At 40.9% G+C, this 126,791-nt stretch overlaps 2 protein-coding genes across 13 annotated transcripts; one reads left to right on the top strand and one right to left on the bottom strand.

Annotated features, from left to right (window-relative positions):
• Positions 1 to 14,741: 14,741 nt before the first annotated feature.
• Positions 14,742 to 46,183, top strand: BMAL1 (basic helix-loop-helix ARNT like 1; the record flags this gene model as incomplete). 11 transcript variants are annotated; one of them, XM_079708086.1, is made up of 17 exons in its annotated part: positions 14,742 to 14,881; positions 15,427 to 15,447; positions 17,139 to 17,177; positions 17,461 to 17,502; positions 18,856 to 19,013; positions 20,766 to 20,845; positions 25,675 to 25,767; positions 26,893 to 27,010; positions 29,527 to 29,676; positions 32,157 to 32,403; positions 33,716 to 33,822; positions 35,438 to 35,588; positions 36,398 to 36,486; positions 38,020 to 38,143; positions 41,064 to 41,157; positions 45,175 to 45,277; positions 46,023 to 46,183. In XM_079708086.1, the coding sequence occupies 17 exons, from the start codon at positions 14,742 to 14,744 to the stop codon at positions 46,181 to 46,183; spliced, it is 1,917 nt and encodes a 638-aa protein (XP_079564212.1). The 11 variants fall into 11 exon arrangements, with proteins under 11 accessions (XP_079564212.1, XP_079564217.1, XP_079564219.1 ...); XM_079708091.1 differs by having other exon boundaries at positions 38,035 to 38,143; XM_079708093.1 differs by having other exon boundaries at positions 32,160 to 32,403; positions 38,035 to 38,143.
• Positions 46,184 to 47,498: 1,315 nt separating this feature from the next.
• BTBD10 (BTB domain containing 10) lies at positions 47,499 to 98,571 on the bottom strand (the record flags this gene model as incomplete). 2 transcript variants are annotated; one of them, XM_079707469.1, is made up of 8 exons in its annotated part: positions 47,499 to 48,579; positions 51,886 to 51,996; positions 54,517 to 54,714; positions 61,106 to 61,226; positions 62,722 to 62,824; positions 65,759 to 66,044; positions 68,064 to 68,260; positions 98,471 to 98,571. In XM_079707469.1, 8 exons carry the CDS (start codon positions 98,569 to 98,571, stop codon positions 48,269 to 48,271), a joined length of 1,428 nt encoding a protein of 475 aa, XP_079563595.1. In that variant the 3' UTR covers positions 47,499 to 48,268. The 2 variants fall into 2 exon arrangements, with proteins under 2 accessions (XP_079563595.1, XP_079563594.1); XM_079707468.1 differs by lacking the exon at positions 98,471 to 98,571 and adding an exon at positions 93,081 to 93,205.
• Positions 98,572 to 126,791: the final 28,220 nt, after the last annotated feature.

A 126,791-nucleotide genomic window follows, 5' to 3' on the forward strand; every position in this document is an offset into this window, starting at 1 on the left:
TCCTCAGACCAGGCCTGAAGCATATCATCTTTTCTCCAGACTATTGTAGTTGTCTCCTTACAGGCCTTCACTGGTGGTGCTCTCTTTACCGCCCCCCACATACACTCTTGCACACACGCGCACATGAACACAGAGAGCCCCACCGCCACACACGCGCACATGCACACAGAGCCCCACCGCACACACGCGCACATGCATACAGAGCCCCACCACACATGCGTATACAGAGCCCCACCGCTACAGATGCGCACATGCACACAGAGCCCCACCGCGCACGCGCACAGACCTCCGACAGGATCCACCCTCCTCACGGTTTCTTCTCAACACTGCAGCCAGACTTAAATCCCACGTGGGATCATGTCATCACCGTTTCACTCAGGGTCAAAGCCAAGGTCCTTACAGAGGTCTGCCCGGCACCCTGTGGCCTCCACCACAGCCCTTTGCCCTGGCTCTTCTCACCTGCAGCACTCCTTTCCCCACCCCCATGTCCCCACAGTTCGACTTTCCTCCCCACTGTGCCTCCTGCCCCATCTCCAACTTTCTCCCCACCTCCCAGAATCATTCAGCCTTTAACCCTTTGCTTGCCTTGGTCACCGGAATGTATGCCAGACGAGCAGAAGGCTCCTTGTCCCCTGCCCCAGCCCTGCCGTGGAGAGCAGTGCCTGGCACTTGGGGGCTCTCAGTAAATGTCTGTTGAAAGATTAATGAATCATCGTAGGACAGCACACTCCTAGTGTCTTCATTATGATAAAATCGTCCTGAATTGAAATTTGACTGCCACAGGCAATTTGTGGTGGAAGTTTACTCAAATTACCAGTTCTTTCACTGTAGAAATTACCTGGCATATATGGGTGCTTAGTAAGTTCTGTTGGATGCATTGCTTTTGGCCTTTGGGGCTGTGGTAGCCCTCTGAGGCCTCCTTACCCATCAGCCAAATCCTGTGGTGGGTGGGACCGTGCCCCTGACCCTTCTTAGCTGGGTGTTTCCCCCCCGAGAGTCCCCCGTGCAGCCCAGCCCTGGGTGGCGCTGTCAGCCACTGGCTTCTGCTTCTCCTGCGGTCTCCATCTCTGTAGGGAAATCGTCGTCCTTTGCTTTCGCCATCTCGTCTTCCTGGGTCACTGTAACGTTTTGTTATTATCACCTGTTGATCTAGCTTTCTCATTATCCTCTTCCCAGCTTTCCGTAGGAGTTATTTCTCTAATTTTAGTTTCACTGACTGTCAAATGAAGAGGTTGGACTTTTTTTTTTTTTGCGGTATGCGGGCCTCTCACTGTTGTGGTCTCTCCCGTTGTGGAGCACAGGCTCCGGACGCGCAGGCTCAGCGGCCATGGCTCACGGGCCTAGCCGCTCCGCGGCATGTGGGGTCTTCCCGGACCGGGGCACGAACCCGTATCCCCGGCATCGGCAGGCAGACTCTCAACCACTGCACCACCAGGGAAGCCCAATGGACTTCTTGAAGTAGCACCTCCCTCTCAGATTCTGAGGAGCCCTCAGTGCTTCCAGCTGCAAGACGTGGGCCTCTGGCATGGTCTCTACCCCGCCAGGTCCCTCTCCAGGCCTTTCCCCATCGCTCATCGGCTGCCTTCTGCTCCCAGAGCTCACTGTCCACTCACCAGGCACTCCCTGCCGCCCAAGGTGCTCCGGCTCCCACCATTTTTGAGCCCCTTCACCCCAGGCTTGTGGTCTGAGTTTGCTTTCTGTGACCTCCATGCTTACCTCCCCCAGGCTTCTCCTTGTCTCACCTCACAGCTCATCCATTTCAGTAACCGCTGTTAACCCGACGGGCATCCTAAGTGCTTTTCATGTACTGACCTCATTCAGTCTTGAGGAGGGATCCTCCTCCTGTTACAGGTGAGGAGACTGCAGCTCCCAGGCGTCACGGAACTGGCCCAGGACACAGCTAGTAAGTGGCAGAGCTGAACCCAGGCTGTCTGGCTCTAGAGGACTGACCACCGCCCCGTCCTACCTCTCTTCACACCCACATCATCCCCTCACCCTTTCGTCCATGCCCCGCCTGCCCCGCCTGCCAGGGCAGAACCCTGGCTCTTCCTCTGCTCCTGCCGGGGGAGGTGCGGGCAGGTCACAGGCCTGGATAAGCCCCCAGTGCACGGCCTTGCCCACCCTTGCTCTGCACCGCTTCCCGGCCTGTCCTCAGGTCCCTCCCCACTTTGCAGTGGGCCTTGCTCCCTGCCACGGCAGAAAGGCGAAGGCTGTTCCATCTCTTTTCACCACTGCTCGATATTCTTCCCGTTTTCTGTCCTTCTCTCTCCCTTCCCCACATTCTCAAAGGAGGCACATCCCTTTTCCTCTCTGAGTCTCAACCCCGCTCGGGTCCACTCCCTGCTGCCTGTCCCAGCCGGCCTCCATCCACAGCCCTACTCCGAAACTCATAGCAGCTTTCGGGCTGCCCCATCTTTGACTCTGCTTCCCTCACACCAGCATCCTTCTCTTTACCACCTATAACAGCAGTGCATCCTTCTGTTTCCTTTAGAACAAGATGCAGATGTTTTCTAGGACTTTCTTCAACTTCAGGCAGCAGGTGTTTGGGTGGAAAGAACGTTCTTCCCCTGAGTCTTTAGGGCCAAGCTCTATTCTCTTACCCTGTAGCTTTTAAAAAAAGAAGGGGGGAAGAAAAGAAAGAAAAGAAAAGAAAAAACCCTCAACAGCCTGGAGGCAGGCTGTGTGTCTCTGGTTAATGAGTGTGACTCACTGATACCTCCTGATGATCACCCCTGTACCATCATCAAATGCAGGGGTGTGTCAAGGCTGAGGGCCAGGAGGAGAGCTTGGCCCTCGGGAGGTAGCCTCCCAGAGCAGCCAGGATGTGACAGGTACAGAACACGCCCTGCCTCCCCGGCACTGGGGCGCCGAGGAGAACAAGGCCTGCATCCTCCAGGGAGGCAGCACATGTGAACCCCCCTGGCAGCTTCAGATTCCACTGTGGTCCTCCAGGCAATGCAGAGAAACCCTGGGTCTGGGCTGGTGGGTGGGATGAATGCATGTGGGTGCTGAGAGGCAGAGGGCAGCACGGAGCAGAGGGCAGGCACTGGGCAGAGGAAGTGGCCAGGGACCACTCACAGGGCAAAGTGGGACAGGGTCCTCAGACCTTCGGCTTTTCTCAGAGGAGCCAGGAGGCTGACAAAGCCATGCCGACCACCTTCTGGCAAGGAAATAGGCAGGGAAGGAGGGGAAGCAGGATCACTGCATCCTGAATGATTCTGCAGAGCAAGGTTCCCCTTAATGTGCCCCATCCAGCCTTTGTCCGCTAGATGTTAGGTGAAGAAAAACGTGTGGACCAGCATCTGTGGGCAGGTGGAGACCCCGCTGCTCCCAGACTTCGCCCTCTGCAGGGCCCTGTTTAAGGTTCCGAGAAGCCCTGCAGAGGAGAAACCCAGCATTTAACCTGGAATTCCCCACGCTTCTTTGGCCATTGATTTTTTCCCCCCATGTAACATCGTTAAAGTTTCATGGGGTTGGTATTCAGTGAGAGATCTTTGGGAAGTGCTGATGTGAAGAATTTCATAACAGCATACTCTGGAATGTGCCCATTTTTTATTTTGCATGGAGGCCATGCCACATAGTGGAAAGGCTATGGGCTTTAGATAGGACCGACCTGGGTTTAAATCTACCTTCCTATAAAATCCCTGGCCTTGGTCAAGTTACCTAACCTCTCTGAAACTTAGTTTCCTCATTTTTAAAATGGGAGAGATGACATCAGCCATCTAATAGAGCTTTTGTGATGGTTAAATGACAAAATAATAATAGTTAACACGTATAGAGGGTTTATTATGTGCCAGATACCACTTTAAGCACTTTCCTCCTCTCCTTTCTCCACCACAGTTCTGAGGTAGGTAATGTTATCATCTGTATCTCCCAGGTCAGGAGACCCTGACACGCAAAGTTAAGGGTCGTGTATATGTTGGAACTGAGATTTGCACCCCAGACACTAACACCTGGTAGAGTCAGGATTTGAAACCTGACCATCACTTCTCAGCAGAGAGCATGCTCCTAACCGCTGTGTCATAAAGGGCCTGGTGCATTAAAAGCAATAAGGAATATCAGTTCCCTTTTCAGGTGATTCATGGATATTTAAAGGGGGATCGGACATTCCTGAGACTCCAGGTTATTCTGCAGTCTTTTTTATCAAACCTGTTAAAAGAATAATCTGGACCTGCTTGTCCACTCATTGTTTTCTGCACATAAAATAAAAATTCTCCTTCAGCCAGTGTCCAAAAAGTTATGACCCTTCTTTATGACCTCTCTGCTTTGCCTCCATATCATGATCCACCTCAATTTGGGCAGCTGCTCAGCTGTCGGCTGGAATTGGGCCACTTCCCACACAGGTGCCATCAGTGGTCCGTGCATCCCCATCCAGGACCAAGAGTCCTCCCAGAAAGCACATTGGGTCTGTAGCTTGTTCCTCAGGCTGTTCTCTTTCCTGTACTTCAGTGACAGACTTGGCAAAGGTCTAAGAAGGTGTCCCTTTTATCACTCATTCAACAAACATTTACTGAGTTCCTTTGCTGGGCTAGGTGCATGCTCTGTATTGTGCCTCTTAAGTAGATCTCAGAATCTTCCTAACAGCCCTCAGTAGCCCTCCAAGACTGGAATGCTGTAGACTCTCCTCCATCAGTGGTGTTGGGGCCCTTTTCCACATAGACCAGCCTTGTTGTTTTGGGTTTTTTTTAACTTATTTATTTGATTTATTTTTGGCTGTTTTGGGTCTTCGTTGCTGTGCACGGGCTTTCTCTAGTTGCGGCGAACGGGGGCTACCCCTCGCTGCAGTACGCGGGCTTCTCGTTGCAGTGGCCTCTCTTGTTGTGGAGCACAGGCTCTCGGCGCGCGGGCTCAGTAGTTGCGGTGCATGGGTTCTAGAGCGCAGGCTCAGTAGTCGTGGCCCACAGACTTAGTGCTCTGCCGCATGTGGGATCTTCCCGGACCAGGAGTTGAACCTGTGTTCCCTGCATTGGCAGACGGATTCCCAACCACTGTGCCACCAGGGAAGTCCGACCAGCCTTGTTTTGATTCACAAACTACTCCAGGATTCCCAACCCCTGCCTCTTGTGAGACCCTCTCAATAGGCTCTCTAAGCCCCATCATTCCAAATGCAAGCTCCTTGATTTTTGTTTGATTTCAGGATTCCCAAGCATCTAGAGCTTCCAGTAGGACTGGGTACACAAGTGCTACAAACGGGGTTCTCCTCAGGCCCCTGACAGCCACTGCAAATGAGCTCTCCTCTGCTCAGAACATCATTCTAACCATCCAGTCCACCAGGCAAACCTGGTTCAAGTCTCCCCTCCTCCCTGGTCCCTTCTCCTTCCATTACCCCACACACACCTGCAAGTAAGCTAATCATTTTCTCCTCTGTTCTGCTCCTGTACCTCACATATGCCCCACAGCTAGGGGAAAAAAGGCATTTCTTCCTCAAGATACTTGACTGCCACCTGCTGGAAATTTGTAGTAATGGCTCCACAAATCTCTGCCACTTAACAGAGGCGCAGGTACACTGACATTGGGCAGTGCGCTGCTTGCACAACTGCAGGCACGGCCCTGCCTATTGCAGTGATCAGGATTGAGGGGATCTTAAACATACCCCCTGTGTCCCCAGTGCCCTGGCTTCTACTAGGGCTAAAGAAATGCTTGCTGGGCTTCCCTGGTGGCGCAGTGGTTGAGAGTCCGCCTGCCGATGCAGGGGACACGGGTTCGTGCCCCGGTCTGGGAAGATCCCACATGCCGCGGAGCGGCTGGGCCCGTGAGCCATGGCCACTGAGCCTGTGCTCCGGAGCCTGTGCTCCGCAAGGGGAGAGGCCACAACAGTGAGAGGCCCGCCTACCGCAAAAAAAAAAAAAAAAAAAAAAAAAAAAAAAAAAAAAAAAAAGAAATGCTTGCTGATTGATCGTGGTGCAAACCCCGGTTACCTTAGGGTCGAGGCACCTGGTCTCATGGGTGAATGTTCTCTAAATCCGTCTGTTGCAAAGCGAGGCAGCCAAACTCCCCACAAACTTTCAGAGTAACCAGAGGATCAGGGGGACTTGCAGAGGGGACAGGGACCCTTCAGTCTCTCACCTCTGCTCAAAGGCCACCACCATCTGAACAGACCAGAGCAACTCCACACTCATCCCCTCATTAAACCTTGAGTTGAGAATATGGAGAATGGAACTGGGGCCAGCTGCCCTGCTCCTCTGCATGGGGGAAGGACAGTACTTTGGAGCAGATGCTGTGTCCAGGGCCAGCGCCTTGAAGGTGGTGGGGACGCAGAGGTGGCCACACAGGGGTCCTTGCAGGCAGCTAGGGGTTTTGTGGCAAAGTAGATCGGTGACCATGTAGCTACTAGACACGGGTAAGCAAGGGTGTTGATTCACTATCGTCCATATTTTCCTAAGCTGTGCCCTTTTATTAAACATCATCAAAAGCCATTACCCCAGTGACGTCCTGGGGCTTCACAAAGTGGTCTCAGAGCTCCATCCAGCTGTTACACCTGCAGGTGGGGGCAGGAGGGGAAACATGCTTTTACCAGGGTCCCATTTTATAAAGGTAGAAGTCCTCTGTCCTTTCACAAAGCTTGTTTCCCCAGAACCAGAGCCATTCGGCACAGCATTGCTCAGGTCACATAGAGTCTCCCGGGGACTTCCCTGGTGGTCCAGTGGTTAGGAATCAGTGCTTTCACTGCCGGGGCCCAGGTTCAATCCTTGGTCGGGGAACTAAGATCCCGCAAGCCGCATGGAGTGGCCATAAAAACAACAACAACAACAAAAAAAAAAACAAGTCTCTTGGATAGATACCTCTCCCTGCTAACCCTAATAAACTAAGAGGACTGATTATTTCCCTCTCTGCCCTGGCTTCCAGGAAGCCCAGAGACAACGTCTTACTTCAGTTTCTGTAGCTTTCCTGAACCGAGATTGCTTCTCCTCACATTTCCCTGATTTCTTCCTCAGGAGTGCTTGTTTTGGGGGCATTTGTATTTTCCTTTGTAGGGGTGGCTTTGGGGGCAGGATGGGCCGTGGTGTGGCAGAAGAAAGAAGAACCACCAGTGAGCCAGACACATGTGGGTTTCAGTCCCCACTTGCTAATAAGCAAGATGTCTTTGCCTCTTCAATGCTTAGTTCCTTACCTGGAAATTTGGGATAATGACCATAATTAACAGATAGGTTACTGTGAAGATTAAACTCCACCAGTGTGACCGCCACTGTTCCCGCTTCCTCCTCCCAAGTCAGGCTTGGTCTGTGGCTCCAGGATCAGAGTCTATTTCCTTCTTCCTGCCTGTGTCAGTCGGCTTGTGATGAGTGATACAGCGGGGAGAACTAGGGGACCAAGGGGTTTCCGGGGATGCAGGACTTTGAGTGCTAAATCAGGAAGGTCAGAGGCAAACAGAAGAGCCAGTCACCCTGGTATAAACAACCTCAACATCTCAGGGGCTTTACAGTGGCCAAGGTTTACTTCTTGTTCATGCTGCATCCATACAGCGTCTTGGCTAAAGGAGGAGCCTCTATCCAGGAATCGCTGGTCTCGGCACAAACGGGGGCACGCAGTAAAGGTCAGTTTGAAGGTTGCCACTGTCCCTTCCACTCACATTCATCCATCAGGGCGAGTCACTCGGCCAGGCCTAGCATGAGGCAGCCTGCCGACTTCCCACACAGAGGAGCAGCTAATGGTGTGAACCTTGGTATAATCCACACGCTCCCCTTTCTCTACTTGTCATTCTGGGGTGCTGGGGCAGAGGAGGGAAAGCCCAGAGATGCCTGGTCCACAGCTGGAGGGCACTCTGGGGCCATCTTCCTGTGGATGGTGTGTGTGGGTTTCTCTAGGGGTGCTTCAGCCTTGTCCCACTCTGCACCGAGTACCAGCTGTCACCTTTTGGCACCTGATAGCGGCTGACCCGCTCACCTCTGCTAGCACCCTTGCTCCTTTGTGTGGAGCCCCAGAGAACTTCTCCTTATGCTCCGAAGAGCACAAGGGGGCTGAGGTGGGACAGAGGGTGCCCCCAAGCTCTTGCCAGGTACACGTCCCAGGTCTCTTCATGCCTGGCTTTCTCTGGCCACCCAGAGAGCCTCCCTCCCACCTTCAGAAATCTCTAGGTCAGAAGTGGGCACACGTGTGACCCCTGACTCCAGGACGATGGCCAGGCTCTCCCAAGAGCGTCCTCGCTATGTGTCACTTGGATGGCAGCATCAGGGCCAGCCCTGAGCCCCCAGTCAGCGAGGAGGGTCCCTCTCCCAGCTACCTTTGGCCTCTTGGAGCCCCCTCTCTTGGCTCAGATCTCTTCTGGAAGTAGTTAGCACAGAAGACGTTTTTTGTCCCTTTTCTTTCGTTGTTCCATTTATTGTCTTACATCTAAGAACACCTTCCTGGAGAGAAAACAGTTTTCCAAAAAATAATTGTCACAGCTGATTCAGCCTCCTTACCTTTTCCAAGTGTATAAGAAACATGGTTTTTGTTTTGCAAAATACAGTGCCAAAAATCTGTGTTAGCATTTATTATTTCTATAAAGTAAACATGAGTGCTGGGAAAAAATGATCAAAATAAGAAATTTCGTATGGAGTTTGGTACTGAGAACCTTTATCTAAATTTCAGGGAAGTGGGGGAAAGAAAATGCAAGGCATGGTGCTGGGAGATGCTGAGCCGTGAGATCCAGGTGCAGCTGGTGGGGCGGGGCGGGGTCTAGGCAGAGAGGCCGCAGCGGGCGGGGGGGAAGGGGCGGGGCAGCCGGGGAGAGCTGGAGGCTTCTCTGAGGGTACACCTGAGGGCACTTGAAAGGCACGCAGGAGTTCACCCGGTGACTGAGTGGGTAAAGGGAGCCACACCCGTAAAACAAAGTGGGCACAGCTGAGGCCTCGTGCTCTCGGCTGCGTGCTCTTGGGAACTTAAGTATTTCAGCAGCCTGGCGCCTCGGGTAGCAGATGAGCTGTCGGGCTGGAGAGCGAGCACGTCCTTTGCGGAGGCCTGGTGTATCCTGCTAGGGGTGTTTGGGGTTTTATCTGGAAGGCTTGGGGAGAGCAATGAAGCCACTGAAGTGTTTTAAGCAAGGGGGTGTCCTACCTCTGACCACAGTGAGCAGGGGGTGAGACTGGAGAGGGGAGCAGCCTGGATGGAGGCGATGAGTAAGGGATGGATGATAGTGGCTGGACCCACCCATCCAAGGGCCAAGTGTGGGCTCTGGGCTGTTAGAAGGAGAAGCGAGGTCGCCCAGGGTGGATCCTGGGTTGCGAATTTGGGGGCTGGCAGGATAGTGTGGGACCTGGCTGGGGATTCAGATTTAGATGGGCTTGTGTGTGTTGAGCCTCCCCCAAGCAGCCCTGCCCTGGGGACTTTGCATCCCTGCTGCTTATCCATCGAGGCTTAGGGACTGGAAGTCCAGAATTCCTGGTCACATCGTTTGCACTTGCCCAGACAGGGTTACCTGTGTCAGACAGTGAGGGTTTCTGAACCAGACTGCAAGGAGGAATAAATCGGGAGGACATGGTCCGTTCTATCCCTGGATATTCATTTGAAGACCTTTATAATGATCAAGACAAAAGCAGGTCATTGAAGATGCAAGAATTAGCCAGCGGAATGTGAAGCGCCAGAATTTGTGCTTCAGGAAGGTCAGGAAGGCCCCACTTAAAATCTGTTTTTCCGTCTCAAGGTGGAGCAAGTAGGGAGTAGTGGGGCAGGTGTAGCCTAATTCTTCATTCAGAGCCTGTTCCTTCCACAGGCGTCGCAGGGCCAGAGAGGAGACCCCTGTATCCTGCCAGCAGGAGGTGGGCAGGGCAGCAAACTCTCCCCCCGGTTTTTTTTTTTTTTTTTTTTTTTTTGCGGTACGCAGGCCTCTCACTGTTGTGGCCTCTCCCGTTGCGGAGCACAGGCTCTGGACGCGCGGGCTCAGCGGCCATGGCTCACAGGCGCAGACGCTCCGCGGCATGTGGGATCTTCCCGGACCGGGGCACGAACCCGTGTCCCCTGCATCGGCAGGCGGACTCTCAACCACTGCGCCACCAGGGAAGCCCTCTCCCCCCGCTTTAATTTAACATGAGCAGTTTTTCAGAACTGATTTCTCTACCACATGTACTTGAGTTCAGGGACATTTTCTTTCAGCGTCTGAGCTCACTCCCAGCGGTTTCAGGTATTGGCCCTGCTGGCATTTTGTCTTGACTTAATGTTTCCTGAAGACTTGTTTTCTGTGGTTCCTCGTTGTGTGCACTTAGTTAACTCACCTGGCTGGAGAGAGAGTGGAGTGGTGTCGTTATTGGCAGGTGCAGCTCCTGGAGCCCCACTGCTCTCCTGCTATGTGACCTCGGCTGGTTTCTTCACCTCTGCCTCGATCTTCTTCTCGGTAAAATGTGGAAACGACAGTATTTACCTCAGAGTTATTTTCAGGTCTGAGTGAGTTAATCTACATGGTGCAGTAAGAACAGCGCCTGACGCCAAGTACACGCTCAGTCACTGCTCACTGTTACGATTGCTTGACCCAGTAGGAGAAATGAAAAATATAATTATCTTCTTCCTCTTAAGGCCGTGTCCAAGAATTTACGTTTAGTAATTTAAAAGGCATTGTTTTTCACAGAAAATCTCTCCTGGCAGACTTCCTCATGTGTTTGCAGTTGAGCTTAACAGGCAGTTGAAGGCCGGGATGGTCAGCTCAGCATTCCTCCCTGTAATCAGGAGTCATGAGCGAGTTCCCCATCTTCCTCAGCTGCTATGAGACTTTTCATTTACTCCAAAGTGACCTGTCTGGGATTTCTTTTTCTGTGGGCCCCACTGTAGGTTTCTGGAAGAAGTTGACTGCCTGAAAGGAAGCGACAAAACATGAAAATTGCTTTGAGGTGACCAACAAGTCCAGTGGCCCCTTGCTTCTCCCAAGGTGGATCTGGGGTTTAAGAACCGTAACTTCAGGTAACAATCCTATCCCACCCACCCCTGCCTAGAGTGACTATCATTGGCAGCTCCGATGGTAGTCCTTCCCTCAGGAAGTGTGGTTTCTTCCAGGAGCCCTGGAACTTGAAATTTTCCACCTCACGCAAATGTATGGCTGTTCAAAAAGAGGAGTGGGGGCTAGAGGGGACACCACAGGTCTGACACCCAAAGGGTCACCGAGACCCTGAGGTCTGTGCTCACTGCTGGCCTACTTCTCTTAATGTCAGTAATAATGATAATAACAACAAAAGCTACAGCTGCAGCAGGGCCTGTAATGTGATTAAATGATTATAAAATACTCCTCGAAGAATACATCAGACTAGCCAGGAAATTTCTAAAAATGAAGAGTAAGAAGCAGGAAAGGAATTGTTCTACCAGATATTAAAATGTATTATAAAGCCCCAGTCATAAATAGTGTGGTACCAGAATGGAAATAAGCAGATCAAAGGAAAAGAAGAGAAAGTCCAGAAATAGAAAACAAATCAATAAAGCATGTGGCATTTCAAGCGACAGGTAACAGGACACATGGTCTAGTGAGTGGTGTTGGGACAACTGTCTGTTCTTTGGAGAGAAATAAGAAATTCCCGACCTTAGGTCATGTACCAAAAATAATTTCCAAGTGGATTAAAGAACTAAATTTTTTTTTAAAAATTATAAAAACATTAGCAAAGAAGAGAATGTTTTTATTATTTTGGGGTGACAAGGTTTTTAAAACATGTCACTTTTAGTATCACATACAAATACCATAAGCAAAGTTAAAAGGCAAAGGTGGGGGGAAAGTATTTATAATATCTATGATGAGCAAAGATTAATATTCCTAATATACAAATTTAGTCATTCAACATGCGTTTATTGAGTGCTTACTGTGTGCTAGAAAGTGTTCTAGGCAGTAAGGGTGCAAGCAGTAAACCAAAGTCCCTGCTCTTCTGATGCTTATAGTCTAATGGAGAGGACAGCCAGTAAATTAAGTAGATTATTGCAGGCCAAATGCTGGTAAGGGCGATGGGAAAAAATTAAGCAGGCCTGGAGTGGTTAGGAAGAGTTGGTGGGGAGGTCATATTATGTGGCTCTTCAGGGAAGCTTCACTGATGAAGTGAAGTTTCATCTGAGCAGAAATATGAAAGAAAAAAGGGAGAAGTGGTTGAATTTTGGATGTTTTTTTAAGCTTGAGCTGATAAGATTTGCTGATGGATTGAATGCAGGTTGTGAAGGAAAGAAAGGAGTCAGGGGTGACTTCTAGGTTTGGGGCCTGAGCAGCAAGCAGGATTGAAGTACCCCTTACTGACCTGGGCATGACCAAGAGGCTTGGCTTGGGGAGAACCAGGGATTGGTTATGGATGTTTCATGTTTCTGTTGTATATTCAAAGGGAGATGTCAGGGTGATGGTTATACGGGTTTGGAATTTGGGGAGAGATCTGGGCTGGAGATGTAAATATAGGAGTTGTCATAGCATAGATAGTATTTGAAGCAATGAAACTAGACAGATCTCCTAGGGAGTGAGTATAGACAGAGAGGAGGCCCGAGGACGGCTAGAGGTGAGGAGATGAGAGGAACCAGCTGAAGAGACCAAAGAGGAGTGGCCACTGAAGTAGGAGAACCATGAAGCTGAGGGACAGGGAGGAGGGAGAGATCAACTCTATTAGATGTGCTGATGGGCCGAGGAGGGAGGGAATGGAGAACTTGCTGTTGGATTTAGCAATGAGGAGGTCACTAGTGAACCCAGCAGGGGCTGTTGTAGTGGGATGATGGGGACAAAAGCCTGATTTGAGTTGAGTTATAGCGAGGGAAGAGGAAAGCACTTGGAAACAAAGAATTGGGGCAGTAACTGGAAGGGAATGGAGTTCAAAAAAGTTGTGTTTTTCTCCCCCCACAAGACGAGAGTTGTTTCAGTGTGTTCTTATCCTAACGGGAGTGATGCTTTAGAGTGGGGGAAGTGGATGATGCAGGATTGGGGCGGATGGTCTGGACTAGTAAGAGAGGATGGGGTCAGCATGCTTTGGGGCTGGGATCCTAGCCTGCAGCATCTAGGTAGCTGTAGAAGTGGTCGCTGGCCTCCTTTCTCAGTGAAGTAGAAGCAGACTTATCAGCTAAGCATGAGGATTGGGGAGATGTTGGAGGTTTGAGGAGGAAAGAGCAAGTATGGTAGCAGTGGGAGAATAGACGGAGCCGAAGAGTCGAGGATCGTTGCATGCTTTTCTCCCACCAGTTCAGGTGCTCAGGTGAGCATGAGTTAGGAGGCCCATCGATCCTAAAGACAATATGGTAGGAAAATAGGACATGAGTGGGCACAAAGGAAAACCAAGAAATGCCCATATAAACATAGGAACGCCATCCGTAATAATCTTAAATTACAAGTAGAAACAGTGAGGTTTCGTTTTTTTCTTTCAGATTGACAAGAGCTCTTACTGGGGATGTAAATTATTGGTGCTTTTCTGGAGCACAGTGTTTCAGTATTTACCAAAACATACAATGTGTGTCCCCTTTAGACCTGTCAGTCCGACTTTTAGAGATAATAGCTCAAATGTGCAGAGCTACGCACACAAAGATGTTCACTCCAGCAATGGTCGTGAGAGTGAAAACATAGCACATGCCTAACCAGGAGGGCTCAGGTATCTAATCTGTGGGCACAATAGTGACAGTGAAAACAAGAGCTCACACTTGCCTCTCACTTTGCAGATGAGGAAACTCGGGCCCAGAGAGTGGGAGTGACAGCCCCAGTCACGTCACTTGGAGCTGGACCCCGACAGTGGGCAGCGCACGGCCACCTTCAACTGGTTTTGCAGTTGGAGTCCCTTGCAAGGTACTTGCCAGCCTCTCCTTTGGGCTGACTTACTTTGTGCTTTTAAGATATGAATTCTCAATGTTTTGCAAGTGTTTGCAGTGTCTTCACTTCATTATGCAAGGTTTTCCTTGCAGTGGAATCCTGAGTACAAAAGGACAGTTTGGGAGGACAGGACAGACTTTGCCTGGGCCAGTGATGGAGAGGGACCACTTTTTCCTGATTCCCAAGTGGGACTTACAGGCTGAGAAAGGATATTTTCTGCTTTCCTACAACTTTGATAAAAATGTGTACTAAAAATACAAAGATAGGGCTTCCTTGGTGGCGCAGTGGTTAAGAATCCACCTGCCAGTGCAGGAGACACGGGTTCGAGCCCTGGTCTGGGAAGATCCCACATGCCGCGGAGCAACTAAGCCCGTGTGCCACAACTACTGAGCCCATGTGCCACGACTACTGAAGCCCACACGCCTAGAGCCCGTGCTCCGCAACAAGAGAAGGCACCGCGTTCAGAAGCCCGCGCACCACAACGAAGAGTAGCCCCCGCTCACTGCAGCTAGAAAAAGCCTGCGCACAGCAACGAAGACCCTACGGCAGCCAAAAATAAATAAAATAATAAATAAAATTTTAAAAATACAAAGATAACAAGTAGATCATATTTCATTGATTAGATTTGATTAGAAGAAGATTAATTTAGGACTGTCAGAATAGCTGGAACACTTGGTCCCCTCCGTGGGAGGAGCACAGGGCTGTAACTTCTAGAGCCTTGGGTTCTGGTTTAGTTCTTCCATGCCCTGGCACGGGGATCTAGGAGGAGCCACCCAGTTTCTCTGAGCTTTGTGTCTACAAGAAAAATGAGTGGGTGAGCCTAAATTACCTATAGTAACTCCTAGAGTAAATACGATGCCGCTTCCAGTTCTACCTGGTCCTGTTCCGGTTGGCTGGGTGAGAGAGATGTTGGTGCTGTAATCAAGTCCCTTTCCCTCCACAGAGCCACCCTGGTCGTCCTCCACCTTAGAAGAGCACGTAGAAATAAACGTGCCTCTGTGCCTCCTTGTACCTATTCCAGACTCCAATGGCCGAACAGAGAATGGACATTTCTTCAACTATCAGTGACTTCATGTCCCCAGGTGCCACCGACCTCCTCTCCAGCCCCCTGGGCACCGGTGGCATGGATTGCAACCGGAAACGCAAGGGCAGCTCCACGGACTACCAGTAAGGCCTTTGGGCTCGTCTTCCTCTGGCTAAACTTGGTGTCGGCTCACAGGCATGAACATCTAGGGCCTCTACTGTCCCTCCTGGAAGAAGGGATCCTCTCTGTGAAAAGGGATGGGAATGAAAGATCCAACTCCAGGTGGCCACACAGTAGTTGATTTTGCCCTTTATCTTCCCCCTGGATTGCAAGCAGGAGGGAGCTTCCAGTACTGCTGAGGTGTTTACTCCCCACTCCTGTCCCCAGATTGTTCCACATCGAGGGAAAAAGAATAGCCGTAAAGCCAGGCTCCACATTTTACCCCTTTCTTCATTTTCCTTTGCTCTTTTGAGCAAGAGGGCTAAGTCCCTGGATGTAACCTCAGTGGTTTCAGAAAGAGCTTTGCCCGAAGGCCTCTCTCTAGGAGGACATCAGCGGCTTACTTAACGTTTGTGGAGTGAACAAGTAGAGGTCATCTCTGGAAACAGTATAGGAACAGTGATACTGTCCTTAAACATTATTTAAGTTAGTGTGTTCCTCTTATATTAAATAGTACTTTTCTTTTTAGACTAGATGGCTTTTCTTTTGAGTAAGTAAATTTTCACACTTACAGTCAACTCTTCTGTAGCTGTACAAACATCTAGGGAATAAGTCAGCGTAGAACATCCAAAGGCACGTTTTGTGTTGTAGAGGCAACTGTGTGGAGTCTTGCCCAAATGTCCATTTGAGAGGTTTTCTTCTGTTTAATGAGGGAAAATCTCCAAGGAGGTATCCCCCTACAGCAGATGTCCTTTCTGCTGAAGTTCACAGGTCGAATTTGGGGAGCACAGTGGCTGGAGGTCAGATGCCCACTAGGAGATGCTATGAGTAATAAGTAAGTGATCCCAGATGATTAAGAGAGTGGACGCCCAGGGGATGGAGAGTGGGTGTGAGGACTGAGGGTGTTCTTCCATGGCAGTAACTCCCCAACAGGGAAACTAGATGTTTTCTGTGGAGCCTTTGTCTTGGGCCAGTGCTGATGCAGGGCTTGACATGTTCTAAGACCTCTGCTATCTAGATCTGTGGTTCCCAACCTTGCCTCCATCCAGAACTTTCAGGTTTCCCACATGGACCCCAGTTTGCAGGTCTTCTGTAATTCATGGAGACCCTATTAATTAAGCAACCATAATCCTTTTCTTATCATTTTAACATACTAAACTCATACCTGTAGGGCAGAGCTTCTTTTCACCTGAAATGATCATCTGCCTCAGTGAGCAGATGCAAGTCTAGACAAAAGGGAAGAGAGGGTTGTCATTTTCCCCTGTGGCCTGTAGATTTTCTTCTGAACTTCAGGACTAGCTAGAGAAAGTCTCTGCCTGTGAGGAAGTCGAGGGCTCTTGGTTGGGAACCACTGTTCTAGAATGCCCGTGATGTGCCTCAGTGCTCCTGAGCAACTTGTTTTTGCCCTTGAGATGACATTGTTTGGAAGGTCATAATCCCTCCTTTCTTACGGGAGAAAGGAGGAGGCCCAGACGGTGGTCAGTGCCCTCCTGAGCGATTTAGGGGTTGGAGAAGGGTGTGAGCTGACCCAGGGGATTTAGAACTCCTTCCTCTGAGGATTTCAATCTGTTTTCTACTGAACCACAAGGTGATGTGAAAACTGGATTCTGGAGTCCATGCAAGGAAGGCAGATCCCTGCTGTGGCCTCAGGAATCTCTGTGGCCCCCCAACCCCATGCCTCCCTCTGTCCCAGTTCCTCAGGGCTCGGGGTTTCCCACTGAGTTGAGAACCAAAGCATTGGGTAGCAGTGCCTTTGAAGAGCTGGCTTGGGGCTCTGCTCAGTACTTCTTTGTGGGTACTTTGATTTCCCCTCCTCACCTCACCCACCATCACCAAATATATAGTATATTTGATGCTTGATGTGTTTTGCAAATGAATGAACCCCATTTATCCAGAATGATGGAGGTGGGGAATGAGGTGTTACAGTTACTCGGATACTCTGGTTACCTAAGAGTTTTCATAAATGCTATATGTATTCCCAATTTTCTCAAACAATCAATACGGTAAAAATATGTTAACACGCAAACTCTATTGAGACGGTATTTATAACTTTTGTTTGGTCTGGGTTTTATAGTAGGTTCAAATTGGTTTTGTTTGTTTTACTTTTATACATCAAGAGTCAATACTATGACTATTTGAGCTTTCTAATTGCTTGGTTTCTGGATAAATGAGGGCCTTCTGTATTATGATAAGAAGCTATTTTGTATGTCTTAACAGTCACATTCTCTTTTGTTTTCTCAGAGAAAGCATGGACACAGACAAAGATGACCCTCATGGAAGGTACCACGAATCTAGTCATTTGAACTTCAGCATCCTTAGAGCCATGTTCTTTGCATAATTAAACATTCTATTACTTGGTCCATGTCCTTGATTAGGGATAAGCAAGGAGGCCTTGAGCCTATGGGCTTGAACTTGTCTCCCTCCCCCCGCCCCCAGTGTGGCCAACAACCAAAGCTCTTGTGTGTCACGTAGAGATGACAGGGATAAGGCAGGGAAGAAAACAGATGTGTAACTCTGCTGTCAATCTCCAGGACATTGTGTTTCTTCTTCTTTTTTTTTCCAGGTTAGAATACACAGAGCACCAAGGAAGGATCAAAAACGCAAGGTGAGCTCGGACCCTCATTCTGTCCATAAACTGTCCGGTTTGCTTGCTTGGTGTGTAGCCAAGGAGGCTCTGCATATCCGGTCCTTGTCTGTCGGACGGTCTTCGACACTGTCACGTCCTTAGGGAAGGAGGAAGGGGATGGGGGGCCGGGCTTGATGTGGCCTCTGCCCCCGCCTCCATCCCTCCAGGCTGAGCCGCCTGCACTCTTTGCCGTCTAAGCACAGTTAACCTGAAGGGGACTTTGGAGGGAGCAGAAGATAAATCAAGGCTAAAGGTTTTCTCCGTCTTCAGCGGGTTACTCCTTCCTGACTCAGGGCCCTTCGGGGAGACCTGGCTCAGTGACTCGGTTCCCCGGGCTGTCCCAAGCCTTTGGAAGTGCCCTTATTGCTCAGCAAGGTGCACTTGAAGGCTAGACGTGGGGGTGCCCTGCTTCCTCAAGGAGATTCTCTAACTCCGTCTTTCCTGCTTCCAGCCATGCCTGCGACTCCTTTCCATGCAGATCCTGAGCTCTCCTGCCAGTAGCCCCAGGGCCATTTGAGTCTGTATTGTGACACAGAACCAGGGGCTGCAGAATTTGACCCGACACTTCTGGCTTTTCCCTCATGGACCAGCTTTGACGAGAGATCCCACGGTTCTGTTGCTATGGCAGTGGCAGCAAACTACGTTTCCACTGTTGACACACCTCTTTAGGGGGACAGTCACAAATGACAGGTGCAAACCAGTCAGGGAGGGAGTGTGTGCCCATGGAAGTGTCACGCTGACTCGGCAGGCAGCAATTCCAGGGAGGAAGGCGTGTGACATTCCTCAGTGGAAACTCTTGGGGACAGATGTAGCAAGTGCTGCGTCTAGGTGGGGTCATGGCCGACCCAAGGACGGCAGCATTAGTTACCTGGTGTCTCAATCAGTCGTCTCCGACAGGCCACACAGCAGGCTCCCCACAAACCTCAGAGACAGCTCAGCGTGGCGCCCTCACAGATGTCTGTTCTGGATGCTTTGCCCTTTGAATCCTGCACCTCCCTTCTTTCCTTCACCCCGTCTTAAAATCCAACTTTATTGGGGCTGAGAGGAAAAGAAATGAGGAGAAATTAACAGCTCAGTTTACTTTGAAAAGACAGTTTTTGTAATATTTCTCAATTCTAAGGATGAGGTGAGCATTAAAAAAAAACCTAATACTGACCTGGCAGTGAGCCCACTTTTTTTGGTGACTTTAGTAGGAAGGCCTAGCTTGAAACATTCTGCAGATTCTAAATTTGCCTTGACAGATGAATATTGAAAACAGCTATAATTTATTTTCATCGTTTCCTTGATGCTCTGTTACATTTTACAGAAATCATTTTTCATATTGTTGTTCAGGGAAGCTCACAGCCAGATTGAAAAGAGGCGTCGGGATAAAATGAACAGTTTTATTGATGAACTGGCTTCTTTGGTACCAACGTGCAACGCGATGTCCAGGAAATTAGATAAACTTACTGTGCTGAGGATGGCTGTTCAGCACATGAAAACATTACGAGGTGAGATCCCGGCTTTACTGTCCTTTACGCCCTTGCTCACAAATGTTACCACCCTTACCTAGAATGTTCCCGAGTCCCCTTAGGGACAAATGTTTATTACTTGCAAATGTGTAGCCTTGAGTAAGTAATATGCCTGTCATTTTCAGCAATACACCTGGTACCAAATGAAACGATTATTGAGCTTCTGTGGGTATCAAGATGCAGTTTTGCTGTCCTGCATCTCCAGAGGGTGGAGGCTATGTCCTGTGCATGTGTATATATGCACGTACATATCAGAGAGGACACTGCTGAAGTCCCAGCTTGTGCGTATGTGGTGCCTGGACCCCACCCATACAATGATATACATCAGAAATGTAGGTGCCCTTAGTGACACAGGAAAGTCAGTTTCAGTTTTGAAGAGGAAAATTCATCATGGTTCCTTTTGAAGAGTGAGTCACTGGTTGGTGGGACTTGCTGCGTTTTATTGTCAGGAATGAACACTGATGATATTTTCATCTTCCTGGAATTTTCCCAAGCCAGATCAACTCTTTATGAGGGAAGCAGTGTTTTCCTTCTTTTCTGAGTGCGGGGAGGGTGAGAAAACAGAGGCAGAGACGTGGAAGTGACTTATCCACACCACAGGAGAAATCCGAACTGTATCAGGCATTTTAGTGAATGCGGTTCCTGGAATTTTCCACAGCTAGCCTTGGACTATTTGAGGAAATTGGAAAGTGGGCGCTCACTTAGATCTCTGACCTGTGTGGTAAAAGAATTATGTCTTTTATATTTCTACAAAGCCACCGGAAATAAGAAGTAGCTGGCTTTGTCTGACTTTTAATCATTATTCAAAAATGTTGTATCCTTTGCCCGGAGAATGGCATTTTAAAATTCATATTAGTGAAGATAGAGATTAAATCATTATAACTAACTTCTATTACGTTGGAAGGAAAAGAGTGGCAGAGCTCAAGTTACCCTAAAAAGCAGGGACGTGGGTCAGTAATATGTGCCTTTTTGGTTGATATGAAAGTCAGGACACGTTCTGTTTCCCTCCTTCCCGGTGGTACTTGGAATTGTTATGGATCGTTTCATTTTACTTCTTCACTCTTTTACTAACCATTCTGCAGGTTTCAAGTCGTTTCCTGCTGGCATTTTTCTCTAAGTTATTCTCCTGAAAGATGCCAGATTGACAGCCTTTTAAACCTAAGTCTTGTGCCTTCCAGTCCTGGGAGCTCGAGTTGCACTTACTGAAGAAATGCATTTCTCCGGGTTGCCAAGCTCATTTAATTCAACCCTGATGAAGAGGAGCTCTCAGTAAATGCCTTCTACAGGGTGTTTACTCAGGGCCTGGCAGTCTGGATGATTTCCCAAGAACATTTAGAGTGGAGATTTGAGCAACCGCTAGACAACCCATTTAATATAGATCTTGGGAGGAGGGAACCTCCCAGGAGTCTCTACCAGTTTGCTTCTAGAGCTGCCTTCTCTCTTAGAAGCAGTTTTTTAACTGTGTCAGCTCCTGATTTTCACTATAGTGACAAAAGCAAGCTTGCCAAGTCTCCTGTGGGCAACAGTGTTTGCTTTTCGGTGGAATTCTCTTTGGCATTAGAGGCTTCTGTCCAAAGTCAGATCTAGCCCTGTCTCCGTTAAGGAAAAAGAAGACAAAATTTAGATCCCAAGTGGTAAGGCCTGGCCGCATCTGGAAGGTTTGAGGCAGTTGAATGGAATGAGACATCTGAAAATACAGTGTCCAACGCTTTCTCTTTTTTCCCCTGTAAGGTGCCACCAATCCATACACAGAAGCAAACTACAAACCGACTTTTCTATCAGATGATGAATTGAAACACCTTATTCTCAGGGTATGTTGCAATTATGGGATTGTTTTACACAACATTTATTTTTACAAATTTCAGAGTTAAGTACCAGCGTGTGGGAATTTGATGTCTCAACACTGAACTTGCTTAGGCTGGCTTCCTCTTTTGGGGTCTCCACCTGTTCTTACTGTTTGAACAGGCTTCACATCTCTTCCCTGAGACCCTCCTCTTCTCCCCTTGCTCAAGCAAAAATTGAAGGTCTATGCTACTGGGACTTTAAATCAGAAGAGCAGGATTTTGTTAAAATAGGAGGTAATGAAGAATCCCCTTCCTGAATAGGAAGGTTTTAGAAAGGGACTGAAACTGAGAGCAACTGAGAATTTCTCATCACTTAACCACTAGCACAAAAACAGCCACCTAAATCTTTATACCAAAATTCCATCAAAACAACAAGCTTCCAAAGACACCATGGCCCAAGGAGGAAAATAAGTGGAGGAGGTGATGCTTTCACCTGCTTGACTGCAGTGCTCACTTTCTCCTGCCAGGCTCTGCAGAGAGGCAGCTGAGGTGGCACTGCGGGAACCTGGCTTCTGTGCGGAGTCAGGTCTGCTCTGGGTAGAGCGAGATTCACTTGGAAATTGAAGGGAGAGACACCGAATTCAGAAACGTGTCCTCTTGCAAACTGTGAAAAGAGAAACAGAAGCCCAACTGAAGGCAAAGATACCTGCCTCATCTCGCCACAGCCAGGGCTGACCTCACTTCTCTGAGCAGAAGTTTGCAAAGCCCCGGCACAGAGGCTAGTCCAGCTGGATTTTTGCATCTTCAGTACGCATTTTCAGCTCACCCTGGCTTCAGGCCCTCTGTAAGCCTGGCCTGCCTGCTCATTCCAGTAGTCTCTGTCCATCCCCTCGTGACATGCTGTATTAACTGCAAGGAACAGAAGACGTGATGAATAAACAGGGCTTTGTGTTTCTCCAGCATAGCCAGTCCTGGGGTAGGCTGTGAGGGGCTCGTCTAGGGGCTCAGTGAGGTCAGCAGGAACCAGGCTCTTCTGTCCTCTCACACAGCCCTGCTGAGCTAGCATGCAGCTTGTTGCCTCATTGGAGTGAGACTGCCTGTGCCAGCTCTCAGTAGCTGATCAGCCAGAAAAAGGGCAGGGGAGGCTCCAGGCCAGCCGTCTTTTGTACCAAGAAAGGATGCACCTTCCTGGAAGCACAATAGTGGACTTCAGCTTATCCAGAAGATGTCACCTGGTCCCCCATAGCTGCAAGGCATGTTGCAGAACAAGTATCGTAGACGCAGGCAGGAGAGCAGGGGGTCGGGAGCAGCGGTTGCCACACATACTTTCCAGAACCGCATCCGTCTGCTAGATTTCCCTCCAGGAGTGGCTGCCACAACCCAGTATGGAGCTCCAGCTGTGGCCTGGTTGGCCTGGGGTTGGATCGCCTGGTAGCCTCCCTTGCAGTAGAAGCCATCTTATTAGTGCCACATCCGGGGTAGCTGTAATAGTGGCCCTCCCCGGCTCTCTTGTACGTGAATTATTGTTAGGCCAGGTTTTTTCCATCGTGTGTAGGTGCAGTTTTTTGAACTTCTCTTTTATCGATCCAATAAATACCTATTTATTGGATAGTCCCATATTGCAGCTTATCATTAGCGATCCTTCAGAGCTTCATGCGACTTGTAGCTTGGATACGTATGTCTTCTGTCTTCCATTTTCATTCATTAGCTAATTCAGCAAACATTTTAGTACTTACTGGTTATGCATGGCCCTGTCCTACAAACATCCAATCACTGATAAACACTGTAGGGTGGGACCAAGGCTTCTCAGGAAGTTGGCGATGATCGTTTGGTTACCTCTCAAGGCATGCTCGGAAGACCCAACTCTGCCCTCACTCCTCCATCCTTTTCATAAAGGTGTCCTTGTTCTCAGGGAGGACTTGCTGGAGTTAAGATGTAAACTATATCTGCAACATCTCCAGAGAGACCACCAGGGCCGGCTTTACGGGCATGCAACCTATGCAGTCACACAGGGCCTGGCACTTGGTTTAATGCTCTGCTGTCGCCATCTTGAAAATTGTATTTGAGAACAAGGGTCCCTGCATTTTCATTTTGTACTGGGCCCTACAGATAATGTAGCTGGTCCTAATTGCCATACTGATAATTTGGAACTTTTTTAAATTTTATTTTATTTTTTTGACTGTGTTGGGTCTTCGTTGCTGGGCGTGGGCGTTCTCTAGTTGCGGCGAGCGGGGACAACTCTTCGTTGTGGTGCGCGGGCTTCTCGTTGTGGTGGCTTCTCTTGTTGCGGAACGTGGGCTCTAGGCACGGGGGCTTCAGCAGTTGTACATGGGCTCAGCAGCTGTGGCTCACAGACTCTAGAGCGCAGGCTCAGTAGTTATGGCGCACGGGCCTAGTTGCTCCGCGGCATGTGGGATCTTCCCAGACCAGGGCTCGAACCCGTGTCCCCTGCATTGGCAGATTCTCGACCACTGCACAATGAGGGAAGTCCAAATTTGGTGTTTTTAAAGAAAAAAAAATATATGTATGTGTATGTATAAAACCAGCTCTTTTTGTGATGACAAGTGCTTAATAATTGTCTTGTTGCTGCTTTTCTGAATGATTTCCTATTAGATGCCCACACTTATCAGGGTCTGGAATAAGGGTTTTAATGCTATCCAAGCTAAATACTTTATCTTGGGCTTGCCTTTTCTGCTCTTCTCTCTCAGACAGCCTCAGTGGTGATTTGTCTTCCCTGATGGAACTTTTCTCACATCTCTGGCCCATCTCAGTGGCTGTGAAATACTGTCTGATTCCTTGCCGCTTCCAGGTGCCCAGTTCTTGGGAATTTCCTTCAACAGATGGCAGGGTCCACTCAGATGATGTTTGAACAGTTTGGCAGCAGGAACTGGACTTCCACTTTTCCTTACCAGTGCAAATCTGACTAACAGCATTCTTTACTAAGTGCTTTCAAAATATCTTTAATAACCGGCATGTCAAGGAGCAGTGAACCTGATCAGTTTACAGTGTCTGAATCCTGTATGTCCCGAGTTTTGAAAACGTGGCGGCTGCTTGGGCTCCGTGTCATTCATTAACTTAACACCGTCCTCCCTGAGGGCGAGCCTGCCCTGGTCTTCCTGGGCCCCGTGGTGCTCGTGTTCTCACCCCTCTGCCCTCTGGCTGTCCCCTCAGCCCCGGCTCCTTCACCTGCTGGTGTTTATCTGCCCGAGTAAAGCGGTGTCGGAATGTTTTGTGCTTCCCCTGCGCTGACCGTGTTCACCAGCCTCTGGAACCTCCTCTCCCTCCCCTGCAGTGTGTTCAAATCCACTGCACTCGTGTCACCAGTTTGGGCCTGACTCTGCCCAGCATTTCTTCCAGGATGTCACGGGCACCTTCTTCCCAGGCATCTTTTGTGCCACATCGCTTCATTAATGAAAAGCCTCAAAATACTCACTTCTCTGGTTAGATATAAGATTGTCAGCAAGGCAAGTGAGGAAGTTATTAATACTCTCTTTTTTGACAGAATGAGGCTTCCAGCAGATGGTGCTTGGGAAGTCGCTTCCCCCTCACCATCATCCCTTGCCCCTGGGCCAGCTCAGAGACCTAACTTAGGAAAGGATCATCCCCAGCTTCCTTCTGGCAGGACAGGCTGCCAAGCCCTCTCACAGCAATAGTGAATCTGTTCCCCTTTTACTCACTTCTTTTATCCCAGCACAAGTGCATGTACCATTCTGTTACCTTCTGGCACATGAATTCATTTCCTAGTTCTTTGAATTAAACTGCATCCTGAAGGCCCTTTTGTGGAAAAGGGAGTAGGTTCTCTAGATTCTTCCAAAGGACAGACTGCGGCCCAGCAAATAACGCAAGATAATGACGCACTGTGATTTAGACCGTGGTAGCTGAATATAGAGCAAGTGCATGGTAGAGAACGGAGCCCCCTCCCTGGCACCGGGAAGGCCCCAACGGGAGTTGAGTAGTTGCCCGCCTGGAAAGTCATGGATAGGATTCAGTCACACATGCACAAAACATCCTAAGCTCTTAGGTACCGTAGCTTTGTTATTTACCTGCTTCAGTCTATCCAACAAATACTGTCCTGTCTCCACACCTATCTTTACTGGCCCTTTGGATTTTTACCTGTATTTAAAGTGAAGAAGAGACGAAAAGAAAGTCAGGGGAAATTTTTGCTTTTCTTTTTTTTGTATCATTTAGGAGACAAACAGCCCAGCCCTGGGTCAAGTGATAATACTTGAGAGCAGTACTGCTCGAGCCTGTGTACGTTAGAATCACTTTGGGATGGGGGTAAGGGTTGGATGGGGAGGGGGTAATGATCATAGCCCCAGTGATCTAGCCCCATTCCAGACCATCAGCATAAAACACCAAAAGCAAACCCCACTTCAAATGTTGAGAACCACTGTTCCCGAGAGCTCCCTGGAAATGCAGGTGTTCGAGTTGAGGACGGATGGAGGCTGCGACATTGGACCAGGGGGTTCTGATCCTAAAGTTTCCTTCCACTCTCAGATTCTCTGATATTACAGCATTGTTATACTTAGAGCAATGAAATGGATTTCTCTGGACCTTCATGCAATCAAAGGAAAATTCTTAAGCTGAGTTCTGCTTTGAAACAGAACTTACTCTAATGGGATGTTCCCCTGTAATCATTAGATAATACACGTGTATATATCTGCCTTGGAGAGAATCTTACTATTCTCGGAAGGCATTTGTCCTGAACATCCTGATCTCAGGATACCTGTGAAACTGTCGATGACTGCAGTCCTGTGCTTTGGATACTTAGAAAACAATCCTTATTTGCTATCAGAGTGACTATAAATCATGTTTCCTGAAGTGTGATAAATTGATTATCCATTTCTCCTGATTAGGCAGCAGATGGATTTTTGTTTGTCGTAGGATGTGACCGAGGGAAGATCCTCTTTGTGTCAGAGTCTGTCTTCAAGATCCTCAACTACAGCCAGGTACTGTTCCTGCTGCTGGTGGGCAGCCTCACAGCAGCCAAAAGGGTCACCCCACTTCTCAGAATAATTATGGTGGACAAGTGATGTGTGAAGTGCTTATATATTCCCCCACCCCATCCTTCTTCCAGAAAATTCTTTACACAGAAATTAATATAAACTTAGAAAACTTCCTTTAATGTGCTTCCCCCACTGGGAAGTTCGACCTTATCAGCATTGTAACTTTCTCACTGCTGCAAGATAAACAGCCCACAGTGTAGGGGTCGGGGGGCAAGGGGCTGACTGACAAGGAAGACAGGTAGGCAGACAGGACAATACCAGGGAATAAGAAAAATGGGAATCCACCCATACTGTGTCTACAGTGATATGTCACTTATTAGCTCTGTTGAACCTCAGCGTCCTCTAAACAATGATTGTAATAATCCATACAATCTATGACTGTTTGTAGGATCATATAAGATAACCATTTATAAAAGCTTCTAGAACAGAGCTTTTCACCTATTTTGTCCCTAGAGTTTTTACTCGTTTTTTTCATTCATTCACTCATTCACATGCTGGTATTTGCATGGAAACTTAGTAAAGCAGAAGAATTGCAGAATCAAAATAACATTTATATAAATTAGAATTAATGTAAATTTAATGTTTCCAAGGTGTTTTGCTCTTTTTAGTCTTAGAGCAAAGCTATGGAAGAAGTTATTTTTATCTCTGCTAACAGTTAGGCTAGTGAGGCGAATAGTATGACACAACTTGTTTAAGAACAGAGGTTTAATGGATAGAGTCAGAGCCCAGGCCCTACATTCCTCCCTCTGAGGTCTTAGAAGGGAATCTGTGGGCCTCAGAAATAAACGAAAAGGAATACATACTGAAAGACTTTTGCCTTAGAGGAGCATGAACTATTTCTGTACGTGGTTGAGCCCTTTTTCCTTCGTGTCTTATCAAAACCACAGTCCCAGTGCCTCATTCATTGTGTCTATATCTAGGCAAAGTGACTGGACGTGTGTACATGTTAACACATGAAATATTTGAAATTCTCGTGCTTAAAAATGCAGAGTAAAGGCCCAGCCCTTGTTGGTTAATATATGTTCCACGTGCCGTTGACTTGTCCTTTTTGATGATACATTCCCACAGAATGATCTGATTGGTCAGAGTTTATTTGACTACCTGCATCCTAAAGATATCGCCAAAGTCAAGGAGCAGCTCTCCTCCTCTGACACTGCACCCCGGGAACGGCTCATAGATGCAAAAAGTGAGTTTGGGATCCGCCGCTGCTTCCTCAGCTGCCTGCCCAGACGGCTGAGCGCCGGGCTGAGCAGTGTGTGCGGACCTCAGCCTCTGGGTTCCTACCTCTCTGCCCTTTATCTGGGTCCCAGGTGCTGTCTTTGGCTAAGTGGGATTGTTTATGTTACTTTGTGTTTGTTTCTCTTTTGTTTTACATAAAGAAGAAAAAAATTCAATGTCCAAACTCGTGAGAGGAAAAACAGCTACTTTCATTTGATTTTTTCTGATTTTTAGTCATTTTTTTTCCAGAATCTAGAAATTCCAAGTTGTATGTTCCTGAGTTTAAAGGGTTCACATCAGTTTGATTTGTTCCCCCTGAAAAAATCACCTCTATTTATCTGAGTTGCACTCATGCAGCCTCATAAGATGAAAGTAAGAAAACTTCAAGTGTAAATATGACACTTCTTTGACCAAAGTGGTTCTTCATTAGATGCCCCACCCCGCCCCGCCGCCTGCCTCCCTGCTTCCTTCTTGCAGCAGTGGAGCCATCACTTGCGTTCTCCCCCAGCTTCCTGCTCCTGCACCCACTCCCTGCCTCCTGTGTGAGGCCACAGAAGCTCTCTTCTCCTTCAGCCCCATGGGGGTGCTGTGCACTCCAGCAGTGAAGAGCACGGACTCTGGAGTCAAATGCAGGGCTTGCATCTTGGCTCCACCATTTACTAGCTGTGTGACCTTGAGCAAGTTACTTAACCTCTCTGTGCCTCAGCTTCCTTATCTGCAAAATGTTACCTATTTCATCAAGTTGTTGTGAGGATTTAATATGCTAATAACGGAGTACATAGTTTCCAGCACAGAGTAAGCACAACGTGGTATTTACCTTGGCCCAGTGCCATCATAGCCTAACTAGTTTCTTGCTTCCAAGCTCTCCATTGTAATCTCTGGAAGGAAATAACCACCAGAGGAATCTCCTTTAAATCATCCTTTTCACTAAGGCACTCCTCTTCTCCCTGTAAGTACAATGCAGTCCCTGGTACCTGTTGCCCTTTATAGTATGGTCCTGCAATTTTTTTAGTGACCTCAGAAGAGAAAGATGAATGCTGTTTGGTCCTTTTGCCTCTAAAGCTCTTACCATGTAGTCAGGGAGACAAGGAGACAGCACCATTCACAATAGGTGCAGCCATAGATGTAGTACCAGGCATAGAGACCGATGATTAATTCTCACGTGGGCGTGGGTACAGGCATCACGGAGCAGGTGACAGCTCCAGGTGGGTTTGAAAAGATGAATTAATGTTTGCCAAATGATGAAGGGAGGAAAGGAACAGAGGAAATGACTTGTGGACGGGTGCAGACGTGCAGTGCTGTGGGCTGCCGGTGCCGCTGGAACAGAACATGCAGGGGAGGGAGAGGGCTGGACCACGAAGACCTTTTCATCTGTGGGGACACAGTGAAGGGCTGTGAACCAGGCGGGGCAGGCTCGGATTGGCATTCGGGGAGGATCACTGAGGCAGCAGTGCGGGAGGTAGGTGAGAGCAGGGAGACCCACGAGGAGCCCCCGGCAGTAGCCATTCCTGTGATGGCTGCTCCCGCGGTGGGCAGTGGGCGCTTGTTCCCCCAGACGTGATCTGCAGCCCTGGCTTCTGCACCGACAAGTAGCCCATGTTTCTATCAGGATCACAGTCATGCTTTTTCTCCAGAGACTCTAATTCAGTTCGTCCGGAACCATAATTCAGACCACAGATATGAGCCAATTTATATGTGAAATTTATATGATTTAAAATTTTCTGGTAGCTACGTTTAAAAAAGTGAAAATAAATGCAGAATTATCTTTAATACTGTATTTTATTTAACACGAAATCCAAAATGAGGTCTTTTACATTTTTTTTTGGTACTAAGTCTTTGAAATCCTATTTTTATTCACATGTACAGCACACCTCCAATTTCAAGCTCTCAATAGCTGCATGTAGCTAGTGGCTACCACACTGGGAAGCACAGATCTAGAATGGGGTCCCAGAATCTGCAGGTTGATGAAGCATCCGGGGGTTCTGGCGTCCAGCCGGGGTTGAGAACTTAAGGCGGTCCTGCTGCCTCCTTTCCATTCCAGTATCCAGGCCTTGCCCATCCTCCAAGTCCCAGCCCACCCGCTTCCACCTCTGGGAAACACCGATTGTTTCTGCCATTTACTTGGCACTGATCACTCATACGTCACGTTGTGTTATCATTAGTCTTTTCCTGGTGAACTTCCATTTCCCCTTCTCAGCCATCCACTCCTGCTGGACAGGAACCCTGTGTGTATTTCTGTATTCCGTGGAGCACCTAGTCCATTCATCAGTCGCTGCATTCTTCGTGATCTGTAAGCATTCCGGGTTGACAGCACCCCTGTCCATACAGCATCTGTTAAGGCCTAGACTGAGGAGAGGGGTTATTGTCACGTCATTGTTACAGAACAGCGAGGCAGGAAAGAAAAGACTTTCTTCAAGGGCACACTCCCCCTCCTGACAGACAACACTACCCTCAGTTTATCACATTTTGTGTATTGATTTGCAGCTGGACTTCCAGTTAAAACAGATATAACCCCTGGGCCATCTCGATTATGTTCTGGAGCACGGCGTTCTTTCTTCTGTAGGATGAAGTGTAACAGGCCTTCCGTAAAGGTTGAAGACAAGGATTTCCCCTCCACCTGCTCAAAGAAAAAAGGTAACCACTTAACAGTTCTTTAAATCCTATCACAGGTGGAGCGCTCAGCAGGGGGTGGGCCCAGAGCAGCGGGTCCCAGGATTGCAGCCAGGACCTCACTAGCCCCCCTTCAATGGGGGCAGTTGGGGAGCGGTGGGGGGAGCTGGAAGGCCCTGATGGTGTCACGATGACACAGGTTTGTGGGAAGGCTCCCTCTGTTTAAGTCCTGTCTTTTCCTGTGGTTGGGAAAGAATACTCTCTAAGTCACAGCCCCCTGCTTCCCCAGCACCCACGAGCCCACCAGAATTATTCTAAGTTCACCAGTGCCTGCAGGTGGCTAAGTGCAGTGGACACTTCTCATTTTTCTTCCATTGTGAAGTGTTTCTTCTTCCTGTCCTCTCCCACTCCGGGCTTTCTTCCGGGTTCCTTTTGTTGCTTCCTCCTCTTCTGTCCCCAGCCTTCTTCTCTTAAGAGTAGATATATACTCATCCATGGGTAATGTCATCCGCCCCCTTAGCTTTCAATGACATTTATATGCCACTAACTTCCAAGTTCATATGTCTAGCCTGCACTTCTCTTCTGAACTCCAGATTTGTAAATTAACTGCTTATTTAGTCTACCTGCTTGGACATCTCAAGGGCATCTCAAACGTGATATATGTAGAAGTAACCACCTGAGCTTCCCCTCGAAGGTAAATGACACTACTGTCCATCTAGCTGTGCGCGCTAGAAGCCTGGGGGGCACCCTCACCCCCTTTCCCTCCCTCCTGATCTAGTCAGTTATAAAGGCTTGCTGCCATGAATTGCCCCTGCAGAAGTTATCTGAAGTGTGTTTATCCATCACCATGTTTACTGTTACTATCGCTAGATGGAGGCTACCCTGGATCTCACAGGCCCGGTGAAGCAGGTTCCTCACGCTTTCCAGCCCCTCACATGGCCAGGGTGACCTTTCTAAAAGCAAATCTTGGGACTTCTCTGGCTGTCCAGTGGTTAAGACGCCACGCTTCCATTGCAGGGGGTGCAGGTTCGATCCCTGGTTGGGGAACTAAGATCCCGCATGCCACGCGGCATGGCCAAAAAATAGAAGGAAAAAAAAAGAGCCGATCTTCGTATCAGTCCCCTGTTTCAAACCCTTCAGTGGTTCCCGTTGCTCTTGAAGAAAAGTTTAAAATCCTTCATGTGACTTTGCAAACCCCCGCCCCTGACACTACTCTGTACGTTTGAGACTTGCTGACCTCCTTTCGATGCCTCCAAACCCTTTCTACCCAAAGTCTCCGTGCGCTCTGTCACCTCTGACGGGAATGCCCCTCTCTCGCCACCAGCTCCCTCCCTGACTCACTCGAGCTTGTCCTTTAGAGTGGACCTCAATGTCTGTCACTCCCTCCCTCCCCCAGGCTGCCTTATGTCTGCTTGTAGCACCCTGCAGGGTTTCTTTCTAACACTTGCTTACAGTTGCAGTTATGTAGTTATTTGTGTGATTATTTGTTTAAAATATCTCTCCCCCATTAGACTGTGCATTCCACAAAGGCAGGTCTGATTTGTTTTCCACTGTTTCCCAGTAACTAGCACAGACCTGATGCTTGGTAAACTATTCCATAAGGATGTGTTTACTGTTGGAATCCACAGGTGCTCCACACTTAATGTGTCCCAAATTGAAATCTTTTCTCCCTCTCCTCTAAAACTTACTCTATATTCTCTGCCCTGTGTCAATAAATTGTATAATACCAGCTAACCACTCAATCTGAAAAAGTTGGAGTCGTCTTTATTTTCTTTTTTCATACCAAATATTTTGATACTCATACCAAATCCCAACAGTTCAAGCTCAGAAATTTCTCCTGTGTCCTGCCCTGCCTCATCTTCATAGCACTGCCATGGTACAGTCCTCAGCATCTCGTGCATGTCTTCCAGTTCACCCAACACTCTGCTCCTAGAACATCCAAATCACGATGTGATTTTGCTGTTTCCCCACTTAAATACCTTCGGAAGCTCTCCATTTCCTATCTGAAAAAGGTTAACACATTTGTGAGCAAATAATCCAAGGCTCTGACGATATGCTCCCAACCTGCCTTTCCAACTCTACCCGCAACGCCTCCCTTTTCCCTTCAGCCACACGGAGCTCTTTGCTGTTTCCTGTACAGGATACCTCTTTGTGCCTTTGTATGTTCTCAAACCTTTACAGATTCTGGTCCCTTACCCATTGCTCATCCTTCTTGACCCACCTCCTTCATAGTTCTTCGGGGGCGGGCTTCTTCTCCCCAGGGAGATTTAGCTACTGCTTCCTTGGTACATGTGATGCCCTTTTGCTGTAACCAGCTCTACAAGGCGTATATGACACTGGATGATACCTGTTTTTTCTGTCTTCTCTCTCACTAGATGCTAACTTCTGGACAGTAAGGCTTTGGTTTTTATATTTTGACTCCCTACCTACATCCCCCGACTAGGCTGCCTGTGCCCCCAGGCCCCAAAGCCACACTGACATTGACCATGGACTTTGCTTTCTAGCAGATCGAAAAAGCTTCTGCACAATCCACAGCACAGGCTATTTGAAAAGTTGGCCGCCCACAAAAATGGGGCTGGATGAAGACAACGAACCAGACAACGAGGGGTGTAATCTCAGCTGCCTTGTCGCCATCGGACGACTGCACTCTCACATGGTTCCACAACCGGCGAACGGGGAAATCAGGGTGAAATCTATGGAATACGTCTCTCGGCATGCAATAGATGGGAAGTTTGTTTTTGTAGACCAGAGGTAAGAGTCTGCACATTACCCTTGAACAATGATGGTAGAGGATTTTCAACCCTGAGTAAAGCAGAGAAGACTGGGCCATCGGCTGTCTTTCTTAGGGATAGAGAGAAGGAAATGATGGGTGTATCTGCTGAAAAATGAGACCCAGTGGGTTATCATCATAAATACAGAGATTTTTCTCCATGTTATTCTTTGGCATGTAGAGACAGTGAAGTGGGGTGGTTTGATGTCCATGGCTGAAAGAGAAATAGTAGGCATAGTATGCTATCTGAATCCATGGAAGGTTCCAGGACCATTAATTCCTGTGATTGAAATTCTGGCATGTGGGACTCAGAAAAGATGATCTAGTCCTGAGCTGTCAATACAGTCAGTCATCTGCTATAGTAACTCCATACGGCAACTTAATTTTAATTTAATCAATTTAAATTAAATTAAAAATTCAATTCCTCAGGCTCACTAGCTACATTTCAAGTACTTAGCAGCCGCATGTGTCTAATGGTATCCATGCAGAACATTTCTTTTTTTAATTAATTTTTATTGGAGTATAGTTGATTTACAATGTTGTGTTAGTTTCTGCAATACAGCAAAGTGAATCAGTTATACATATACATATATCCACTCTTTTTTAGGTTCTATTCCCACATAGGTAGAACATTTCTGTCTTCTCAGAAAGTTCTGCTGGACAGCACTGATCTAGTCCGGTCTCATTTTTTATGGTGGTTGAACTGAGGCTCAGCCTGAAGCCTGGCCTTCTCCAGAATTCACAACCCATCGGCAGTAGACCTGGGCTGAGAACCCAGATGTCCCCAAATTTCCACTGTTCTCTGCTGCCTCTTTAAGAGTATTCACAGGGTAGTAATTTTTCTGGCTATTAGATATAGTCACTAAATACTGGAAAAGGAGGAGACCACCTCTAAAGGTCCTTGTGGGCCCTGCTGCTGGAGCTTCTGGTGTTTGGTCATCCTGGTAAAAAGCAGCCGGTAAATTGGAGAAGCTTTGCCCTGGAGTTTAGAGTTCTACCACGTTTTTATCTAATACAGTTACTACTTTTAAACCTCCTAAAATTTGATATCTTGTGCTAACAGCCCCTTTGAAAGGATTCTTTGCTTGCTTTCCCTCTGTTTTTACAGCCCTGATTGAAGTCAGTGTCATGAGAAAAAAAAACCATAAAGCAAAACCCATGTAATAAGCCCTCTGAACCCCCCTGGCTTTGACCTTGTTTTCACTGGCTGTAGCGGGCGGGATTCAGCCGGTGGAGAGATGCTGTTAATCGTCTGAATGGCTTTTTCTTTTTTTTAAAAAAATTCCCTTTTAGGGCAACAGCTGTTTTGGCATATTTACCACAAGAACTTCTAGGCACCTCATGTTATGAATATTTTCACCAAGATGACATAGGACATCTCGCAGAATGTCATAGGCAAGGTAAGCTGGGCTGTACAACAGGTCTTAAGTTTAAAGTGCCCCCCCTGCTTCTAGACTAGTCCACGTAACCTCGCAGAGAAATCTGCCTCTGTGACGTGGGAGTCAACCAGCCCAGGAGTCTTCAGGCCAAGACAGCTGTGAGGAGAGGAGGCTACTGCTTCGCCCAGCCCCATCTAGCCCCTTACAGATAACTCCCCACCCCACTGCCTAGCAGATTTCTATACTTGGGCCAGGGCAATTTCCGGAAGGCATCTCTTATTCAGAGGATTTATCTGGACCCTGTAAAGATTTCGTGTGGCCCAAACGGATCTAATTCTTTTCCACAAAACCCTGCATCGCCTCCTACATTTCCCTCTTGATTAATGGTATGGCCAAATATGTAGCCTTCTGAGATGGAAACCAACATCAACTCCCTCCTTTACTTTTTCCTCCATCAGAACTGTTCATTCACCTCAGACATGCATTTCCAAAGAGGCCCCTTTCTGCCACCTCCACTGCCAAGACCCTGGTTCAGCCCTTGTACCCACCTGATAATTGTGATGGACTCCTAACAGGCCTCCCCACTCGCTTCTGTCCCCAGTCCATCTTCCATCACTATCCCATTTATGCTCTGATAGATCAAGCCTGATAACGTCACAATGTCACGTGCTTAAAACCTCCTGCCTTTAGACTCAAGCCCCATCACCCTTGACAGGCGTTCAAAAGACCCTCCACCTTCTGGCCCTGACCCAGCTCCCCAGCTTTACCCCCGCCCCCATCTCCGCCTGCAGAGGCCTTGTGCTCCGGCCACACTGACCATCTCTCCATTCCCTGCCCTACCAGGCCCTGCCACTCCTCGGGCAGTGCCGGGTTCTTCCCTCTCTCCCCTTGGCAAACTTGCATTCATCCCTCAAGACTCTGATCTCCTCTGCCTCTCCTGAGGGCAGGAGTCACATCCTGTCTCCTCTTTTACCTCCAGTGCCTGGCACATGAAAGATGCTCGTTACATGTTTGTTACATGAAAGAATGAGGTTTCCATAGGTGAGTGACCTCTCTGAATCCAAATGTCCTAAAAATGCTGTACTGCCTTCAGGCTTTGTGACGGGGAAATAGCATGGGCCCTTTGGACAGTGCCTTCTCGTTGTGTGGTTTACTTCATAGCTGATTCCAGTTAGATGTCTAGAATGCAGTCAGTTATTCCCAGAGCCTTCATTTCATACACTCTGAGGAACAGTGACAGGTTCACAACCGAATTGGAAGGCTCAGAGTCAGACCCTCAGAAACAACCTATTCTCTGAAGTGCTAGCTCCCGTGGCTTATTAAAGAGGGATGGCCGGGCTTCCCTGGTGGCTCAGTGGTTGAGAGTCCGCCTGCCGATGCGGGGGACGCGGGTTCGTGCCCTTGTCCGGGAGGCTCCCACATGCCGTGGAGCGGCTGGGCCCGTGAGCCATGGCCGCTGAGCCTGCGCGTCTGGAGCCTGTGCTCCGCAACGGGAGAGGCCACAGCAGTGAGAGGCCCGCGTACCACCAAAAAAAAAAAAGGGATGGCCTTGGAGCCTGAGCGCACTTAGGATTTGGTTAGTTTAATGTATTTGTCTGAGGAAACAATAATGTTCATGGTCTCCTTGTATTTTCAGTTTTACAGACAAGAGAAAAGATTACAACTAATTGCTATAAGTTTAAAATCAAAGATGGTTCTTTCATCACACTACGGAGTCGGTGGTTCAGTTTCATGAACCCTTGGACCAAGGAAGTAGAATACATTGTCTCCACCAACACGGTTGTTTTGTAAGTGTTTTTCGTATATCAGAAGCTCCCTTGCTTCACAGGGAAATGCCTTGGGCCCCTTACCTGGGAAAGGGGGTACAGGTGACAGCCAGTATTGCATCCTTTACTGCCGTCTTGCTGATATCCTGTGAAGCCTCGGGACTGGCGGAAGCCGAAAGGTGGTTAACGAGGGATGAGCTTCAGTACTCATACCTCTGAGGCCCCGACTGGTGGAACTGCTGCCGCAGACAGCAGCATTTCCTACCTGGTAAAGCAGTCAGCCTTTGAGTTCTGCAGGCCTGGCATCCACTGGTATCACTGTGGAGGGAAGGCTTGGTAATCTTTGAAAGGCTCACCAGCCCATACTGGCTTTGGCTGAGGAGGGGCGAGGATCTGCGCCCACCAGGCTGGCGGCCTGAGCCCTGGCAGCTGGAATACCCCCTCAAAGGCTGCCACCTGCTGGCTGAGCAGGGAGGGGAAGGCCCTCCTCTTTGGCCTGCTCCCCACATCTCCTTTCCCATGAGGTCCAAACCCCCCACCTGTAGGCAGAGCCGATCGAGGGGCTGGAGCCGGCAGTGGGCTGCTTCAGTCGCCACCTCCGCTGGACTGCGCCCCACCTGCACCGGGAAGGCCAGGCAGGCAGGGAGGCCAGAGGCCGGGGTGCTGTCCATCGTGTCCTCAGACAGTGAGGAGACCTATGAGCCGCTCAGACTCTTCATCTTGTGGCCTGTCCATGTCCAGAGTGGACACCGGACACCTTGGCCAAGGTGAAAGGTGCACAGGTCTGAGCAGGCCTGACTCACGTTTCCTTGTTGCTGGGATGTTCACAGAGCCAGCGTCCTGGAAGGTGGGGACCCAAGCTTCCCTCAGCCCACAGCATCCCCCCGCAGCATGGACAGCACGCTGCCCTCTGGAGAAGGTAACTATGTGCCGCAGGGGCATCCGGGCTTGCCCCTGAGAAGCTGCTTGTGGCCCCCATCCCTGAGCCCCCGGTATTTGGGGTCCCCAGCCACCGTCTTCTGTGGAACAAGGGAGGCCTCGTGGGGATGATCACTAAGGACGTTGTCATCTCGCTTTCTCTGTTGAGCCTGGGATGCCGGGAACTTGTTTGTACCTTTGCTGAGGCTGCCTGGACCCTGGAAGCCTTGACAGGGCAGCCCCTGCTGCCTGTGCTCTCCTCCCCCTGCCTTGCCAGTGGCTGCGATGTGAAGTGCTCTTGGGAATGGCCGCCGGGATCCCGTGGTGGGAGGAGGGTGTCTGTCAGCACCGGGGTGCGCTGTACCTGGCAGGGCCCTCCCCCGGCTCGGCCTTGGCCGCTGCTCTCCGCACCTGACTCCTCCTTCCTCAGGCCTCTGCTTGCATGGCTTCAGCCCCTGCCTCTGCATTGATGAATCCTACATCCGGTTTCACTCCTGAGCTCCAGATCCGCCTTTCCAGCGGCCTCCTGGGCGAAACCACCTGGAGTCCCACAGGCACCTATAACTCAGCACATCCAGATCGGTTCTCTGCACACACCCTCACCCACAGTCTGGTCGGTTAAGCCAGAAACCGTGACTCCTACCTCTCCCATTATATCAAAACACACACTCCTGTCCCTTCTGTCTTTAAACCTCTCCAACCCCACTGTTGCTACCTCACCCTCCCCATCTGTTGCTTGGCTTTACTGCAGATAACTTCCCAACTCTAGTCTCCCTACCCTCCTCTGCGCCCGCATCCTCCACTGCAGCTCATTCTCCACACGGTGAACTTGTGTCTTCTGTGTCAAGCACTTTGGTGCTCCTTGTCCCCTGTGGATACTGTTCAAATCTGTTAGTGTGGCATCCAAGGCCCTTCATGGTCTGACGGGTACCTGCCTCTCAGTTTCATCTGTCGCTCCTCCATCATCATTTGTAATGAGTTTCTTGGCGTAGTTTCCCAATCTGTCCTGCCTCAGTGCTCGTGCATACACTGGTTGCTGTGCCTGGAATGCTTTCTCCTCCTCACCTCTCTGCCAACCTACCTTATGCTCCTCTCTCAAGACTGAGCTCAGAGTTAATTTCTTCCAGGAGGTTGCACCTGGCCCTGCATGAGTTGGGTGCCTCTTGCTGACCTGTAAAACTTATCACAGTTTGTTCCAGCCATTGTTTATCTTGTGCGTCTCCTCATTAGACTGTGAGCTCCTTGAGGGCAGGGATGCCGACTTATCTCTGTGACTCTGGTGTGCAGCCCGGTGGCTTTCGGCCAGCGTACGTTGAGTGCATGAGGAATTAGAAGCTTTAATATCAACATCTCTGATCCTGGAAGGAAACTTGAGCTTTTCCCTGCCGGAATGCCTTTTCCTGACAAGCTGTGGCTCTCATGTCCCTCAGGGCACAACCCTAAGCTTGAACTTCAGGTGGATCATGGGATGAAGTGGATTTAATTGAACACATAATAGCATTTCTCCCTCTGCTTTCCCCTTTCCCACTCTCAGATTCCTCTGTTGTAGGTGGCCCAAAGAGGACCCACCCCACTGTTCCAGGGATTCCAGGGGGAACCAGGGCTGGGGCAGGAAAAATAGGTCGAATGATTGCTGAGGAAATCATGGAAATCCACAGGCAAGTAACACCTAGTTGTTCCCTTAAACCAGTGTTCTCAACCCCAGGGCACTTTGCCCCCCAAGGGATGTTTTGTTGATGTCTGGAGACATTTTTGGTTGTCACAACTGAGTGGGAGGTTGTTGCTAAACATCCAGTGGATAGAGACCAGGGATGCTGCTTGCTAAACATTCTACAGTCACAGGACAGCCCTCCCAGGCCCTGACCCCTAAGGAAGAATTTTTCAGTCCAAAATGTCAGTAGTGTCGAGACTGAGAAATCCTGCCTTTAAATAAGGAAGCTAAACCCAAACAGGCCAGAGCTAATGGAACTCTGGGAGGCTCAACTTTCTTCTTACTTTGTATATGACCCAAGGAGCTTCCCAGCGGATAGATGGACACTAACATTACAGGACTGCAGGAGCAGAGCCGTGAACTGCCGTGATCTGGGCCTTAACAAAACAGTAGCTTCTTCTAGTCAAAAAGTTGCCTAGGGTTAGTAATAGAGACCAAGCAAATCAGCTAGTAATAGAAGCTCCCTTGGGGAAACTCCTTTTCCGTATGAAAGAGAAGAAGCTCTGAAGCAGTTTATCTGGGTTGAGTCCTAGGCCTCTGCTTAGGAGGTTCATTTAACTTCTTGGACTCTGTTGACTTAAGCCATAAAAGGGAGGCAATATCTATCTCCGTGAAATTGCCCTAGGATTGTGAGAGAACTCAGGAAATTTCCTAGAACTGACATGTAGTGAGTGTTCAAAAATTGTTAAGTCTTTAAATTGAGAGGGAAGCAGTAATTATAAGTCCATTTGAATTTGGGCAATGGAGAGGGTGGTAACCAGGTCCTTAGGCATACAAACTTAATGGAACATAATCATAGGATCCCTGATGCCACTGGATTGATTCTCTCAGTAGAATTGGAGGCCGGCCTTGTTTTCTAATTGGCCACAGTGGGGCTCTTATCCCAGTGGGATAACAGAACAGCACAGTTCTGTTCCAGCCCTTCAGGAATGACGGATGTGGCTGTTTGAATCTACCTCAGGAAGGAGGTGTGGGTGCAGTGTGCACTGATAATCTGGTGCTGATCAGTCCCGGCATACCCTGTGCTTTGCTTGAGACTATCCAAGGACAGTATAAAACAGTCCTTGAACGCAAAGGTCTTACAATCTTTGCGAAGCCTATTTTCTTTATGATAAAAGAAAAAAGGGAGAGTGCATGGGCTGAAACAAGCAAGGGAGGACGGTTTGAACTTGGCCTTAGCTGGGTTTTATGATCAATGTGGGTGTTCCTTCTAGAAAAGACAGGCACACGCTGGAATGGGCATGTGAATGGTGTATTCAGGACACAAAAAGCAGGCCATCTACCTCGGCAGCCTCTTTGTAGAAAGGAACCAGAGATGTGATGGGAGATTGCTAAGAATTCTAAGAAATAATGTTGAACGGTTGAGACTGGACGAAAATTGGAAGACCCTGTGCATTGTAGGATGCTGAGCAGGTGTCCAAAGTGGTGTGTTAATAAGCATCATGGAAGCTGGGAACTTCCTTGGCGGTCCAGTGGTGATGACTCCGCGCTTCCAGTGCAGGGGGTGTGGGTTCGATCGCTGGTTGGGGAACTAAGATGCCATATGCCGTGGGGCACAGCCAAAACAAAAAAACCCCAAAAAACCAAAAAATAAGCATCGTGGAAGTTGGATTGGAATAGGAAGAGATGAAGGTAAGCATGCTTAACAACCCAGGAATGAGGCCGACCTTACAGTGATAGTGTCCAAAAGAGAAATCAGTAATTTAAGGACTAGATATTGAAAATGAAATAAGTAACTACGAAAAGGCAATTCTAAGATAGGGAAGCTGGGGAAACAGTGGTTCCATAGATGTAGGTAGGGAAAAATGGAAGACACAATTTTTCAGTAAGCAATTAGTAGTCATCTGTGTGGGTGAAGAACACCTGGTATAAAGTTGTATCCCGCCTTTCAGAAGCTTATGATCCAGGAGAGAGAGAGAGAGAGAGAGAGAGAGAGCGAGCTTGTTTACTCACAAATTACAGAATTAGGCAGTACAGGCCAAGAGCCAAGACTGCTGGGCACTGGAGGGGTCCTTAGGAGACCCAGAAGCTGCAATCATCCATGTCGGTGCTAAGAGCCTGGTGGTCACGCAGCTGCCATTCAAGTTTCCCTAAACTCTAGCTGCGGTGCCAAGTCATGGCTTCCTTTGCTGAGGTCCTTCAGCTTGACAAGAGTTTATGTGGATTTACAGCTCTAAGTCTTTCCCCCTATAAACCTACTATGTTGAGAAATAAGCTAGCTGAGGAGGGCTTGGACCTATTTTTCATCACCTGTTGCCTTAGAAGATGATGATGGTGACTGCTCATGCGAGGCCACTTTCTAGGTGGGGCTGAAACCACTGCAGCACCCTCCATTTACTGAGTAGTCGCTAGCTAAGCAGTGTTTGTAGGGTAGAGAATAAGTCATTTGCTGTGGATTCTAGTTCACTTGATCAAAGATAGAATGCCACCAACTCTGAGATCTGGATTCTGTGAGCAAATGAAACTGGCCACCTACTTGAAATTCACAAACCTGAAATCCAAACCCTAATCCAAGGGCTTTGTCAGTGAGAAGCCTGCCTCCAGGATCTGTGTTCTAGATCAGGTGCCTATGGGATAAATCCAGCTTATCACCTATAAGTAAAGTTTTATTGGAACACAGCTATATCCATTCACTTGCATATCATCTATGGCTGCTTTCAGGCTACAGCGGCGGAGTTCAGTAGTTGTGACAGAGACCATATGGCCTACAGAGCCTAAAATAATCACTCTCTAGCCCTTTACAGAAAGTTTGCCAATCCCTATTCTAGATCTTCATCCTTCTTCTCACCCCCATCCCTCAACAAAACACACACACTCCACTGAGAAAAAGGAAAGGCAATGTAACTAACTCCTCTTTTCTCCGACAGGATAAGAGGCTCATCACCTTCCAGCTGTGGCTCCAGCCCACTGAACATCACAAGTACACCTCCCCCGGATGCCTCTTCTCCAGGAGGCAAGAAGGTAGGGCTGATGACTCTTAGACTAAGGCCTTTCTTCATCCAGAGAGCTCTTGCCCAAGTTCTGAAATACTGGAAGTGGGAGTATATAATTGTGGTTGCTGAAACAGGTAGGGCCCTTTTTTACCCCTTGAAGTAAATGCGTCTGTGTTAGGTGAGGCACAGAGCATACCAGTGGAGCTGGGGAGCCTTGCTGACATTGTTAGAGGATTTATCCCATGTGAGTGGGGGAAGGCAGAAAGAGAGCTTTCTAAGGATTGGGGAGCTATCAGTCCATTGTATGGAGGGATGAATTCAAGAGCCCCCGTGAGAGAAGGGTTAGTGAGTACCTAAAACTATCTAGTTCTCTGCCGGGAGTTTTCAAGGAAGAAAATGTTGTTAGTGTCTAGTGCAGGTCCTGGAAACAGTGATACCACCAGCAGTCCTTCGGAAGGCAAGTCATGCCTTTGCAGTTGCAGAATACTTAGGGATCTGCCTGGGTTTCCTACGATGGGACAGCATTGAGTACAAGTAGTTTATCAGTCGCCAGCCCTCATGAAGAACTGGCCAGAAGGCTATATTACAGTCTTAGAAACCAATAATCTGTTTTCATCTTTAGTGCTGATGAGAGAATTTACAAGCCTAGGCCAATGTTAATTGTAAATCATAAATCTGTAGTGTCTGATGTTAGCACAGGTTAGGATGCTGCAAAGGCCAGCATCTTGAGACATAGTCTTCCTTCCCCTATCTCCCAAGACATGTACACAAAGAATATTAGTAATTTACATAGGGCACAAACTGCATCAAAAGCAGGACATGGGTTTCCAAAACTGGGCTCCTCAGAGACTCAGGTTACCAGGAGCTGTGGTGCTGCCAGGTAGGACTGGGGCGAGGGGCAGGTGATGAGGCAGACAAGGTAGGAAGACTCCTGCTGCTTCCAGGGCAGCTTTACTTCTGACACAGGAATCTTCGGTAAAAGTGTTTATTTGAAAAAAGGTTTTGCTTCCCCCCAAAAGGGTTGAAAGCCAATAAATTAATGGGTAAGAGCACAGTTGGAAGATAGACCTGGGTTTGAAGCCTAGCCTTGCCATGTGCTGGTTCTGTGGCCCTATACAATTTTTTAAGCCTTAGATTTCTCTATAATGCGGCTAACATAGGTTAGGGCAGCCAGCATCTTTGCACATGAAGTCCTATTATGAAAGTATATATGTGAAAGTGCCTGGCCTTTGGTAATGACTCAGAAGATAGTACTGACAGATGAAGTCTGGGCTGAGCACACCCCTCCCCCTTGCTCGCAGGCTGAGCTCTTAGCTCTGTTCTGTTACACTGCTAGGTCCTTCCTCCATACTGGATCCACCGTCTCCTTAGCATGGTATCTTCTTTGTGTCTCAATTCAACTTTTAGGCACTTGATTTCCTGGTATTACCAAGAATCCCACTACTCTATTTTGGAAGGTCATCACTCCAGTTTAGTGCTTAAATATTACTCAGGGAACTTTCATATGCAATCTCTCATCTTATCCTCACAACCTCATAGGTGACAAAATCCAGGCTACCAAATGTTACATGACTAGCCCAGAATTTAGTAAGTATGGCCCCAAACTAAATTCAGGTCTCTTGACTTCTGATTCTTTTCACACCAACAAATGCCAGAGATCTAAAAGTATACTCTGCATCACAAAGCCCCAAGTATTTTTGAGGCAGTTTGGGAAAATGTTTCCTTTTCTTTGGGCTTATAAAAGTGGGTCTGAGAAGAAATTCTGAATGTATTCTGAGTCATCAGCAGTAGGATCTTATAAGAAAGGCATCTAAACAAGACGGAGTTAAAAATGACAGCATTAAATAGTGTACCAAAGCCACAAAAGTAAAGGTGGCCGCAGGCTTCCCAGTCACTTTCAAAATTGGCAGGTCCAAAAATAGCCATTTAGCCTGCCAGTTGTTTTAATTAGGGTCAAGCTAAATATAATAAAAAGAGGAGGCTTAGTGAGCCTCATAGGTTCCAGGAGAGTCTGGACATCCAGAGGTACCAAGGCAGGGTGAGATAAAGCAGCAGTTCCCTAAACGTCATCTGTGGTCTTTTGGTGGGGTTAGGGAGGGGGCATCTTTTCAGGGGTCTGCATGGTCTAAAAGTATTTTCATAATAATGCTAAACAGTTTTTTCTCACTGTGTTGATATGTGAACTGATAGTGAAAAAGCAACGTTGGGTAAGACTACTGCTGGTGCTTTTACAAACATCAAGCCTGTGGCACCAAACTGTACTGACGGTCACTGTATTTCACCACCGTATACTCACAATAAAATAATAAATTTAAAAGCCAGCTTCATTTAAGAATGTCCTTAATAAAGCAGTAAAATAATTTTATAAAATCCTTGAGTAAATCTTTTTAAAACTGTTACAAAATGGGAAGTGTGCATAAAGCACTTGTGCTGCACACAAAGTATGACGGTTGTCTCAAGGAAGAGCACTTGTGTGACTGTTTAAGTTATAAACTGAACCCAATCACCTTTTTCATAGGAAGCCATTTTTACTGTCGCAAACTATGGTTTTTCAGACGTGGGTATAATTTAGTGTACATTTTCTTGAAAATGAATGAACCTGCGACTTCAAAGAAAACAACTGCCAGTGATAAAATTTTAGCTTTCAAGCAAAAATTAGAATTTTGGAGAAAACTTGTGTCTGCTACTTTGAGCTTGACTGCTTCCCAAAACTTAAGATATTTGTCATGTAGGTAATATTAACAGTGGTGATGTTTTGATGTTGTACAATGAAGTGTGTCAACATTTGGAAGATCCGTGTAACTCAGTGAACCAGTATTTTCCAAATGACTGATGTAAGATACTTCAAAATCATACAAAGGCAAAAAAGATCCATCCTAATTGCCAAGATATACCAATGGATTTCAACATAACAGAGTATCAAAATTTCATTGATATGGTTTCAAACGCCACATTGCAACTGATCTTTAAGAAACTTCCACTTGCTGAGTTTTGATGTAATATCAAAGAATACCACGATTATTTGAAAAGGCTATTAAAATACACCTCCCTTTTCCAACTGCCTATCTATGAGAGGCCAGGGTTCCTTCAGGTATGTATTTCAAACAACATACCTAAACAGACTGAATGGAGAAGCAAATGAGAATCCAGTTAAATTAAGCCAGACATTCGATTGGCAAAAAATGTAAAATGACACTAACTTTTCGTTATTTTTGAAAATAGTTTTTTCATTAAAATGCTATTCGTGTTAATGTGTAATAGTTTTATTTTTTAATGTATTAGCTTTAACTTCACATATAGTAAATATTAATATAGCCTGTATAAACAAAAGTTCTTTGGAGTCCTCAATTTTTAGAGTGTAAAGTCTTTTTGAGAGTCTCTTCAAAAAGTTGAATTGCGGAGATAAGGTTGTAATGCCATCTACTGGCAAGGCTTGAAATCACTGCCCCTCCTTAAATCCCAGCTGCTACCAAACTGTTTCCTCACCTACATCCAAATACTTCTCAAAGGTGCTTTTCTATGAGATAATACTTCTCAGTAGCCTCTCTTAAGAACTTAAACCAGTGGTTACTAATGTTGGCATCTGTGGTATAACTAGTGATGATTTATTCTAGTGTTTTGTTGTTCATTTGCGACTCCTCAGATCTGTGTCTCTTCACAGTGTAACAGCCCTTTATTTCTTCTTCAGCAACATCTGTTGCTGTAAGAAGTTTTCCTCCCTTACAGGGGACCTGCCCAGCTGGGCTCGCTGAGGTTTAGTCCTTGGCCTGAAACATGTGAGTGCTCTCGGGATTTTAGTCAGCTTTTAAATTGCCTGTGTGGGCTGAATCCAATAAGAGAGAAGATAGTTTGGGGGAGAGGTTTTTTCCTTACTGTGACCATTCCTAAGAGTCTCTGATGTGAAATCATCCGATAAGAAACTGAAGCCATTTGAAGCTTTTTCTCCCCACCTTCCTCTTTTCAACATGCTTCATTTTCTTGGTGACACTGCATAAAATACTGATTGAAACCGCTGATGATGTGAAAATTTTACTTTTGTTTGTAGATTTTAAATGGAGGGACTCCAGACATTCCTTCCAGTGGCCTACTCCCAGGGCAGGCTCAGGAGAACCCAGGTTATCCATATTCTGATAGCTCTTCTATTCTTGGTAAGTAGATTATTCATTTCCAATGCAAAGAGCTTGCAGAAAAACATGTGGCATAAAGTCAGTTTTAAGAACTGAACTGGAAAACCAAACCAGTTCTAGGTAAACTTGATAAGAACAAAGTAAAGGTTTAAAATTTGTTTAAATCTTTACTTCAAACTTGAGTTTAATGGTTGGGTTCTCGCTGGGGTCCAGGTTTGTCCCTGGAACTCAAGAGGCTACAGCAGCCTGGACATGGGCTTTCTCCCAATGTGTGGAACATAATCTCTTCGGAGGGAGAGCCGATGCAGGTTCAGATAAAGCCTAAAAGGGTCATCAGTAAGCATTTCAGAGGGTATTAAAAGTCATTAAGCCAATGAAGAGTTTGCTTCTCCCACCCCACCCTTTTCTCTACTTAGCTTTCTAGATCTTTTTTCCCCCTAATCTCTATCTTCCTATTTTTTCCTTCTATAATAATTCCCTCCTTATAACTAGTTATATCAGAATATTAAAATGAGGTCAACTCATACTTGATACTCTTCATTGAATTTTAAGTACTTTCTTCTTAAAAAGTTGGGTCTTCCCTCTGAAAAACACCAACGTTAAAAAAAAATATATGGCAACACCCCCCCCCCCAAAAGCAGCCTCTCTCATCCTTCTCACCCTACTGTTAGGTATAACGTTCTTATTAAAAGTGTGCTTAGGAACCGCTTACTAAAGTTAACATGCTTTGGTATTAGCACTGACCGGTCTTCATCTCTTTGCACAGGTGAGAACCCTCACATAGGCATAGATATGATAGACAACGATCAAGGCTCAAGCAGTCCCAGTAATGATGAAGCAGCAATGGCTGTCATAATGAGCCTCTTGGAAGCAGATGCTGGGCTCGGTGGTCCTGTTGACTTTAGCGACTTGCCATGGCCGCTGTAAACACTACATGTTGCTTTGGCGACAGCTACAGTATCAAAGTGCATTACTGATGGAGTTATACAGTCTGTGAAGCTTACCAGATAAGGAGAGAACAGCTTTTATGTACTGTCTTCATAAAAGCCATCTCAGAGCCATTGATACAAGTCAATCGTACTATGTGTAACTTCAGACAAAGTGGAACTAAGCCTGCTCCAGTGTTTCCTCATCATTGATGATTATTGGGCTAGCTGTGGATAGCTTGCATTAATTGTATATTTTGGATTCTGTTTGTGTTGAATTTTTTAATCATTGTGCACAGAAGCATCATTGGTAGCTTTTATATGCAGATGGTCATTTCAGATGTATGGTGTTTTTACACTACAAAGAAGTTCCCCATGTGGATATTTCTTATACTAATTGTATCATAAAACCGTTTATTCTTCCTTGTAAGAATCCTTTACTATAAATATGGGTTAAAGTATAATGTATTAGTTAAATATTTTTAATAAATGTTTCCCTTGTTCTATAAATATTGTTCACATTTCAAATAATTAGAAAAATCCTACAGGGAAAAAAATGCCACAGGGCTGGATCATCCATTTTCCATGGTGGGTGTTTAAGGATGAGCCACACCAAAAGCATTTACAGTGCTTTTCTGGCCTTCATAACAATTCTAGGGCATACATAATTTCCCTGTGTTACTAGTTTAGCTGTACTGTAATTTTCGCTATACTGTAATTTTAGTTTCTGTGAGAGCAAAGAAAGATGTTACTGCTTAAACACAAACTACAAATCCTCTGAAATTTTACAAAATCAAGATTAGATAGATAGAACAGACTGGCTTCTCTAACGTACAACTCCTCTACTACTCACAGCTGTACGGCTTCAAACAGTAAGTGACCCTGGACCCAAAGCACCTAAATACTTCTGATTTCTTCGTGAATTGGCCACAGAATACTAAAAAAACAAAACAAAACAAAAACATTTTCGTGAACAATTTGCTAGGCAGAACATCACAGTATAATGGAGAAAACACTGAACCGGTGTCAGAATTTGGCTCTGAAACTTACGGTTACTGTAGGACCTAGTAAAGGTATTTCATCCGTCACATCAGGTTGGGCTAGAAAATGAAAATATTCCCTTTTCAGCTCTAAAATGTTTTGGATTTATAGTTTATTTTATAATTAGTGGGGAATATAAGTGCCTCATCACACATATACCAAACTGGAGTTCCTCGAGCTACCTGGTTTCTAGTTATACTGACACCAACAAGACAGGATATCTGCTAATTATGAGATGGAAAATCTGGTCAAGGTGGTTATAAAGATCAGAAACATTAAAACAATGGAATTTTATTTTGATGAAAAACGAGTTTACAATCATTTAGTAAATGAAGAGCAAACACTTCATCTTCCTATCCCATAACTCGAAAAAAATCATTAGTAAATAAATATCTGTGAACAGATTAAGGGTAAGGCAGACTGGATAATAAACCACCTGATGTTCACACTCCCTGCATGTGACTCACTTGAAAAGGATGAAAACGGCACTGGAGATAACTGAGATGGGCATTGAATCTCATCCTAATCATTCAAATAAGCCCAGTGATACTCATTTTTTGCTCATCATGGGCAGCAAACTATACACATTTCACTGAAGGAATACGTTGATAGAAGCACTTATTTAAATTATATTGTGCATCACAACTATAAAAATGGCTTGAACAGTTCCACTTAACCACCATATATAAAGTGCAACTATATAATATTCTACATTTTATCTGGGGTGTGATGAATATCAACCTAGACTGAAAGTACCCCAGCTGCCAATTTCCGCTGTGAAAAAGGACTGTCCCCCCATACAAAGAACCAATTTCACAAACCTACCGGTAAACAAATACATTTATATAACTGGAACCTCAAGATGCTAGAGCTGTACTCATTTAAAAAACCATTCAGCTACCTTTGGTCTTTAAAAAAGTCTACACTGCAATATCCTAAACATCTGTGCATCTCACAATGCAGAGAGTGGCCTTGCAGTGCAGGATGAGGAGAGTGCAGCGTCACTGCGAAGAGTAGCATGCTATGGTTTCAAGCAACATCACCATCACAGCATCGGATTCTGTGCGTCAGGATCGAGGTCATTGTTGCTAGAAGGGGGATGGATAGGGAGAATATCCAGCTCGTCCACTTGAGGAGTTGGGTGCATGACCACCAGCTGGTCCTGGGGAATGTCTGCGGCAGCTGCTGCAAGGTTGGTGATAGATTTACTCTTTACACACTGAAAGTCTACATGCCGACTCTTTCCTTCTTCCTTCTCCCAAGACATTCGAATAAAGGGTCTTTGGACATAGTTGTAAATCACTTCTGGGCGGCCCCCAGGCCTTTTCTTTACTTTTTCTTTGTAGGTTGGATAACCTGAAGGAGAGGGAGGTTTTAAAAACTGAGGATACGCACGCACACATGTATGCACACCCACATGGGTCCCCACATTCCTCACCCAATTTAACCTAAAGAGGGTTACTGTAGTTCTTGAACAAACAAGTTAAAACAAAAAAGGGAATTCAATATTCTATCCCCTTGGTCATTAGTTCAACAGCAAGAAACTGAAATCCTACTAATGTAATTCACAAAACCTCTCACCATCCACCAACTACCAAAATAACATTCAGAAAGCATGGAGGGGCCGGGTCCCTAATAAAATGGTATGTAAGCTAGTGCATCATGAGCTCTAGTTGTATATCCTTAATATCCCTGAACCCTTCCCTTCGCAGGATTATCTGGCCTCAAGGCCTGCAATTTACTGCAGTATTAGCTGCCTACTTTTTTTTTTGTGTGTGTGTGGTACGCGGGCCTCTCACTGCTGTGGCCTCTCCCGTTGCGGAGCACAGGCTCCGGACGCGCAGGCTCAGCGGCTATGGCTCATGGGCCCAGCCGCTCCGCGGCATGTGGGATCCTCCCGGACCGGGGCACAAACCCGTGTCCCCTGCATCGGCAGGCGGACTCTGAACCACTGCGCCACCAGGGAAGCCCCTGTAGCCTTCTACTTTCTTTAAACCTAAATCTCATCTTCATATTTTTCTGGGTTTTTTCTTTCCTTTTTACTGTTAAGTAACAAGGAGCCGTAGAACTCTCCAGCTTCGCTAATTCCAGGTACTTCTGCACCTAGGTCAGCAAAGCCAATATTTTAACCCCTATATCATTTAAATGTTACTACTCTCAACAACCAGGCAGTTCATTTAGATTGGCAATGGACAAATTGCCAATGGCCAAAGCAGCTGTGGACAAAAAAAAAAAACGTTGCCTGCCATGTCAGTAAACAAGGATGTTGCGGCCATCAAGCCATCAGCCACTGCAGCCACCCCCACCCAAGGATGCTCCTGAGGGGAATTCAGGACAGAGAAAAACAGGATACTGGCCCTAGACAGTTAAGATGTGTATCGAAGGAATAATTGCAACAAGCCTAGACTCCTGCATCTCCCCAAACTTAGAGAGGTGCTCAAATCATTAACTTGAGATGTCTGTTTTTTGTGATAAGCAGTAATCTTTCGATTTTTTTTTCTTTTCCAGCAAAAACTCTTATATATCCTGGCTCCTCCCTTACCTCTTTGGAACAGTTTCTCAGAGCTGTCTGAGAGGCTGTATCCCAGGCTATAGTCCTCAGTAAGGCCACCAAACAAAAAATAATTCTGAACATTTAGGTTGTGCATTTTTTTCAGTCGACACAGCTTTCCCTAATTAATTATATCTTCCTCCTCTTAGATCATAATCACTGAAGAGTAACAACTGGTAACAACCATCCTGGTTTCGGAAAAATTTCAGTCATTTACTAGTAAGGCAATTTCTCTAAAGACATACTTTCCTTAGATGCTATCAAAAGTTCCTTCTCTCCCTCCCACTAGCATGAATTGCTAGTTTAGACCAAGTACTGGCAAACATTTTCTGTAAAGGGCCAGACGGTAAATATTTCAGGCTTGTAGGCCATATGGTCTCTATCACACCCACTCAACTATGCCATTGTAAAGTGAAATCAGCCACAGACAATACATAAATTAATGAGCATGTCTATGTTCCAATAAAACTTGATTTATAAAAAACAGGTAATGGGCTGGATTTGGCCCATAGGCCATAGTTAGACCATAGTTAGAATCAGAAAAAAATACAAAGGCCTCACATAGTAGGGACTGAATTAAGGATTCTTGCATAGGAGGATGTTATGTAGGCATCGCAGGTAGCTAGTATATTTAGCCACGTGTGGCGTGTGTACGTGGTTGAGGTGAGGGGGAACAGGGGCAAGGACTAAATACCTTCTAAGGACCTTCTGTAGAATGTCTTCTTCGTTTCATACTTCCACTCAATTACCAGCTGAAGCGCAGCAGTAGAGATCAGAAAGGTTTCTACCCTCTACTATTCCCTTGCCCTTGATTGCTTTTGGACTATTAAAAGTCTTTAAAATTCCCATCTCATTGTATTCCACTCTGCCCTCCACACAGAATCACCACTCTAACCCAAGTGTAATCATATTACATCCTTGCTTTAAAACTACCAATGATGCCCTCATGCTTAAAGAGGAAGGTCCATCCTCCTCAGCACAGTATATAAGGCTTTATTTTTTACAATCTAGTTCCAACCCACTTGTTATCCCCTGCCCGCTCATCTAAAGTAGCTCCCTCCAGTTACCTTCTCTTTAGCTCTGAAAGGAAACAGCTAAATCCCATCGTTTGCAAAATGACAGAAGAGGGGACATATTGGTGAAGCTAATGTGTCCTCTTTTTTAAGCCCAAAGTTTCCTCCCCTTCCCGCAACGACCCTGTTTCTGGTCATTCTTCCCTCTATGTCTCAGCAGCCCATTACAGTGATCTCCAGCAGCTTATCTGGTCATTGCTCTGAACACCACAATCTTCGTTATCACCATCACAAACACAGAAATTACTACGTGCTGGGCCCTATTTTAACTCATTCTGTCCTCACAATGACCCTATAAAGTACTTATTAATGCTCCCATTTTAGATGAGGAAACGAAGGCAAAGAGAAGTAAAGTGCTTTGGCCAAGGTCATACAGCTATTAAATCATAGGCTCTGAACACAAGTAGTCTTTACCCTTTACTATGGTATGCCAAAGAAGATATTTTGTTTTTAGTAAGGACACTTTAAAATAAAAGAAGCATCTGACAAAAATTCATTTAAATCATGAAGTAAAAAGCAATCTAAAAAGTATGCATTTAAGTAAGATGAAGTACATTTGCAATTCAATTTAATTTGAAAATAAGCTATTATACTTTAAGACACTAGTAAGCTACTAGCACTGTTTTTACATGAATTTTCAGAAAGTACTAGATTTTAATTCTGTTGAGCTTTGATCACGATCACTACTAGGCAAAGAGCCCTGTCAGTCTTACGGGAATATACACACATGCGTGCCAAACACACGACATGGGCTTAGTCAAAAATGCATTAAGTCGGGCGACGGCAGAAAAGACAAATTCATATCTCTATATTGCTAGGGAATCTTATGGAATGAATAATAATTTCTAATGGCCTTCTATTTATCATCTCAGATAAAGGAAGCTGATTTTTGTTATTTATATGTCTACTGCATGAGCATTCAGTAATCATTTGTCTGAATTTTTCTCAAAATATTCAAACTATATTCTCAATGGGATCCAGTTGTTTAACCTTGCTTTTTCAAAAGAAAATTAATAGAAAACAGTGAAAATGTCTTACCTTCTATTCCCAATCTAATCTTCTTAAGACCCCTCTCCTTCAAAACTGATTTGGCCACATCTCTGTTTTCAATGTACTTGAAAAATCTATATAATTTTGTGCTATAAATAACTGGAAACAAAGAGACAAAAATATTTTCTTATTAAAATCAAAGTATTTGGCGATGACTCAAGTTTATCTTGATCATCAAAGGGGCCTGACAACCCTAAAAGCCCAAATAATGGATGCAGTGATGCCAAAGGATGACTAGCCAACATGACAGGACAATTCAGTACAGTTAATACATAAGCAAATGTCTACATAAGTTGAAACAAGAAAAGCTTTAATAACCAATCAGATAACCCAATCCATAGGAAGAATCTCCTTCTGAAAGATATATCATATACAAACTCATTGGAATGGGATCTGCCCCAATTTCTTCAAATAAAGAGAACCAAAAAAAAAGGTATCAATATCACATGATTATCAAGCAGGCAAAGTAAAGGACTTTGCTCTGATGCCTACAAGGCCTCATCTGGAGGGGAAAAAACTGCCTTGTCAGAAAGTACAAAATGGATACATCTTGCATTTCATGGATTGAGCAACTATTAATAACTCCCCCAAAACAAAGGCCCACCCCACAAACTGTTTTCCATTCAGGCGAACAGTCCCATTTAATACTGATGTTAAAAATGGCAGATTCGAGCATGTTCTGCCTAGGTTAGTCTGTTTAGAGCAAACTGGCTTTGCAAAGGACAGACATTCCACTGACAACATGTTGAGTCTTCCAAATGTGCTGGGCACTTCAGGGAGTTAGACTGATGGACCTTCCTCGCCTTCTCTCTTTCAGGTGGAGTTATCTCCCTTAAAAGGTGAACTGCAAAGGTTTTTTCAAAAAAAGAAAAACACACTCACAAACCAAACATGCTGGTTTAAGAGCCAATAAAAGGAAAAAACGTATACAGAAGCTACTCATGGAGTAAATTTGTGATTATTACTACATCCTTAAGACTACTGATATTATTTTAAGATAAAGATTTTTTGACATCTCAGAATGGGTGGTGTTATGATGTCACATTTAGGAAAATCAGGCTGAAGAGACTATCTCATCTCTGTCTACTCAAATGTATCTTCTTTACCTTGGAACACCTTGGCACAAAATGAAACATATTTAGACAAATTGAGTAAAAATGTTTCCAGTCCTTTTAAGCTTCAATGTTTAAGGTAAGAAACAAAAAACATTGACATGAAAAGCTCAATAACTAAAAAGGCAAAGTCCAGGTCTATTATTATTCCTGTATCACTATAATATCATTTCTGTGCTTTACAGCTGGCTCTACTCTCTTGGAGTCAAACTTTTTGAAAAGTAAAAGTTTGTTCATTCCTTTTTCTACACAGAAAATGATTTAGTGTATTTCTTCTGATTTTTGGTAACCTTTTATTTTTCCTGTGCTTTGTTCAACTATTTATTCCACATATTATTATAGAAAACCATTGTCAGCAAAGAGCCTAGGAATGAGGAAATAGTAACATTTTATTATTCTAACTGTCCACAGAAGAGTCAGAATAGTCATTCAAGTGTATCATGCAAAGGAAATGTCTCAATGTAAATTCTGAAAAGCACTACGATAACGTAATCTAATGAAAATCTTTAGAATTAAAATAAAAAAGAATACCACTTAGTCTGCTTTGTTTTATTTTTAGAAAAGGGTAAGTAAAACGGAAAAATCAGAGCTTAAAGGGCTCCAGTACTTTCTATAATCCTGTACTTTTTACTTAAACCCTAATCCTGACCGAGTCAACACAGACTGGAGGACAGAACAAGATGTTGGGCTATTTTACCTAGCTCCTCGAATCATTCTTTTAACTCTTTTTCTCAATCTATGAAGCTGTTCAAAAATACTAGATTGGGTTCACCATAAAAACAAAAACAAACCAATATGAGATAAATTTTCTAACAGAAAAAAAAAAAAATCAAAAGGTTCTAATCAGAAAAAGTTTGGAAGCACAGTAAGAAAAAAGTTAGTCACTGCTGCTCAAGATGTGCTGTTTTGGTCAGAAATACCTAAAGTTCCGCAAAGCTTTCGGAAGGGTCACTGTATCCTCCAGGAACACTTATGACATTAAAAAAGGAATCTTAGAACTTAAAGTCATCTTTGCAATCACTGAGTTGAAGCTTCTCATTTTATATACAAATAGAAATTCATCTAAAAAAAAACACTTATTTTTTTATTATCTACTATTCCAGGATCTACTTCTCTTGGATGCTTCTAAATGCAAAGAAAAAAACCATTAAGATCCAGATACTCAACAAAAAGCAAACCATTTCTGTGCATGACACGGGCGGGTACACTTTTTCTGTAAAGGGCCAGATAGTAAACACTTTGGGCTTTGCTAGCCATGCGGTCTTCATTCCAACTACTCCACTCTGCCATTGTAGCGCATAAGCAGCCACAGACAATACATATAATTTTGTTTATAAAAACAGGCAAAAGGCTGGATTTGGCCCACAGGCTGTAGTTTGCCAACTCCTGGTGTAAGTAAGAGTTCAACATACTTTCTTTATAAAAACTGTCCTTTGATCAATATTGTAAAAGATAAAGAGAAAATCTGTGATGATTTAAGAGAGAGAAAATATGCCACAGGACTTACTTTGTGAATATTCTTCTCCCATCTGTGGTGGATACTCTTCATCCCAATCAACCACATCATCGTCTGTAAGCACCACTATGTGGCATTCGCGTTCCCCACTCTGGGCACTAGCTACCATGAGAGGCAGAATCATTTCTTCCAGGTAAAATTCGAACTGTCTACGAGCACCATCATTTGATAACTCATGCATTAGGGCACCTGAAATAAAAGCCACAAAAATACCTTCATTTTGGGGGTGACTGATAAGTAAAAGAAGAGCAGAAACAACAAACAAACAAAACAGCAGAGTAGTTCAGCATCTACTTCGGGATCCTGTAGACAATATAGTGGTTGTTCTTTAGTCAACAAAACTTTGCCCAGGAAGAGTTCTTATGGAACTGTAGAATTTTAAAGCAAGAAGGGCCAATTAAAGCCATCCAACACAAGCCCCTTCATTTTACACATCATGAAGCAATCTGCCTAAGGTTACAAAACTAATTTGCACAATCAGAATTAAATCTACTCTCCAGGGTATTTTTTACTACATCATTTTGTCTTCCATCAATGTATGCAGTTATATCTTAAAGTATATCCTCAGGATATTTTTTCAGATTATCCATACGAAATAAAATAGCCCCCATATTCCATCTCCCACATTTTCTTTCTCAGAAAATTATTTACAAACAACACTGGTATTACTGTGTAGGAAGAGGAGTGAGATGGAAAGGGTCAACTGGCTTTGGGATAAGGATGGTAAAAGGTCCAGCAAAATATAGCACGGTACAGGAATTACATTGCTTATGTGACCCTAGAATTGAGAGGAATGAAAGATGCACTTCACTTGATCCTTCTTAAGTACAGACATAATGAACAACTTTAAGTTTCCAAATACATAGTCACAAACTCACCTGCACTGACCTAATCATTTTTATTTTATTCCTATTTCAATGGCAATGTCCTATCTCTTATCTAAGGCTCTATCATCTCAGGAACTACTGGGAGGGTAAGAGAAGACACTAAAACTCAAATCTGTAGTCTCCCAAATTAGAGCTTTTTTTCCCCCTACAACATGTTGTCTAATTATATAATAACTATTAATATAATAAATGATTAAATAATTAACTATAATATTATGATTTAGCCATGTCTCTCTCTAGGCTGGCTACTTCCATTATGATTTTTTAAATTCCCTTTATAGTCAAACTCCTATATATATATAAACACATTCTCTTTCCCCTAACTTCTGAACCAATTCCAATCTGACTTCCACACTCACTACTCAAAAGAGCCCTTGACACAGTCTTCAAATGACCTCTAGATTGTTAAAGACAATGAACATCTTTTTAAAAAACTTTTACTGAAGTATAGTTGATTTACAATGTTGTTAATTTCTGCTATACAGCAAAGTGATTCAGTTATACATATATATATTCTTTTTCATATTCTTTTCCATTATGGTTTATCACAGGATATTGAATATAGTTCCCTGTGTTATACAGTAGGACTTTTTATTTATCCATTCTATATGTAATAGTTTGTATCTGCTAGTCCCAAACTCCCAATCCTTCCCTCCCCCATGCCCCTCTCCCTTGGCAACCACAAGTCTGTTCTCCATGTCTGTGAGTCTGTTTCTGTTTTGTAGATATGTTCATTTGTGTCATATTTTAGATTCCACAAATAAGTGATATCATACAGTGTTAGTCTTTCTCTTTCTGACTTACTTCACTTACTATGATAATCTCTAGGTCCATCCATATTGCTGCAAATAGCATTAAGTAAGTAAGGGAACCCTCTTACACTGTTGGTGGGAATGTAAATTGGTGCAGTCACTATGGAAAACAGTATGGAGGTTCCTCAAAAAAAAAACAGAGTTGCCACATGATCCAGCAATCCCACTCCTGGGCATATATCCAGACAAATCTAATTTTGAAAAGTTACATGCACCCCTATTTCATAGCAGCACTATTTACAATAGCCAAGACATGGAAACTACCTAAATGTTGTCTATCAACAGATGAATGGACAAAGAAGATGTGGTGTGCATGTGTGTGTATGTATGTGTGTGTGCGTGCCAGTGTTATAGCTATTTAGTGTAGAATTTAAAATAATTAATAAACTTTATCTACATTTATCATCTGATTATTTTAAAATGAGCTTATAGTAAATCAAGTTTAGAACAGAATAAAAATACATGTTAAGAATGCAAGCATCTACAGTGTGAAGATATTCTATTAGTTTTATCTTATGTAGCCCTTACAAAAATAAAACAACTGGTAATATATTACAAGATGATTCTTGGGTTCTATTTTTCTTGATTTATGATAAAGGAGTAATGTACCATTTAGCTGGAACAAAGTCAAAGGAAATAATAGAAATGAAAAAGAGTAGCCCCTGCTTGCCACAACTAGAGAAAGCCCGTGCGCAGCAACAAAGACCCAATGCAGCCAAAAATAAATAATACATTAAAAAAAAAACAGCTGGAAATCTATGGTGTATATGTAATATCTGAAGCCACAGTGATAAATGGCATCACTTAGATTAATTGTATAGATTCTGTGAGAGAGAAGGTAGCTGAAGACAGAACAGTTGGGAAGGACCACTTTCAACGTATGAAGGATCAGGGAGCAAGTGAGAGGAAAATAAGCAGAAGACCTAAAAGACGGATGTCGAAGAGCCAAAGTCTTGAAAAGAGTCATGAAGAAAGAGTGACTTAACAGTGAAACCTAAAGGAAATGCCTTTAAAGACAAGGGTACCAGAATTACCACTAAATTTAACGTTGTTCAAAATATTATAGTCAATTCAGTAAGACAAAAAGATATAAAAAGTTTTACTTACAACAAGGTCAATTATCTACCAAGAATATAAAAGAAACAACTGAAAAACTATTAGAAATAAAACAGAGTTTGGTTAGGTGGCTAAACACAAATATACAAAATTCAATAATTTTCTCATGTTAGCAGTTAGAAAATCTGAACATATTCTACACACAACAGGAACAAAAATACAAAATACCAAAGAATAAACTTAATAAGACCATAGCAGAAGAAGACATAAAAGAAAACTGAATAAATGGAAAGACATAGCAGTTGGAGCAGGAGTCAGTATAATAAACATGTTAATTCTTGCAAAAAATTAACTTCAAAGAATCAATGAAAAGCTCAAAAGTTTTCAAATGATATAGTTTTTTTAGACACAGGTCAGATTTGAGTATGTTTGAGCCTGAGGAATACTGTATACAAAGAGGAAAAGACTAATGATAATAGAGAAGATGACAATAAGTGGAACAGTGTCCTAAACAATGCATGAAGGGATAAAAGAGTTTATTCTTTCAACAAATGTTTATTGAATCCTTACTATGTGCCTGGCACTATGGACACAAAGTTGAAAAGGTATAGTCCCTGTCCTCAAATTCAAACTGATTTAATGCTATAAACTGAAAAATAGAGCAAGACTGGGGTGGGGGAGAGAAAGAGAGGGGGCGGGGGAGGGAGAGGGAGAGACAGAAAGAGAGAGAGAGGGAGGGAGGGGGGGAGGAAAGAGAGAGGAGACAGAGAGAAAACATACAAGTGTCTCTGTCGTTTCAGTGTCTCTATATTTCTGTGACTCCAAATGTAGTCTCTGCCTCTTATCTCCCTTCTCAAACTAAATGTAACTTCAGTTTTTTGATCTTCGTTTACAATCCCACTATCTCCCACGTGGATGGTGCCCTTCTTCCTGGGCCTTCTGAACTGGTCCTTTTGCAAACTTTAAATTTCATTTTCCATACCACTTTCACCCTGGACACTATATTTTCATTTCTCTTAGCCCCAGGCCTTCATTTGTCAGTCCAGCCCTGGTTCTCAAAACCTCTTCTGGATTACAGCTTACCTGGTGAGAGAATATGGACAGTGAAGAAATTATAGCCTAGTTGGGGAGCTACCAACCTATCACAAAGTTCCTTCACTATATGGTAAGCTCTATGACAGAAGATTAACAAGTCATTTCCTCACTGTACTAATCTTCTTGCCGCTAAACATAGCATTCCTCCTGCCTGAAACACGTTTCCTCTTCCCTCTCCTCCAGAAAGTTTCCTCAAGCCCGCACACCTGAGTTAGGTACAGCTCCTACATGCTCATTTAGTACCCTATTCTTCCTCTAACACAATATAATTACTTATCTGTTTTTCCCACTATACTGCAGGCATGATAAGGACAGGGGTCTTGTCTTTTCTTGTTGCTTTTTACATACCTAATATTTAGTATAAAGTGAGTATTCAATAAAAATGCAGAAAATGAGTGATAACTATGTAAACCATTAAACAAGTTGTTATTAAAGCATATTTTCTAATACAGTTATTCACAACATATTTTCATGTGGAAATATAAAATAGCAATGTACAATATGATTCTTTAATATTTTTTATTTTACTTTACCTTTATTTCCTAATTTTGCTATTTTTTTTTTAAAGCAAACCCTTATTTAACACTATGTGTCAAGCACTATCCATTTAATCTTCACAACAACCTTGTGAGGTAAGTAATATTACTGTCTCCCATTTTAAAGACGAGGCAACTAAGAAATAAGGTTTTAAGTAACTTGTCCAAGCAATCCAGGATGCTCTATTCAATATACATTTAGTACTTTTATAATTTTAAGTAAGAGACAAAAAGACATTTTGGTGTAAAGTGCCATTACAATATTCAGTAAAGGCACATATTTGCAGGAAAAAATTCATTTTTGGACTCAAGTCCACACCTACAGTATCCTTTTATATTTTACAAGACCATTTCTATCTCTTCAAATTCTATATAGCTTTGTTGCAATAAAGTCTATGAGAATCTCTAAATTTCCAGTAATACATTATTACAAGTAATCTAGAAACACAAGTATTATTTAAAGGCCAAAAGTCTAGAAAAACCATATTACACATATTTTCTTTCTATTACACATAAATATTCTTACCTTTAATTCCATAACAAATAAATGATACTTAACAGTGATGACAAGGTAAACTATGTTTAAAGGATTACAGAACTAAAATCCATTCATCTATAAGGAATTCTTGTGTTTTTTTATCTGACAGTCACCAAAATTCAACATTTAATCATATAAAGTTAAATTAAAATGGTCCCGTGAAAAAACGCAAAACTTGAAGTCAAAGAATTATAAGTTAGAATTAATGCTCATGATTTCAAAAAAACATTTTTTAAGATGTGAAAAAACAACTTTGTTCAAGTTTACAGCTGTACGCTTCAGCTGTCCAGCTACTTGACTTTAAACTTTTAAATATCATTTATATAGAAATGGACTCAAAGGTGGACCATCCAATCCTCTGTCCCTATGGAGACTTTAAATATCTGGCAAAAAAGAAAACGGTACTTAGGAACAGACCTAATAAGGCCACTCATTTTCAAGAAGTTAGATCATAATTAAGCCTGAAGGTTAGCTACATTTAAATATATACTAGTTGCCTTACAAATTTAAATAAAATTTCCCATTCACAATTTCTAACACATCAATGTCGAGAAGGTATGACCCCACTCTGCTAAACTAGTGTTGAGTTTAGGTAATGAAGTAAAGATAACCATATATCTGGGACTAACATATATCTATAACCACAGGTAGCAAACTTTTAAAATGGCTTCCCACATTATATAGGAGAAAATGTAAGAATATTAGTTTAAAGACCTTCCATAATCTGGCCCCCCTATTTATTCCCGTCTCCTTCCAGTCCCAATATAGTCTCTGCACCAACTAGGTTATTTCCGAAGTCTATCACTTACATCTGTAATCCCCAAATGAGTAACCTTCCTACTCCATTCTTGCTAAATCATTCCTATTCACTCTTTACTACCTGTCTCCTCTAAACTCTCCCCCAATCCCACTAGCTCACAATGACATCTCCTTCTTCTGAACTTTTCCAACCACTTAATATGCAAGTCAACATTTGATAATTCTCATATACATTTTATCTTTTCTGTGTATAATCACCTTTTTTTCTTAGGCATGATGTAACAGTAAAAGGGAGGGGTGCTAAGGAAGGGAGTGACAGGAAAATATCAATCACAGAGTTAAGCTTTCCAAAGGTCTAGACCCTGCTCTGAGACTATGTTTGAAGTTCTTGGATAAAGTCATTTAACCCTTTGTATAAATGAGGGCTAGGTATCTGGTATTCAATCTAAAGTCTTTAATGACAAATACTCTTTTTGAGAATTATTTATATCTTTCATAGTGGCTTAGGATGTTGTATTACATGGCAAGTATAAAAAAATTATAAATTTTTGGTTGATGTGATCTGAGGAGTGAAGGCAAATACCACACTTGGCCAAAGCCAGGGCTCCCAAGCTGGGAGATGAAGACTGGCAACAAATGATACAGGAGACAGTTGAAGAGGAAATCTGGGAGAGTCTATAAACAAAAAAATTATTAAAGTTGAAAGAAAGTTTTGGAAAATTACACCAAGAGCTTACAAAGATTTCTGTGGACTTTCACAAATAATCTTCATGGTATTAGTGTTCTAAAATTCAATTAAACAAATACTTGAAGTCTAGGTAAACAGCATTATTTCAGGCATTTCATTCCAATATATTTTAACTCTACAAACACTCACACACAAAACATCATACTTACTGAGATCTCTACATTTAATAGTACTATATTCAAAAGATATACAAAGATAGTCGCAAGCTTCTCTCAGTTCAGGAATAGATATGCCATCAGGACAACGGATTATTCCTGTTTTATAGTAATCCTGAAAAAAAAAAAAGTAAAGAATGCATAAAACATCTGGTGCACGAGGTAGGCAAAACTTATTATTAAGGTTGGGCTGGTAGAATTTTCAAAAATCGTGGTACTCTGAGGAATTGTGGAATTTTAAAGTTAGGTGGCACCTCCATTCACCTAACCACTTTTTCACTTTACCAACAAGAAAAATTTATGTCCAAATGGGTTCACTGACTCACCCAGTTATTATAAAATTATTTAACAGCAGAGGTAAGATTAGCACCCAGGTCTCCTCATTACTTATGCATCTCTTCTCTCTACTATATCATGCTAATGCATATGTATTCTCCCCCTTACAAGTTATTTGTCTACATAACTACCATGCATTTAAAAAAAATTTTTAAGGAAGTTAAATGATATATTTTAAGTTACCTTAAATATTACCTAGAGAATTGAGCAAAATTTAAGGTTTTTAGTAAAGAACTTCAAAATCATATCCAAGTATTCAAATATATGCAAACAGAACACACAATTAGATATTCTTCTTCCAAATACTGTTCTTTGGTGTTGCCCACATTATTACAAACAATAATAGTAATTATTTCCAAAATCTACTTAAAATGCTGTTAGGGGCTGGCCGAGAGCTACAGATAAGTTACTCCATAGCTGAGTCATGGAGTAAACTTATCAACTCCATTGGGGGTCAAATGGAAGTATGGGCAGCTGAAAAGGCACTTCCCCAAAAATTAAGATCTGCCTCAAGCTTCTTGAGGTCAGAGCCACAGCAACATTATTTCTGAAGTTGCTACATGAATGGAACCAAGACATCTTCTGGTACTTTTCAAAGTCCTTGTTAGTACTGATTATTATCAACTACTTTTCCTGTCTTGTACCTCAGGATCCTCCCTCTCCTCTTCCCACAAAACTACTTAAGGAAACCATATTTTCAGACTGTGGCATAAACTGTCACACACTATAAATCAAACCTTTATCACTGATTTAAAATCATAAGTAGGGACTCGTAGTACTAATTCAAATATTCCTCAAAATAAAAAGTTAAAAATTTTTTTTTAAGTTTTAAAACAAAGATGGTAAGAAATACATTTTAGAGATGACTTTTAAATGTTCATAATGTCCATTGTTAGTTATATGCAATAAAATATTAGAATTCCAGTAGCCACATTTATTCTCTGGTAGTAAATAATTATCAACTTACTGTATTTAGTAGAATTAAGGAGGGTGGAGTAATGTGACTATAGAAATGTTACCACTAAACTCTTGAAAGAATTGACTGTGCAGACCTAAGAGATGAATTATCCCCTATCTTATCTTTATGAAGGTTATAAAATTCATTTATTTATATCATATTATATTTACACACCAAAAAAAGATAAATTGTATTTTTTCAAAAATGTCCTGGATACTTCCATAGAGATATCCAAATAGAACTCTGCTTCCAATCCAAGTACCTAACAAGAAGGGGTTAATTGATTCAATCAATACACATACGAAAGAGTACTCACCAGAATAGCTCGAAACACAGTAGAGCCAATCCCCTCTGCCACCTCATACTCTCCCTTCTCATTGGGACGTGTAAAGTTATGTTCTCTGCCAGATCCAAACATCCTATGGTAGCAAATAATTGAGAAATATATCACTAAGATATTCCTTCAAAAGGGAAAATTGTTTTCAGGTACAAAAGTAAAAAGGGGGGCTTCCCTGGTGGCGCAGTGGTTAAGAATCTGCCTGCCAATGCAGGGCACACAGGTTCGTGCCCCGGTCCGGGAGGATCCCACATGCCACGGAGCGGCTGGGCCCGTGTGCCATGGCCGCTGAGCCTGCGCGTCTGGAGCCTGTGCTCCGCAATGGGAGAGGCCACAACAGTGAGAGGCCCGCGTACCGCAAAAAAAAAAAAAAAAAGAAAGAAAGTAAAAAGTAAAAAGGAATTATAATTTAAGCATTAAATTATGTCATTAAATTAGTTCAAGAATGTTTATCAGAAGTTTATTCAGGCAAATATAATAAATGAAGGAATATTAAAATATGTTTTTGTGTGAGGAAACAGTAGTAAAAATTCCCTATAAGAAAACAAAATAAATTAATAAAATTCAGAAGCTAAAAAACTTTCCAGTCCCTTCACCTCAGGGGATGAAAAAAAAAACATCAATTTGGAGAAATTCTTATACTAATTTTAACCAGAAAAAGAAAGAAAGAAAGGAAGGGAGGGACGGAGGGAGGGAGGGGAGGGGGAGGGGAGGGGAAGCGGAGGGGAAGGGAGGGGGAGGGGAAGGGAGGGGGAGGGGAAGAGAGGGGAGGGGAGGAGAGGGGAGCGGAGAGGGAGGGGAGGAGAGAGGGAGGGGAGAGGGAGGGAAAACTATGTTATCTGTGCCTTTTCCTTAAAACTACTGTCTTCAATGCAAAGTTATTCTATAAAGAAGCACGTAGAGTAATCTAAACTAGAGAAAAGTAAAATAAGGGTATGCAGATTAGGTTACTTTTCACAACCTTAACTATAAATGTAACAAATTTTGCACAAAATTCTTATACTTGCATTCCAGAACTGAAAAACAAGCAATCAAATGCTGGGGTAGGGAGGAATGACCAAGTTAAGAAGAGAATGAAAATTCTAAATAAGTAAGTAACAAGCTCTTAATATTAATTTTTACAAAAAGAAAATACAAATGAATTTATATTTTTTCAAGTCATGTTGTTGGCCCTTTAACAGTAACTATTTAGAAAAGAGGCAATTTGCAAAACAGGTCCTTCAAAGTGAAAAGCTGAATGCGTAACTCCCTAGAAAATTTTAAAATTGTGATTAAAGGAATTTGAACCTCTGAATTCAATGATGCCACCATTCCTAAAGTAAATATGGCTGATCTAAGTTTTCTATTCAACAATTTCCCAATTTAAATAGTTCCCTCTTTTGTTATAACACAGAAACCTATAAACAACAAAGCTTTTTTATTTCAAAGTTTCCAAAAGAATGCCAACTGTTTTTTTACAGTTCCCATGAATATTAATTTTCATCCCCAAAGATATGCTTTCGTCAACTGACATGAAAAGAAGCCTTCACTGATTTGGGAAAAAAAGAAGAGAGTCCTTCAGGAATCAAATGTCATGCAATTTTCTCAAATACTTGAAATTTTAACAAAAAGGGAAAGCTATACTTTTCAGATCAATATGTATCACAAACACAAAAAAAATCTTTTGCATTTGTTTTAAGAAAAATGTAGCCTATCAGTTGAAGAAAAATTTCAAATATCTACTTCTACATTTTAACTGTGTTCCTTTACAGTTTAGGTAAAAATATAAATATAAAGTATTATCAGTGTTGAGTCATACTCCTAAGAGCTCCCATCAACAATCTTCCCTATGTTTCTAATAATACATAAAAGCCTACAGAGTTCAAGTATTTTTTTTCGTACAGATGTAAAGTCTAGTGCCAATGTTAAAAGGAAATATTTGTCTACTCAAAATGTAAACAGCATCACATGCTGGCATTTATTCAGTATTCAGAGATACTTACAAATTTCACACACACACACACACACACACACACACAGAGGTATGCCAAACAGTTACACATGCAACCTAGCAAAAAACACAAGTTTTTTTTTCTTACCTCACGTAAACTTCCATTTCATTTATGTGTCTCCTTCGTTTTATATTAGAATGAATAGAAAAAAGGCACTAATTTTACAATTAAAAGGTGTTTGATCCTAGTTTTTTTTTTTTTGCGGTACGTGGGCCTCTCACTGTTGTGGCCTCTCCCATTGCAGAGCACAGGCTCCAGACGTGCAGGCTCAACGGCCATGGCTCACGGGCCCAGCCACTCCGAGGCATGTGGGGTCTTCCTGGACCGGGGCACAAACCCGTGTCCCCTGCATCAGCAGGCGGACTCTCAACCACTGTGCCACCAGGGAAGCCCTGATCCTAGTTTTGAACACTTTGAAAAATCAAGTCTATATTCTTAGACAGAAGTTCCCATAACTAGTCCACACTATCTATTATCAGTTCTAGATTGTGGTTCCCATAACTAAAAACTTTATATTAATCTATTACTCCAGACTAGACAGATTAAGAGACAATTATCTCTCCTTCATTCTACTAACTACTTGTTAATATTATTTCTTTTTTAAGTATCTACATCAAATTGATAACTCATGCTAACTTTTCAGCTAACGAAATGCTGATACCTGCTGTATTTGGAGGTTGAATTTGGGAGCCCTAAGTGAAGGAAGCATTAGCACTGTTAAATTCACCTTGTTAAATACAATCTATGCTTTCAACCTATAGAAATCTTTCAGTGTCCTGTCTTCATTTAACTAATATATTTGCTATTTCTATTGGTATAGCAAAGATTATTTGAAATAAAAACAAGTTCAAGATCTGGCTCTACCACTTTCTAGCCGGATTAACTTCAGCAAATTATTTAACCTCGAAAGCTCAGCAGGAACACTGTATTCCACCAGAGAATTACTGTAAAACTTTAAATGAAAAAAAACCAAAGCAATGTTAAAGTGCTTTAGAATTAATAATACAAAGAATAGCAATACCAACCTGCCCAACATTGTATTTGGCTGTGCAGTAAAAATGGATGGGTCTACAACAAATCTAGTGTTATCCACTATTAGTGTCACTCGTTCCGATGTTCTTACATTCCGAGCTCCTTCTTTTGCATTTTCATACACAAACACCATTTCCCCAGATGTCTTACAGCTACTATCTGAACTTGACTGACTACTGTTTCTGCTGCTGTTCCCAGCACTGCTACTGGAACCACTTGGAGATGCTTTTTGAGGACGAGGACTGCTTGGACGAGAGGAGCTGTGATCTTTTTCACGTTCTGAAATATAGATGTTAAACAAAGTTATGCAAATTTTCTTTTTAAAAATTTGAGATTTATATATATCTTTTAAAAACTGTGATTTAGAAAAGCTGTTTTATATCACTGCATTTCTGCTTTTTTGATTTCAACTAATATTTTCACAGATCATATATGTTCATTTATTTTCTAGGAATGAAACCTAAAATATCAAATTGTTTTCTAAAAAAATTAATCTTTTAGACTTTAAAAGAAAGATGTATAGCTGACTAATGTTGACCCAGACTAAGATCAAAATTAAGGTAAATTTTATATTATTGCTCTACTTAAAAATATATAGAAACCCAAGGAGAGGAATATTCTCACAAGTCACATAAATAAGCATTGAAAGTTAGTAAAAGATTAATAACAATTTTAACTTTCCTAAACACTGAAAGTATTAACACTATTCTGAAAACACAAAGTACAAACTTTGCACTCTTACTATGTTAATAAGGAAATCCCCAAACCAGCTATTTGTCTCACAAAAGGTCCCAAAGGAAGAAAAAAATTTCACTGCAGACATTAAGAAGTATATTTATGTTTTCAAATGACTTTTAATGTCTTAGCAAATTAAGTGGTTTTAATAGCTTATGATATACTGCTTTGTTCTCATTCTCATTTTTGAATAAAGCACTACTAAAATTTTATAGGGTCATATTATTAGCTACAATTTTAATAGGAAACATTGTTAAAATTCAGAAAATTTTCTTTAGCAGTTCCAATAGTCTACAAAGGGGACATTAAAACTAAGACTTTGTGATAAGTTTCCTTTAGAGGCTAGATTACTAAACTTTAAAGGTGACCTAAAAATGTACCTCCATCTCATCAGTTTCACCAGCTTTTGCCAAATTCCTCCATGACTCAAGCTACTTAGAACACTCTGTACAGCTTTACTGGTTATATAATTAGGTTTGCTGTATCTCCAGAGATGCCCTGACACCTCCCTTTTATTGCCTATTTCCACAAGGCTGCTAGCATCCCAAAATTAAAATTTGCTAAAATAATAAAATAATTTATCTCCTATTCTCTTTCCAGATACTAAACTTTGCATATAACAAACTGTCAACTCTTATTTATACTTTTGTTGGTCTTTAGCTTATCAGTATTAGTCTGACTTTTAAGACCTACTTAGATACTGAAAACATCTCCACATAATCAGACCCTAATATAAATGATTTTGGTTTATACGAGGTAATCAGAAACTACCTCAAATAGTAAGTCAAATTATTTAATTTGCCACTTCTGAGTGGAAAATAAAAATCAGCAAGCTTACATTGTTTATGTATCTCCACTTCAGACTACTGTTCTACAGTCACACAATGTATTTACCTGGGGTAACAGCATTCATTTATAGTAATAAGTAGGAAGGAAGAAAAAGACCTGAGCTAGTTGTCAAGAAAAGAAAAAAAAAAAACCACTTCACACCTTCCTTTTCCTCTTCTATTTTTTTATTAAATTTAAAATATTGTCAAAAATCAAGATAAATTACCTTATAATAGTTACTCCTTCACTTCCTTTTAAAATATGATTAACAAGGATTCTTATCAATAATTCACTACAAACTATTTTAAAATAAACCACTGCTCTATATCTCACAAGATAAAAATCACCTGAAAAAAATGTTAAATCTACATATTACAGTTTTAAAGGTTGTTCAAATTATTTCTGTCCCAGACTCTTAAAAGAAATTCACTTTTAAGTTTCATTTAATAAGTTGTTTTTTCACAGCAAGAACCAAGCTAAGCTAAAACAGAAGCAATGAACAGAAGTAAGAAGTTAATTTTACTCTGAAGTATTAGGCACAAATCATTGTTATTACTGCATTAAAAAGGTAAATGCGTTGGGAATTCCCTGGTGGTGCAGTGATTAGGACTTGACACTTTCAATGCCAGGATCAATCGGGAAACTATGATGCCGCAAGCCTCGAAGCGTGGCCAAAAAAAAAAGGTAAATGCATGCTTTTAAAAACCATTGGGAAGCTTAGTTGATTTTACATACCAACATGGTGCTGTCGTGTTGGAGAAGTAACATTTCTAATACAAGGAGTGAGCTGAGATTCTGTTCTTTCGTGAGATGAATCTCGAGATCGGTCACTTGACCTTCGTCTATCTCTTGATCTCTCATGTCCCCCACTAGCACCATGTAGACTCATTTTGGTGTGCTCAACAACTCCTTTAGCAACACGTGAGGGAGCACTGATAAATTAGAAAAGAAAATTAACCATAAAAGTAGGGCATGAAATCACAAATGCTTTCCCCAAAACCCCCAATTAACATAAAGCTACTAATATTTTGAAATGCAAGAATCAAATGTTACTTTACAATTCTGAAACCTAATTTACTTTAAACTTGCAGGTTTTAAAAATTCTGGAACACTATGTCTTTAAAGATCACATACTCCAACTCAGTCTGTTTTTAAGGATGAGAAAGCCAAAGCCCAGAATGGTTAACTGACTTTTTAGTTTGTAATAGAAGAGGTAATGGTAGTAGTAATAGCAGCAGCAGAGACCACCCAGATCTCTTAAATATTACTCAAGTGTTCTTTTGATTTCTTTGATTGTAAGGGGAAAAGGGAGGGAAAAAGCACCAGCTTCTGGAACTCTGAGGTATAGGCAAAGTAACTGGTCTCCCTGACAAATAAAATAAGTCTACATGCTAACTCCAATTCATTTTGATTTTGATTGAACCCTCTTCAAAAATTTTAAAAAGCACTTTTCTAAAAAGCTAACAGCACTATGTAAAGTTACAGAATTTAATATTTTGAAAACATCCTACATAAATTTTCCCATGAGAAGTGAATAACTGGGAATGATGATTAAAATATTCTAGTTGACAGCATTCATTCACACAATTATTTATTAAGTTATATATGCTATGTGCACAATGCTGTGCTACATGCCAAGAAAGAAGCAGCTCCCTCAGGCAGCTTATGATTTAAGTGTAGCAGTTATATACATGGACATGCAGAAATGTAAACAATTCAAGAGCTATCCCAAATTTCAAATATAAAATGACTAAATGTATCTCAAATATATAACTAATAAATGAGTGATAGATAATAAATGCTTTAAGTTCTCACATGAAGAAGACATCACTGTAAATCACTGGTGAATCAGGCACTAACAAATAGATAAGATTTTAATAATCAGAATACACTGCAAGTAGGAAAACTGATAGGAACAAAAAAGAGAGAGCCTGACCTAAGGCAGGTGGAAATTTACCACCTTAGCAAACAAAACACATGCTTCATAGTTTAAAAACATTAAAGTGCTTTTTAGAAACAGAAGAAACAGGAATAGAAAGAACTTCATGGCTTTAGAGTAATAAAGACTTAGAATCAATTGTCCTTTAAACTTAATTGCTCAACATGTTGAATGTTACTTAACATTTTGGAACCTTCATTTCCTCATCTGTAAGCTGTAGATTCTTTTTACTTTCTAAGTTCAATATGAGGATTAAATGAAGTATAATAAGTAAGCTGACCAGCAATGTGCCTGGTACAATTGAATCACCCATTAAATGTTAGTTTATTTAGTTATAACAGGTGAAGATAATAAAGTTCAAAATCACAAGACTTGCTCAGAGTCACCAAGAATTTAGTGGATACCCTGTTAACACTGTAACCTAATCCTTTCAATTCATTCCAGTGCCCCCTCCACAATGTTACCCTGCTCTCCTTCACCAAAACCACACTAGTTAAAAATTTAATCTTGATGATTCAGTTTTAAATCTGATAAGGTTCCAGGATCATCTCCTCTGCTGATTTATTAGCTATAACACTTTGTTTTGTTATTTTAGTGGTTTCTTTGATTATGAAAATCGCTGTCATCTCACTATAACAGACTAAAAAGACAAAAGGCTGACTTTGTAACTACTCAAAGAGTGACTTCTATGGAAATAAAGGCAACCTACCAGCTTGTATCAGTCATTTGTCTCTCATAAACCTACAGACAGAAACAAACAAACAAACCCCTCTAACTCCCACCTTCCTTCTAGTGAAAAATATCAGAATAGGATCACATCCTTGGAACATAATTTTTTTCTTCAAATAGAACAAATCAAAAGATCCTACTTTCAGGTTAAAAACCTTCAGAGTAGGAACAATGGAATTTCTGGCTCGTGTCCTAAAGTAGGAAAAAGAAAGGAATCCACAATAATAGAATAAGGATTATACATTGGAAAAAATAACTCCTTAAATTATTCTAGATGCTGTTTTAAATGTGCTAATAAACACATTTTCTAAATATGAATCTAATTGATAATTTAACAGACAAGGTACAAACACAACTACAACTAAGGCAAATGCAGGATAAACGTTCGGTAAGGGCCAAGCAGACTGATTAATTGAAAAAGGATTTCAACTAGACATCTCTACAGCTGAAAGATTAAATGCTGCTAAGCATTCTGCTGAAATATTGGCTTCATTTCTAAACTGTTTAGACGTTAAATCAATGCAAAAGGTGTCATAATACACTCCTGTCCTTTCTTTTCATTCTCAAATGGAATGTACTCTGAATCAGACCTTCAAAATCAGATGTCATGGAAGACTAATTATGTCCTACTCTATTTAGTTAAATAATTTTAGAGCAGGAAAGCACTCTAAGGGCAAAAATAATATGTGCAAACAAAAATGAGGATAAGCAAGTTCACAGGGGTAACTCTGCTTCGTGTTGCATCTAAGAGAGTTTGGGATACGTGAATTGAGAACAGGTAAGGAGATGAAGAATGCATCAGCCCCAACATCTGCTTCTAGCCAAGACAGGGAAACAAGGACTGAATTTACCTTCCTGTCTGAAACAACCCAAAAACAAAATATATGAAACAATGACAAGACACAATATATTTGGAAAAGAAAGAGAGTGATCCCTGAAAGATGGAAAATAAATAAGGCCAGCAACTGCCCCAAATTACTACCTTAAGAAGAGTTTCCAGAATAAAACACAGGGAGGCAAAACCCTGGCAGAAGCTGATGGACTCTGAGTTAAGGATATGGAGCTGAGGGCCTGGGGACAATAGGTGGCTAGAGTTCTAAGGAAAGAGTACCAGAGAGGGGAGAGCAACACAGAGAGAAAAACCTCAGAGATCTGCAGAGCCTAGTACCAATCAATGCACACGTGAGGAAACTTGACGAGGCTGGGGAAACAACTGACTCAAAGAATTAGAGGAAACAGTGCCCGGGACTCATATAGAGCCAGGAATAGGGCCTGTTTCCCCTAGTCAGGATGGAAAACCTCATAAAAGGGCACTGAAGGGAGAATCTAAAGGGTCTTGGCTCTGAAATGGGAACTAATTAGACCTAAACTGAGCACTGTTCTAGTCATATCTAACAAATGTTAACAGCAACACCTGAAAGAATCAAATTGTTTCCAAGTAAGTAAACTGAATCCTAAAACAAAGCTCAAAAAAATCTATAGGAGTATAAAAATATCCAGCAACCAAACAAGGTAAATTCACAATGTATGGCATCCAGTTAAAAATTACAAGGTATGCAAAGAGGGAGCAAAACATAACCCATAAGGAAAAAACTCAACTAAAACCAACCCAGAACTGACACATATCTTAGAATTAGAAACAAAGATATTAAAACAGCCATTATAACCATATTCCTCCAAAATGTTATTCCTCCAAAATATTCTATACAGATATAGAATATTAAAAAGATGCAAATCAGACTTCCAGAGACAAAAATGATATCTGAGATGAAAAATATACTCAATGGAATTAATGGAAGATTACACATTACAGAAGAAAAGATTTTTGAATTTGAAGACACAGCAGTAGGAAATATCCAAAATTAATAAAATATTCATTATAGAAAAATAAATTGAGCATGAGTGAGCTATGGGTCAACTTTAAGTGCCCTAATACAGGTATAAATGGAGTCCATAAAGGAAAAAAGGTGAGGAAGAGAAAAATATTTGAAGAAATGTCTTGAAATGTAATTAAAACTACAAACCCACAGGTGCAACATGCACAACAAATTCCAAACACATTTTAATAAAAAATAAAACCCCAAACCAAAACGATAACCCCTGCCAACCTACAACTGTTACATCCAGTGAAAACATCTTTCAAAAATAAAAGGGAGGGAGCGAGGGGGAAGATGGCGGAAGAGTAATACGCAGAGATCACCTTCCTCCCCACAGATACACCAGAAATACATCTATATGTGGAACAACTCCTACAGAACACCTACTGAACGCTGGCAGAAGACATCAGACCTCCCAAAAGGCAAGAAACTCCCCCACGTACCTGGGTAGGGCAAAAGAAAAAAGAATAAACAGAGACAAAAGAATAGGGACGGGACCTGCACCAGTGGGAGGGAACCGTGAAGGAGGAAAAGTTTCCACATACTAGAAGCCCCTTCGCGGGCGGAGACGGCGGGTGGCAGAGGGGGGAAGCTTCAGAGCCGCGGAGAAGAGCGCAGCCACAGGGGTGCGGAGGGCAAACCGACCGGCACTCACCAGCCCGAGAGGCTTGTCTGCTCACCTGCCGGGGCGGGCGGGGCTGGGAGCTGAGGCTCCGGCTTTGGTTGGAGCGCAGGGAGTGGACTGGGGTTGGCGTCGTGAACACAGCCTGCAGCGGGTTAGTGCACCACGGCTAGCCGGGAGGGAGTCCGGGGACAAGTCTGGACCTGCTGAAGAGGCAAGAGACTTTTTCTTCCCTCTTTGTTTCCTGGTGCCCGAGGAGAGGGGATTAAGAGCACTGCTTAAAGGACCTCCAGAGATGGGCGCGAGCCGCAGCTAACAAGGCGGACCCCAGAGACGGGCATGAGATGCTAGGGCTGCTGCTGCCGCCACCAAGAAGCCTGTGTGTGAGCACAGGTCACTCTCCTCACCTCCCTTCCGGGGAGGCTGTGCAGCCCGCCACTGCCAGGGTCCCGGGATCCAGGGACAACTTCCCCGGGAGAACGCACGCGCCTCAGGCTGGTGCAATGTCTTGCCGGCCTCTGCCACCACCGGCTTGCCCCGCATCTACACCCCTCCCTCCCCCCGGCCTGAGTGAGCCAGAGCCCCTGAAGCAGCTGCTCCTTTAACCCCGTCCTGTCTGAGTGAAGAACAGACGCCCTCCGGCGACCTACATGCAGAGGCGGGGCCAAATCCAAAGCTGAAACCCTGGAGCTGTGGGAACAAAGAAGAGAAAGGGAAAAACCTCCCAGCAACCTCAGAAGCAGCAGATTAAAGCTCCACAATCAACTTGATGTACCCTGCATCTGTGGAACACATGAATAGACAACGAATCATCCCAAATTGAGGAGGTGGGCTTTGAGAGCAAGATTTATTATTTTTTCCCCTTTTCCTCTTTTTGTGAGTGTGTATGTGTATGCTTCTGTGTGAGATTTTGTCTGTATAGCGTTGCTTTCACCATTTGTCCTAGTTCTATCCGTCCATTTTTTCTTCTTTAAAAAATTTTTTTTTCTTAATAATTATTTTTTATTTGAATAACTTTATTTTATTTTATCTTCTTTCTTTCTTTTTCTTCCTTCCTTCCTTTCTCTCTCTCTCCTTTTTCTCCCTTTTATTCTGAGCCGTGTGGATGAAAGGCTCTTGGTGCTGCAGCCAGGAGTCAGTGCTGTGCCTCTGAGGTGGGAGAGCCAACTTCAGGACACGGGTCCACAAGAGACCTCCCAGCTCCACGTAATATCAAATGGCGAAAATATCCCAGAGATCTCCATCTCAACACCAACACCCAGCTTCACTCAATGACCAGCAAGCTACAGTGCTGGACACCCCATGCCAAAAAACTAGCAAGACAGGAACACAACCCCACCCATTAGCAGAGAGGCTGCCTAAAATCATAATAAGTCCACAGACACTCCAAAACACACCACAAGATGTGGACCTGCCCACCAGAAAGACAAGATGCAGCCTCATCCACCTGAACACAGGCACTAGTCCCCTCCACCAGGAAGCCTACACAACCCACTGAACCAACTTTAGCCACTGGGGATAGACACCAAAAACAACTGGAACTACGAACCTGCAGCCTGCAAAAAGGAGACCCACAGTAAGATAAGCTAAATGAGAAGACAGAAAAGCACACAGCAGGAGAAGGAGTAAGATAAAAACGCACCAGACCTAACAAATGAAGAGGAAATAGGCAGTCTACCTGAAAAAAGAATTCAGAATAATGATAGTAAAGATGATCCAAAATCTTGAAAATAGAATAGAGAAAATGCAAGAAACATTTAACAAGGACCTAGAAGAACTAAAGATGAAACAAGCAATGATGAAAAACACAGTACATGAAATTAAAAATACTCTAGATGGGATCAATAGCAGAATAACTGAGGCAGAAGAATGGATAAGTGACCTAGAAGATAAAAAAGTGGAAATAACTACTGCAGAGCAGAATAAAGAAAAAAGAATGAAAAGAACTGAGGACAGTCTCAGAGACCTCTGGGACAACATTAAACGCACCAACATTCGAATTACAGGGGTTCCAGAAGAAGAAGAGAAAAAGAAAAGCACTGAGAAAATATTTGAAGACATTATAGTTGACAACTTCCCTAATATGGGAAAGGAAATATTACTCAAGTCCAGGAAGCACAGAGAGTCCCATACAGGATAAATCCAAGGAGAAACACGCCAAGACACATATTAACCAAACTATCAAAAATTAAATACAAAGAAAACATATTAAAAGCAGCGAGGGAAAAACAAAAATAACACACAAGGGAATCCCCATAAGGTTAACAGCTTATCTTTCAGCAGAAACTCTGCAAGCCAGAGGGACTGGCAGGACATATTTAAAGTGATGAAGGAGAGAAACCTACAACCAAGATTACTCTACCCAGCAAGGATCTCATTCAGATTTGATGGAGAAATTAAAACGTTTACAGACAAGCAAAAGCTGAGAGAGTTCAGCACCACCAAACCAGCTTTACAACAAATGCTAAAGGAACTTCTCTAGGCAGGAAACACAAGAGAAGGAAAAGACCTACAATAACAAACCCAAAACAATTAAGAAAATGGGAATAGGAACATACATATCGATAATGACCTTAAATGTAAATGGATTAAATGCTCCCATCAAAAGACACAGACTGGCTGGATGGATACAAAAACAAGACCCATAAATATGCTGTATACAAGAGACCCACTGCAGACCTAGAGACATGTACAGACTGAAAGTAAGGGGATGGAAAAAGATGTTCCATGCAAATGGAAACCAAAAGAAAGCTGGAGTTGCAATTCTCATATCAGACAAAATAGACTTTAAAATAAAGACTCTTAGAAGAGACAAAGAAGAACACTACATAATGATCAAGGGATTGATCCAAGAAGATGTAACAATTTTAAATATTTATGCACCTAACATAGGAGCACCTCAATACATCAGGCAAATGCTAACAGCCATAAAAAGAGGAAATTGACAGTAACACATTCATGGTAGGGGACTTTAACAACCCACCTTCACCAATAGACAGATCATCCAAAATGAAAATAAATAAGGAAACACAAGCTTTAAATGATACATTGAACAAGATGGACTTAATTGATATTTATAGGACATTCCATCCCAAAACAAAAGAATACACATTTTCTCAAGTGTTCATGGAACATTCTCCAGGATAGATCATATCTGGGGTCACAAATCAAGCCTTGGCAAATTTAAGAAAATTGAAATTGTATCAAGTATCTTTTCCGACCACAAGGCTACGAGACTAGATATCAATAACAGGAAAAGATCTGTAAAAAACACAAACACATGGAGGCTAAAAAATACACTACTTAATAACGAAGTGATCACTGAAGAAATCAAAGAGGAAATTAAAAAATACCTAGAAACAAATGACAATGGAGACACAACGACCCAAAACCTATGGGATGCAGCAAAAGCAGTTCTAAGAGGGAAGTTTATAGCAATACAATCCTAACTTAAGAAACAGGAAACACCTCAAATAAACAACGTAAACTTGCACCTAAAGTAATTAGAGAAAGAAGAACAAAAAAACCCCAAAGTTAGCAGAAGGAAAGAAATCATAAAGATCACAACAGAAATAAATGAAAAAGAAATGAAGGAAATGATAGCAAAGATCAATAAAACTAAAAGCTGGTTCTTTGAGAAAATAAACAAAATTGATAAACCATTAGCCAGACTCATTAAGAAAAAAAGGGAGAAGACTCAAATCAATAGAATTAGAAATGAAAAAGGAGAAGTAACAACTGACACTGCAGAAATACAAAAGATCATGAGAGATTACTACAAGCAACTCTATGCCAATAAAATGGACAATCTGGAAGAAATGGAAAAATTCTTAGAAATGCACAACCTGCCAAGACTGAATCAGGAAGAAACAGAAAATATGAACAGATCAATCACAAGCACTGAAATTGAAAATGTATTTAAAAATCTTCCAACAAACAAAAGCCCAGGACCAGATGGATTCACCGGTGAATTCTATTAGAGAAGAGCTAACACCTATCCTTCTCAAACTCTTCCAAAATATAGCAGAGGGAGGAACACTCCCAAACTCATTCTACTAGGCCACCATCACCCTGATACCAAAACCAGACAAGGATGTCACAAAGAAAGAAAGCTACAGGCCAATATCACTGATGAACAGAGATGCAAAAATCCTCAACAAAATACTAGCAAACAGAATCCAACAGCACATTAAAAGGATCATACACCATGATCAAGTGGGGTTTATTCCAGGGATGAAAGGATTCTTCAATATACGCAAATCAATCAACGTGATACACCATATTAACAAATTGAAGGAGAAAAACCACATGATCATCTCAATAGATGCAGATAAAGCTTTCGACAAAATCAAACACCCATTTATGATAAAAACCCTGTAGAAAGTAGGCATAGAGGGAACTTTCCTCAACATAATAAAGGCCATATATGACAAACCTACAGCCAATATCGTCCTCAATGGTGAAAAACTGAAAGCATTTCCACTAAGATCAGGAACAAGACAAGGTTGCCCACTCCCACCACTCTTATTCAACATAGTTTTGGAAGTTTTAGCCACAGCAATCAGAGAAGAAAAGGAAATAAAAGGAATCCAAATCAGAAAAGAAGAAGTAAAGCTGTCACTGTTTGCAGATGACATGATACTATACATAGAGAATCCTAAAGATGCTACCAGAAAACTACTAGAGCTAATCAATGAATTTGGTAAAGTAGCAGGATACAAAATTAATACACAGAAGTCTCTGGCATTCCTATACACTAATGATGGAAAATTTGAAAGTGAAATCAAGAAAACACTCCCATTTACCATTGCAACAAACAGAATAAAATATCTAGGAATAAACCTACCTAAGGAGACAAAAGACCTGTATGCAGAAAATTATAAGACACTGATGAAAGAAATTAAAGATAATATAATTAGATGGAGAGATATACCATGTTCTTGGATTAGAAGAATCAACATTGTGAAAATGACTCTACTACCCAAAGCAATCTACAGATTCAATGCAATCCCTATCAAACTACCACTGGCATTTTTCACAGAACTAGAACAAAAATTTCACAATTTGTGTGGAAACACAAAAGACCCCGAAGAGCCAAAGCAATCTTGAGAACGAAAAACAGAGCTGGAGGAATCAGGCTCCCTGACTGCAGACTATACTACAAAGCTACAGTAATCAAGACAGTATGGTACTGGCACAAAAACAGAAATATAGATGAATGGAACAGGATAGAAAGCCCAGAGATAAACCCACACACATATGGTCACCTTATCTTTGATAAAGGAGGCAGGAATGTACAGTGGAGAAAGGACAGCCTCTTCAATAAGTGGTGCTGGGAAAACTGGACAGCTACATGTGAAAGTATGAGATTAGAACACTCGCTAACACCATACACAAAAATGAGCTCAAAATGGATTAAAGACCTAAATGTAAGGCCAGAAACTATCAAACTCTTAGAGGAAAACATAGGCAGAACACTATGACATAAATCACAGCAAGATCCTTTTGGACCCACTTCCTAGAGAAATGGAAATAAAAACAAAAATAAACAAATGGGACCTAATGAAACTTCAAAGCTTTTGCACAGCAAAGGAAACCATAAACAGACCAAAAGACAACCCTCAGAATGGGAGAAAATATTTGCAAATGAAGCAACTGACAAGGGATTAATCTCCAAAATTTACAAGCAGCTCATGCAGCTCAATAACAAAAAAACAAACAACCCAATCCAAAAATGGGCAGAAGACCTAAACAGACATTTCTCCAAAGAAGATATACAGATTGCCAACAAACACATGAAAGAATGCTCAACATCATTAATCATTAGAGAAATGCAAATCAAAACTACAATGAGATATCATCTCACACCGGTAAGAATGGCCATCATCAAAAAATCTAGAAACAATAAATGCTGGAGAGAGTATGGAGAAAAAGGAACACTCTTGCACTGCTGGTGGGAATGTGAATTGGTACAGCCACTATGGAGAACAGTATGGAGGTTCCTTAAAAAACTACAAACAGAACTACCATATGACCCAGCAATCCCACTACTGGGCATATACCCTGAGAAAACCATAATTCAAAGAGTCATGTACCAAAATGTTCATTGCAACTCTGTTTACAAGAGCCAGGAGATGGAAACAACCTAAGTGTCCATCATTGCATGAATGGATCAAGAAGATGTGGCACATATATACAATGGAATATTACTGAGCCATAAAAAGAAATGAAATTGGGGGGCTTCCCTGGTGGCGCAGTGGTTGAGAATCTGCCTGCTAATGCAGGGGACACGGGTTCGAGCCCTGGTCTGGGAGGATCCCACATGCCGTGGAGCAACTAGGCCCGTGAGCCACAACTACGGAGCCTGCACGTCTGGAGCCTGTGCTCCGCAAAAAGAGAGGCCACGATAGTGAGAGGCCCGCGCACCGCGATGAAGAGTGGCCCCCGCTTGCCACAACTAGAGAAAGCCCTCGCACAGAAACGAAGACCCAACACAGCAAAAAATAAATTAATTAATTAATAAACTCCTACCCTCAACATCGAAAAAAAAATAGGGCATATGGAAGGCGTCTTAGGCAGACTATCAGTAATTCTGATAGTAATCATTCAAGCGTTATTTAAACCTGAGGCAACTTCAACAGTCTTCAAAAAAAAAAGAAACGAAATTGAGTTATTTGTAGTGAGGTGGATGGACCTAGAGTCTGTCACACACAGTGAAGTAAGTCAGAAAGAGAAAGACAAATACCGTATGCTAACACAGAGATATGGAATCTAAGAAAAAAAAAAATGTCATGAAGAACCTAGGGGTAAGAGAGGAATAAAGACACAGACCTACTAGAAAATGCACTTGAGGATATGCGGAGGGGGAAGGGTAAGCTGTGACAAAGTGAGAGAGTGACATGGACATATATACACTACCAAAAGTAAAATAGATAGCTACTGGGAAGCAGCCGCATAGCACAGGGAGATCAGCTCGGTGCTCTGTGACCACCTGGATGGGTGGGATAGGCAGGGTGGGAGGGAGGGAGATGCAAGAGGGAGGAGATATGGGAACATATGTATAACTGATTCACTTCGTTATAAAGCAGAAACTAACACACCATTGTAAAGCAATTATACTCCAATAAAGATGTAAAAAATAAATAAATAAAATAAAAAAATAATAAAAGGGAGCGACTTCCCTGGTGGCGTACTGGTTAAGAATCTGCCTGCCAATGCAGGGGACACAGGTTCGAGCCCTGGTCCGGGAAGATCCCACATGCCACGAAGCAACTAAGCCTGTGCGCCACAACTACTGAACCTGCACTCTAGAGCCCACGAGCCACAACTACTGAAGCCCACACGCCACAACTACTGAAGCCCGCCTGCCTAGAACCCATGCTCCACAACAAGAGAAGCCACCGCAATGAGAAGCCCATGTACTGCAACGAAGATTAGCCCCCGCTCACTGCAACTACAGAAAGTCCACGCGCAGCAACCAAGACCCAACACAGCCAAAAATAAATTAAATAAATTTATTAAAAGTAAATAAATAAAAGGGAAATGCATTCTCAGGCACACACAAAAAAGATGAATGAATTCATCATGAGCAAACTTGCACTATAAGAAAATTTAAAGGACACCCTTCAGGCGGAAGAACACAATAACACCGGTTGAAAATACAAATCTACACAAAGGAATTAAGAATATTGGAAATAGCACAAAGTTTGGAAAGAGAGAAATGGAAGTACATTATTGTAAGGCTCTTATATGACACATGAAATGATTTAATATCACTTGAAGGTAAACTGTGATAAACTAAAGATGTATATTATAAGCTCTAAAGCAACCACTAAAGTACAGAAACAAAGAATTATAGTTAATAAGCCAACATAGAGGATAAAATGAAATCATAAAAAAGATACAATTAATCTAAAAGAGGGCCAAAAGAAAGGGGAAGAGGATAGGGAACCAAAACAAATGGGACAAACAGAAAATAAATAGCAAGATAGCAGACTTAACCTTACCCATATCTATAATCACATTAAATGTACATGGTCTAAGGCATAAAAGGTAGAGGTTATCCCACTGGATATAAAAACCAGACCCAACTATATGCTGCCTACAAGAAGCACACTTTAAATATAAAGGTACAGGGCTTCCCTGGTGGCGCAGTGGTTGAGAGTCCGCCTGCTGATGCAGGGGACGCGGGTTCGTGCCCCAGTCTGGGAAGATCCCACATGCCGTGGAGCGGCTAGGCCCGTGAGCCATGGCTGCGGAGCCTGCGCATCCGGAGCCTGTGCTCCTCAACGGGAGAGGCCACAACAGTGAGAAGCCCGCGTACCGCAAAAAAATAAATAAATAAAAGAATCCGCCTGCCAATGCAGGGGACATGGGTTCGAGCCCTGGTCCAGGAAGATCCCACATGCTGCGTAGCAACTAAGCCCGTGCGCCACAACTACTGAACCTGCGCTGCACAGCCCAAGAGCCACAACTTCTGAAGCCTGGGCGCCTAGAGCCTGTGCTCTGCAACAAGAGAAGCCACAACAATGAGAAGCCCGCGCACCGCAACGAAGAGCAGCCCCCGCTCACCGCAACTAGAGAAAGCCTGCGCACAGCAACAAAGACCTAATGTGGCGAAAAATAAATAAATAAAATAAATAATAAAATTAAAAATGATAATAAATATAAAGGTACAAAGAGGTTCAATATAAAAGGATAAGGACAGACAAACTATGCTAACACTAGTCAAAAGAAAGCGAGAGTGGCTATATTAATAGCAGACAAAGTAGACCTCAATGCAAAGAATATTACCAAGCATTTCATAAAAATAAAGGGGTAAATTCATTATAAGCACTTAACAATCCCCAAAGTTCTTCTGCCTCATAACAGAGATTCAAAATACATGAAGCAAAAACTGATCAAATTACAAGGAGAACTGCACAATTATTGTCAGAGATTTCAACATCCCTCTCATAATAGTTAATAGAACAAGCAAACAGAAAATCAGTAAAGATGAATAAGATTTGAACAACACTATCAACTGGCTTAACCTAACTGACATTTATGGAACATTTCACCCAACAAGAGCAGAAAACTCATTCTTCTGGTATGCACACATAACATTTATCAAGACAGACCATATTCTGTGCAATAAAACAAGTCTCAATACATTTAAAAGAATTCAATCATACAAAGTATGTTCTCTGGTTACAATGAAATTAAATTAAAATTCAGTAACAGAAACATACCTGGAAAATTCCCAAATATTGGAAATTAGATAACATCTTTTTAAATAACTCAGAAAGGAAAAGAGAAAATTCTGAAGTGAAACAAGTCCAGTGTATCAAAATTTGTGGAATGGCATGATATTACAGCAGTAGTTAAGAAGCAAATTATAGCTTTAAATGCCTATGACAGAAAAGAAGGTCAAAGAAAAAATCATCTCAGTTTCTGCCTTCAGAAACTAGACAAAGAGCAAATTAAACCTAAAGAAACTTTAAAAAATTAATAAAGATCAGAGTGGAAGTTAAAATAATAGAAAACAGAAAAAGAATAGGGAAAATCAATGAAAACAAAAGCTAGTTCTTTGAAAACATCATTAAAATTTATAAAATCTCCAGGCAAACTGGGGAAAAAATTGAGAAGATACAAATTACCAATATCAGATATGAGAGAGTAGACATCACTACAAAGTCTGCATGTATTAAAAGAGGGATAAAATTTATAAACAACTTTATGCAAATAAATTCAGAAGAACTGGACAAATTCCAAACTACCAAAATTCACTCAAGAAGAAACAAATACAGTGAACAGCTGAATGTCTATTAAAGAATTTGAATTTATAGTTAAGAACTTACCCTCTAAGAAAACACCAGGCCAAGATGGCTTCACTGATAATTCTACCAAGCATTTAAGATAGAAATAACACCAATCCTACACAAACTCTTCTAGAAAATTGAAGAAAAGATAATATTTCCTAACATTCTATGAGGCCAGCATTACCCAGATACCAAAACCAGAGAAAGACGTTACAAGAATCTACATCCCTCAGAACATAGAGGCAAATATTTTAAACAAAATTTTAGTAGTTTCAATACAGCAATATATAAAAATGTCAATACACCAAGTTCTAAAGGATTTTGTACCAAAAATGCAAGACTGGTTGAATATTCCAAAATCAATACACAACACGATGAGATTAGAAATCAATTACAGGGAAAAACAAATGTAAAACACAAACACATGGAGGCTAAACAGTACATTACTAAATAACCAAGAAATCACTGAAATCAAAGAGGAAATCAAAAAATACCTAGAGACAAATGACAATGAAAACACGACGACCCAAAACCTATGGGATGCAGCAAAACCAGTTCTAAGAGGGAAGTTTATAGCAATACAAGCCTACCTCAAGAAACAAGAAAAATTTCAAATAAACCTTACACCTAAAGGAACTAGAGAAAGAGAAACGAACAAAACCCAAAGTTAGCAGAAGGAAAGAAATCATGAAGAGCAGAGCAGAAGTAAATGAAATAGAAACAAAGAAAACAATAGCAAAGATCAATAAAACTAAAAGCTGGTTCTTTGAGAAGATAAACAAAATTGATAAACCATTAGCCAGACTCATCAAGAAAAAGAGGGAGGACTCAAATCAATAAAATTGGAAATGAAAACGGAGAAGTTACAACAGACACCACAGAAATACAAAGCATTCTAAGAGACTACTACAAGCAACTCTATGCCAATTTATGGACAACCTGGAAGAAATGGACAAATTCTTAGAAAGCTATAACCTTCCAAGACTGAACCAGGAAGAAACAGAAAATACGAACAGACCAATCACAAGCACTGAAATTGAAACTGTGATTAAAAATCTTCAAACAAACAAAAGTCCAGGACCAGATGGCTTCACAGGTGAATTCTATCAAACATTTAGAGAAGAGCTAACACCCATCCTTCTCAAACTCTTCCAAAAAATTGCAGAGGAAGGAACACTCCCAAACTCATTCTATGAGGCCACCATCACACTGATACCAAAACCAGACAAAGATACTACAAAAAAAGAAAATTACAGACCAATATCACTGATGAATATAGATGCAAAAATCCTCAACAAAATACTAGCAAACAGGATCCAACAACACATTAAAAGGATCATACACCATGATCAAGTGGGATTTATCCCAGGGATGCAAGGATTCTTCAATATATGCAAATCAATCAATGTGATACACCATACTAACAAATTGAAGAATAAAAACCATATGATCATCTCAGTAGATGCAGAAAAAGCTTTTGACAAAATTCAACACCCATTTATGATAAAAACTCTAGAAAGTGGGCATAGAGGGAACCTACCTCAACATAATAAAGGCCATATATGAGAAACCCACAGCAAACATCGTTTTCAATGGTGAAAAACTGAAAGCATTTCCTCTAAGATCAGGAACAAGACAAGGATGTCCACTCTCACCACTATTATTCAACATAGTTTTGGAAGTCCTAAGCAAGGCAATCAGAGAAGAAAAAGAAATAAAAGGAATACAAATTGGAAAAGAAGAAGTAAAGCTGTCTCTGTTTGCAGATGACATGATCCTATACACAGAGAATCCTAAAGATTCCACCAGAAAACTACTGGAGCTAATCTATGAATTCAGTAAAGTTGCAAGATACAAAGTTAATGCACAGAAATCTCTTGCATTCCTATACACTAATGATGAAAAATCTGAAGGAGAAATTAAGGAAACACTCCCATTTACCATTGCAACAAAAAGAATAAAATACCTAGGAATAAACCTACCTAGGGAGACAGAAGACCTGTGCGCAGACAACTAAAAGACACTGATGAAAGAAATTAAAGATGATACCAACAGACGGAGAGATATACCATGTTCTTGGATTGGAAGAATCAATATTGTGAAAATGACTATACTACCCAAAGCAATCTACAGATTCAATGCATCCCTATCAAATTACCAATGGCATTTTTTACAGAACTAGAACAAAAAACCTTAAAATTAGTATGGAGACACAAAAGACCCCGAATAGACAAAGAAGTCTTGAGGGGAAACAATGGAGCTTGAGGAATCAGGCTCCCTGACTTCAGACTATACCACAAAGCTACAGTAATCAAGATAGTATGGTACTGGCACAAAAACAGAAATATAGATCAATGGAACAGGACAGAAAGCCCAGAGATAAACCCACACACCTATGGTCAACTAATCTATGACAAAGGAGGCAAGGATACACGATGGAGAAAAGACAGTCTCTTCAATAAGTGGTGCTGGCAAAACTACACAGCTACATGTAAAAGAATGAAATTAGAACACTCCTTAACACCATACACAAAAATAAACTTCAAATGGATTAGAGACCTAAATTTAAGACAGGTCACTATAAAACTCTTAGAGGAAAACACAGGAAGAACACTCTTTGACATAAATCACAGCAAGATCTTTTTTGATCCACCTCCTAGAGTAATGGAAATAAAAACAAAAATAAAAAAATAGGACCTAATGAAACTTCAAAGCTTCTGCACAGCAAAGGAAACTACAAACAAGACAAAAAGACAACCCTCAGAATGGGAGAAATATTCACAAACGAATCAACAGACAAAGGATTAATCTCCAAAATATATAAACAGCTCATGCAGCTCAATATTGAAAAAACAAACAACCCAATCCAAAAATGGGCAGAAGACCTAAATAGACATTTCTCCAAAGAAGACATACAGATGGCCAAGAAGCACATGAAAAGGTGCTCAACATCACTAATTATTAGAAAAATGCAAATGAAAACTAAAATGAGGTATCACCTCACACCAGTTAGAATGGGCATCATCAGAAAATCTATAAATAACAAATGCTGGAGAGGGTGTGCAGAAAAGGGAATCTTCTTGCACTGTTGGTGGGAATGTAAACTGATACAGCCACTATGGACAACAGTATGGAGGTTCCTTAAAAAACGAAAAATAGAATTACCATATGACCCAGCAATCCCACCACTGGGCATATACCCAGAGAAAACTAATTCAAAAAGACACGTGCACCCCAATGTTCACTGCACCACTATTTACAATAGCCAGGTCATGGAAGCAACCTAAATGCCCCTCAACAGATGAATGGGTAAAGAAGATGTGGTACATATATTCAATGGAATCTTACTCAGCCATAAACAGGAACGAAATTGGATCATTTGTAGAGACGTGGATGGATCCAGAGACTGTTATACAGAGTGAAGCAAGTCAGAAAGAGAAAAAGAAATATCGTATATTAACGCATATATGTGGAACCTAGAAAAATGGTACAGATGAACCAGTTTGCAGGGCAGAAATAGAGACACAGATGTAGAGAACAAACGTATGGACACCAAGGGGGAAAAGTGGCAGAGGGGTGGTGGTGGTGGTGTGATGAATTGGGAGATTGGGATTGACATATATACACTAATATGTATAAAATGGATAACTAATAAGAGCCTGCTGTATAAAAAAAATAATTCTACAAAAAAAGAATCATGCTTTGAAGCATAAAGTATTGATAAATTAATAGGCAATAAGTCTCTCCAAAAGTTTTTAAATCTTACTAAAACAGTCACTCTCAGAAGCAAGTATCTATTCATATCAAACTTCAGAATATTAATTCTGCATGAATTTCCACATGTGACTTTGCCACCTAATTTGTTTAAAAATTCTAAATACATGAACAGCTTCCAAAAGTAGACAGGTTCCTAAGAATTAAAGAGAAATTTTAGGGTCTCTATCATTTTGTTCATTGAAACTACAGACTCCTATGGTGGTTGGCAGTAATAAAACTAAAGTAATATATATAGAATTTTTAAAATCCAACAATTATTGCAAAGTTTATAACAAAAACCATGCCACTCTCCGAATGGATAAACTGTTGTACATACATACAATGGAATAGTATTCAGAAATTAAATAAGAACAAACTACTGACATGTTCAACAATGCGATAGATCTCAAAGGCATTATGCTGAATGAAAAACCCAAACCCCAATGTTTACATCCTATCTGACTTCACCTATATATCATTCTCAAAATGGCAATATTACAGTAATGGAGAACAAATCAGGGGTTGTCAGAGGTTAGGGATGGGGAATGGGTATGACTCTAAAGGGGTAGCATGCAGGAGTTTCTCTGTGGTGATGCAAAAGTTCTGTATCCTGATTGTGGTGGTAGTTACGCAAATCTATATGTGATAAACTATCACAGAATATATACCAGAAAAAGCGCATATAAAAACTGATGTCTATAGTCAGTTATAGTACTGTATCAATGTCATTTTCCTAGCTTGATGCACTTATGTGGGATGTTATCATTGAAGGAAGCTGAGTGAAGAGTACCCAGAAATTCACTGTACAATTTTTTTTAATTTCTTGTAAATCAAAAACTATTTCACAATAAGTTTAATAAACATAACAAAAAAGGCAATAAACAATGTAGAGACAAGAAGAAAAAGCAAAACTGTAATCAATAAGCTCAGTGCTATTTAAAAATGTATCCGTAAAACAAGGACGGGAATTTTTTTTTTTTAATTAGAGAATAAAAAAGAGTTCTTAGAAATTCAAACACAAGAGCAGAAATTTTAAAAGGTTACTAGAAGGGTTGAAAGAAAAAACTGGGAATAAAAGAAAAAGAAATGAAAAATAAGACTGAAAGGACGAGAAAATTAGAGGAAGGAGGTCACCATTCAAATATATACTGATATGTTCCAGAGAGAACAAAGAAAACAGAGGGGAGTAAGTTATCAAAGAAATAATACATGAAAAATTTCCAGAAATAAATGATATTTACAAGCACTGCTGCTAACAGAAAATTGTTGTAACAAATACATAAAACTAAAATATCTACAAAGTAAGTAGTACTCAGTTACATATGGCACCCTTGTGTAGTACACACAGGGTACAACCTTATATCACTTTCCTGCTTTGAGGATTTATCTTTAAACACTTCCAGCAACTAACATAATAACCTGGTACATCTTATTAATGTTTGTTGAATTTAGCTTAAGTTTCAGGACATACATAACATCTAAGCATTTCCTGTGACAACTGTTTATTCCTTGTCAAATACTTCTGATTGTGTGTCTTTGTGTCTACAGAGATATAGATATGAAGCTTTACAGTTTACGAGGTGTTTTAAGCACTTAATCAAGCTTTTAAAAACACTTTTTTTTTTTTTTTTTAAGGCTAGCGGCCTGGTGATGGGGGCTATTTAGTGTGGCTTTTTTTTTTCTTTTCTTTTAAAATTATTTATTTATTTTGTCTGCACCAGGTCTTAGCTGTGGCACACAGGCTTCTTAGTTGCTGCATGCATGCAGGATCTAGCTCCTGGACCAGGGATCGAACCCAGGCCCCCTGCCTTGAAAGCTCGAAGTCTTACCCACCAGACCACCAGGGAAGTCCCCAAAACGCATCTTTCCTTAAGGACAAGGTAAGCATCTTTGTAAATTTCAGATTAGATGTTTCCATCCATTTTTTAAATTAGTCTGTCCTTATTAAAGAAGCAATATTACTTTGGGGAAAAATAAGCCATTTCTATTACTATAGTCTACATTATGTTTTAGATTTTTAAACTAAACCTTTTAAATGATTTTATATTAATATATTTTAAGCAATTAATTTACATTAATTGGGATTTTTACAAGTTTTGTTTGTTTGTTTTTGCAGTACGTGGGCCTCGCACTGTTGCGGCCTCTCCCGTTGCGGAGCACAGGCTCCGGACACGCAGGCTCAGCGGCCATGGCTCATGAGCCCAGCCGCTCCGCGGCATGTGGGATCTTCCCGGACCAGGGCACAAACCCGTGTCCCCTGCCATCGGCAGGCAGGCTCTCAAGCACTGTGCCACCAGGGAAGCCCTACAAGTATTTTTAATGTGTTGGGTCAAGAGTTGGCAAACAAAGCCAAATTCAACCCATTACCTCATTTTGTAAATAAAGTTTTATTAGAACACCACACCCATTCATTTACATATTGCTTATGGCTGCTTTCACTCCATAAGGGCAAAACTGAATAGTTGTGACAGACTATGTAGTCCATACGCCCAAAAATATTTACTATCCAGCCTTTTATAGAAAATGTTTGCTGATCCTCATGTTAAGTGTCAGTAACTATGATGATATAAGAAATGCAATTAAATTTTAAAATCTACTTTCAACATATTTAATGCAAATTTCTCTCCCTTCTTTTCCCTTTTTTGTCAATTTGCCTTTTCTATAAGCTTTTTGTTCTTAATTTATGATCAGTTTCCCAAGAAACAAAGGCTAAAAGGGCAGTTCTCAACTGAGGAATGGACTACTCAAAGGTCATCTGTAAGTATGTTAATGCATATTTTCCATAGAAATATTTTAAATGATACTTAAGTCCCAGATTTCCCCCAGAAAGACAAGAAATATAGCTCAAGAATAGTTTTAATACTAGTCTTTCTCTTCTTCCTAAAACCCCATTGTCAGATATGTCAGCAACTCTAGTAAGGCAGAAGCAGTAGCAACAGCAAGGGAGTTTGATATACTGTTGTATGACTACTTAGAGCATCTTTTCTTTGAAGTCAAATGAAGACCTAGATATTAAAAATTTTGACAGAAAAGGAACCCTTAATGGCCAAACTTTTAACATTTTACTATCAAGGTAAAGGTTTTCCTAACTGACAAAAATTACTTTCATGCAGACAGCAAAGGAGCTGGAGGTTTCTTCTGTGTTTTTAAAATGTCCATTACCTTGTTTCTCAATTTTGAACGTTAATAAAGGAAGATGTTGCTAGGAAAGAACCTCTCCAAACTGAGGAGTCTCTGAATAGGAGTTAAAATATCTAAATGTTATACTGCTAACTTTTTTACTTCTAAAAACTACTGTGGTTTTAATTCATCAATAAGTATTAGGTGCTTGCAACACACAATGATAACTATATCCTATAATAACTAAAAGTATTCTTATCTTCTTCTCTAGCAATGTTTTTAGTTTTATCATGCAGTCACTCTACCAAATAGTCACTGAACACCTATTATATGCTACTTATTATTCTAGCCCTGGTGGGTATAACCGAGAAAGTCTCTGCCCTTAAAATTAATACATCCTAGTGTAGAAAAACATAGAACACATATAAATAAATATATTAAATATCATATGCTGATAAGTGCTATGCAGAAAAATAAAACAAGGTAAAGAGGACAGAGTCATCATTTTGACATTCCTGGCCCCCACCCACTAGCCTCCACCCACTAGATGCTAGTAGTACTCCTTCCTCTAGTTGTAACAGCCAAAAATGTCCTCAGCCATTGCTAAATGCTCAATGAGGGGTAAAATCACCTCTGGTTGAGAACCACTGTCTTAATTCTATCTGCTACAACAGCAATAACAATGTTAACATTTGAGCATTTAGTATATGCCAGGCACAATCCTGAACACTTTACACATATTTTCATTAAATACTCAAAACCATCCCCATTTTACAGTTGAGAAAATGAAAGCTTAGATGCTAAAAAACTTGCCTAAAATCGTGTAGCTAAGAAAGTGGCAGGTCTGAGATGTGACCAAAGGAATACAATTTTGCAGCTCACGCTTTTAACCTTAAACAACTCTGACGCAAACTTGAGTCGTTTCTTTTCCAAATTATAATTCTTCACATATTTGAAGACAGCTCTTATTGTGAGATTCCTTAACATCTACCAGAGATGTCCCCAAGACCTCTAAATTTTTAGTAACCTAAGCTGACAAGACTTCCAATTTCTTCACATCCTTCCTTCTGAATATACAAAGAAGTAAAGACAACACTTTGGTGTACTGAAGTGGCTCTAACCTTCCTTTCCATTCGTTATGATGGTTTCTAAGTAGGGGGGTTGGTAGGGGAGAAGATGGGATGATGGCAGCCATACTGTACTTTTGTTTTATATCAAGTTTACTGCCAAGAACTACCCTCAAGTCTTTTCCAAATGTGATGCTATATATAAGGCCATGCTAACTTAGTGTTTTTCAGGCCTTATGTATATGCCTCAAAAGTTCATTTAAATTTAGTCCAACAATCCAGACTTGGAGATCACTATGGATCATTTAGTGTTTTATTTATGATCTTTCTTTCTTCACTGTCACCTATAAATTTGATAATTTGCCTTCTCCATTTGAGCAATAAGACAAAGCAAAGAACAAAGCCACCTTCCAAGATCAAAAACCTTTGGAGAGGATCCTTCAAAATGAAAACTGTGTTGATTAATTAAAACAATCAACTAGTGGCTAACTCATTTTTCCTTCACCCAAGGATATAAAAAAAGAATTTTACCAAAACCTAAGTTTAAGTCCAAATACATATTGCTACTAGGCTACCAACTGCATCAGAGAAAAATCAAAGTTGTTCTGACAATCTATTTTTAGCAAACCCATTCTGGATCATTTTTAACCTGTTTTTTCCTTCAAGTTAGTCATAAACTATCCTTCACTTTTTGCTCTAAAATCTTCTGTCTTTTTCAAAACCAGGCCTAGAACCCTTCATCTTTTAGTACTTCCTGTATTCTCCTAAAACCTTTAAAGACTACAAATAATATCAATAATTTTAAGATTTTACAGTCAGTTCCTTAACTGTAAGATGTTCCAGAAGACAATTCATTTAGCTAGATGCATTACTTATCTCTATATTCACGTTGGTTTTCTGTCCTTACTAGAAATGTTTGCTTTGCTATTATTATTGATGGTGGTGGTGGTTTGCTTTTCCTCTCTGACAAAGAAGCTCCTAAATAAGACTTGAGGAATTTTTTTCTTCCCTCATTGCCATACATTATTATTACACTTTCACTGATTACCTTCTTAAAATGTAATATAAGAAACCCTTTTGGTTGGCCTTTGCACTTCTTAAAGGTCTCAGCTTGTCTGAGCTCTGTTTCCCTGATTTTTAAGAAGATTTTCTGTACTGTGTTATGGCAATCTTATCTGCTTTGTTTTAAAAGTAGTGTGCATATCTTTAAAGAGTTCATTGTATAATCACACTGAGAATCTTTTTCCTTCTGAAAAGTATCAAAATTATATTTTTACTTAACTCCTTAAGACATTCTTCCTTTTTAGAGAAATCTATGCTGTGGAATCAAGCTGATCTTTTCTCTGATCACGAATCAGAAAAACTCAGATTGGTGAAATAAATTACAAAATATATATACATAAAACACTATGCAGTTCTCAAGAATTATGCTATAGAAGACTTTCGTGACAAAGGGAACGTTCGTGATTAAGTTTGCTTTTTATTAAAAAAAAAAGAAAACAACAGATGGGTTATATAACAGTGTATACAGTAATATCCCAAAATCATTTTTAAGTGTATATGTGTGAATTTATATCTTTATATATACACAAGGAAAAAAGGTTCTATGTGAAAATATTTAAAGTTTTTCTTTTGATGGTAGAACATTTTAATTTTATTCTATGTGCTTTTCTGTATCTATCAAATTTATGTAATGAATATGTATTACTCTTATAATAACACAGGCATTATTTTTTAAAAAACAAGCCGAACCAGAGAAAAAAATATTCTATAAAGTATATAAGTCTAGCGTGAGATTTCTGCTTTTATAACTCTATTACTAAAGCAAGCTTAGAAAAACATTTCTGGACACAAAACCAGGGGGGGGAAAAAAAAGCCAAAATAAGATACCACCAGTTAGCCTACCTATACAAATAAGTTATGATAACCATCAAGATGACCATTCAAACTTTTAGAAATTAATTGGGGGAAATCACAAGAACTTCCTGACATTTCAAGGAAAAGAATGTTATAAACTACTTAATAACATTTAAAATAATTTAAAAATGTTGTATATCCTCCCAAATCCCTACCAAATGAAGGCTCAGTAGGATAGGGATAATGAAGACAAAAGAAAAAAGCCATTAGTCAAATTATTTAAAATTGTGCCAAAATTTCCTAATAAATAAGCACTGTCACCAGTCAAGACTTAAAATCTCATAGCAATAACAATTATCTTCATTTAGAAATATTTTCTGGTTGAAAATCAATTTGCAGCAATCCAAAATCTTGATTTACTCTCTATTTCAGTGGCAGTACCTAGATCATCTATTCAGAGCCTGTGTTCCAAAAAACTAGGAAAAAAGTCATCTTAACCAGTTAAAACTTTATCATTCAAATACATTCAGTTCTGTAAAATATATATAAAGTGATTCAACTAATCCTTAATTCACCCAAAAGTAAAAATACATTCACCTTCTTCTTTAGGAAATTATTTCATTTCTCTATCTTGAATTTTATTTTCAAATATATCAAAAATATTATTTCAAAATTAGTTTTTCCTTAAATAAATTTTATATGATATTCATAAGAAACAATATCAAACATAATGCATTCTCAATTACATAAAGATTCTACTAAGACTTTAAATGAAATAAAAAACAAAGCCTCAAACCCATAGAAACAATAAAAACACACACTATTTTAAATAACTTGCCATTAAACTGACAATCAAGACATATGATCTTTAACATTCAGAAACATAAATGATAATGAAACAAAGGCTAAACATATCTCTCTCAACCTCTCTCATATATGTATAGAATTATAACCCAGCATTATCATGTAATAAATGAATACACACCTTACTTTAGTATATGCCAAGGCAGACACACAAAAACAAGAAAAAAATTTTGAAATCAGAGTATAAAGGGACTCTGCTTTTTCAAACAATGCAGCACTGAAAGCCAGGTCAGCATCCTTGGGCATTACTAGGAAACTTTAGCACATCTGATATTTCCATCATCTTCAGAATTCCTCTGAACAATGAGAAGATTTCCCAGTCCCCCTACCTCACCTGTCTACAGACTTCCTTTAGCTTTCCTCCCTCTACTGTGTAATAATGCTATTGAGGTTATTTAGGCTTTAAATGTTCAGAGATACAACCCCCGCTATATATTAATTCAGTTTATTTTCTCACAGACACTGACTCAGCCGTGGGTTGTGCAGCACTGACGTTTCTAACCAAACAGCATCGTGTGAGCTGTGATCGTCCCACTTCTCCATCTTTGTGCAGTGATTGGATATTGTAACTGATAGACAGGATGAAGAAAACTCAGGAGATGAGGGCTTAGTGATATGTAGATATGTTGCCAAATGCCATCTGTAAAGCTAATTCTAGCTCTGCCAGCTTGCCAGGTTTTAGAAAACTAGGATGCAGCTAACTTTCTTTTTTCCTTTCAATATTTTATTGTGTACCTATTCTGGGCAGTAAAACTTCTCTTTAGAACTGAAGAGAAAATATTATCTGTACTTTAAGAACCCACTAAGGAACTACTCTTTAAAGCAACCAAACTTTTCCATTTCTAAACTGCTGCTAGGACTAAAGGGTGACTTAAAAAGGAAAATGGAAAGCTCAATCTTCGTGCAGTCTCACAAGAAAGGAGCATGCGTACTTCTATGTGGGAATGAACCCTTGCGGCAAAGTCTGATATTGAATGTATGATGCATTTATCTTTAGTAACCTGAGCAGACTGCAGATCTGAGTTTTAAACAGTTGTATTCGACCCAATTCAAATATGCAAGAGCTTTTAGCATATTGTCACTCTAGGGCATTTTAACATCAGTTACACAAAAAAGGTGCTCTTTCTTTTTCCTTTTTAAATAGCAAAAACTCTTCTAATTTAAAGAAAGTTGTCATAACTCAAGCCAAATAAACTTCAACTGAAATGATCTTTAACCTCTCAGCAAGCTACCAACCCCCTCAATATAAGTATTAACTATACAACTCCTAGTCAGAAAGAAATAAAGTTCAGTAATTTTTCAGCTATCTAATTCATTTGTATGCACTTGCAGAGGAATCACAGGCACCCTGAATTTCATCCACGTCCAGATCAGTTTCCCTGCCTTGTCTTTTATATCAGTGTTATACCTATTAAATCTACATTCAAAGAAACTTCAGAAAAGTACCTTAAAGTTGTATTAGGTAAAAGAGAAACCATAACGCAATGCCCACCAAACCCTCAAACCTCCAAGGTAAGCACATGTATATAGTAATTATTATTGTTACCTTTATAATTCAAGAAATTTATTTTTATCCTTGCTAATAAGGAAAGGTAAAGGGGGAAAAAATCAAAGGAAAAAGATTTTAGAAAGCAGGCTATTCCAATATGTGAACAGAACAAAAAGCAAATTTAAACAACTTTTTTGAAAATCCTCAAAAACTGAACCAATAAAGTATGCTTATTTCTTTATTGCTAAAGGCTGAATGTTTTTAGTTTCAAAATTCATCTGCTGATATGTATTCCCCCAATGTGATGGTATATGGAGGGGAGGTGATTAGCTCATGAGGGCAGAGCCTTCATGAATGGGACTAATACCTTTATAAAAGAGATCCCAGAAGGATCCCTAGTCCCTTCTACCATGTGAGGACACAGCAAAAAGAGGGGTGTCTGAAGCAGGAAGCAAGCCCTTAACAGATACCAAATGTGCCAGCACCTTGGCTTTTGGACATCCCAGCCTCCAGAACCATGTGAAATAAATTTCTGTTGTTTATAATATAGCCACTCAGTCCATGGTATTCTGTTATAGCAGCCTTAACAAACTGACACATTTAGTTTTTGTAAATTTAAATCCCCAATTCTGTTTGAGGTGGCAAGGGGAGCACTTATATTTCTCAGTCTCCATAATCCAGAGATGACCATATGACATAGTTCTAGACAATGATTTATTGATATAAGCAGATGCCTGCTGGAAATTTCTGAGAAATTTAATTTCCGGATATAAATGAAACCTCTTTCCCATCGTCCCCATCTCCCTTCCTCCTCCTCCTCCTTGTCTGGAAGGTGGACATGACAGTTGGAACTATGGCAAGCCATCTTGTGATTGTGAGGAAAACACCAAGAAAAATCAAAGACTTTTGACCCTAATATCCTGAAGCCTTTTTGTGTACAAGAAAAATAAACCCCTAAGTTAAGCCAGTGTTTAGTTTGGCTTCCTTCTACTCAAACATCCCTAAATAAAATACACAAGATTCAAAAAAAGGATGCGAGCAGGCAGAAGTACAGATGAAACAAAATCAGCCATGAGTTGATAACTTGAAGCTGGGGAATGGGTACACAGGGGTTCATTATACCTGTTCTCTCTACTGTATATGTATTTTAAATGTATCACAATAAGTTATTCAAAATTTTAAAAAATAAAAAGAATGAGAAACATGTTTATAAATTCTAGCTTTGTCATTTACAAGTTGTATGGCCTTGGGCAAGTTTATTAACCTTATTTTTTTCATCTGTTAAATGGGGACAGTAAAACTATTCACAGAGCTCTACCTTTAGATCCAGCCAAGGTAATCTCCAGAAGGTCCCTGGCAGGAATGCCCTCCATCTACCTAACCATCCAAGGATTAGTTCAAGTCTCATTTTCACCTGTTCGGACTGACACTGATTCCTTCTCTGAACTCTTATTTTACTGCAACTCTCTACCACAGTTTAGTGCCCTATTGTCCTCTAATTGTTCCATACGTGAATATTAAAGCATTCCATGATGGTACCCTGACGAACTGCTTAATCTCTCCTGAACTGAGCACAGGTTCTCAACAATACTTGCTGTTTTTTTTTTTTTTTTTTTTTTGCGGTGTTCGGGCCTCTCACTGTTGTGGCCTCTCCTGTTGCGGAGCACAGGCTCCAGACGCGCAGGCTCAGTAGCCGTGGCTCACGGGCCTAGCCGTTCCGTGTCATGTGGGATCTTCCCAGACCGGGGCACAAACCCGTGTCCCCTGCATCGGCAGGCGGACTCTCAACCACTGCGCCACCAGGGAAGCCCCTGCTGTTAGTTTTTAATACCGCTCAATTAATTTACTATTAATTCAAAAACTACCATTTTAAAAAAGTCAAATTGAATATATTTTTAAAGCATCTGAAGTTACATGTTTGTAAGTTCATAGGAACAAGAGGTCCCAAAAAGTAAACTGTTTTCCCTTGGGTAGTTTTTCCATGAATGAGGTTAAGATAAGGTCAAAGGATTTCATGGTCTTTCCACTTAAAAAAAAAAAAAAAAAAAATCAATACATTGGTATTCATTTACTTCTCTAATATTTTTCACTTAAACAACCAATACTACTGCAATCTTATTTAAAAAGAGCACCAAGGCTTCCCTGGTGGCGCAGTGGTTGAGAGTCCGCCTGCCGATGCAGGGGACGCGGGTTCGTGCCCCGGTCCGGGAAGATCCCACATGCCATGGAGCGGCTGGGCCCGTGAGCCATGGCCACTGAGCCTGCGCGTCCGGAGCCTGGGCTCCGCAAGGGGAGAGGCCACAGTGGTGAGAGGCCCACGTACCGCAAAAAAAAAAAAGAGCACCAAAAAGGTACTGATGCTATAGAAATCAAGAAGAGCTATGATAACTGTTTTTACTGAAGTAAAATAACGGCAATTTAAAAAGTACTGTTTTTGGGCTTCCCTGGTGGTGCAGTGGTTGCAAGTCCGCCTGCCGATGCGGGGGATATGGGTTCGTGCCCCGGTCCGGGAAGATCCCACATGCCACGGAGCGGCTGGGCCCGTGAGCCATGGCCGCTGAGCCTGCACGTCCGGAGCCTGTGCTGTGCAACGGGAGAGGCCACAACAGTGAGAGGCCCGCGTAACGCAAAAAAAAAATAAAAATAAAAATAAAAAAATAAAAAGTACTGTTTTTTAATAAATTTTTCCCATTGTACGCCCGCAGCTTTTACAAAGCAAACAATAGTTTATTTTCACCTTGTCACGACTTCATATACAACACCGTCTTGTACATCAGTAGAAAAATATTAAGAACTAGCAAGGATAAGATATAATTCACCTGAAAAAATGTATATAACGTATCAATATAAATAAAGCCCTATATTTAATGAGATAAAACCAGTATCTCTTTAATCTCAAAGACAAAATAAATATCCATGTAAAACAGGATGGAGAAAAAGAACTAGAGCACCAATTGAAGGACATACACACACATACACACACACACACCACACCAAAAGAACAAACCAAAAAACACTCACACCACTGGTGTGCACTTATAAATTAATAAAGTCAACTCAATGTCTTCATGTTAGACCTCACCACATTAAAAGTCCACAATAAAGGTACACATCTTGTCAGAGACTTAAATAGTACTAGTCACTCATATTTTCTAGCCATGTATATAGCTTAATAAAAGTAGCTGAATCATTTCTTTAAAATTACAAAAAGGATTTCAATATCACGGCATGTTTTTATTCTTTTTCAATAAAGCTGGTATTAGTTATCAGTGATCAGGAGAATTTTACATTCAAGTAAGTTAAATGTTCAATAATACCCCCTAAATATTCATAAAGCACAACTCTCTATGAAAACATGCTTACGTACCTGCATTATGTGAGGTTTATGAGGTGTCAACACCTTAAGATATCAGATCATAAAGTGTTCTAAACGAGGTGTTCCCCATAAGTCACATAGCACAAAATGAAAGCTTTAAAAATAATGTATAAATGGGCTGAAACTTTTCAACTGAATTTCATTTAATGCAGCAAACTTTAAATGAACCAGGCGAGTCACTGATGGACTGATTTTACTATTAGGATCACAATGATAACACAACATAATTTCACATAGTTAAAAATGTACAGAGGCAAAGACTGACAAAAGCCTATAAATTATCATACACAATGTATTTAGAGCACAAAATAAATTCGTATTAGAGAGTTTTAAATACAAAGAGTTAACCTGTCTTGCCAGACTTCCCAGTTAAATTAACTATAGCATTTATTCATGGAGTCAACTAAGGATATTTTAGCATTATTTAGAAACAGAAATAAAAATTCATATAAATACAAATATAAGAAAATTAAAAGGAAAAAATGTTTCCCTCAAAGTTATTTAAGGAGAAATGCAAACATTCATATATTTTGTAAAACGGCTCCCATCCTCTGACAGGACTTGGCCACACCAAATGCAGTTTGGTTCTTCATAAAAATCAGTTTTAGCAGAGCTTTGACACGTGAAATACATATTTTCTACCTACCTTGAATGTTTATAAAGTTTACGAGGTCTACTATGCAATTTCCGATCCCAATTCTCTGGATCACTGGAGTTACTGTCATAAGGATGAGGCCGTCCTGCCATCCCACTTCAAGCTTCCTCACACTACTGCTCTGAAAGCACACATGAAGCACCCATAACCTACATAAAAGAGTAGTGTTGACCTTTAAATCTATTCCATGCAGAGTAAGTCACAGAATTTTGTATCTTTTCTGACATTACTGTGACATTTTTTAAAGTGATGAACAGGATTATAAAATATCAGACACACAAAATGCCACAAATCAGATTAAAATAAACACCAAAAGCCTTTTTAGGTGCTTTTCATTTGATTATTCGATTAAATTTGTTACTCCTATACAACATTTTAATAATGTGCTATTTGTATTTAGTAAATATACTTATTGACATTTGGGTACCTCATGTTTCCAAACATCAATACAGAACCAAAAAAGACAAAAACAACTTCACAGAATGATTCTTTCAGACAAAATTTCATTTGGAACACATTTCTTAATTACTAAAATTTTAAGATACTTAACAAAGCATCTAGTAAGACCAGATAACAATGTTGTTATTTCTTTAACCAAGTTAAAGACCATGAATAGAAATTTAATATTTGTTCAAAACTAAAAGTATGCAAACATCCTGATGTTTCCTTACAGTGCAATTATCAAAAAACATTTTATCAATATGATTCATGTATTTTATGCCTTTTCATATGTGAGGCTTATGACTGTTGGTTCTACTACAGTCCTGTAAAATTACAGAACTCACTTAACAACAGCTTTACGAAATACCTGAACTAAGCACTTTAAAGTATATTCACTACCCAATTTAATCTTCACAATCAACTTACAAGGTAGGTATTATACTCCCCATATACAGAATAGAAAACAGTCTGAGAAGGTTAGTAACTTTGCCAAAGGTCACAATGCTGGTCAACAGCAGGATTATAAAGAACAATGAGAATTTATTACTATATAGCATAAAGTCTTGATCTTGAAAAATGCTCAGACTGGAGTATTCTGTTTAGAAACAGTAAGTCAGATTTGACTTTTAGAGATTGCAAACACCAAAAGAAAAAACAAATGAGGTTAAACAATTTGAACAAAGTTATGTAAACTGGATTAGAACCCAGGTTTCCTGACACTCACTTCTGTATGCTTTGTATATAGTTTTCCAAGCCAGATTTGATGGAGGGAAGTGAGGAGGGATTTATGCATTAAAGTCAAAGGGATGAGGTAATGGGATGGATGCCTACCATTGTCCATCCAAAAAAAAAGTCAAAAGGAATCCAGAATTAAGAAAATACTGTACCTCACTGAATTGTATAGATTATTCCAGTACAATTTCACCAAAAAATGACAAAGATAAACTCATGAAAATTGTGAGTCTATCTCAGAGCTCATTAAAAGAAACACCTTTATTTTAGAGAAACTATTTTGCTACTTTAGAATTTTTTTAATAGTTAACTTAGTACTTTCTTTCCAAAAACAATTGAAAAATCTAATAATAAATTAACATTTTAATATAATAAATATGTAAATAAGTAGCTCAAAGAGTGAAATAAAAATAATAAAGGGGGAAGGAGGAGAACTGTACAATGGCTAATTCAAATTCCTTAGCAAATGACGCACAGTTTATTTGCTGAATACTCATGGAAAAGGAAACCTTTCCTGAAGGATCGCTGAATGACTGATTAAAAATCAGTCAGATGTTAAATGAACATAAAAACCACAAATTGGGGGCTTCCCTGGTGGCGCAGTGGTTGAGAGTCCGCCTGCCGATGCTAGGGGACACGGGTTCGTGCCCCGGTCCAGGAGGATCCCACATACCGCGGAGTGGCTGGGCCCGTGAGCCATGGCCGCTGAGCCTGCGCGTCCGGAGCCTGTGCTCCGCAGCGGGAGAGGCCACAACAGTGAGAGGCCCACGTACCACAAAAAAACAAACAAACCCACAAATTGTTATGAAAACAAATAAAATCTCAATTTCATTTAATTAGAAAAAATAAAAATGTATTTACTAAAGAAGAAACCCTTTAAAACTTCAATTTGGTATTATAGCTAGTTATCTGTCTTGAAAAGATGAGGCAGGAGAGAAGGGTGAAAAAGAAGAAATCAGAGAGACAAACCAGGAAGTCAGATAGGAAAAAATGGTCATAGACCGAGACCCAAAAGGTAAAAAAGAATAGTAGGGAAAACTGATAAGGAGGGAAATGAAAGACGTAGAGGCTTAGCAGGTTATGCAGAATGAGATTTAGAGCATTTTCTCCTTACTGGATAAGTCTTCCAATAAGCTATTTCAGGCATTAGCATTTCCTTAAAGGGCACATTAGCTCCTAACCCTTAACTATAAGACACACCCTTCTGAAAACCCACAAAGACCACTGAGTAAAGAATAATCCTAAACCGTGGGAGACAGTGACTAAAAAAACACAACCAGAAGGAATGAATAAGGTAAATTCCAATTCATATTTTCCACTATTTTACAGTGGGTGGCACATATCTAGTAGCTGGGAAATATCAGTATGAATTCCTAATCAATCCTACTGAAATTAACAACATGTATATTATAGCCAGCCACAAAAAAGTAAAGAATGTTCAGATGAAGGCTATCGAAAAAGTCAACTGGAAAATCATGTTTACATTTCACTTGTCAATAAAACTTGAGTATCACCATGTGAAGGATTTCACCCCACTCCTCACTCCCAATAGCAAGGGTACAAACAAAAAAGAAGTGAAATTCAAGTTAAGGTAGCTGGAAAAAAATATGCCTGTGTTTGCCTACACATGCTAGCACATTTTTAGATGCTACAGATTTAACTACTAACAAATAAAAAGCAAATGACACACATTATATATTATTTTGAAACATCTAATGATCTTTTATATTTTAACCAAGCTCTACACCATACTCAGTGACATTATATTAATCTTATTTCACTCACTCATTCATTCATTCATGTACTTATTGAACACCTAATATAATATGCCAAGAAATTTACAGATGCTAAAGCAAGTTGGATGTCGTTCTTGTGCTCAAAAAAACTCACCCTAGCATGCGGAGAAAAGACTCCACTAACAGCTCTATACCACTTACTCGTGTATCTCTCCTACCTGGGTAGTCTTGCATTGTTACCCCACCCTCCAACCCCATATCTTGGGTGTTCTTTGGAATTCCATCTTCATCTGCTGGGTCCAGGGAGACAGCAAAGAAATAGCATCAAACCCTTGAGAACACCAGGTTTTACACATAACATACAATGAATCAAAAATCTTGAAGTCATCCTTGACCTCTCCTTTCCCAACATCAAGTCTAACTTCAAATTTTTCTTTTGACTCCTTCTCTCCCTTATCAATCGTAAGGCTGCTGTCTTCATTTAAACCCTTAATAGCTAAGAATAAGCCTCTTACTTGACCTCTTTACCCCACTCGATTCCATATTAGCTCTGCTATAATCAGAATTATCTTTCTAAAAACTTTTAATGGCTCTTCATTTCCTGATCTAAACTCCATACCATAAAAAGTTCTTCAAAATCTGACACTTGGATCCCCAATGTCTACTTTATATTAGGCAAATTAAAGATCTGGTTTGGATCTTGTAATCATCAAAAAATAATTTCTGGATTACTGGAAACAAAATTCTTAGACAATATGTAACAATTCATTACTAATATTTTTAGGCATGACAGAAGTAATGTAAATTCTAAATAATCTAGAAATAATCCATACAGAGGCTGGAACAACTGGGCCTATTGGCTAGAAACATACATTCAGGAAACTGCCAAAAGTCAATTGGGAAAGAGTAAGTCGATTGCTTCTCCTTTTCTTGGATATTACTACCTTTAAAACAGGAAGGGGGTGGGGGTAGGAAGAGACAATCTTCAAGACTACAGTATCATAAGTAAGTACTCCCGGGGACACTATTTCCAGGCACTATTAATTAATGGCAATGACCCACAGAAGAGCTTAAAAAAAAAAAAAAAAAAGGACAGTATCCAGAGACAATTTATGCTGTCCTTCCTGTTACCAATGTGCTAGGAAGATTACATACTTTCTCCTATTTAAAGCTCAAAACAACCCAATATTACTATCCTGTTTCATAGATGAGGAAATCTTAGGGCTAAGATGAAAATCCCAGTCTAACTGAAAGCCCATGTTCTTTCCAATGTAGCAAGTGAAGTACACAGAAATTCATATATTTGCTCCTTATTGCCAGCAGATGTCCCTTTTAAACCACAGCCATCTTGTGGCTTTGTGCAAACTATTGAGATCTCACTCTAAATAGTGTCATTACACAAGAGCTTTTCTGTTAGGTGAAATTATTTTTATCTCTCAAACTTGGCAAACAAAGTGTGTGGTGGTTACTGGAGAGAAAGACCTGATAGAGAGGGAAAACAGTGAATAGAACAGAATCACATAGTGATACCAGGGCCAGACACCAAGGACTGCCTTTAGCTGCATAGAAAGCCAAATACCCAGAGGTGGGAGTGGGAAAGACTGACCAAGAGGTAGTCAGGAAGGCACCTGAGCTGGCAAAATGTCCTAAGGTAACCTTTCCTATATGGAAAAGACCAAAAGGAGTGATGATAGCCCCACAGGGCAAATGAATCGCTTGAGATTGGCAGACTAAAAGAGCAAACACCTGAATGCTAGGGGTCTAGATGTAGGAAGAATTTCTGAAGGGCCAGAAACTTGAGGGGTCATTTGATGAGCTTCTCTCCTTATAGGCATAAAAGAGAGACTGTACCACCTTGAAGGCACAAAATACATGATACAGATATAACTGTGAAAGAAAAAGAACATGAGGAAGCAGCTTTTTAAAGGAACCAGAGGGATTAAAAGGAACCTCTCGCAAATGTAGCCAAGAGAATTGATCATGTGAGCCTCATGCAGATAACAATTATTTAAATTTGGATTAAAAAAATTTTTAATTGTTTTACAGCATTTTTTGGAAAGTGTCCCAAAGCATACAGTAGTAAAAAAAAGAGCTTACTCTTGAAAAACTCCAACTGGAAGGGAACAGAACCATGAGATTAGCTTGAAGTTTTTATGCTGAGAGCCCTCCCCACCCCCCACAAATATGGTGAAGGCAGCCACACAGCTCAAAGTGGTAGAGAAAGTAATTCAGGGCTGGAAGTGCAGCTGTAAATTTAAGGCAGACATACTGGGAATGAAAGAACAGAAGTGTAAAAATCTGAGCATAAACTCTGCCCAGTTAAATTACACACGCATGGGGGGAGACCCCAGGTAGCCCCTACGGTGGATTATAGAAGAATTGAAAGCTACATGGCGTAAGATCTACGAGTCTGATGCTTTTTAAACTGAATGTATTCCCCAACCATACAGCCCAAGCAGCAGAAAGCTGAAGCCCTTACTGGCTTAGGATGTCAGAGAGCAGAGACCACTACTGAAAGACAAAATAGATACTAGGAGGGAATCCCCAGAAGTAGAGGAACCACAAGGCAGATCAGCTCCAAAATCTGAGTATAATCTCTGCCCAAATTTTTGGCTGACCACCAAATTACACAGGTGCAAGAGAACCCTAACCCTTACCCCACGCCCCAGGAGACCAAGCTAAAAAAACAAGTAGCTGGAAGAAAAGAACTGAGCACAGGTATCAGCTGTCTCATACTGTATAGGAAACAAAGTTTGCAGATTGAGTCCAGGCAAGTTAATAGTCCACTAGGACAAAACGCCCCTGGGCTTCCCTGGTGGCACAGTGGTTAAGAATCCTCCTGCCAATGCAGGGGACACAGGTTCAAGCCCTGGTCCGGGAAGATCCCACATGCTACAGAGCAACTAAGCCCATGCGCCACAACTACTGAGCCCATGCGCCACAACTACTGAGCCCATGTGCCACAACTACTGAAGCCCACACACCTAGAGCCTGTGCTCCACAACAAGAGAAGCCACCACAATGAGAAGCCCACGTGCTGCAATGAAGAGTACCCCCCACTTGCTGCAACTAGGGAAAGCCCATGCACAACAAGAAGACCCAATGCAGCCAAAAATAAATAAATAAAATAAATAAAAATTTTAAATATATATATTTTAAAAAAAACAACCCTGACAATCCTCATAAGAACACCAAAAATTATGAGATCCAAAGAAACAAGACGGTAAAAAGGCAGTCAATGGAAACTGACTCCAAGTAGGTCCAGATGTAGGATTTAGCAAATAAGGACTTCAAAGCACATAATATAAATATACTTGAACAATTACAGGAAAGTATATTCAAAGCATAAAACAAGAAAATGGTCTTAATGAGTGGCAGAAATGGAATCTCAATAGAGAAGTGAAAACAAAAAATGAAAACTCAGCTCTAGCTGAAAAGAACTAAAATGAAAAATCCATTAGATGGGCACAACAGCAGATGGAATGACCAAAAAAAAAAAAAAAAAAAAACTCAAGGAACTTGAAAATAGAGCATCAGAAATTACCCAACCCATAGAATAAAGAGAAAGATTAAAGAAAAACAACAGCTCTGCAGACACAGGAGGGACAGCATCTAATGATACAACATATAAGTAACTGGAGTCACTACTAATACACTCAACAAAATGGAATCTCAAAAGCATTATGATAAGTGAAAGAAGCAAGACTTAAAGGTTCCATACCATATGATTTCATTTATATAACATTGTCAGAAGGACAAAACTGTAGGGATTACAGATAGAGCAGCAAGAGGTTAGAGCTGGGGTAATAGCACAAGATAATTCTGGGGGGTGATGGAACTATCTGTATCTGGATTGTGGTGGTGGTGGTAGTTACACCATTGTATGCCTCTGTCCAAACTCCTTAGACCGGTACACCAGAAAGAGAATTTTATTGCACTGAAATTTAAAAAGAAAAAAACAGCAGCAGAGATGTTTAATAAATATTTACAAATGTCAAACATATTAGCATGACATAATTAAAACACTTTTGGATCAAAACCCCCACATCACACAGCCCCCTTACCATCCCAGGCATACTTAATCAACAGCCACCCTCCCACTGCTGTAAATGACACACACAAATTTTTGATCATGAAAACTGGTGAGAATTTTTCTACTTCTGCCACAATAGTAAGTGACTTAGAGAAAAGGTTTCGGAATCAGATAAAACTAAGTTGTATGACTTTGTACAAGCTTCTTAACCTCTAAGACCTCAATTTCCTTAAATGTGAAATGAAGAAAATAATACAATTCTCATTACCATTATTTTATCTATTACTAATATAACTGCCAATCAAATTATTATAAAGAATAAATAAGACAGGACACCTTATATAATAACACAGTGCTGGGCACATTGCTGACTTTCTCTAGTAGACTACCAAATACAAATTTTGCATAATATTTCATTAGTTCATCCATAAATTTCCATTTGCCTTTTGAGATCACCAGAGATGACGAGAATTCCTAGACAGTCGCTCAACATTTATTGAGCAGCTATAATGTGCTAGATGGCTGGAATAAAAAGGTGAGTAAAATATCATCCATGTCCTGGTTTAAATAATAATTATAAAATAATCACAACACAGAGAACAGGGGAAGAATGATTGGGGATACGATTTCTACTCATTTTGAGTTTTCCCAATTTCTCCAAGGTACACCTGACCCTCCCCTGTTCTACTAAACATTAAAATTTCCTTAGACTTTTACAGGGTCATCAAAGAGCCATGTACTTTGAACACAATAGCTGGTAACAGTTTTAGTAGCTAAATCAAAACCTTACATCATCGGACTTCGCTGGTGGCGCAGTGGTTAAGAATCCGCCTGTCAATGCAGGGGACACACGTTCGAGCCCTAGTCCGGGAAGATCCCACATGCCGCGGAGCAACTAAGCCCACGAGCCACTACTGAGCCCGCATGCCTAGAGCCCGTGCTCTGCAACAAGAGAAGCCACCGCAATGAGAAGCCCCCACACCACAACGGAGAGTAGCCTCCACTCACCGCAACTAGAGAAAGACCACGCGCAGTGGCGAGGACCCAACACAGCCATACGTACATACGTACATAAATTAATTAATTTTAAAAAAAACCTTACGTCATTCCTATAGTAACTATGATGTAAAACAAATATTTCACTCAGCTTAAAAGTAAATTTTAATCTCTGGAAGAACAAACAAATCATCCTAGTTTCTAACCTCTCTGAAAACTCCTTCAGTTATTTTTATCAGAATATTCTTGCTGTATCCGAGAAGCTTAAAATTTTTAAATTTTTTCTCTCATTTGGACATAACAACCTCCTTGCTACATGACAAATTACCACAAACCCAGTGGTTTACAAATATCATATACTATCTTAGTTTCTGTGGGTTAGGAATCCGGCATAGTTTAGCTGGGTCCTCTACAAGGCTACATCAAGGTGTCAACCATAATTACATCCTCATTTGGAGGTTCAATTGGGGAAGGATCCACTTCCAAGGTTACTGAGATTGTAACAATTCATTTCCTTATGGCAGTAGGATTCAAAGCCAATGATGTAGATACTAAGTCTGCTAGCCAAATGGAGTCTTATGTAACGTAACTAGGAAAGTAACATTCCATTACCTTTAGCATATTCTTTTGGTTAGAAGGAAGTCACAAGTCCTCCTCACACTCAAGGCGAGGGGATTATACAAAGGCACGAACACCAGGAGGCAGGGATCATGGGAACTACTTTAGGGTCTGTCTGTCTTATTGTCCAACACATTCTGCCTAGGTACGTCACTGAAAGTTTAAGATTCTGCTCAGCCCTTGTTCTAATTATACATACCACTATACTAACACACACACACAAAACACATACATCTCTTTTATCTCCTTGACTTCACAGGACTATTTGTCACAGCAAAAACCTAGAACCAATCTAAATGTTCGCCAGAAATGAACTGGTTAAAAATCTGCACAGTATCATGTAACCAGTAAAAATGAGATACATACTGATAAGAAAAATATTCCAAGATATAACGTTATGCTAAAAAGCATGGTACAGATATGTATTATGTACTCCAATATATTTTAAAAATATGTATGCAAACACTCATCAATGTTTTTATATGCTTTTTAAAATGTCTAGAAATAACACATAAAACTTCTAATTAGTTGCCTCTGAGGAAAGGCTGAAATGAGAGAAAGACTTACTTTTCATTGTATCTCTTATACTATTTGAATATACCATACTCTGTTTTCATAATTGGGAAGGGGGGGGCTACAGTTAAGTATTTGGAAATGGCTTTGGAAATTTTCTTCCTTGTTTAATTTACGGCTTACCTATAGTTTTGTTTTTGTTTCTGATTGCTTAAATATGGTCAATACATATTGTAGGGGAGGAAAAATATCTTTTTCCCCTACCCTTCTAAATTTTCAACTGGGACCCCTGTAACAAGACATATTAACAAGAGAAAAGCATACAAGTTTATTTAATGTAAATTTTACTCAACACTGGAGGCTTCATAAGCAAATGAAGGCCTGAAGAAACAAACCTGAGTGTTCTTATGCCAAGTTTGATGAAGAGTGGAATATCGTGGAAAGAGTATAGTAAACTGACAAAAACTTACTAACGTTATCTCTTGTTCAGATTTCACCTTTGGAGCTAAAGATGCTCCTTTCCTCTAGGTATAGGGACACCTCTCATGAGGGTTTTATGACCTGCTTTAGAGGCAGGTCAGAAAGTTCCTCCAGCACATGCTGTTGCTCTAATTCCTTCTGCTTAAAATATTCAATATGTGAAGGTGCCATACTTTGGGGTAGCATGTTCTGAACTCCATCATTATGCATTGGTAGAATATGTTTCTGCCACATGTCTTCCCTTAAACTGTAAGACTCCTTGAGGGCAAGAACAAAGGATAACTCATATGTGTGTTCCCACAGCTTAGTATACACGCTATATGTAAACTTTTACAAAATGTTTTCATTAATAAAATTAAGATGAAAGAAACCAAAGGGCATTTCATCTAACAGATACACTAGAGAAGAGGAAATACAAATTATGAAGATTTATAGGGAGTCTTTAACTTAGTTGCTTGTCTTTAAAAAGAATAATACTGTATAATCATACCCACCAATCATGTGAATCTCATCCTCAAACGAGCAAAAAGTATCTAATGCTAATACTTGCTCTTAGGAACTATACACTAAGAAAATGGTGTTAAAAGAGGGAACATAACAAATACCCCTGGAAACATTTTTAAAGATATTATCAAATGACTCCTAATATTCCCCAAATGATTCCTCAAAGCTGCCTAAATCTCATAGAAGCACTTTCAAATGTCAAGACATATTTTTCTTATTTGCTGCAGTTAAAATAAGGCAAGTAAATAAAGCTGAGAACTTTATTCAGGATATTTTTATATCCTGATTATATCAGTTAGATTATATCTGACTAAATTTTATGTAACTAGTTCCAGGATATCAAATTCAATTGACTTATGCTTTCATTCAAAATCTATTCATTGAGTACTTAGTACCTTTTCAGGCATTTTGCTAACTGCTAGGGATACACTAACAAACAGATTTAATAAAACTGCATGAATTTTCCATTAAAAGTAGGGTACTTTGTCTATTCCTTATCAAATCCACCAAAATGTAAGACTTCCAAAGTCAGCTCATATTCAGCCCTTGATCTTCCAGAGGTGACCTGGAGATAAAATCTGAGTTCATTGATTTTATTACTTTTATAGAATTTCTACTGAAATTTTGCTGATTTCTTGTTTAAGACATTAACACTTCAAGAACCATTTCATTTATTCCCCCCCCCACCTTAAACAGCTCAATCAATGTTTGAAAATCTTTCCCTATCTTAGGCATTTTCTAAATACCTACGTTACATAATTAGCATTGTAATGGAGTAGATGCTGGTTATAGTGCTAAATTCTTAAAACTCACTAAAAGGCATATATGATTTTAAAAATTTTCTAAAAAAACTTCATGTTTTATTTTCTATGCATATGTCCCTATTTTTCCTTTTCTACTATGACGAACTAGTATTGCCTTCAAAACCGGAAACATCTTAGTTGAAGCAAATCACCTTGATGTAAAATTTAATATAGGCAAATCTCCAATAAGCTGATGAAGTGCCTAAATCAAAGGAGATTACATTCAACTCCTAAGAACCAGCACCCTTTAAACAAAGTCAGACTCAAACAATGTTTTATTTTTTCCTCCATGACCCTTTAAACAAAGTCAGCCTCAAACAATGTTTTCTTTTTCCCTCTGAGAGGCTTTTTTAATAAGTTATATTATATTTTTCATATAACTTTTAATATGCTGTTGCACTTTGACCCATTCATTGTCCCATTACCTTCCATTCCTTTCAGATTTTTGCTTGTTTACCTGCCCTCAACTCAATAGGCTAGAAAAGGCCCTAAGTATGATTCAAGTTCTAGACTGAAGTATTGCCCAACAGAACTTTGATAATGGAAATGTTCTATGTCTGCACTGTCCAAAAAGTAGCCACTGGCTACATGTAGCTATAAAACAGTTGAAATGTACAACTGATGAAATTAATTTTCAATTTTCCATTTTAATTCACTTAAATTTGAATAGCCATATGTGGCTGTTACTACCACATATGACAGAATAATAAGCAATGACCAATACATATCAGAATGGGTTCTTGAACAATAAGGTCAAACCATCCTCCTTTGGAAAGGTTACCAGACTGGTGGTAGGTATGAGATATGCCTCAGCACTAAATGAACTATACCAAAATATGCAGTGAGATTTTTCAAGCAGGATAGAGGTACAGGAGCTAGATGCTAGTATATAATTCAGGAAGCCTTGGATAATAAGGTGGATTTTCATATACATTTTCTATGCTAATCCATATATCAAGCCTACAAGACACAAGAGGTATCCTCTATTATATAAAGGTGATCTCTTTTTAAAAACTGAGAAACTGGCTTAAAGGGATTATGTTATTTGCCTATGTCACATAGCTAATAAATAAACTAGGACTCAAATACATAGCTGTACAGTCAAATTCAGTGCTTCTTCCACCATACTATACTGTCTCTCAAGTTTAATACACAACCCATCAAAATGCTATGCCCAGAAAATAAAAAGTGCTAGTGGTCACATATCAAATCACTAAGAGACAGCTAGCTAGATGATAGATTCAAGGTTAGAGAGATTCTAAAATACTGATCAACTATTTCAGCAGAAGATCATTTCCTTCCTCACATATTATCTCTCCCAAATTCCACATTATTAAAAAAAAATCAAAGTAGAACACAAAACCATAAAGAATTAAGAAAAATATATAAATGAACATTTATCTGACTCTCAGAATAAAGAAGGAATTTCTAAGCCTCAAATCAGAGGAAAAAAAATATGAGAAACAGGAACGTGCAGTCAGACACTTTATGCTCACATTCGCAACAAAGACTAGTGGAAACTTCATCAGGGATCAGAATTGGGACTGCAGACCACTTTCAAAAAGCATTAGGTTAGACTACATAAAAATTCAAACTATAAAAAATAAATGAAAAGCTATAAAAATGTATATACAGATAAGATTTTAATCTTAAATATAAGGAATATTTATAAATCCATATTAAAAAAATCTGAACATTGTGATGGAAAAACACATAGAATTCATTAAGTTAGCAATTTACAAAAAGAATACTGGCTGCCAAAAAGGGGAAAAGAGGAAATATTCAACCTCACTAGTAATATAAGAAACCCAAGTTAAATCTGAGATGTTTAACTGATCAAATTGTCAAAGATTTCTTGGTTTGTTTTCATGATAACCAGTGATGGCTAAAGAATAGGGGAAAAGGCTACTCAGGCTTGTGGGAATATAAACTGTAAAACCTGGAGGGTGTCACACATTTTAACACAAGAATCCCACTTTAAAATTTTTATCCTGAGAAATATGTTAATCAAAGAATTTATAGTGGAAGGGGAAGGAGAGGGAAAGGGGGAAGGGGAGGAGGAAGGGAATGTTCATTTTTAAATCTAGTTATGTATTTGTTATATTATTTTAATTTCTCAAAATAAAAAATTTAAGTCATTACATACAGAATGATCCCAATTGTGTGTGTGTGTGCACATGTATGTGTATACATGTGTTTATGATTGGAAGCAATTATCATTGGGTCATGGGATTAAGATGCCATTTTCTTCTTTGCTTTTTGGTAACTGTCCCAAATTGCATGCAATGCATTGCATGTTCATATTCAGAAAGAAATTACTCGAAATAATCTACTTTTATAAGTAATTTTTCAAAGTACTCAATAAAACAATTTCAAAACCAACAAGTATTCAAGGCTACTGTTAAAAAGTATCATTTACGGGCTTCCCTGGTGGCGCAGTGGTTGAGAGTCCGCCTGCCGATGCAGGGGACACGGGTTCATGCCCCAGTCCGGGAAGATCCCACATGCCGTGGAGCGGCTAGGCCCGTGAGCCATGGCCGCTGAGCCTGCGCGTCCGGAGCCTGTGCTCCGCAACGGGAGAGGCCACAACAGTGAGAGGCCCGCGTACCGCAAAAAAAAAAAAAGAAAAAAAAAAAGTATCATTCACTAGGGAAGCAAAGATGATCAAAGACGTCATACCACTCTTATTCTAAAATATGACACTTTCTCCCTTTCTTAATGTTTTCAATTCAACTAACTTGAGTAGCTGCACATACATATATATAAACAATGCACGTACATGTATATAAATAGTACTATGTATATATTACACATACACAAAAAATGAAAACGAAAAAGAGATTGAGTAAAAAAAATAAGTATAAATGGAAGTTCTGCTGTTTTCTTCATATGGTACAATAAATAAGTTTTATCAAACTCAGTAATAAGGCCTAATCTGCAGTTTAGTTATCTCTTCCAAACACTAGAGTATTAATGATTTTAAAATACTTTCAGTATTACAGTTTTATAACTTCACTAGTCTCTAATAACTAAATATTCTCTCTTTGAAAAGAGAAACTCAGGCAATTTGGAATATTCAACAAGAAGAAAATAATAGTGTCCCACAGTTACCCATCTTACAGGAACTTCTTTAGGAAAATTCTAAATTAACAAATTAGGAGCCAAAAGGACAGAGCAGACTGCATCACTTGCTCTCAAGATGTGAGAAAAATAAAATTCAATCCTGCATTGTATAAAGCAAACTGCCCTGAATGAAATAATTACCTTTAAAATAATTCAGCACTATTTGCATGACCATCTAAGAATGAGAAAAGTATAAAAACATTTTATTGCGCAATTATGCCCCTGAGATACTTCCGCAGGTATCTGAGCTTTTAAGTTTACTTTTAATGTAGTCCACAAATAGAAAACTCAGGAAAATTTTCTATTCATCTGCTACCAGCAATGATAGTCAAAGATCTTAAAGAAAAATAATCCAAATGAATAAAAATAAAAATTTTTTAGAGATAACACTATCCCAATAGATGATTTTTAAAATGTCATGCCATTTCTCTCTACAATATATTCTCTTTTCGCTTTTCTCTACTGTTCCACCTGGCACTCAAATTACAGGGAATAGAGGAGATGGCCAAGATGGTATAGTAGGAAGACCCTGAACTCATCTCCATCCACGGACACACCAAAATTACAACTACTTACAGAGCCACTATCTATAAGAACAACCTGAGGATTAGCAGAAAAGATTTTCCAAAACTAAAGACATAAAGGAACCACATGAGAGGGGGAGGAGGGGCGGAGACACAGTATTGTCAGGACCCACATCACTCAGTCAGCAACCCACAAATGGGAGGAATATCACAACTAGTCCTCCCCAAGGAGCAATGGGTCCAAGCCCCACAGCAGGTTCCCCAGTCCAAGGGGTTGTGCACCAGGAAACAAGCCCCCAGAATTTCTAGCTTTGAAAACAGGAGAGCTTATATTTGGGAGCATGGGAGGTGGGGAAGGGGTGTTAGGAAACTGAGACTCTGCTCTTAAAGGGAGCACACATAATCTCAACATGCTCCAAGTCCCAGACCAGAGGCAATAGTTTGAAAGGAGCTTGGGCGAGACCCACTTGCTGATCTTGGAGAGCCTCCCAGAGAGGTAGGAGGCAAATGGGACACCGCTTGGGGGAGGAAATGATGGCAACAGCCATTTTGTGGAGCTTGTTCTACCATGATAACACCAGTACAGACAAGCTCCATTTTGGAATTCTCCCTCTAGCCGATTAGTGCCAGGGACCCAACACAACCCTCCAATGAGCCAGCACCAGCCCTGTGCCCACCAGGCCCTGTAGAGAGCCACACAAGAAGCCTACCCTGCCCTCCAGGAGGCTTGCAGCCACCACATAAGGCACAGCTAACTGGACAGTGGACAGCCCTGCCTACCAGCACAATCACAGTACTCAGCCCCAGCACAACATAAAGGTTCATGCAGCCTACATAAGAGGCACCTCTAGAGCATACAGCTCTGGTGACCAGAGTGGAGTGTGCTGCTGGGCCCCACAGGACATCTCCTACATGAGGCCACTTCAAGATCAGGAAACATAACCAGCCTACCTAATACACCAAAAGAAATACAGCGATTTGGCCAAATGAGGAGATAGAGGAATATATTCCAAATGAATAAACAAGACGTATAGCCTCAGAAAAAGAACTAAATGAAGTGAGACAAACAATCTACCTGATAAAGAGTTCAAGGTAGGTAGTGATCATAAAGATACTCAACAAACTCAGGAGAAGAATGAATGAACATGGTGAGAAGCTGGAAATAGCTGGAAATACAAAGAAGAACCAAACAGATAGCTGGAAAATACAAAGAAGGACCAAACAGATACAATAAAGTGAAATAAAAAATACACTACAAGAAATCAACAGTACATTAGATCATACAGCAGAACAGATCAGCAATCTGGAAGACAGTACTAGAAATCACCCATGCTGAAGAGAAAAAAACAAAAGAGAATTTTTAAAAATAAGGATAGTTTAAGAGACCTCTGGATCAACATAAAGCGTACTAACATTATAGGGGTCCCAGAAGGAGAAGAGGGAGAGAAAGGGGGCAGAGAACTTACTTGAAGACATAACAGCTGAAAATTTCCCTAACCTAGGAAAGGAAAAGACATTCAGGCTCAGGAAGCACAGAAAGTCCCAAACAAGATGAACCCAAAGATGTCCACACCAAAACAAATTATAATTAAAATGGCAAAAGTTAAAGATAGAGAATCTTAAAGGCAGTGAAAGAAAAGCCAACGTTACATACAAGGAACTCTGAAAAGACTATCGGCTTTTCAGAAGAAGCTGCAGGCCAGAAGGGAGTGGCCTGATATATTCAAAGTGATGAAAGAAAAAAAACCTAGAACCAAGAATACTCTATCCAGCAAGGTTATCATTCAGATTTGAAGCAGAAACAGACTTTTACAGACCAGCAAAACCTAAATGAGGTCAGCATCACTAAACCGGCTTTACAAGAAATGTTGAAAGAACTTCTCTAAACAGAAAAGGCCACCACTAGAAACATGAAAATTATGAAAGGAAAAATATCACTTGTAGAGGCAAACGTACAGTAAAGGTAACAGATCAACCATTATAAAGCTAATAGGAAGGCTAAAGACAAAAGTAATAATATATATCCATAATAAGACACAACAAAAAGATTTTAAATATGATGTGAAAAATATTAAATGTGCAGGGGGTAAAAACTTAGGGTGGTTAGAATCTGTTCAAAATTAAGAGATCTATCAACTAAAAACAATCACATACGTGTGTGTGTGCGCGCGCGCACGCACGCACGTGCATATAGCTACTTGTTAACCTCATGGTAACCACAAACCAAAAACCTATAGTAGATACATACACACACACAAAAATAAAATTCAAACATAACACTAAAGACAGTCATCAAATCACAAGGGAAGAAAGCAAAAGAAGAGAACTAAAAAGAATTACAAAAGCAACCAGCAAAGAATTAAAATGGAAAAAGTATATACCTATCAGTAATTAACATAAATGGACTAAATGTTCCAATCAAAAGACAGTGGCTGGGGACACACCGTTTTGAGAGGCATGAGCCTGCTGTGTCCCCCTTTGCCTGGAAAAGCAATAAAACTAGTCTTTTCTACTTCACCCAAAACTCTATCTCCAAAATTCAATTTGGCACTGAGGCTGAGTTTTCAGCATCAATTTGCACAGAGGCTGAGTTTTCAGCATCAACATGATCTGCACTAAATTGCACGTAACAGCAAAATTTGGTGATCTTTAATTCACCTGTAGTTTGTCCTGATAATATGTGTGTGGCCAGGACAATACATTTGACCTCATGTTAGGTGGAACAGCTACATTAATAAGCTCCTATGAAGCAAATGGACCAACTATTTCCCACTTATTTAAGTCATCTTTAAATAGATATAACTAAAATATGTTGTTCCTTTAGATATTATGAATTCTTTTAAGGGTGACCTACAGAACCATTTAAACTATTATATATTTTCTTATACAAAGAATAATAATTTGTATTCTTACAGCATTGCTAATTCCTTAAACTTTAAATTATTAAATTAATTAAATAGCAAATCCAAAACAAATGATTGGTTTTAATTCTCCTCATTTTATATGTGAAAATGACTGAGCCTAAAAATTATTATTTACATACTTTTCTAACCAAGTTTTTAATTAAAATAAGTTTTATGAATTTACAGTATGAAGTTAAGTATATTAAAATGTGATATTTTAATGTAAAATTTAACTATAACCTGTGCTCATAAGACAAATGCAAGATATTTAGAACAAAATATAATTTGAGTTTAGCTACTGAGCTACCAATGAATAAAACGTGAATTTCATTGCTGGTGTGCTGTCCTAACTGGATAAGTTAATGCATCTTTTAAGTCAGCAGAATGCTAGTACCTGTTATGCTGTAGCAGAACATCTGACCTTGCTCAGCTGCAGGCAACAAGACACTTTCAGATTCAGAGTCAGTCCTGCCCAGTCACTGAAAAAAAAAAAAAAAAAAAAAAAAAAAGACAGTGGCTGAACAGATTTTTTTTTTAAAAAAGAAAAAACCATATATATGCTTCCTCCAAGAGACTCACTTCAGATTTAAAGTTATATACAGACTGATATTGAGGGGATGGAAAAAGGTATTCCATGCAAGTGGCAAGGAAAAGAAAGCTGGAGTATCAATACTTATATCAGACAAAATAGACTTTAAAACAAAGACTGTAACAAGAGTCAAAGAAGGACATTATATAATGATAAACAGATCAAGCCAACAAGAGGATATAACAATTGTAAATGTATATGCACCCAACATAGGAGCATCTAAATACATAAAAGAAATATTAACAAACATAAACGGAGAAACTGACACTAATACAATAACAGTAGCAAACTTTCACACCTCACTTACATCAGTGGACAGATCATCCAGACAGAAAATCAGTAAGGGAACATTGGCCTTAAATAACACATTAGACCAGATGGATTTAATAGATATGTATAGAACATTTCATCCAAAACCAGCAGAATACACACTCTTTTTAGCGCAAATGGACATATCAGAAGCTAGGCCACAGAGCAAGCCTCAATAAATTTAAGAATACTGAAATTATATTAAGTATCTTTTCTGGAAACAGTATGAGACTAGAAACAAACTATAAGAAAAAGACTACAAAAGACACAAACATGTGGAGGCTAAAAAAACATGCTACTAAACAACCAACGGTTTACTGAGGAAATCAAAAAATACCTGGAAACAAATGCAAATGGAAATACAACAATCCACATCTCTGGGACACATCAAAAGCAGTTCTATGAAAGAAGCTTGTAGTGAAACAAGCTTACCTCAGGAAACAAGAAAACTCTCAAATAAACAACCTTACACCTAAAGGAACTAGAAAAAGCAGAACAAACCCGAAATTAGTAGAAGGAAAGAAATCATAAATATCAGAGCAGAAGTAAATGAAATAGAGACTAAAAAAATTAAAAATTTTAAAAAAGTAAACACGAATGAAATTATGAGTTCTTTGAAAAGATAAACAAAGCTGATAAACTTTTAACCAGACTCATCAAGAAAGAGAGGGCCCAAATAAATAAAATCAGAAAGGAAAGAAATAGGGCTTCCCTGGTGGCGCAGTGGTTGAGAGTCCGCCTGCCGATGCAGGGGATACGGGTTCGTGCCCCGGTCTGGGAAGATCCCACATGCCGCGGAGAGGCTGGGCCCGTGAGCCATGGCCGCTGGGCCTGTGCGTCCAGAGCCTGTGCTCCGCGATGGGGGAGGCCACAACAGTGAGAGGCCCGCGTACAGCAAAAAAAAAAAGAAATGAAAGAAATAAAATCAGAAACGACACCACAGAAACACTAAGGATCATAAAAGATTACTAAGAACAAATATATGCCAATAAAATGGACAATCTAGAAGAAATGGATAAATTCCTAGAAACATAAAAATCTCCCAAAAATGAATCAGGAAGAAATAAAAAAAATATGAACAGACCAATTACCAGTAATGAAATTGAATCAATTAAAAAAAACAAAAACTCCCAACAAACAAAAGTCCAGGACCAGACAGCTTTACAGGTGGAGTCTACAAAACATTTAAAGAAGAGTTAACACTCATCCTTCCTAAACTATTACAAAAAAATTGAAGAGGGAGGAATGCTTCTTAACTCATTGTACAAGGCCAGTATCACCCTGATACCAAAACCATGCAAAGATACCACAAAGTAAATTACATGCCAGTATCGTTGATGAACACAGATGCAAAAATCAACAAAACATGAGCAAACTGAATTCAACAATACATAAAAAGGATCATATACCATGATCAAGTGGGATTTATCCCAGGGATGCAAGGATTTTTCAATAAATGCAAATCAAAGTGATACACCACAGTAACAAGCTGAAGAATAAAAATCATATTATCATCTCAATAGATGCAGAAAAAGCCTGTGACAAATTTCAAATCCATTTATGATAACAATTCTCAACAAAGTGGGTATAGAGGGAACATACCCCAACATATTAAAGGCCATATATTACAAAACCACAGTCAACACCATACTCAACAGTGAAAAGCTGAAAGCACTTCATCTAAGATCAGGAACAAGACAAGGATGCCCACTCTCACACTTTTATTCAACATAGTGTTCGCAATCCTAGCCATAGCAACCACACAAGAAAAAGAATTAAAAGGAATCCAAATTTAGAAAGGAAGAAATAAAACTGTCCCAGTTTACAGGTGACATGTTACTAAGTATAGAAAATCCTTAACACATTACTAAAAACCGCTAATCTAATAAATTCAGTAAAGTTGCAAGATACAAAATCAGTATACAGAAATCTGGTGCATTTCTATACACTAACAATAAACTATCAGAAAAAGATATTAAGAAAACAATCTCATTAACAACTGCATCAAACAGAATAAAATAACTAAGAATACATCTAAGGAGATAAGAGACCTGGACCCAGAAAACTATAAGACATTGATGAAGAAAACTGAAGACAACACAAACGAACGGAAAGATTTACCATGCTCATAGAAGAATTAATATTGTTAAAATGACCATATTACCCAAGGCAGTCTAAATCAAAATACCAATGGCATTTTTCACAGAACTAGAATTAATAATTCTAAAATTTGCATGGAAACGAAAGATCCCAGAGAGCCAACAATCTTCAGAAAGAAGAACAAAGCTGGAATATCATGCACCCTGATTTCAAACTACACTGCAAATCAAAACAGACACACAGATCAATAAACAGAATATAGAACCCAGAAATGGACTCACACTTATATGGTCAATTAATCTACAACAAATGAGGCAAGAATATACAATGAGTAAAAGCCTCTTCAATAAATGGTGTTGGGAGAACAGGACAGCTACATACAGACAATCAAAGTGTACTAATTGGGCTTCCCTGGTGGCGCAGTGGTTGAGAGTCCGCCTGCTGATGCAGGAGACACGGGTTCGTGCCCCGGTCCGGGAAGATCCCACATGCCACAGAGCGGCTGGGCCCGTGAGCCATGGCCGCTGAGCCTGCACGTCCGGAGCCTGTGCTCCGCAACGGGAGAGACCACAACAGTGAGAGGCCCGCATACCGCAAAAAAAAAAAAAAAAAAAAAAGTGTACTAATTTCTCATAGCATATACAAAAACAAACTCAAAATGGAATAAAGACTTAAATGTAAGACCTGAAACTATAAAACTCCTAGAAGAAAACATAGGCAGTAACCTCTCTGACATAAGTCTTAGCAATATTTTTTTGGATCTGCTCCTCAGGCAAGAGAAACTAAAGAAAAATAAACAAATATGACTACATCAAACTAAAAAAGCTTTTGTAAAGCAAAGGAAACTATCAACAAACTGAAAGACGCCTACTGAATGGGAGAAGATATCTGCAAACATATCCAACAATGGGTTAATATTCAAAATATACAAAGAATTCATACAACTCAACATCAAAAAAACAAACCACCCAATTAAAAAATAGGCAGAGGACCTAGACATCTTCCCAAAGAAGACATACAGCTGGCCAACAGACTCATGAAAAGATCACTAATCATATTAAAACCACAATGAGATACCACCTCACACCTGTCAGAATGGCTATCACCAACAAAACAATAAATAACAAGTATTGGCAAGGATGGAGAAAAGGGAACCCTCGTGCGTTGTTGGTGGAAACGTAAACTGGTACAGCCAGAAGGGAAAACAGTATAGAGGTTTCTCAAAAAATTAAAAATAGAACTGCCATATGATCCAGCAATTTAACTTCTGGGTATTTACCTGAAGAAGACAAAAATACCAATTTGAAAAAATATGTGCACCCTATGTTCACTGAAGCATTATTTACAATAGCCAAGGTATGGAAGCAACTTAAGTGCCCATCAATAGACGAATGGATAAAGAAGATGTGGTATATAAATACAGCGGAATATTTTTCAGCCATTAAAAAAAAAAAAAGAAAGAAACCTTGCCATTTGCAACAACATGGATGGATCTAGAGGATATTACACTATATGAAATAAGTCAAGTATCATATGATCTCACTTATATGTGGAATCTAAAAAACAAAGAAAACAAAATGAAAACAGACTCACAGATACAGAGAACAAACAGGTGGTATCCAGAGGGGAGACAGGTGGGGGGTTGAAATAGGTGAAGGGGATTAAGAGGTACAATCCTCCAGTTATGAAACAAGCCACAGGGACATAATAAACAGCATAGGGATATGGTCAGTACTATTATACAGTAAGTTTTATCGGGACAGATAGTTAATGGACTTATCATTGTCATTTCACAATATATGCAAATGTCAAATCACTATGTAGTATACCTGAAATTAACATAATATTGTACAACTATATTTCAATTTTTAAAAGATTACTTAGAATACCAGATATGTCAATGGATAGTCAATGCCAACATGAAAGCAAGAAAGAGATTCCTACTGTTCATTGTGGACTAGAAGAAAGAAAAAGAAAAAGCTTCTGTAATTTCCAGTGGAAGAGTCATATTGTCAAGGCTGCAAATAGCCATTTGAATTTGTTCCCTACAAATGAGACAGGTAGATGTAAATGTAAATTCCCCTGATGTGTCTTAAGATCACCAGACGGTATGCTATTTTCTGAGCATAAACACAGTACAAAGTGCTAACAAGTTATATTCACTTTACTATTTACATAGCACTTGTGTATATTTTATTTCATTTCATTCTTAAACTCCTGACAATTGTGTTCTATCTCCATTTTTCATGTGAGCCAACAACAGCTCAGAGTAGTTAAGTAACTTATGTCATGGAGCTAACAGTCAGCTTTAAACACAGATCTAAGTGATCCCAAATAAGGTATTCCAAGTATGATTACAATGAAAAGAAAAGTATGATTACAATGTTAAATGACCTGAGAAAAGTGTTATTCATAGTTTCTAATCAAGTACTTCAATTAGTACTTCACTATGACAGACTCTCACCCTCAACCAAATAACAAATGTTAATTTCAGTTCATGACCAAAAGTACTAATAGACCATTCATTTCAACTACAAAGATAAAAATAAGTACCATGTAATCAGATATCTTACATTTTTAAAAGAAAAATATAATCAAACTATTAATTAGGATTTAAAAAGATGCTTTTATTGGCACAGATACCTTTTAGCATCTTACAAATCTTCAGAAATCTTCTGTGACATAAGGTCACATATTCCACACAAAATCTTTCCTCTTTAATGTCAAGTTCTACTATTTCAAGTATTTTAGCTCACTGTATTCTCATTGCCTACACTGAACATTTACCAACCTCTTAATCCTCTCCCAAAGAGCATCTCTTTGAATTCTGATTGCTTACCTTCCCTCTCTGAGCTCTAGATTGCTACCTGCTTAACAAGGCAGTTCTCGGTTTCAAGATGCCAAAGTAAACCAGAGCAAGCCATAGTAGGGAAATGCAACATTAGCTTAAACCTAATAAACATTCTATCCAAGAGGAGACAAGATTTCAAAATAGTTCCTCTTCCATTAATGAGCATCCTTCTCCCTTACTGTGGGTTTATAACCAACAAAGAAACAAACAAAGGAGTCAGACAAAGATAAAAATATAGCTGAAATCAGTGACCAAAAAAGCTACCTATTAACTTCAATTGTAAATTAAACTTAGAACTGTATACGTTTCATTTCCTTCTCCCTCATAGGGTCCAGGCTGCTCAGATAAATCCACCCTACAGGGAAGTAGAGAACGTTATGTCCTAAGAATTGAGAGCTCTAAAAACAGAACCAGATGTCACTGAGCAAAAGCATACTCAACTCCTTCTCCAGTCCTCACCTAATCCTTCCTTGAGAGGGCATCTCACCCAAGGAGTTGAAAGAAGGGGGAAAGCTACTTCCAAGAGAACTTCCTTACTTTACAAGTCATGTAGAAACATGGGGAGAGGAAAATGATGGTTCTTCCTTCAAAAAACATAATCTCCAAAAATACATAATAGATTCTTCAGGCTGTTTTTAAAACTCTCAAAGAGGAACACCTCACAGAATACACATCTTCTCCTGTTTCACTTCCCACACCAGAGAGAGGCAGGGATTGGGTGAAGAGGTATTAGACTAACTTGACCTAAGAAGACTGGGCTAAAAGAAAGAAAACTAAGTCCGCAAACTCTCAAAGTAGTCCTGATTAAAAAACAATATTCTATTTCCGTTACTCTAGGAAGTGGGTCAACAGATGAATGGATAAAGATGTGGTGCATATATACAATGGAATATTACTCAGCCATAAAAAGGAATGAAACTGAGTTATTTGTAGTGAGGTGGACAGACCTAGAGTCTGCCATACAGAGTGAAGTCAGAAAGAGAAAAACAAATACCGTATGCAACGCATATATATGGAATCTTAAAAAAAAAACAAAACCAAGGTACCTAGTTGCAGGGCAGGAATAAAGAGGTAGACATAGAGGATCACAGAGGATGGACTTGAGGACATGGGGTGGGAGGGGGAAGCTGAGGCAAAGTGAGAGTAGCAACGACATATATACACTACCGAATGTAAAATAGTTGGCTGGTGGGAAGCAGCAGCATAGCACAGGGAGATCGGCTCGGTGCTTTGCCATGACCTAGGGGTGGGATAGGGAGGATGGGAGGAAGCCTCAAGAGGGAGGAGATATGGGGACATGTGTATGCATGTGGCTGATTCGCTTTGTTGTACAACAGAAACTAACACAGTATTGTGAAGCAATTATACTCCAATAAAGATCTATTTTTAAAAAAACAATATTCTATGTAGTCTTTGCATAAGTTATGATAAATTTAGTTGTAAAAAGCAGAGCTCTTTGTAAAATTGCACGGTAGACTAAGTGGTACTTGACCATTTCTATCTTCCTTTTTCAAACTCTCTCCCTCACCTAGCCTCCTTTCTCACCCTTACTCCCATCGAAGACCTTCACCTTGCCCTCTATAAACCTAAGATTCACTTCTTTCCTAGGACTGACCTCTAAACTCCCATTCCCCGCAGCCCAACTAAGTATGAATCAGATTATGTGATTAAAGTACTTCCCACTAATGGATAAACGTGGTTTAATCCACGGGGTTCAATTCCACAAATACCATTAAGCTCTCCTATGTATAAGGCACTGTGTTTAATCAATCAAAGTACCTATTCTTCTTACAAGAAAAACTAGCTAACTCAAATCAATCTTGTAATGGACAATGTAAGAGAGAAGCACATGAGTGCTTGCATCACCTCACACTTTCCCCTTCCCATTTCTTCCCCTCTCGATGCCCCTCCCCCCTACCCCATCGGCCACGGAATAAAATCCAAGGAATCAATATTGCTTCCAATAAAAGTCAATGACTGGGAAGACAAAGTGGGATGGTACAGCAAACAATAAACATTCAAAACCATAGATGAGTCAGTAGACGGTCTCCTAGATTTATTTTACATATTAATCGCAAATACAATACAGGGCTTCTCAATAAATCAATTCCCTTACAAGATACCTTTGCTTTGCTCAGAACCCTCAGTTATTAAACCATACATACTGAGAGGGTTTTTCTTCAGTTATTTCCACAGTTAAAATATTACTAAGTATCAGTTCAATCTGCCCTACCATATGTAAAGGCTATTAAACTTGCCTATTAAACTCACCTGTTTTCAATTAGAGTTAACATTTTCCCCCAAGTACTCCCAGGTTTGAAATTCCAAACTAATTGGCATACTTACTTTAAATCTTTTTTTTTCCAGTTGTAAAATTTATTAATTCTTACTCATAACACAGGTCTAAACCTGGAGAGCAGGATACAATTACTGACAGGTTTGGGTTTAGCTTGGGCCACATGAAGTTATTTTTAACTGTTTCAAGTAGTTGTCAATATTTTTAAAGTCAGGAGAACTGCAAGCAAAAATTTAGATTTCCTGTGTTCTCTTGAGAAGGCTGAAGACTGGGCCCATATTCATTATGGCACTGATCAGGTGAACGTGAGAATTGGATATCCCTCTTAGATGAGGCATAAACTCTTTAGTGTATTTCACTCATTTTTATTTTCATATGCCTAGTATCTGGAGGCATGTGAGTTTGCTATTCATTTGAAAGGTGCAGAATATCTTCCAGATCACTTCAACACTTCGCTAAGTCACCTAATGTAAAAAGCCACAAAGCAGGACATAGTGGTTTGTAACTTCATAGTTAATAATAAAAAATTTTCACAAGGCTTAGAAGAAAGGTTGAGAAAGAAAAAAATTCAGACTGGTGGAAGGGTGACATACAGAATGTAAAAAGCCCATATGAAAGTTTTTTTGGGAGAAAAAAAAAGGTGAAATCTCAAAAACATTGTCAAGACACTGAAAGCTTTCCTGACTCCATGGTTCCTTGCCATACTCCATGCTTCAGAACCTCCCTTCCCACTTTTTTATGTGTAACAATAGCAGTTAGGTCATAAACTGTGAGAAATGTTAGGAAATTTATAAAACACATTTACACCTTCAAAAATAATTCTCCTCACACTTTTTTAACAGTCTTTATCCACCATCAAATCCTCTCCCAAGTATTTTCTACTGCTTTCCGCTTTGTATTCTAATGACAACTGGAGTCCTCATTTTCAAGGCTTGGGCTTCAGTCCTGGACGGGCTCTCCAGTACAGAAACTTTTTTGGCCGGTATAGTTGCACTCCTTATTATATCTCTTATACCAATTTCTACCATCTATTTCATTCAAAATTCATCTAACTCCCTCTCTAAAGTCTTGATCAAATTGTAGGGGGGGGGGGTGTACCCAGTTGGCCAAAGAAAATCAATACACTGTGATTTTTCTCTGATATTGTTAATTTAAATAAAAAGCATGAAGACGCTTAAAGATTAAAAAACATTTAAGTAAATTTTATATGCTAAGTGCATAAAACGACAAGCGAGTGATGCTCTATCGTTATAGCATGTCTGGACTAGTGACTTCTCATCATGAACTCAAAATACTGAGGAGAAAGATTAGTAGGAAATCTGTGAAGTCCAGTGATGGTCACATTGCGCCCACACTAACAAATTACTTAGTGATGTCTCACCTCCCTGCACCCCATTCCCGAGGATAAAGGGTGTGAGGAGACTTGAATCTGAAAAAGAAAAAAATAAGCAGCTTTTCTGTGCAAGTTTGGGGAAAACAAAGCGTTACCGCACGTGATACCATTACAGCATAAAACCACGCAACACCTTATTGGGGTCTCACTCCTCTTCACCCAAAGCGAGACTCGGGCCACTTTAGCTCCTATTGTGATGCACCCTCCTCAGGGCCTCGCGGCGTTAACCCAGGACGACAGAAAAGGGGCGGCGCACAACTGTTCCTCTGCCCTGGTAATGAGGGTTGAGGGTATCGCCTTCATCTCTGGGGAAAGGCCTCAGAACTCCCAACCCAAAAACAGCACCCCCGAAACCCAACTCCCTTCCTTGCCTCTCCGAACTGGGCGCCAGCGGCCAGAGCCCAGAACCTCACCCACGGTCCCCAAGCAGGGTCCGGGACGTCCAGACCACCACCAGAGCAGTCCGGCTTTCAAGCCCAAACTCGCCCTCCGCCCCCACAAAAGCCCAGCCTCCAGCGCCGCCCCCACCGAGTTCTCCAGCTGAGTCCAGTCACCCTCGAACCTGTAGTCCTCCTTGAGTGTCCAGGCACAGGCAGGGGCCAGCGACACCTCCGCTTCCCCCACAACTGGATCCCTCCTGAGGTGTCTGAGGCGGCGGACGCTGCGGCAGCTGCGGCTACAAGAGCCGCCCCGGCAGGTTACAGGCCGGCTCCTAGGCTGCTTCTCGCGAGATCCCGCGGTTCGAAAAGGCGAGATTAGCTGAGTTATCGCGAGAATGGCGGCTCACCGCGCAGGAGTTGGGCGGGGCGCGGAGAGGGCGGGCGGTTGGGGGAGTGGCTGCATGGGGTGGGCGTTGAGCCCGGGGGCAGGCGACGCAGAGTGTAAGGCGCGGGTCCTCAGAGACGTCAACTCGGGATCAACCGCGAGTCTCGAACCTGAGCGGCTGCGAGCAGAGTTACCCCACAAATCTTTGAATCCCACGTTTTTCCTTGACTTCCTGTCACCGTTAGAAAAAAGCGGACAGCGTCTCCAGCCCAGAGTTGGAGAATACCTTAAGGACGCTGAGTTTACTCAAGGAAAGCGTTTCCCTCAACTAAGCGAACTCCAAACTCGCCTTTGGCGGCTCAGCTGGCGGGTATTAACCCGCCTGGGTTGAGGAAAGGCGGTCCTCGTGAGGGCCACCTATTTCCTAGCGTCCGCAGCTGTTTGTTTTTAAACGCTGGGTTGGCGGGAACCGGTGTGCCATCTGGAGCTCTTGCAGTTGGGCCCCTGGGGAACGTCGACAGTAACCTGGATGGGATATTATTGCTCCTTGTGACAGAAGGTCGCCAGTCATAGTGTTTCAGTCACTCAACTTTACTGAGCCTA

Source organism: Hyperoodon ampullatus, assembly GCF_949752795.1.
Source record: "Hyperoodon ampullatus genome assembly, chromosome: 7".
In the NCBI taxonomy this organism is placed as follows: Eukaryota; Metazoa; Chordata; class Mammalia; order Artiodactyla; family Ziphiidae; genus Hyperoodon; species Hyperoodon ampullatus.